General features: G+C 39.1%; 2 protein-coding genes across 13 annotated transcripts; one reads left to right on the plus strand and one right to left on the minus strand.

The window, feature by feature from the left end:
- Positions 1–7753: 7753 nt before the first annotated feature.
- On the minus strand, positions 7754–102828 carry AKAP7 (A-kinase anchoring protein 7). Of its 12 annotated transcripts, none has more exons than XM_054196294.1 (9): positions 102571–102828; positions 99396–99539; positions 97495–97640; positions 92523–92659; positions 87383–87543; positions 74408–74520; positions 62752–62896; positions 14886–15084; positions 13961–14119 (listed from the first exon to the last, which is right to left on the minus strand). In XM_054196294.1, exons 1-9 carry the CDS (start codon positions 102740–102742, stop codon positions 14107–14109), a joined length of 1230 nt encoding a protein of 409 aa, XP_054052269.1. In that variant the 5' UTR covers positions 102743–102828; the 3' UTR covers positions 13961–14106. The 12 variants fall into 12 exon arrangements, 10 of the variants coding, with proteins under 10 accessions (XP_054052275.1, XP_054052271.1, XP_054052269.1 ...); XM_054196304.1 differs by lacking the exon at positions 102571–102828 and adding an exon at positions 102327–102416; XM_054196303.1 differs by lacking the exon at positions 102571–102828 and adding an exon at positions 101848–102246.
- On the plus strand, positions 67546–69982 carry MSH5 (mutS homolog 5). Its single transcript, XM_054196291.1, has one exon. The coding sequence runs from the start codon at positions 67547–67549 to the stop codon at positions 69980–69982; it is 2436 nt and encodes an 811-aa protein (XP_054052266.1). The 5' UTR covers position 67546.
- Positions 102829–121896: the final 19068 nt, after the last annotated feature.

Raw genomic sequence — 121896 nt, forward strand, 5'->3', positions numbered from 1 at the left:
GCTCCTCATACAGCAAAATAAAATAATTTGGGCCAATTTTGTTAAATTTGTTATTTTAAAGGTTCTAACCCAGTTTTCACAGCTTATTTTGACACAAATACCACTAAGACCTTTCTGTTGGAAGAGCACTGTACTCTCAAGGCCACTGGCAACAGGTGCCTGTTCTTACTGCTTTCTGTTGAGTCTTTAGAAGTATTCTAACAAATCCAAAATAGTCCTGGCATTGAAAACAACTGTGCTCTTCTGCAAGTGGATGAGGTGCTAAGCTTGCAGTGTGGCATTGCTTTTCCTCTGAAATGTCCCACAGCAATGCAGCAACACAGAGAGAGTGAAGTCTGGCTACCAGACCCTGAGTAATTTCTGCTTGAGGATGGTTTGAAAGGACCAAACTCTAACCCGTTGCTTAGAATTACCTCAGATCCCAAGGACTGGAAAATGGTAAATGTGGCATGAATATTTAATAAGACCCCCTGGGGAAATTTGGAAAATTACAGGGAGATAAATCTGCCTTAGGTACTGAGCAGATTAATGGAAAAAAATATTTAAAGATAGATAAATATGTTATATAGAAAATGAATCAACAGGGCTTTTAGAGTAAAATCTGTTGGAGTTATTTGAAGATACCAGCAAACACACAATTAAGGATGAGCTAATCACCAAATCATTTTAACAATGTCTCTCCTGAAAGCGCATTAAAAAAACTAAGTAATTATGAGTATAAAATGAGTAGAGTAATAGGAAATGGAATAGCTGTAGAACTCCATAAATGTTTGCAAATGTTCATGAAAAGAATGTGAAGAATCAGGAGACACTTTTTGCAGATGATATTGAATTATTCACAGTAGTCAAAGCTAAATCCATCAAGAGCTGTAAAAAGATTTTTTGAGAATATCAGTAAATAATGCAATTACTGAAGAAATTCAATACTGATAAATACAAAGTAATGCAAAAGCTACCCTAATTACACAGTCACAAAAATGGTCTCTATATTAGCTATTACTACCCAGGAAAAAGATCTTACAATTACTGAATATTTCTTTGAAAAATTCAGCTTAGTCCAGGGCAGTGATCAAAAAGATAAACTGAATGTTAAGAATTATTAGGAAAGAAGTAGGGAATATAAAAGAAAATACCATCATGCCAGACTATATATGCCTTTGAAATGACAATGGTGTCGTCAGTTCTAGTCACATCAGCCCAGAGGGCCTGGCCTAGAGCTAGAGAGGTATAGCAATGGCCAACAAGGGTAAAAATACAGAAATACAGAATGGTTACAGCATGAAAAGAACACACACTCCCCAATAAAAGAGAAATAACAAGTAGGTTATTTGTATTAGTAAGGAATTGAACTAGGGGGCAAGGGGCGGAGAGACACACTGCTGAAGCATGAAAATCCCCTCAGGCTATAAGAGAGTGACCTGCACATCTCATCACCTCCAATAGGCTGTCCTGAATTCACCAGGTCCATGATTATATTTTTATTTGTTATCTGATCACAGCTTGGTAACAATATTTTTCCTGCATATAATCAAATGCATAGTACAGCAACTTTCCAAAGCCCAAGGAGTAAGGGTGAAAAAGCTCACAGATTTTACTGAGTGGCTGAATTAAAAACTTAAATAATTTCATATTTTGAAAGACAGAAATAGCTTTACAGTTGGGGCTTTCCTGAAGTGGATTTGGTTTCCATATCAATCCACAATGGATTTCCTCTCAAAGTACTCATCCATTCGTCCCCTGGAGCCATGTAAAGATTTTCCACTAACAAGATCCTTCTGCAATAGGTTCCACAGATCGATTAGCTGCTGCACGACGAATCCCTTCTTCTGTTTGTTTTGTGTCCTGCCAGCTTCCCCTGATGCCCCTTACTGCAACACAGTATATTGAAAGGATCCAGGCTGTCGAAGCACAAAATAATAATATGCACCCAGCCTGTTGCCATGAATTTGAGAAGAACCATAATTTAGAGGAACATAAATAGGAAAGGAGCATAACAGAAAAGGAATATGCATAATGCTGTCTCTCCAGTTAGCACATTTGGTGCATTAAAAAGAACCAGACTCTTCCGCTAGTGTGGCAATGTTATTTCACCCCCAAACCAAATGGAAAAACAAAAGTGTCTTTTCAATTGTAATTATTATTCAGGCAACATTTCTCCTGACCTAATAGCACAGTAAGAACATTTTCTTTCAAAATGTGTCTTTACGTTCTGCAGTTACAAATCTATCATACATTAGCTATTTTGCCTAATGAATTGCATTTGACCCTCTGGTCTAGTTGAAACCCATTTGCCCTGGGAGGGTGTAAGTTAGCCGAATTGCTTACCTGTGAGAAGGAGATCTTGCTAATGACACCACATCCACGCCAGGCAGAACTGCATGACTGCTCCTTGGCTGGTGGCCGTGGCCTCTGGGCCTCCCAGGTAATGAGGATTTGCAGTGTCCTGTTTAGAATCATAGAATCATAGAACCGCCTAGGTTGGAAGGGACCTTACAGATCATCTAGTCCAGCCATCAACCTAACTCTGACAAAAACCGTCACTAAACCATATCTCTAAGCACTATGTCTACCTGTCTTTTAAATACCTCTAGGGATGGTGCCTCAACCACTTCCCTGGGCAGCTTGTTCCAATGCTTAACAACCCTTTCAGTCTAAAATTTTTTCCTAATATCCAGTCTAAACCTCCCCTGGTGCAACTTGAGGCCATTTCCTCTTGTCCTATCACCTGTTACTTGGGAGGAGAGACCGACCCCCACCTTGCTACAACCTCCTGTTTGAAAAACAGAGCTGCCCACCGACTTGTTGCTGGGAGCAGCCTCCTTACCACAGCAGCCAAATATTTCTGATCCAGCATGGCAATAAAAGGACAGCTGTCGATCTCAGTATTTAAGTGCTCTGGGCAAGGCTTGCTGCAGGATGCTAAGAAATGTGGTGTAGTACGTGCTTTGCCATTCCAGGTGCACACGATGGGTACAGATTCATAGCCGATAGTAGTCGTGCATGTGAGCAACCCAAGCCACTCAGCATTTTGCAGCCCACCCCTGCTTCTGTGAGAGCAGGGAATATACCAAATAATGCTCAATTCATTATTATTAAACAAAACTGAGTTTCTCTCTAGCTTATTAATTCACTTATGACTTCAACTGTCTTTTATTATCGTCTTCTTATGTGTCTTCTCTGCTCTTTGGAAATCACTTTCGTTTTTGGTAATCAGGCTGGTAATCAAAGCCTCCAGCTCCATACGCAAGCTCCCACTCACAAAATCCCTGATGGGTTGATTGCTGGCAACTGGGAGAACCTGCCAGGGAGAGAAACACTTGACTGCCCCTGTTTAAGCAGCCGCCGCTGGCTGCTCTTACAAGGCAGCAACACGGACCTTGGCTCTAACTCAGTTCTTAAGTTCACATGAGTGAAGTAGATGGGGAAAATTTCCAGTTTCAAATAATATGTTTATTCATGTAAACTACGGTTTGATACGTGTAATACCTGTTAAGACAGGGGATAGAATTCCTATTCTCATTCGGCTCTGAAGTGCTATAAGAAGGGAAACAGTCAAAAACAGAAAAAAAGTGTTGAGTTTCCCTAATGTTTTGTTTGTCATAAAAACTGGGCTGATTATTCTTGCATAATCTTATGCATAATGATTTTTGAGCCCATAAAAAGCAATAATGTGACTTGTGGAATGAATGTGTGAATACATCCACAGGTTTACTTTGCCATTGTTCAACTGCATTTATCCCAGAGGCTCAGAACAGGTTTTAAAAGTATTCACTATTGGTCTAAGTCTACTTCCATTTCTGTTAATGTAAATGTCCCATCCTGGGTATGTTTTTCCTGTAGCCTGTTAGGTGAATTTACCTCAGTTGGGTAGCAATGGCATTTTCAGTTTTTAAACATAGTCTAAAGTAGTCTGATTAAAAATAGGCCTACTTTATACATCACGCCAGCAGCCCAGTCTATAAACAACTGCCTAAGAAATATTTACTGGTTCAGGTCTGGAATTCTACTCCTACATCTGTCCTCTCACCACAGAAATCTGAGTGATGAAAGACCCTCCGGAAAGTTATTTTGATTTGATATCGGTTTCTCTAACTTTGGTGTCTCCTAGCCCAGGTTTGCTTAGCTTCTGGGTGTGCTGCCGCTCTGAGCTTCTTTTTCTCCCCACCTTATGGTGGTCACATATATGGGCAGAACCCTTCTTGTCACACAGGTAACTTATGTGACATGGACTTCTGCAGCTGCAGTAGAAAGTGGAGGGAATACAAGTGATTACTTGAGCCCAGGCCCACGCGTGACCATGCAGGACGCTCACCCGTAGCCACCAGGCAAGACTCTTTGGCCTGTGCTTTGTGCGTAACCTAGCGTGCCCACTCGTACAATTAAGAGAAAGTCTGGATAGCAGCTAACCCATTGGTAAGTTTTTCTCTCTATGGTTTAAGAAATGGTTTCTTTTGAAAGCTTCTTAAATTATTTGTATGATTTCCAGGGTAAGTGTTGGTAGGAAATGAGGTTTCTTTAATATCAGGGGAGTGTAACTCAGTTGCTGCAACATGTTCACACCAGACTGTGCTCTGTTGGGCTCGTGTTTCTTTTTAAATTGCTCTTGCACAAACCTACAAATCTAAATAACATGGATAGTGAGGGATGAATTACACAAAACGGCCGAACATGAGCATTTCCACGTGGCATAGCCCCCACCAGAGGAGCACTGCAAGATGACTCTCAGGCAAGCCAGAGAAAGGAAAAGACTATGTGCAACGTGGAGATTTTATCTGTGTGTTCAGTGTCCATCTCCCCAGGTTTCCATTTGATTTTGGCCACATGCCTCTGTGCCTACCCCTCTGGGGCCAGCCATGGCAAAAGCAATCTTCTCTTTGGATTTCTCTAGAGCGAGAAAAGGAAACAGAGTAAGAAAACGCCAAACATTTTGGCGGAGCTAAGTGCCATGGGATTTCTTTCAAGAATAATGATTAACAAATGTCAGCTAACACTTTTCTGAAACCTCCTTTTTCTAATTCTTGCAAGAACCAGTTTGAGTCTGGAATATTAATAGTAACATTAACCCACTCGTGCGTAAGCTAATGTAGTATTTGGATGGAAATGTCTGCTGGTATGGTGAACAACTCACATGCCAGCTGTGGACGTGGCTAGGTTTCTAGTTGCATTGGGGCTGTGGGGGTGATATGGTGCAGGACCAGCCAGCGAAGGCCGTGGGGAGCATGCTGTGACCCACACGCCACCACTGTCCCCACCTCTCCGTGGTCCCAGCCGAACACGCACTGAGGCCACAGCCCGGGATGGGCACCTGAGCACACGCCACAGGCATGGCCAGCCTTCCTCAGCGCTAGTGCTTGCTCCTGCTCCTCCGGGGAGGAACAGCATGGATGTCCAGCCAGCACTTGGCTCTCCTGCCTGGTACAGGCCACCTACAACCAGGTCTTAGCTCCTCTTCCCTGCCTGTGACTTTGCCTTTGGCTCACAGCTCCCCCCAGCTGGGGGTCAGCCGCTCACCTGCCCCGGAGCTGAGGTCCTGCTCTGACATGGGCCCCTGCACAACTCTGACTCAGGCTGATGAGGATGATGTGAGACACCGTGGCAGGAGGTTGGCAATGCAAAATGGCCCTGCTGGGAATCGCTGGGTCACACGGTCGGCGCACCAGCGTTGGTGGAGCGGGTGACCAGCGGCAGCTCAGCACCGGGGATGCTCCGGTCCAAGGCACTGTGGAGACCAACCCCCTCTCCTCCTGTCTGATGCCCACCTGGCCAGTAGAGAGACTATGGGGTGGGGAACAGGCTAATGCTTAGCTTGGTAGTTATCAAATCCCAATTTTTAATGTGTTACGCAATAAATGATCACTTTATGCTTTTGAGTTGTGCATGTTCTGTTTGCAGACTCTCTTTGTGCCTGGTTAAAGGCACCCAAACAGACTGACCCGAAAGACAGGCCATAACACATTTGGCGCTAGGACCTACTTGTGTTCACCTTTCCAACCCGGGTTTTCCTGTGCTGGTGGGGTATGTTGTTCACCCAGATTGGTAGAGCACTTTGCTCTAGAGAGACTCCCCATCCATGGTCTTTTAGTCTCTCTTCATGACCCTGGTGACTTCATTGACTACAGAGAAGATCCTTCTTCCCTTTGATCCCACACCCTCCAGCCTCTTTTACTCCATCAGACTCCCCAGTGTGAATTATTAATGTATATAAATTATTAATTTGCATTGACAATCCAGAAATGCTACACTAGTAAAAAACCCAGAAGCTTAATAAGTAATTATGAAGGAGTATCTTCACAGCTACCACAGACGAAAGTGGTCTTCCAATAGCCTGAAGTTACAGGATAGCAACAAGACAAAATTATGGGAATTGATCTGTGGCTTCTCTGTATGTATCTTTTGTGTGACCTACTAAATCCGGTGATGTCCAGTAACATGTGTTTAGTCTGTGTTATTCTGAAAGTAAGAAACTCTCATATACTGAAAATGCCAAAAGTGTCTAGTATATAACTAAAGTTAATTTCCAGTCTCTCAAAAAAGCGCATAACTTCATTTCCTTTTTTATAATCTTCTTTTAAGGTACAAATTAGGTGGGTGTCCTCTGTATTTCAGTGCCTTTCCTGTATTTCTAGAAAAATTATTATTGTGTCTACACAGAAAATTATAGAATACATGTGTAACGAAAATGCCAGGTAATTTACAATGAATGTTAGCTTGATGAGCAATGAGTCTATTTCTATATGTCCGCTGCATCTGCCACTAAGAGCAGTTTCAGTTATGTGTTGCCTCCATTAACACGTTTTTTAAGGTTTAAGTGTAACGGAGCTATACATATTAGAGCCCTGTCCTGCACTTGAAGCTTTGCCAGGAAGGCTGAAGTTAAGAATATCCGGATTTACCAAAAAATTAATCCCTTTTTCCTTTTTTACACCTTCTCTTTTTAAACGTCTTCCTTGTCTTTGCAGTACTATTAATTTACTATGTTCGTTTAGCCATTCTCCACATATTCCTTTGTTAGCAATTGTTCGAAAAACCAAGAGTTTCCACCCTGGTGCAGTGATACGTCTCATTTTAGAGCATAATGGTAAAGCGGCTTTTAATTTATCTAGTTATTGTATTTGCTTGACGATTCTGCCTGGTTTTGCAGTGGAACCTTTTTGGTAATTAAGCTAAATAAGTTTGGTGACGTTACCTACACAAAGAACAGACATCTCATTTCCTCTTACCCATGATTTGTATTCCAATATCCTGTACTTTACAAGCACGAAATAACGCAGCCAGCAGCTTGATGCTGCAGCCATGGCATGTGGCTGTTTGCAAGCATTCAGCCATCCCCTCGCTTCCCGCTCCGCTCCGCTGGCTGGCAGCTTGCACGCCACAGAATTTAAGATTATTTGCACTGAATTTCTGTAGTTCTCTGTCCACATTTAAGGATTTAACTACCCAGTCCACTTTGATTTCTAGATGCAGAAGTTCAGTGGACCTACACAATGATAAAATGTATCAGTAAAAGGAGCTTGAAATGTACGTTTTGATTCCTTGCTTCTTCCTGCTCCTCTAGAGATCATCTCCCTGAGCGTTGCCTTGACTCTGCCTTGACTCAGCCTCTATCCTGCAATATTTCTTGTAGCCCTTCACTTCAGCGCTCTGCCAGAGCGGCATTTCACAGCCACGTGCCCGTTCAGCCTTCCCTCTCACATGTATTCGACTGGAAAATGTGACAGGGAAATGGGACATTTGCCTGTACAGTACAGCTGAGTGACACACACAGGTGTGCACCATTTGACTGACCAGATGCAGAGAACGCTATCGTTTCGCTTCATTTCATCCTTTATTCTCCTAAACATTTGGACTTATTACATCTTTTTTACTCTGGCAGCTAAAGTTTGAATTTTATCAGTAGCTGCTGGCGTTTCCTCTTGGCTTTGTTTTTCTGTTACATTTTTGTTGTCTGAGTTATGACTGATGTTAAGTCGTATCAGCATGCTTTCTTCTTCTCTTCTGACTGTTTCAGTGCCTCAAGTTCTCTGTATGGCTGGGGGGGGAAAGAAAAAAGAAGAATTAACAATAAAAAGGATTCTGCAAGTGCAGTGCTTTCCCTTACTTTTAACTCAAATTGTAATTTTGCTAAAGAAACCCCACCAGAATCTCTAGAGTCAATCCTGACCTGAAAATATCTCTGCCTTTCTTATCTGAAAGAAAAACTCCTTTTATTTCAAATAAGCTTCTGCTGAAATCCTCATGTGTCGTTTCTTAATCAACTCCTTTTAACTACCCTAATTCTGCATTTTTGAATGGTTTAATCCTTAATCACCAGGGGCAAAAGGGGGGGTTTATTTTCCAGCAATGAGGGGAATCCCTTGCAAGGAACAGTTCCACGTCCCAGGCTCTGCTGATGCATTTTTGCACCCAAGAGTCACTGAACAAAGGCCGCAAACAGCAGCGGGAGCAGAGAGCAGAACGCAGCAGTCAAACCCCAGCCTCTTGCTGCAGAAGGATTTGCTTATCAATGCCGGAGTGCCCTTTTTGCTATGCCAGGAATGGCAGGCATATCACTTTTTGTTTTCCCATGTACCGTTCTAATTATTGCTCCGCTACGAGTGCGCTTTATTTCTCAGCCCAGATACCTCTCAGGACTGATTTTCATTCAGTACAAATGTTCTCATTATAAAGACTTAACATGAGGAGAATATAAATGAGAAGCTGAGTGTATGCTAAGAACTTGCTTATACAGAAACTGTATTGACCAAAGGAACAGCGGAGTAAAACACATGTCAGCATTAACGGGCTCCTACTTCCAGGGTTCAAACAGTTTCCTTTCCCATAAGAATGGTGTGACTCCTTGCCTCTGAAACCAGGCCAACGCAATGATTTTGTTTAACTGAAATGTTCAGTTTTGGTCCCCGCTATACAAAAAAGATGTGGACAGGCTGGAGAGGGTCCAGAGAAGGGCCACCAAGACGATCAAAGGACTGGGAAGCCTGCCATATGAGGAAAGGCTGAGTGAACTGGCTTTGTTCAGCCTTGAGAAAAGAGGGCTTAGGGGAGACCTTATCACCGTGTTCCAGTATTTAAAGGGGGCTACACCCTTTAACGGATGGAGACTCCCTTTTTACAAGGAATCACATGGAAAAGCTGAGGGGTAATGGGTACAAGTTACTCCAGGGGAGATTCCAATTGGACACAACAGGATCATTTTTCACACCGAGAACAATCAGCCATTGGAATAATCTCTCCAGGGAAGTGGTGGATTCCCCATCATTGGACACTTTTAAGATTCAGCTGGACAGGGTGCTGGGCCATCTCATCTAGACCGTGCTTTTGCCAAGAAAGGTTGGATCAGATGATCCTTGAGGTCCCTTCCAACCCGGTATTCTATGATTCTATGAAGTAAAAAGTGCAAAGCATTTCTATAGAACATTATGGTACAGCACTCATGACCTCTTTGAAAGCAAATGCAGCTTCATCAGTTGCAGAGATTACTCCTTATCACTATGTGAAAACTTACGGAGGAATCAAAATTCCAAAAGTTTTTCACAAATTAAATTACTACATGACCATGACTTAGAACAATTTTCAAAAAGCTAAAACAATGCTCACTTTATCCACCTGCCCACTAACTATGCAGCTGACCCACTCACCCTCTCGGTTCCGGGAGGGTGCGTCCCTCAGGAACTGCTTTTGCCTGGTGGTTTTGGGCCATCTCCACCACCTCAGGACCAGACAGTAGTCATCTGTAGATGAAGACTCAGCGAACAGCCGCGCAGGCCCTCCCCTGACCTCTGGCAGGACGAGTGTGACCAGAGGTATCTCTGCAAAGACGTCAATCAGCCTCTGGGACTTCAATGACAACTCCCATCCTCCTCCAAAGGGATGGAAACATCTGAAAGCTACAGTACCGATTCAGCCCCTCATTTTCTCAGGCCAAGACAAGATGCCAACAGCAGCTGAAGAGAGGCAGAGGGCATTCACAGATAAAAGACCACTTTGAAATAGATTGTGTAAAAAAAAGTCCTAGGCTAGAAGCAGAGAGAAGCAACCCTCAGGTGTCCAGCTACCAGGCTCCACGTGAGGCAACCAGATTCCCTCCCGGCTTCTGCGGGGCTGCAGCTGGCTCTGCAGGCAGTATTTCATCTGCAGTGAAAAAGTTTCAGTTTACACTTCATTTCACGAGCATATTCTCAGACATAACTGAATTCAAAAAAGTAAATGTGTGTTTTTACTAAACTTTAACGTCCAAGCTGTACTGAGCAAGGTGGTTTTGCTCTTCTGTTTTTCCTGCTTGCTGATGACATAAATGTGTAGGATATTTCTCAAGACTTTTACAGAATCAGAATTCTAACAAGAATACATGAGTCACGTCTAGACTGACATAAAAATGAAACGGTATCATTCTTGTCACCAGAACGAAGCATGGCTGACACTCTGATCCATGATACGCTCACATGGCCATTAGGCTAAAATAGCACGCACAAACGTGTGCACAGTTATAATCTGCAACTTCTATAAATATATAACATGAAGCCTTGTGAGTCCTAACTTCCAGATTGTGTAACCTTGCCATGAAGCAGTATTTTACCACTCAAAGCATCATACTTACTTCAGCAGGAGCAGTAGTGGATACAGGGCATTATCCAGTGCGGGTCCCAAAATCTCTATATTTGGATACAGCGTCTGAAGTTCCAACCCCTGCTAAAATTTGTATCACCTTCAGTCAACACAGAAATAGTATTTACTTTCCTTTTCACGAAAAGCTTGATGCACATTCATCTCTTGCGTTACTATCTATACACCAAACTGAGCATCCCTGTGCCATGTTTACCCGCGCTTGGAGACATCGGTTTCTACAGCTCTCTTCCTACATCAGAGAATTGGTGTCTGTTGGTCAGGACTCACACGCGTTTACTGATCTCTCTGGTTACTCTGTCAACTCCTAAACACCTCTGCTGCACAGCTCAATGGTGCAGAAAATTCATGGCAAGGGCTGCTCAAATGTACATACATATCAAATATATGGCTTCTGCAACTTTTGTGCTCTACACCTAGACCAAGCGTAGATATGAGGACCGGTTTCTCAGTGGGTCCCGGGCAGCCCAAAGCCTTCCAGCTAGCCTAGCCCTGGAAGCTGAGCTACTACATTTAAACCTGTCACAGACATCTCTACAATCAGCAGTGTAGAAATACTCTTGAGTATAAGCAAGCTAGAAAGTAGAACTGAAAACAAAACATGGGCAAACTTGCACCATCTGTTTTGAAATGCCAACACTTTCCCAGAATAACCTGTGCATCACTACCTCAAGACATTCCCCAAAAGGAGAGCCTAATTGAAAAACAGAATTGTTGTCTGAAAATGATTTATGAGTGTAAGGAAGGCAACATATTTGTTCTGGTGAAGCCCAGAGCTTCACACCTGCCTGTATTAGGTTCAGTCTCCATGTATCTGCACTCTTCAGTGCTCATCCCACAGCTCCACACAAAAGATTTATTCCTTAATCTGGCGGCCAGGCTTCATTACCACTGGAAAAGAAAAATTAGAAAAAATAGAGAACGCAAGAAGAAGGGTTGTCATATGAGAATGACTCCAGATGCAGAATTTTTTTCACCCTATTTTGTTTTCAGTTTTGAGTAAATTAATATTGGTCACTTGTCAAAACCGGAAATAAAGGCTATGGTTGGCATTTTAAAAAGAAAGTGAATGCTTTAGAAACAAAAGCCCTGTTGACTTTCATGGGTCAAAGCATCTGAAAATCAAAGGTAGGTTTTAGCTGCCTAAACATAGATATCTAGTGTCTTTTTAGAGGCTCTGGGGGATCCTCTAGCCCACAGATCCTGATCCCGAAGAACACGTCTCCCGTAGGGTTTGGGTCATATTTGCCAGACCGATGCCAGGCCCACTCTAGGCCACCTCAAACGACAATAGCTGCCTATGTTCAGGCCATTAAGTCCCCTATACTTTTTATTTTCAGAGCTGCTATTCTTGATGCCATCCATAAGAACTGGCCCTGAGCAGAGTCTCTAAAAAGCAGGTCACCTATCAAAGTGTCTGGACATAAATTCAGTGATTAATTTCTACAGTTTTACTTGAAACTTGAAAACAATGACTGTTACAAGCTGAACTACATAAAAAGGCCCTTAATCATGGTAATGACTTGTATGGAGGAGAGGGAGATGACGACCTGAGATTCAGATAGAATACAATAAATTGTTTTCCTGTTTTCATAGCTGAATGGCTGGTTTTGTGTTGTCATCTGGATTTAAATTTCTTGATACCATATGAATAGCCGTCTCTGAATGATCTAGTACTCCGTAATGTTTGATATGACAAAAACTTCTCTCCTCAGCCTATGGAATAAGGGAACAAGCTGGGCTCAGAGACTCCCCGTGCAGGTATGTATGGATCCACTTGTGAATGTTTGGGGTTTTTTCTATCTGGGGGTGATTGTCGATTCAGATTTACTTATTTTTTAAAAATTATTATTCTACAGAAAATTTGAGACTACTCATTAAACTCAAACTCAATTTTTGATTGTCAATAGTGGATATGGACCTCTAGGAAGTTGTATCAGTACTTCCTTCTAAACCTACGCTGCCCAGAACATAAATTAATCCCTAGAGTTTCGAAGTTTTGCCATTTAAAACAGTAATGACTTGGGACTAGCTTATCTGCATGAATTTCTTCACATGATTTCAGCTCCCAGCTCTAGATCAGTACCTTGGCACAACACCCATATTCCACTTAATGGTGTGATTCACAGAAGCACCGTTTCTGTCAATCCTGTTATTTGCCAATACTTTATTTTATTAAAGTCCATTTGGAGACGGGTGAAAAAGGTACACAGAGTGCAAAGGAAAAAAAACTTTATTGTGGACATGGCATGTATGAGACATTTCAGAATATACTGTTATATATCAAATGAGAAAAAAAATAAGCTGTGATGCATGAGATAAATGACCAGTACTTGAGACCAATGAAGAATATGCACACAGCTGTTCTAACAGCACAGTTCTGATACCAATCACAACATATATTATATACCTTTTATGATCAGAGGAAATTTTAAACAACGTTTATAAAAAATGCAAATATTGGACCTATTCCTGCATTGCTGTACATCCAAAGCTTCAGTGAATCTTGCAGGCGTGCAGAGGGAACCATGAGAGCAAACTGACACCCCACCTCAGGCAGCAGAAGGTAGAGATGGAGGAAACATCAAAAACAAAAGACAAAAACACTGTTCTACAAAAGTAAAAAGGCAAATATTATCCCAAGGAATATTACTATTTTCACAAGAAATCTTAATTGCAGCATCCCGACTCCATTAAATCCAATGAGAGTCTGCCATTGGGATCAGTGGAGCCTGAATTTCATTCTGAAATTTAAAACATTCTTGCATTAGTGTAAACATCAGCAGAAACAACATATCGGCATCTATACAAGTATTCAAGTGCTGTTTAAAAAAAATAAAAAACAGACAGTGCTAAGCCAAAATGCCAGTACATATCCAAAAGGCAGATAATTAAAAGAGGGTTGTTTTTTTTTTTCCAAATATACATTGTTAAGTATTTAAAAGCATTCATTTTTTAAAATTTGTATATCATCGCTAAGGAAGAGAAAAATCTGAATTGTTTGCAATGATAAAGGAAGGGCACAGTGTTTGCTCAGATTTATTTGAAACTAGTATTTTTCCGCTTTGGAGTCATGACATATATACCTGCATATTCAAGTGTGTTTCAAAGCAGTGCTGAGGAGCGGCTGTACTTCATCATTATGAAATATAATCCCGCTGTGCAAGTATTTCACCATGATTCCTCATGAGCCATTTACACCCATTCATATTTTCAGTAAAAAGAAAGGAAAATTTCTTGAAGAAATTTTTTTTGCCTTCAAACAACCCAATGAGATTTTACATCATGGCAATTTACAATCATGCGTTTGGAGATCCAGAGTCAATACAACTTTTCCATTTACTGTTAGATCTGTGCCTGTCTTCAAGCAGTTCTTTGCTTATTTTCATGCGGATCTCAGGACTGGATAACAGCTCCTTTATCTGATTCAGTCTGGATAACAGGGCTTGTGTTTCTCTGTGCAAAGCTTCCTTTACTAAGTCTGCTTCATGGCTCTTTCCTAAAGGAAAAGAACAATATAATACATTTTATAACAACTAATGTCATTTAGCGTCATTAATGTATGGAGATAAAGAGATCGTATCTGCTTTGGACAGTATTAATTGCTCAGCCTTTTGCCCATATCAATTTTTTAAAAAAAGTTACTTTGTCAAAAAAATATAGTTTACATCAACAAATGCTACCAAAAAGTAAAGAACAGTACAGAGTCACATTTAAGAGAAACTCCTGCCATATTACATACTGTGTAATAGTATCTGCGATGAATATCTGTAGTGGTAATTTTTAGCTTGGGGTTGACTGCTGTTGACTAGGAAACAGCATGTGCTCTCACATGGAGTAAGCAGCCCTGCGGCAGTGCCAAACCCTCAGGCGCAGGGCATCGCTTCCACTTATGGCAAGGCCTCTTCCACGGCCATTCATGACAATCCGAAAGGCAAACACAAAGGGTTCAGTTTCTCCTCAAAAGCAAGGAAGGGGCTCTTGTTATCAAGAACCAGTGAAGACTGGAGCCGCCTGCTTCACCATTCTTGTCCTTTTTCCACCGTCCATCCCTCCCAGCATTCAACAAATTTTCAGCAGTGCAAGCACTTAGTAAACTGGTAGACAGTGTCCTTCGATTCAGAACAAACTTTTGATAAGAGACTCACAAAGCAGAGTGCCTGTCACCCAGCACCACTTAGCAAATTTCAGCGGGGAGCTGGGACATGTTTTTGTGGTTATTCTTGGTGGGATATTTGCTCCTGGGCTTTTTGCACAGTGCTCACTTGCTGTTATCATTGTCGCTCTCATTCTTACTGACGCTTGCTGCTGCTTCAGTTTTCACGGGGCTCCCATCAGTCTGTCTGGTTTTGTTTTGCGTTTCTTCTAAATACTGCTGTACAGCCTTCAGCACTGCATTCTCCACCAGCCTTTTGCTGAGGCTCACCAGCTCTGCATCGTCGGGCTCTGCTGCATGTTTTTCACCTATGTGTCACAACAGACAAGAGAAGGAATTCATTGCCACACCACGGAAAGATAGTAGCTGTAACACCAGGAGCCTCTGGCTGAGCTGGATTTTAAGTTATTAGCTGCTTCTTCCTGATTGTAAAAAGTAATTTCTTCCTTCTCAAGCTCTGAATCAAAAATGTTTCATGAAGATGTATACAGTATATCAGATTCAAAATATATCCCTGCTCGTCTTTATTGTAACACTCCAGTAAAAGCCACTGGCTAACACTATAAGCACCCACTCAGCTTAGAAGAGTAAGAGCACAAATTTAATTTCTTCTGGCCAACAATCATCTATGCCATCTGGCAAAGATGAAGAACACGGCACACGATGAATTTACATTTTAGCAGCATTCTTAAATTTAGCTGCCCCTGATTTTTGATTTTGCTTAATAAATTTAAAATCTTCTGCCTATTTATTCACTGCTTGTAATTCAAGAGTTTCTCATGGGAAAAATGACTAAAATACTCTAAGCTCAGGTCAGAATTTTTTTTCTGAACAAAGCATAAAACTTGGAAAAACCTCATACTCCCTCCCCCTCTCTCTTCTGTCTTCTAACTTAAAGCTCCTGCCATTGAAGGAATGCAAAGTCCAGCAGTCTATTCTTAGGTATCTGTTGATAAAAGCAAGAAGTTGGCATCTCCCTGCTTTGTTAAGAGTTCACATGAATAAACGTCTATGATGAAATAACTGTATACCTAGTGAGGATTCTTATACATACATGTATGTTGAAATTGTACTTTTCCACTAGTCATTTTCCTAATAAACTATATAGCCTACTACAGCATCCTTCTTTTATGAAGAACACAATCCAGGAAAAGCAGATTTTATTGTCCAATCTCCTCTGGCCATGTAATTTGTCACTTTGCAATTTCTTGCACTGGGTAAATAACTGTTTCTCTCCATCTGTATTTAAAGGCCATACTTTTAATGGCCTTTTCTGGAGTTAGCATTCTGCAACCAGTAATAAGAGGCTGCTTAGTCACACACATCTGGTGAAAGAGATACTATTGTATGCTCTCAGCACAAAGCTTTGTACTGTTCAATTATCTAAATTTGCTCTTTTTCACGTATGTAAATTTATTCAAGTTTGCCAGCACATATAGATTATAGTTATAAAAGACTTTTATTAGTCTTCCTAGTGGATTGCACAACCCAGGAGTGATTTCACTGATAAAACATAATTCATATGGGGACTCAAGAGGGCGAGGTAAACAAAACCCTTAATTTTGAGAGTCAGCATCTTAATTAGCTGTTAGTACGAGCATCCTGCTCTGAAACAGCAAGACAAACCAAACTCTTCCAGTTCTGGGCCTCCATGGTGCCATCACCGTGTGGAAGGAAGAACTGCGCTCTCCAGCTGAAGAGTTATCAGACTACACCTGGGTAAAGCATTTCATTATATTTTGGAAAAAGTTTGGGAAAATACTCTGAAAAATATTCAAAAAGGCAGCTATGGCAATAGTTTCGGTTAAAAGAAAATGAAAAACAAAACAAAACAAACTAAGAGAAAACATTAAGAATCGGTTTAGCATTTCCAAGAAGAAAAATTTTAGGTTAACATGTGAGTCCAAGGGAGGTACAGGCACTATTTCCAAAAGCACTCAAATGGCTACATACTCCACATTCTCTAGCCCACTGCTTACCGTGTTCCTTCACTATCTCCAAAACCTGGGCTTAAGCCTATCCTTTAACTTATTTAGAGGAGGGACTTAATTCAGGCTCTTATCTCTCCGGAGCCATAAGATATATATGAGCAGCATCTCCTCCTAGCTTTTATTAATTGGTCCCACATGCTCCTTTGAATGCAGTCCTTTGATTCCAAATTTCCTTTGCTTTTATTAAAGATGTTCGACAAAATGTTTTGGTTGTCCCAGTCTATTTATTCACTAGAAAAAAATAACACTGTGGTTTCCAGTTGGAGAGTTTCTTATTTTTCAGAATTGCTAGTGAATCACAGAAATGATCTGTCACTAATGATCTGTCCATGCAACTCTGAACAAAATCAATAGGAAATATGGTGCTCAGCCACTCTGACACTTGACCCTATAGTACTTACTATGCAGAATATGACTAATCAGTCACAGAGGCCTCCAGATAACACAAAATAGAAGTGATTGTATTTACTCAGAATGTAATTTTACTTGGAGTACATTATATATTATTCTTACAGTCTAAAAAAGGAGCTCTTCTCTCATAATTTCTGCAAAGCATTTCTCATTTACATATACATGTATAAAATCCATATATCTACTATCACATTTAGAACTTCAAATTAAGTAGATAGCTCACTGTGTAAGTAATTTTTCAAGCATGAAAAACATCAGACTTCTTAAGGTGAGCATTTTAAAAGTACGGTTTATATAGCTACAGAAGAATATTTGGGGTTTTTTTGTTGTTCTTTGTTTGTTTTTAATATTTTGAGACATTCATGGCTCACCAACAGTCTGGAGTAAAATCTATAGCACCTCCTAAGTGAGCTCTGCACTCCCACTGGGAAGACATACACGGGATCTAACGGACATGTGAATGCAAATGCGTGCACATCCCTGTATGAAGGGCACCCTTGGATTTATCTGTCCAGCCACTTTGGTGGACTAGCACATGGGGCTATATGATTCATTCATACTCTGTTTATATTCTCAGACTCCCTAAATAGCAGTTGTGTGAGTGTCTGTGCAATGCTGAGGTTCATTGGCAAGGTACTAGTATAGTATTCTATCATTCCTATTTATGACTGTTGACAAAAAGAAATAGGTCATGTAACAATAACAGGTATTGATCATCTGTGTTTATTTGAATATTTAACACACCTATATGTCCTGTTTATCTCTCTCTCTCCACGCTGCATCTGCTGCTTGCCTGCTTCTTAGATGTATACAATTCCTTTGCAGCAGGAAAACACGTCTTTGTGTAGACTGTCTTATGTTCTAGGAATTATCAGAATATCAGTAAAAAGTCACTGCAGATATGAATGTTTTAGATTTAAAAGGGAGGTTTGACAATTTGCTTTGTTTGTAAACTCTGTTCCAGAAAGGGAGCAGATATACCATGTGCGCTGTATTTGGATCTATGCTGTGCCTCTCAGAATGGACTGTGACACTACTTTATTTCTGTGCCTGGGAATAAAAAACTTCCACTGCCTTCTCCTGCATGTGGCTTAGAATAAAAATGAAAAAAACCTTTCATTTTGTTTATCACAGAATTCTCTTCTATAATTCTCAAAAGATGAAAACAAATTCATACTTTGTGAATGTATCTCAGTGCTAAGCAGTGCTTTTTATTACTGAAACTGAAGCGTACCTATTGTCCCAAAATGACCACCGTTTTTTACAAAAGGGAACTGTCAACTGCACAGAATTATTCATAAGGGGCTTTATGATCCTACAGAGTGCTGCTAGCAGTTATGGACATGAACCAGATCCCTGCAACCAAATACAAGTTTAGATTCAAATTCACTGCTGTATCTCTCTACTGGACTAAGTTTAGTCTCCAAGTCTACACCCCCTTACACTTTACAAGACTGTGATCTGGATTTTGAAATATTGCATTGGAACAAATCAGATTTTGTGGTCCTGTACAGCATTTTCAAGGTCCTGACACAGCCCGTTTTAGAGTCCATGTGGATATCTCAGATTTGGAGAGAGGCAGGACAGTTACTTGGATCCCTCCCCTGTTTATACTACTAGTCCTTTTTTTATGAGAGATTTAGTTGAAGGAACCAACAGTGGATCCCTTCTACAGGAAAAACCAGTTTTACAACCTTTTACCAGCTACATTCCAGGATAACATTCTGCAATCCTTGTCTGATGGCCTCAACACACTGGGTTTTGTTTTTCCCCTCCAACAACCTTTCATCACAACAAAATTATGCCAACATGGGGCAAATTATAAAGGAGACTCTTGGTATTTTGTATAGGTGACCGAAACCCGCTGGGAAGTCTGTACTCAGGCAGCAGAGGTTACAGCCTGCACCCTGGGGAGGGCTGTGGTAATAGACATGCCTCTGTCCACACTTTGGTTCATCGGTTTTCTATATACTGTTTTTACAAAATCTAGAAACAAAAAAAAGCCCACTAGGGACTCAGGCAATCTTTCAAAAACTAAACATTAAGAAATTCCTTCTGAATGCTGGAAAACTTAAATTTTCTACTTACACTGTGCCTCCTACTGACACCAAGAGGGCGAGCCAAGTTGCTGTTGCATACATGCAAAGCTTTCACCACAAGATTCCCTTTCTATGGGTGACTCCTCAGTGGCTCCAACTCATAATAATCCCTCACTGTAAGATTGAATAGTAAACCCTCCATACAGGGGCAAAAGCTTTGCTGGTGTGCAGTATAGTGGGGCTAGAAGGAAGGAGACAACTACCCTAACCATCAATGGACTATCAATTATTTCTGCATATGGTGGGGTTGGAAAAAACAAAGGAAAGCCAATAAAACAAATGCAAGACAGATGTCAGCGTGTGAATTTATACAGTTTGCAATGTCAATGGCTGTGCCGTTATCATGGTTCACTATCTCTATGATAGCAGGAAAAGGCCTAAGAGTGAAGACACCATTTATACTCACAATGCCCAGGCAGATGTAGACTATTGCAAGACTGCAAGGCCCAGTTGCAGCCTGTGGAAACATCTAGCTTTTGCTACATTAGACCTTTGTGTCTACAGAATCTGATTCAAAATTAAATTAAATCTCTTTGACTTCCATGGGAATTGGATGAGGTTTCCACACCTGCATACAGAAGTGCAATGTCCTATGCATCAGACCAATGTGATGAACAGTTTCTTAACTGAGGAATTTCAGATAAATTTGGTAGGCCCTATATGTTAACAGAACTATAGCATTAGAGAAACACCATTCCCCCTCGCCCTGCAAAGACAGCGAGCCCAGAGTCCATAATAAATTAAATATCAAGCTATAACCAGGCACCAGACCATATGCTTCCCACCCTTGCAACAGACTGTGAACGAGCCAGCACATTCAAGATCATAGTTTTGAAGTAATGAACACAAACATGAGCATGTGCCCACATCTAATCAACACAATAAGCATGGACAGGAAAATCACAACTCTGAACATTTCCTCGTTAATTAGGAAGGACTTCCATGAAATGTCTCTTGAGTGGTCACTTAAGGAATTGGCACAAATAAGGGACTGAGAGGAAGGGTGAAATTATAATCTCATCATGACATGATGGTGATGAAATTTGTGTTGTTGGATGTTCCCACCTGATGTAAAGCAGCCTGCGTAGTTTAGCTGTCCTTTTGGCAATCTAACAAACTTCTTCAATTTTACAGATGTTGCTCTGTAAATACAGGACTGTCTAACAAGGCAATATCAATCTGCTCTTTGTGCTGACTACATGGGTTTCTAGTTCGCTGGCCCACCATGGAATAAACTCAACAAAAATAGGGATTTCTAGTAAAGAGAAAATTAAGTGTGTTGCAGCTATTCCGGGAAAATGGTGCTATTGCCAGTTTCAGTGATGACAGCCAAAATACCTGCAGCTCTCTTTGAGCTGGAGGCTTGGTGAACATGGCAAAAGTTTGTTTTGTTTCACACAAAACCCTTTGAAGCTCAGTGATCTAAAATTTCTGACCACCTCTAACCATACACGGAGAAAAAGGATGTGCTCTGCTAAACCTACTCTTCCTTCTATGAGCAATGAAGGATATGATGCCACAGGCATGAGCCTTCAAAAAAAAAAAAAGCAACTAAGATTCTGCTCCTGGTGTATCAGGAATTCTGTTAAATATCTTGGTCTTATTTTTCTATTAAAAGAGGCCTGCTGACAGAGAAATTTCCCGACTCCCTTAATGTAGTTTAATGCTTAAACTTAATGAATTTATAAGAAGTCTAGCGTAACAGGAAAAAAAGAAACAAAGATATCATAATGGCTGAAGGAAAGAAGATGGCTTAAAAAGCTGTGCGCTTAACTCTATTTTCTCGCCAATACTCAGGCAGAGAAAACAGCCCAAGTCACAAAAGTGTTTTACATAACCACAGGAACATCCACCACGCACGCTGACAATGGGAGAACCAAAACTTCTAGGCAGATTGAGATAGGAAACATCTACGCAATATTATTCATGCCCCTTCACCATCCAAAGCGCTGCCTGGATGTATCTGAAGTTGATGAACAAGCACCTAGTAATCAAAATTAATATTATTCTTGAGTCTGCTTCACCATTAGAAATCAAGAATAATTGAGTCCTGATTATTTGTTTAAACCAGTAGGCCTCACTTTCACATCCTTCCTGTGCTAAATATCAAATAGTTGTAAAAGCATTTTCTTTGTGAAAGAACATAACCAACATTTCCCTACCTAACAGCAACAGTTCTTTCACGAGCGTAGTCCCCTAGAGCTCTTACACTGCACTCTAGCAAAAGAATAATTCCCTCTTTCTCTTCCCCCATATTTCTCCTTCCTCAAACTCAGTGAGTCAAAACCTATGCTAGCAGCACTTCAGTGAAATCAATCCAGAAAAATACATCTGCTATGCCAGAAACTGAACTAATCCTCACAACTTTTAGCAACTTAAGTTCTGTAGCATAACGGATTGCTCATTACCATGCCTTAAAATTGATGATTCTCTTCTCTTTTCACTCCTTTTTCCATTCGCAAATTTTGTTATCTCTACCTACACATTATTCACAATTGCATCCCTTCCTCTGCAGCATCCTAATAGTCCTAACTCTGTCCCATGAACATCAACGGAAAACTGCTTATTTATGCCAGCTGGTCTTCTGGTCCATTATTTCTATGAGGCTAAACAATTCTAATTCAGAATTTCATCTTTGTTTCTTCATTCCCTCTTATCTTATAGTAATATTTTTCTCAGTCTTTCTCCACTCAGAGTAAAGGAATAAACATTGGATATTTGTGCCAAAAACAATTTTTGCCATTTCTCTTCACTACATTCAGAAACAACTGTGAAATCAAAAGCAGGTACTTTTTCTTCATTCCAGCTAAACAGCAATGCATTTGATTCCACATTGCCTTTATGTTTGCCACATAGAAAAGTTCCCCCACTTCCATGTTTGGCTGCAGGGGCCAAGAAAATTTCATTGAGGATGAGAAGAAGGAAGGAGATGGGCAATGTTTCCCCTCAAGAGCAAATTGTATCATTCGTGATTTTAAGATTTCCTGAGATGGGTAAACACATGCAATAGTTGCATGGCACAATGCAACGTGGTTTTAACTCCAAGAATGCAGATATAGCTATATATCAGAGGGTTATGTACTGTTACCACGTGGGGCACCAGAAGCAGTAACCTAGAGCATTTGAGAATTAGCCTGTCCTCACAGCCTGGGTGCCAGCACCACGTCGATCCAGCTATTCTGCTGCTCCTGTAGGAGCTTTGACATGGACATATCTTACCACATGAAATGTTTTTATCCAACATCTAATCCTGTAATCTCTTCTAATTTTATGCCTTCTATAGAGAATATGCCTAAAAAAGGACCAAGGGAATGAAATTAATCTTTCAAAGCAAAATTATGTGCTTCATTTGAAATGGAGATAGTATTATTATTCACTTGTGCTGAAGCAGGCATTACAGGCAATGCCTCCATGATCTGGCTTGCATTAAACTAAGCCCTCTGTCATTATTACACTTCGTCCTCCTTCCAAATTTTTCAGTCTAATTATAACAGAGAACACACACAATGTGTGAATAGGGCACACAGGTGGGATCAATGGAAAGCAACATTTATTTCATTAAATCAGAGGATCAACAGTGTTTCAAAACATGCAAACACTACACTGAATTTCATTTTAACAAGAGAAAGGTAACCCCAGACTTTAGGAGGGCATTCAACCACTAGAATTCACCTTAGTCACAGGTTATATTTTGTAGAACTACAAAAATAAACTTCTCATGTTGTGCTGGGAAAATCTCTCACATTTTATTGATGATGTGTATGTGAAAAGTAAAAGGGGAGCTGAGAGAAGAGAGGAAGAAAGGAAAACCTTTTTGCTTGCATTAGGCTATACTGGACGGTAATGGATTTTTAAGACAGTAAACAAAGTTACTCATTTGCTGATTGTCCTCAGCCACAGTAAGTGCTGCTGAAAACATGCCTGATACTTAATACGTTTTTCTTCAATCCTTGTGCTTTGTACTAAAGTGGAAAATTGAATAAAATGCCATTTAAAAAATTATTGCTATGATATGAAACAGAATGAGTAACACAATAATAGACCATGGCATAAGACACTTCTCCTCTTAGCAAAAAGATACAAGTTCTCTAGCAACAGCAAATGAATTATCCATGCCTGAGGATTTTAACTCGCAGGAAACTCAGCAAATGCCCAGATGAAGTTCACCTGAGACTGGCAGATACTCAAAGGGATTAAGTCATCAGCTAAAGATAAAGTTAAAAGTGAGTAAAAACTCATTTCTAATAAGAAGTGAGTTCTCTCTATACCAATTTAGGACAGCAATTCCTAAGGTTCATGAGAGTTACAGGCAGGGTCAGGAGCCTGACAAAAGTTCAGCTGTCTATGCTAACAGAATTACAAATCTAAAAGCATCAACTATTATAAATGTTTGGCAGTGCCAAATCTATCACTGGTATAGTGTACTTTTAGCTATTTAAGGCCCAAGGACTTAGTCTATACTCAAATGTATATCAATGGAACCTATCTAAATTTTAAACAATGTTTGTGGTTTCCATTCCATTTTCTTTTTGTTAAGGCAGGATAACTTCCTAGCCCTATCTCCATCCTAGGTACACATGCTAATATACAACCCTCTCCTACACCCCTCTACACTCCTCTAAATCACAGTCTCTTTTGTCAATTCTACAGTTCAAGCCTATGGAAACAGAACCACTCAAATTTTAGGAACAGCAAAACTGATTAGGTATGAAATATTACTAAACCAGCAATAATCAGCTGCTGAACAAGGTGCCAGTATGCCTTATTATGATACTTTTCAAGATATGTTATTTTCCACTTTGCCTCTAATAATTCCACAAACAATAACAGACCACTGTCATCTAAAGGACAACCCCTCACTGGACCAAAGACCTTTGTTTGCTTATTTTCTTTGTTTGTCTGCATTAATCTGAAAATCTTGGTCACAACACTGTAAAACGTAGAGACTCTCTGCAGTCCAGCATCTGTCACTGACAGGAAGCTTTCCCTGAAATATATACAAAATGTTCTCTCTTGTTCTTATTGCGCATGATGCAACAGAAGCAATCCCGTGCTATCTTAACAGTTGCTTAATCGTGTTAACCAGTTCCTCCTTCTGCCTTCTGGCTTTGTAGCTTCTTTTCCCAAAACTAGCTAGTTCCTGCTTTCAGAGCACATGGGCTGTCCCCAAGATGGAGCTTTGCAGTTCCCCAAGCATTTTCTTGAAGTTCAGCCTGGGCCCCTACTTTGTACTTTGAGCATTATCTTCTTTTGAAAACATCTTCCTCCTCTGCTCCATGGTTGTGCCTCTTGAACTTCTAGGACAAAAGTTATACTGCATGTGTGCCACTTCTGCTAAAAGGTTGTAGGTCTGGTGGCACACGATCTTGCTGGAGGGGAAAAAGAGATAGGGTTTTAGTTTCTTTGGGTTTTTTTTCCCTCCCAGAGGTGTACCTTTTCCGTAGGTGAAACCTGTTTTCCCTCCTTTTTCAGAGGACTGAGTACAGCCTCCTGGTCATTCCAAGTCAGTACAGAAATGTCAAATTTGAGAGTCTGATTATTTGTTCAGATTTTGGTTTCTAGAGACCTTTAATGAAATAAAATAAAATAACTTATTTTCTCTTTCTTAATTATATGGTATCTTTAGGAGAGGCTGTGCAGACCAATTTTATAATGTTTTTTAATTTTAATGGTTTCTGGAATCAAGGTTAAAACATGCCTGCCTGCTTCCAGGAATACCACTCTCCATTAGGAAAACAAAGCACTCAATCAGCTAGCATTAAGCATCACAAATAAGACAGTATAAGAGAAAAAAAAAGCACATTTAAAACATCAGGTTGGGAAGAAGTAGACAACTACCACATTTTGGTTGTATAACACTTTCCCACTCCCAAGTGTGGCTATTCTATTTCTGTAATAGATTTTTTTTCCATATGTTACAATTTCTACATTGTGAGCGGCTCCACTCTAAACTCACAAGGATTAGGTTACTGTAGGACCTATCATACAGCAATACAATAGGTTGAAGCAAATGAGTATCTAAATTAAGGTAGCTGTTCATACATAGCAACAGGGAATGGTATTTCATGTTTAGCACGTCACGCTTCTTATTTGGCTGCAAATGCTCGCACATCACTTGAGCAGGGAAGGAAAATCCAGCTTACATTCTATGTTGACGTTAGATAAAACTCCTGTCCTCAGTAACATGAAAAGTAACATGAAAAGCACCTCTGAAACCCAGTGTCTCATTCAGAGGTACCTGGTTATGTTTACACTGGTGAGCTCCACAGTGCCAGTACTTGTTCTTTGGCCATGGGGGCAATTAGCACAGAGCAGCTCAGCTCCAGCTCTACTAGCCCCTGAAACAGCATGGCTGCATCCAGACTGCCTACTGCAACTGGACTTGGGTTGGTGCTAACTCCTAATCAGCGCCCAGGAGTTGCTGCAAAAAGTGCTCTTTTGCCAGGGCCAGAACCATGCCAGGGTCCACAGTAACAACTTAGGAGCACAGGCAAGGCAGTCCCAGCACCCAGGTGCACCTCTAGGCCCCCCTTCATGCAGTGCACAGGAGTCCAAGAAACGCAGAGTGGGCTGTGAAGCCATGGTGTGTCTGTAGGTAGCAAAGCTGAGAAGTACACTGAGCTGAATTCTGCATTCATCAAACAGTTAACTTCTGTAGATTTCTACTGGCAGAGATTTTGACTCTTAACTCCAAAGCAGCCCAGCACAAATGAAAACAGAAATACGAACTAAGAACGGTTTCAGAGAGTAATGCAGTAGTGCCTAGAATAACGGGTGTGCCAGAGGATAAGATTTGTCTTGTGACTCCAGTAAAGCTGTGGGAACAATACAATTTCTATTTCCCCTTCCACTACAGTCAAATCCTACTGCTGTTGTGCAGACTTAATCTCCAGAACTAAGGAAATGGAAAGGTAAAATTCATAACTAAGTATTTAGACTTTACGATGCTTTCTACTTTTCAGGGCAGATCTTACAGCACTTCAAAAACCATGCTGCTCCTTCTGCTGTTTGGTGAGTAACAAGTGGCATGATTTATATAGTGAGTTGAGAGGCACTGTGCCAGCATATGCATAAAACTCAGTAAAGTGAGAAAAGAGTATATAATAATGAATATGAGAAACAGTACTAAGGGGATTTCCATTAGACAGAATAAGGTATTTGCATGTTGTTCACTGGGAACATAGGGCAGCTTTTAACATTATCTGATAGCAACAAACCTGTAATTTACCCTTTGGAAATCCACAAAAACATGATGTTGTAGCCTTTGCCTTATTCAATAGTATGCTATTGAAGCAGAGTTCCTCTGAGAACCCAGTCTGCCTTTTACTGTGGCAATGGTGTTACTAAGATAATCTTTAAATCATCTTAACAGCTTAAAAGACAGAATATCTCATATCTAGGTATATATGGGGTGAATACAAAACATATTTTCCACTAATGAGCAAAAATTTTTAACCTGCACGCTTATAAAAGTATGAGAAATATAATACAACACTTCCTCTTCTTAAGTGGAACATCTGTATACAGGACAGTCAGTGAAGTTACTCTCTTCAGTTCGCCCAAGACATGTTTATGTATATTTACTTTGCCTTTTGCCCCTTATTCTCCCTTTCAAACCCAAAAGGATATGGGATAGCAGCAGACACACTGCTTTGAGCAAAGACGTGTAAATGCAGAAAATTTAAAAGTGATCCTATTTTGATTCCAGGCTCACTCTTGCTTTAAGAAATCATGTTGGAAGTCTCCTGCAGGAGCCATGGGAGCAGACTACCAGCCTGATTTTTAACATCCAGGGCTGCAAGAACAGTATTTTACCCGTGCTCCTGCCCTTGCTATGTACATACTTACAAAGAGGATTCCAGATAGAGTTGGCAATTTTTTGGCTTGCCATCTGAACCAATCTCTCCGATATTATTTATAGAAGGTCTGCTTTTAAATGGGCTAGCTGATGTTCTCATCCATCTCGCTACAGCCCTTGACTCCGGGGACTGCCAGCGGACTGTCACAGCCCTGACCCTTGCCAGGCCTGGTCCTCGGTTGGTATAAATCAGCACTATTCTTGCTTACTGCTGCTAAGGGTTTCACTTGACATTTTCACTAACGCTTGAATCATGCCCCAGATAATCTGTCTCACTTTCGTGGTTTTACTTGCGTGTTTAGCAAAAATCATTAAACACTGTTAGCTTGCTTCTAATTGAATATTCCAACTGAAGTGTCCTTTTAGACAGTTTCCAAGCACTGGAGGATTAAGTAGTATATTATTATTTTTAATTAATATAACCCTTATTAAAATTCCCAGTTCAGTTACGGTATACTGAAAATTTTCTGAGATTTTATCACTACCAGAAAAGTGTAATTTTTATCATACAGAAACAAATTCATAGGCAAAAGCAACATGTATTCTTATTTATGTTATGTTGCAAACTAATAGACAATAGTTAACTGTCAATTATTTCCTCTTTACAAAAGATGAAAAGCTATTACCCATCGAAGTATATTTTAAGATTTATTCATTTCTATTCAAGTTGTTCAAACTTCATGCTGGAGATTAACAAAACAAAGTAATTGCATTTGAAAGATCTGGCCCCATGAGAAATGGTATTCACTATGCTTTGGTCTGTACTACTGTTTGGTTTTTTGAACCAAGAAGCAACACAATTTGGAATATTAATTGCAATTTTCATCTGTAATCTGCCACTGCAGCTGGTGGCCCACAGAAATGCTGAGGGCTATTTGAATGCTATTACAGCAGAACTAACTCATATTCCAAATCCTTGTAAAGCTTTTTTCCCAGACTGCCATATGGAGTGGTTTTGGATATATTCTTGGGCCTTTTTTATTCCCCCCTAACAGGGCAAGGAAACGACCTATGGTGGATGGAATTTAAACTGATAAAACCTGAGAAATACAGGGCTCAATTCTGTATCTACTGAAGCTTCCTGTCTCCCCAAATGTTTGCCAATCAATTTAATTGAAGGAGCATCCGTGTGCTCAGTAAGGGGATCAAGGAAATACTACTTTTCCTTTGGAATCTGCTCTTTTATTCATACTGTTCTTTGAATGAAATACCTTCCGGAAACAATGAATAGAACGTCTGGCTAATGTCATGGTCAGAAACTTCTCCACATGAGCAAGTTTCCAGCACATTACTTCTTCACATGGACTGCCTGACCTTGTAGCAAGGCGTCCTAAAAAATTACTTGGCCATAAATTTTAAAATAGAGAGCAAAAGCAAGAAAACAAATGACAGAAATAATTAATTGCATCAACGTGCAGTAAAATAAATATTTTAAGGGAAGTCCGTCTCCTTGACAGAGAATTAATTTTTTCTTTCCTTTACAGTGCTATACATATAAGAGCAGCAATACTGCGTGGTACTGATCATCATCTCTTACTGTGTTTTATTTCCACCCAGAAAGAATTGCATAACCATAGTATAACTAATAGTGCATTTTTCACAACCCCCTCAACCGGCAGCCTCTGTTAGTCTGACAAGCATGCTGACTATTTCCAGCAGTGGTGACCTTTGTATGGACTCACTGAGATCACCGGCTCAGTTCCCATAATCTGCAAAGAAGCCTTCAGCTGTAAACAAAACAATTTTAATGTTGTCTCTCATCTTTGCTCAATGAAAAATCCCATAACAGAGTTATCCACGGCAGTACTAACATGACTAAACAGTGAAGATCTGCTCTGATATAACTAAAGGATTGTTTTACCTAAAAATCCACAAATGGTTCATACAATGCTGTTCACAACAGAAATGAGGTATAAACTTGCATCGATTGTTTCATTTTCTTCCATGGCTCTTAACACTCCCAGACTGGCATTAAATAACTATTACTTCTTTGCCAATAAACTAATTTCTGGAATTCTCTGGAATTATGGTTTTGCAAGTCAGAAGAGGGTGGGGAAGCATACAAATACGAAGATAACCTTCTTTTGAAATATAAGCATGATAAACGCTACAGCACCTTGGAAATTAGCCAACCAATGAGAAGTACTGCACTTTATCCTGTGGGGCAGCACCCATATGAGGCAATACAACTGGGAGGGATGGCAAAAGGGACATATATAGTCCATACATTTCTCAGGGATATGCGCTTCTAATTAGTCTTGCTGCAGTTCCTGAAGAGGAACTGCAGGTTCCAACTGTGGTTGGACTACAACCAGGCAGGTCCTCCTTGTTCTCTCCGTCTGAGTGCAGGGTTGGTACAGAGACACCTTTTCACTGCCCCGAGAGCCCTGAATTTAGCGGGAAGGCTGACCCATCTGATGTCTACATGATTTAATGTTTGAGCCACAAGTATCAGTGGATCAATCTGCAAACAAACAGAGTTTATTACTTTAGACACAGTAAAATCCCTTTCATTGCACCAAGGCAGTAATACAGTTTTACTTTATCTCAATTTAAATGTTACTAATAGAGCCTTTTGAGAAGGACACCGTAATCAACCTATTCTGGTCAATGCCCCCTCTCCCCACACCGCTAATCCTTCCCACATGCAAGCAAAGCTTCAGCTCCTTGCCACCCCAGCATCCTCTGCTGGCAGCAGCAAGCCAGCATCACCACGACTGCATACGTCCACAAGATACCAAGGCTGCTCAGCACTTTCCAAGACTGAGCCTGTGTCTTTCTGAAGCAACAGATATTCTTTACTAGATCCAGTCATACAGTGGAAGAAGTTATTGCAGCTAGGTGATGCCTACCGTCATCTGCCCCAGGGTTTTTGGGGATTCCTTAATCCACTTCAAGCAAAATTAGCCAGGTTAGTGAGCCAATGATGGAGAAGACCTCACTGGGGTGACTTGGCCTTAAAGGAGTGCTCACATAACCTGCTCTGCTATGGATCAGCGTACACCAGCACACATCACCAGTGCACGGTGTACATGACTGGGGATGGTGGCAGCAATGACTACATGGGATCAGCAACCTCTTCTGTCAGCACTTTTGAATCTAGAAGAGGATGGGTTTTTACGACCGTAGAGCCATTATTGTTTTGCTTATCTAACAACTGCCAGCATAGTAACTTTGTTTCTATCAACATTTATCTGTAAAAAGTAAGGTTAATTAGGACTGTGTATGATCACGTATTTCTCGCTAGAACTCACTATGAAAGAAGGCAGCTTGTAGCAACCAACCACAAAGTACAGGGAGGGTTACCAAAAGTGTGGCCAGTTTTCACCGTGATAGTCTTACCAGGGAGGCAGGCATGACAACGATCACACAACTGCCACAAAGAGAGTAAAGAGCACTGTGATCATAGCAAAGGTGAAAGCAAAAGACAAGAGTTAACTTATGCCCTTCTGCCAGTCATTTAAACGGATATAAAAGATATATATAATTCTCTCTCTCACAATGTGTTTGGGACCTAATACGGTTGCAGAGGTACTGACAGTAAAGTAATAGTAGCATGCCAAATATAGAATGGTGCGCTTGGCCTCAATATGGAAAATAAACACAATTGCAACACTATGGGAAGAATCTATGCAAATACTTCTGCAAAATATTATGTGTCATCTGATAGCCACAAAGTTCCTTTATCTCACCTACCCTTTATCCCACCTATGCAAAGTGATGGTTTGCCAATTATGCTGACCATAAGATGGACATTAAGCTATTTACCCTTGAATACTTAAGCTAATGGACAGTCTAGATACAACAGACAGGAACAAACAGCCCACAAAAATATCCAGGAGGGAAGTTTTAAGAGGGTCTTAAACATCAGCGCAGACATTTTCTGCAACCACCTCCTGGTGGCATCAGTGGAAGACAGGAAACAACCAATATACTGCAGTACCAGCAGGCTGTGCTCAGGGACCTGGGCAGTTCTCATCTTGCTACACAGTCACAAATCACTGGAAGCTGGTTCTCTGCCAACACGCTTTTTGAAAAGTGATGCTTAAGTTTATTAAACTTCCAACTCCATCAATGTGGAGTGAATTTTAGCAACCTCATCTCCATTTCAAAGTTTCTCATCAGGTTCTTTCTTATTACTCTTTTTCTTTCCCATCTTCTCTTAGCGAGATCAAGAAGTGTTGGTACCTGTCCCATCATGAAACTAGTCACCTATACCAATTAGCTAGTACCGGTCTTCTGCTTGCTACAACTGAAATGAAATGAAATCTCTTCCTAATTTCCCATGGGTAATTCTTCAAGTCCTTTACTACAAACAGGTTTGGTTAAGGGCTTTGCTCAAGTTTGTGAGTGTACAGTAGTTACAGATCACTGTGGTCCAAAGTACTCTCAAATAAAGCTGTCAGCCCAACATACATCTTCATTTCATACATAAGCACATGTTACATAAAGGTTAGACTTTTAACTGAATTTACAATTTTCACTATTGTAGAACAGTTACAAACTAACCTGGACATTTTTTGATTACGAACCAAAGAACTCCCTGTCTTTGCTCATGTTTCCTTTCAGGAAAAAACCAGTTCTGCCATATCGCTAAATAAATTATATAATAAACACTGCTGCTTTTTCGCCCCATCAGTAACATAACTTAATAGCAAGACAATCACATTCAACTTGATTAATCTCCAGAATTTCTAGCTGCAATTCGTTTTACAAAAAACATCCTGCCAGGACGGTGGAAGGGAGCCTAACATCTCCAATCTAATAGATTATAGAGCACGACAGCCTGCTGCATACTCGTGGTTAAGGTAAATAAAATAGTTGCCTTTCATTCACTGAACTTTCCTTTACCCTCAAAACCCAATCCCTAGTTTGATACAGTTGGGCAATTTTTGGTCAAGCCTAAAAGAGCAAGATCTGGACTGAATTTTCCTGACCTTGCTGTGTGTTGCAGCTTGCCTGGTTCCTGTGCACAGGGTACACAGCCCCAGGCCCTGTGTTCATTTACTTATTTCCACAACTATTTGTAAGTGTTATATTCAATATGCACCACAAGTAATAGTGTATAATAGCTATCAAACAACAAATTACGTGCTTAATCTCATTAAATCAAAACATGTAAGAGTGCTCACATTGCTATGATCTGCCCTCTCAAAGTTGTGAATCACACCTTTTAGAATGCAAATAAGTTCCATGTTCTATTTTGATGTGACCAGCCTTATTTCACATCCCATCCCACTGACATGGGAATTTTGTATGCGTTCAATATTTAACAGCCTTTTTAAACAATTTCTGGCCAGTACAACAAAGAGTAATTTTTGGTTTCCTGTCTGGAATCAAGGAGCAAATGGGCTAACACATATACAGCTAAAAGGAAGCGTTACAATGCTTATTTTGTAAAATGCTTTCTTTTATGCCACATTAAAAAGTGTCACGCTATGAAGTTAACAAAAACAAACAACTTCAGACCAAAAATAAGCTTCCAATGAGATCATCTCAAAAAGCAGTTAAAGATCCTTTATTTCTAAAACGAAAAAGCGCTTATTTAGCATTGACATAAGCAAATAAATATGAGGTCTAACTCCAGAGTTACCATACAGGGAATTCCTTCATGATCTCAGAAACATGAAAAATTATTTGTTAGACTACATGCTATCCTTTTTTTGGAATACACACTCTTTCAAAAGCCCCTCCTTAAACATAGCATGCCAAATTTTGAACCCTCCACCAACTTCACTGTAATTTAACATTGTTGAATGATAGAAGAAATAAAGTTGGGATTTTTTACTTTTTCTTGTTTTTAAATAAATGGGTTTCCACCCTAAGACTTTAATTTAGAAAAAAAAAAGTCTTCGTAAGTTTTATCAAAATTTTCATAAATTTTATCAAAATTTATGTAACTTCTAAAACTATTATTTCCATCCATAAGCATAACTTCCTTAAAATTTATAGGAACCTAAGGGATCTCTTGTGCAAGATCAGGATAATAATATCAATATGGCTTCATTTTATGTACCTAAAACCAAAGAAAAAACTAGTTAAGCCACTGGTTATTTAAAAAGGGTTGTCTGGTAAAGGACTCAACATAGGATGAATAGATTAATACACATAAAGACAGAATTTACAGATGCTGAATCAGGTATCTGCATCCCTGTAGAAAGTTCCCCAGCCTCAGAGTGGTTACATGATCATTCACGTAGACAACTGAAAGAATAGTTTGTGAAGGTCCTAAATGCCTAAGTTATAACAGCTTCTACCCATGCTTTATTTGTACCTCTGTCCCACAACCAGTAGTGAGGACAGACACTTCTTTCCTTCATTTCTCTGCAGAATACTCTAGCTCTTTGCTCCCCAGAGTACATTCTGGGAACTGATTTCTATCAAGTGTGGAAGAAAAACTGTTTATTTAGATAGTAATCAGTAAATCAAAGTGTATTTGTTGGCACGGCTAATAAGGTTCATCATAAAATATGTATTTAAGCTGTAAAGCTCCTTGACAGAAGATGGCGCAGATATTAAAAGTTTGCATGGATTCAAGAGGTGACTGGAAAAATTCCTGGAAGAAAAATTTATTAAAGACTTTTAATTATCAAGAATGCCACCCCACTTCATGAAGTCCACAAGCCTTGAACTGCTGCAGTACTAGAGTATTTTGAGGATCACCTTCTTATGCCTGCTCTTTTCTATGGTTTTATCCCGCCTACAATGCTGGGGAGAGGATCTTAAATCTGGGCCAGAACAACCACTCTTATGATCTTACCATAACCATTAAACTTGGCTAAATGTTTTCCAAGTTATACCTGTATTTGAAGAGAACAGAGGCGGATGTGAAATCCATACCGTATGTGGATACAAGATGTAAGCAAGTGTCTGTTCATACTTAATAACACGACTCAGCTTCCACTTGTCACTACTTTGTTCCATTTCAGTCATAGGCATCTCTTAATTTTTAAGGTTAAATTTATATATTTTTATATATAAAAAATATATATATTTTTAAAGTGCAGATTAGGCAATGGGTTGAAGCTAAATTCAATTCCGACTTGATGTGAAATAGATCTAAACTCAAATTTTAAAAGCACACCATGAAAGAAGTGAGCTTTCACTTCACTCAACACAAATATGTACTATGTAACAGTACCAGATAATATAATCTACACCACCATTTGAAACTACCCTATATATGAAATGGAAACATTTCCTTACTGAGTAATAAACTCTCAGCAATTCAATAACTGGCATTTGTCAGCTGTGTTTAACTCGGGGCACCTCAGCTGAAACAAAACTTATAGGAAGACCATAATAACATTTTCATCTTCACTGTGACTGAAGTGAGTCAAGTAGCGTGGGGAGCTGCTGTTTACTGCAAATGCTTGCCTTTATTTAATGTACTTTTCGTTTCTTGTATATAACAATCACATGATTGTCATTTCCACCTGCATGTTTGCTAACTGGGATAATTTAGTGGCAATAAAAAGCCCAGGTTAATTTCCCAGCACAATTAGTTTAAAGGCCATCGTGACAGTATGATAAGAGGATGAAAAATGGATGTGAAAATCATTCCCTTCTGCCTGTTTCGTGTGCCCAGCTTCAAATTGTCAGTTTAGCTGGGGCACAGCCACAAGCAGCAGTGCTTCCTCCCACTGTCCAGAGGGAGACCCAGGCATGGCAGAAGAAAGGGAGGGAGGCCAAGGGACCAGTTGAAAGGCAAGCCCCTTCTCTTCTCCCTCTTGTCTCCAGACTGTGCTGGACTGCGGGAAAAGCCAATCATATCCACCATGCTCATCACATACTTCCTCTATCTTGAAGATGTCTCAGTCTATCTTATTTCCCCACAAACTCTGGTAAAACAGTGCCACATCTGTTTTTTTCTCTCCTTGTTTCAGGCACCGCCCTCTTAGCTTGTCCATGGCCACACCTCTTTGTTTCAGATTCCCATCGTCCTATAACTATCCTTTTTGTCCCGTCCTCATTCTCAGGGGTTTGTGCTGCACTTTGCAGTTGCGACATGCCAAAAGCCCACCTTTTTCAAAAGCCTGTGTGACTTTGCAGGCAATGACATCTCCCAAATGATTTTTTTGACTACAAGCAGTTTGAGGTCGTGCTATGCTAAATGTTAAGTTCCATTCGCTCACAGGAGCACGTATAAGGAAAGTTGGTGTGTGACAGGTAATGCCAGAAGAAAAGTCAAAAAGCAGTGAAGTGAGGGGACCGAGAAAAGCAGGACACAGAAGAATCTATCGCTCTTTTGTATCTTTTGTTCTGTGTCAACAGAACAATTTTAAAAAAAATTTTTATTTGCAGTCTGTCTGACTGCAAACAGAATTCACCTATTCTGTATATTAGAAGTGAGATGCATTAGCTACTTGCTTTTCACATAAAAACATTCTCTACTGACTATATGATAAAAAAAGTTTTGAAACATAAAATCTTCCTAGCCATTTTCCCCACGAAAAATTTACATTTACCCTCATACCATGACCTGTGAAGGAAAAGCATTTTAAAACAGCCAACTCATTTTCTTGAGGCTGTCTTCTAGATTTCTTGCACTATTGGTGTACGCATCTATTTTTTAATTGATGTTATAAACTATCATTTTATTTATGCCTACACAGCTTCCTGAGTAACAAGAACGAAATATAAACCAGATCAGAAAACTGGATTTCCTAGCCCACAGCTAATGAATTATGTGAATTTAGTTAAAACTGATTTCGGACACAACGTGACAGAAATTTGGCTGTCTCTTCTAGAAGAAAGGTTGAAAATATTTCACTAAGTAAAAAGTCAAAAGTAAATATTTTATTGTGTAAGCAAACTTAGGACAAACATCATTTTCAGCACATAATTTAACAGAAACAACATTCCAGTCAAATTAGCTAGTTCGACTCAGTGCACCAAAGGATGAGGCAATCAGAACTGCGTCCTCTAATTCAACTTATAATTACTCAACTAAAAGCAAGACCAGAGATATATACTTGACAGTCACTCCAGACACTACCAGATGAATATGCGGAGATAAAGTGCAACTATTCCCTCACTCGGTCAGCTTAAAACTACACATCCAACCAACACCCAAATGGAAAATGAACTGATGATTTCCTTCATTAGCTGTCAACATTGCCATCAACAAAATCTCCATTCTTTCTATCTGTTGCTAATGAGCATCAGCATGCCTATGCTATCAACATCAAAACCTTCTAATTTCTTACTCTAAATTGCACTGGTTAAAATCACACTCGCATCTGTCATTTTAGTGGCCAGCCCAGCCCAAACCACGACAGGTCCTTTTAATCTCTTACTCTAAATCTCACTTGCTAAAAAGGAAAATTAAAATACTCACTTTGGCTACATTTGCTCAGAGAAATGGACTGACAGAGTGCTCATAAACAAAATCAGACATAATTACTTATCTCTATTACAAAGAAATCTTAATCTACTTAGTGGAAATATTGCTCAATTTGTCTCCACCTCTCCCCATCCTTGCTCTAATAGGCAATCAGTTAATTTTCCAAAAGGAAAAAAAAAACAAAACCAACCCAAGGAATGCCCGCCAGCTCCCCGCAGCTTTCCTCTCCCCGCGGCGGCAGCCGCCACGCCACAGCCCGCCGCGCCTCACACCGCTGCCCACTTACTGATTTTTTCCTCCCCTCTGGAGAAAGGAAAGCAGCAGAGCTGGCCCATGGCATCTACCGCTTTAGCTTCTTCCTCGTCCTCTCTGCCCGCACCTCGAGCCAAAGCTGTAGATCAGGCTGCAGTCCGTGAAGAAATTGATTATTCTGCTCTGGGAGCCAGCGGGAGACCGGGAGTGAGCGGCAGGCTCCGCTCCGCCCCGCCCCGCCTGCGCCCCGCCTCCGCCCCGCCGCCCCTCGGCTCCGGCGCCGGCTCCGGCTCCGGCACGGGCACGGGCACGGGCACCCCCAGCCCCAGCCCCAGCCCCCCTCCAGCCCGCCTCCAGCCCCAGCCCGTGCTTTCCTCCCTGCCATGGAATTTGTCTTAAAGACAGCTGCCCCATCTCCCCTTTCTCGTCTTTCTGTTAGAGGAGGGATGGGCACTTAAAAAAAAATAAATAGGCACCATTCGGCCACCTTAAATAAAGCAGCGGTCGTTTAAAAAGTCTAAGTGTGGCTGTGTGCCCTCTGCCACCACAGCTGCCCTCCACTTCACAAAAGTGTGCTGAGAAAGGGGAGAAAATATGGCTAAGTATATTTTAAGTATATATTTTAAGTATTTATACTTAATAAATGGGCTCTCCTTCTTTCCTCCGGAAGCAAAAATGAGGTTACAAGACTAAGCAAGGAAAAAACTGCTTAAGCCACTGGAGGAGCAGCAGCCCCAGCAAGAGATGCTGAGAAACAAACTGGGATTATTGCTCTCGGTTCGGTGGGAATTTGCTACCAACTTCAGTAGGAATAGAGCTGGTCACCTGGCTTTACTCCATAAAAAACTTATGAGATGCGACACCAGTAAAGAGTAAATTAGTGATTTAAGATGAAAAATAATCAAAGACGGTCCTACAGGGATTAGTACTAGCCCCAACATTACTCAACACAGTCATTAATTACTTGAAAGTAAATAAGTAATAAAACACCTAAGAGTGGAAGTTTGGCATACACAGTGGGACAGGACAGCAAATGAGCACAGCCTGTATGGCTTTGGCAAACTGAGTCTATTCATCCAAAGTATGTAAATAAAACGAATTGTGAAGACATATATTTTGTTTAAGTCTTCTTGTGTTCACCAGAACCAAAACTGCTTGGCTTCCTACCTATGTTGTCTTGTGGTTCATTGAATTTTTAAAAGGCATTAAACAAACACTATTTGCACGTACATAGGCTGTTAGCTATCAAAGCATCCTTGCAGGGTAAGTATATTGTGAATATCCCAGCTTTCACTGCAAATAGCTGTTCTGTTAGACAACAAAGAATGTGCATGAGCTACACGGCTGAGAAGCAGCTCTTTGGTGTCCAGTGAACTCATACTGAAGACTGACCCATGGAAAGCCATTCATAATGACAACAGTCCCTGCAGGTGCCTTGTGCCTCTTATAAGTTGAGCTCATACTGCAATCTTTCCTTCATCGTCAGAGTTAATAAAATCTCTCTCTTCTATCCGGATGTGTATTTCTGTTATCATGTAGATATTTAACATTTTGAGACTTCTACATCTGTTTAATTTACCAGAAATTTGTCAACAACTTTCAAAGTTATTGTTGTAATGGACAGATAACACCCACACATACACAAAACATGATCCCACAAGCCTTCTATCATTAGGCTAACAATGAAGGAGCGCAGATATACATAGAAATCGTGGGATCACTGTCCAGAAAGTCTGCACACCATTTCCTGTCCAGGAGATCCAGGCAAACCACAGTGTACCACTGAAAGATCATCTGTGTGCACTGGAAAAGCAGCCTTTCATGGCTGCAGTCAATTTGCATTTGAAAATAATTTTTTTACCTTCAGAATGTAAAAAAAAAAAAAATTCAGAAGAAACCAAATCCACAAATACTCTCCATTAAGTCCTAATGTTGCACACCTTCTCTGGTAATACCTGCAGTCACTGATAGATTTTGAGTACCCATTGAACATAACAGAAAGCCTGTGGTAGCAATGGTTCTTAACATACGATATTAATATGAAGGATGGACAAAGCTTGCACTTTTCTTTATCACGCCAATAAAATAAATGATAAGGCTTAGATGAAATTTTTTTATATTCTTGTTTATATTCTAAAGACTAATATTTACAGTTGAAAAAAGAATCCATTTAACACAAAATGAGAGTAAGAATTCTGCTACTATTAACCTGCACTTTGTAAGTGTTCTAGTTAGTATATGACACACTTTCCAGAAAAGAAATAATTTAATCAGTGGCAGAAATTCTCCAGAAAAATGTCTAGTGCTTCATACTCAAACTACTATTTGATTCACCAAATTACATGTTGGTTTTCCTAGATGTAAGAATCTCAGACTGGAGAATCCTATGAATATTTCATACTTCTTATAGAGATAAATCAGCTTATCTGAGAAGAATGGGTATAATATATTTAACATATTTGTAAAGCACTGTTCCTTATGAAAACAGAATTGTCTTTAAGCTAAGTACTATTCCAAAACTAAAATGCATTAAAATAAGGTTGGCAGGTTGTGATTTTTTTACTTTTTTCTATCACTACTCTGTTATTAACAATAATTAAATCATCTAATATTTTAAGAATTATTACCTTCCAGTAGAAGAAACAAAAAATCAGGACGGTATACAAGTTTTTAAAATAACTGTAACAGTTATTAAGTTCTATATTCATAGAAATTCATTTCAGCTGTGCAGTTGCCTCACTTGAGGAGATGCTGTCAGCCTAACCAAGAGCAAAAAGAAAAGAACATGACCCATATTCTACAACATAAGTGAATTAAACATGAATACTACAGGGCATAAGTAAAGCCAGTCATCAAAGCACAGAGACTATTTCTAAGAGTGAGCAGTATCTTCCATTCTGCTCAGGATCAAAACAAGAACACAGGCCATATCTTAGGCAAGAAAACAAATATTCTTCACCATGAAAAGTTAAAAAAAAAATCAGGAATGTTCAAGTAATACACCAAACAATAATATACACTTTTCAGTTTCATATAGGCATTATCTCCCTCTATATAGACAGATCACATCTACGTAATGAATACAAAATTCCTGGTGCTGCCGTCTTTTGATAAGCATGTTTTACAAAGCAGCACAAGAAGCACAAAGTCCTCTTGTACTTAAAACCAAGCATCCTTCTGTTAAAACATGCAATAACCATAGTTCTTACTGATTGCTTTCTAAGCACTCCTGGCAATTCATGGATGTCAGGTTGACAATATTCTATTAAGCTATTCTGGAATAGTCACAACCAGTGACAGACCTCTTTCATCCATCTACAAGCTGTATTTTAGCCCAAACTAACAAAGTACATAAGCACAAATGTGGATACAGAGAAGAAACAAAGGATTCAAGGAAGTTCCTGGCCATTTAACACAGGCCAGCTCAGCGTATGTCCTTTAACGTGCAAGATGAGGGTAAGGATCATGAAGTCAGTTGAAACCTCCTCAGCTGGACAAGGTCCATCTTAAGTATCTGGGCATACATTCTCTGAGAAAGGTGGGCCTGATCACATTTGCAGTGCTTCACTAGCTCAAGGCCTGTAGTTTGCTCTGTTCTGACATCTCTTGAAATTCTGGTGAAATACGCAAAGTACATTTTGACAGATGTTACAGCACAGTGGCAAAGCTTTCAGCTGTTTCAGGCACGTTAGAGTGACTGGATATAGAATTATAATAAGTCTAGCCATATGAGGCCTAAACAGCCGAAGTATTATTAAAAATGAACAAGCTCCAAGAGGCACTGGTGTGTATTTTGTTGGGAGGCAGGGAAACTGGAGGGCATCTTGGGATTGAAGCTCAGGGGTGGAATTTTTCCAGGTAAGGAATGTCAAGGTGCCATCCTTTATCAAGGATAGTTGTCTAGACTAGCCAAGACAAACTGGTGCAAAACCAGCAAACAGGACTACTGGCCTCCACCAAGCAGAAATTACAATTTTGAATCTTGGAAGTGTCTCTCTTCAGAGCAGATAAAGACTAAGAGAAACTAAAACGTATTCCATATAAGCAGAGGCAATTTCAGTCTTAATGCTCCTGAATACTGTTCAGCTGATCCAGAAGAAACCTAGCAAAGCTTTTTTTAGATGATGCTTGTGGTGCAAATTATGTAAAAAGTGGATGAGGAAGAAAAGCTGATCTGCATTTCAACTTAAAAGTATTTCTGCACTCAGAACCTAAGCTGTTCCCAAGCCTATGTATATGAACACACATACATACAGAGTGCAGAAGACAGTGCACCACTGTGTTTTTTTGGGAGCACCTACCAATTCAGAATTACAATCTCCATTTAGAAGAAAAAACTGGGATAAACAAATCATCTGTTGGACTTGCCAAAATGCAAACATTTTCCTACTGTGTTTGACAGTGTGGACTATGCTCCCATTTCTTTCTGATATGTGGTTTGTAATGCAATGTGTAATTCTATCAAATTTTCCATCGTGTCCTGAAAACACTTCCAATTCAATTTTTTTGAGAAAAAGCTTAAATGACCAGATTAAATTAATTTTAATGTATTTGATTTTCTTATTCTTCAATGGCTTAAGAATATTCCTAGAAACATGTACTATAAAGAAAAAAATGATACTGAGTTGTCATTTGCATTCTAAAATAGAAGTGCCTATTTTAGCTACGCTTTTTTAAACCGCATTAAAATACTTCCAGGGAAATCTCACCACTAATATGTGTTTTACAACACTGCCTTCTAGAGAGAAAATCCTGCTCCTATTCATTGTAAATCACTATTTCTGTGAGTTCCATCTGCTGAATGCACTGTATGTTTTTCGCAATGGCTGGGACGCCGGCCATGGATATGCCTGCCTTCTATTTTAAGTGCAACCTCAGGGCGAGGCTCAAGACCAAATTTGCCAACTGTCCAGCTTGTTTACCCTCAGGAATGCATTCAGTGCTGTGTTTAGAATAAGCCATACAGCACCTCTGGGTGAAAACCCCAAATATATTCAAGCTCTGCAGAGTACTCACAGGGTCCTTCTTTGCAGAGTGGATGTGGCTACCTGTGGTGCGTATGTCCCAATGTCTCGTATCCCATCCCATCCCATCCCATTAGAGCCAATGGCAAGGCTCTAATGACTAGGTTCTAATATCTAAATTGGTAAACCTTTATTTCCAACAAATTATCACTACACTCTTTGCCTTTTTTTAAGAGGACTTCCATTTTTTGGCTGAATGTTGTTTGACATATTTACTGTCGTGATTAGATTCAGCCTTTTTAAATGCTTATTTTGATGAACAGGAAAACCTGGCTACCAAGACAAAGTAGTTAAAGGTCTGCTTTTTTACTTCCTTCCCTCGCTCTCCATTCAAACATGACAAATTTTTTACATGTAAATAAAATGCAATATGAACATAGCACATTGAGGTTTTTTTGCAATGTTTATATATTATTGATCACATTATGTTAAAACTTGCTTTCTAGAAGACTGAGAGTTGTGCACAACCTAGAAGAACAATTCTTCCTTAAAAAAAAAAAATCAAAATTAATTTTCCCCTAGAACAAACAAATTGAATAAACTTTTTTAAAAAGAAAAAAAACCCTTAAAATAAATGATGACTACTAATATTCTTTCCCTTCGAATTCGTCAAGGAAGTCAGTGAAATGCACTGACACTGTACTGCAGTTTTGCGTGTCAGATCTGATAATGCCACTGACCCCAGTCAGTATTTTATTGCTGATGTATTGCTCTTCATTACCTTTCTACACTAGAATTCTTCTGGGATTTGGAACATGTATATAAATAAGCTCACTGAATGTGCCCAAAATTTAGCTGGCCTAAGGCTGCACAGGGAGGCCCTGATTACAGTCTGCTTTCCATTCCTGTTGCAAAACTCCTCAGTATTGCAACTTATCCCCAGTCTCCTCCATTTGGAGCTTCAGAGCCCAGATTTGTTAACTTTCTGAGAATATTACAAAGCTCCTTTTCTCCTTCTTGTTAAAGCTGCTGGTGAGAATGCAAGTCAGGACAGGGCTGAGATTTAAGGTAGTCCTTTCTGTAAAATTTTCATTTATTGAAGAGGTACTTGACACTACAACAGCAGAAGGCTCCTTAAATACGTATTTTTACAGTCTGAAGAAAAAGTAATTGTTGAATAGGCAGATGCCCTATGCTCTTTGAAGTTCTGAAAATCAGTAGTAATAGGTTATTTCTGCTAACTTTCTGGTGAGAACAAAACCCCAGCATTTTACATAATTTTTTCAGTCTTTTGCCATATTATTCTGGTATGCCAGTGAAAATGTGGTATTTGGTGCTGTGCAAATAAATACTTAGCATTAAAGAACAGAAAGTGAAGGACCCAATGCTATTTACCATGCATTACAGCTATGTTTTTAAGACTGTATCAAAGGCTTTTCATGATTCATGGGAGGAAAAAAGGAAAGTAGCATGAAGTCAGCAAAAGAATTCATGTAAAACTTAAATTTAAAAAACTACAATTAATAAGGTTTTGACATTGTCAGCTGATAGCACTTGCGAGATTGCTGCACCTTAATATGGTTCACTGAAATCTGCCTGTGTGCTGTCATTTGCTTTAGTAAACTGTATAGCTAGCCAAGGAACACACCTTAACCGATCTGTTTGTTCAGATTATAAAGAAAAAAATATTCTGAAAGAAAAGGATTAACTCTTGACTCCCTTTCCTTTGAAATGGAACGGATTGAGAGCAGCCCTGAGGAGATGGACTTGGGGGTGTTGGTTGATCAGAAGCTGGCAATGTGCGCCCACAGCCCAGAAAGCCAACCACATCCTGGGCTGCAACAAAAGCAGCATGGCCAGCAGGTCAAGGGAGGTGATACTGCCCCTCTACGCTGCTCTCCTGAGACCTCACCTGGAGTGCTGCATCCAGCTCTGGGGCCTTCAGCACAGGAAAGACATGGACCTGTTGGAGAGCACCTCTCCTATGAAGACAGGCTGAGAGAGTTAGGGTTGTTCAGCCTGGAGAAGAGAAGACTCCATGGAGACCTTATAGCAGCCTTCCAGTACCTAAAGGGGGACTACAGGAAAGATGGGGAGGGACTCTTTATCAGGGAGTGTAGTGATAGGATGAGGGGTAAAGGTTTTAAACTGAAAGAGGGTGATTTAGATTAGTTATTAGAAATAAATTCTTTACTGTGAGGGTGGTGAAACGCTACCACAGGCTGCTCAGAGAAGTTGTGGATGCCCCGTCCCTGGAGGTGTTCAAGGCCAGGTTGGTCTAGTGGTCTAGTGGAAGGTGTCCCTGCAGGGGGGTTGTAACTAGATGATCTTTAAGTTCCCTTCCAACCCAAACGATTCTATGATTTTATGATTCTATGACTCTATGAGTCTATGAAATAACACATTTCACCTCAAAACTTTCCAGAAAAGGAATGTTTAGATTTGAATATATCCTTAAATATGTCCTTTTCTTTCACAGACAAATGTCCTTCGAAAAGATCAGCCATAGTGGGAAGAAGGTCTGTGAAGGGCGAAGGAAGAGAAAAGGATGCTCTGACCAGTGACCAGATTCAGTATAGAGAATCCTCAATTTTAAATGCTTGACTGGCACACACGTGAAACGTGCAGGAAGTCAGAATGATTACCAAGATTGATGCCCAGAGGAATTCTAGCCTCCTCCGTGCCAATGAGATGAGAAAGCAGCTTAGTCTTCCAAGAAGTTCATTCTCCACCATTGCTAGGGCTTTGACCACTGTCAGCAGTCAAAACATCTGTGTTCCATGCCTGCACCATGCACCTGTGAGACTCCATAGAACATCATCTTTTCAACATACCTAAACCAATTCAGCTCGGCAAAGGGCCAGGTAGGCTAACAGCCCACGCTACAGCAGAGATCAGGCTGGACTATGGAACCACATCTGGCTTTTATACTTCACGCAGCTTCAACAGCTATTTTTCAGAAATTCATCAGTCTCCACCCTGAGTTTCAAACAGAAATCAAGTATGGACCCTTTAGGCTGCCCTCTTGTTTGAATTGTTTTATCTGATTTATGTGCAGCACCATGGCTTTCATCAGAGATGCACAATGTAATTTAAAGCAGTATGTATAAGGTTAAGCCCGTATCTACCCTAGCTAAAACTGATACACGGAGTACAGTCTTTTGCAGATAGCAAACGTGCTAAACTGTTAAGCTCTGCTCTGAGTATACTGGTTAAACCAAACTTATTTCAGGAACAGCTTTGTTCTCAGTCCTTTCTAAATAGACAGAAATGGGGCAATGGAAAATATAGCCCACATATTCTAGAATATTGTAAACAGTCTAGCAATCATTTATTGACTGTAATTTTAAAAATCTTTTCTTCCCTTTTACAATTTTTTTCTTGCTATTCTATTTTACACCATGAAAAGGAAGGGGAAAACAGCATGGAATTCAAAATGTTCATTCTCACAAACAGGCACGAAAAATGCATTCATTTTTCATGTATCTTTGCAGCAAGTGTACTGAATAACCTGCATTTATCATTTGCAGGTGACTCCTTAGCATATCTATGTATCTACCAACACATCATAAATCCATTACCAAAGGATTTAAATTTGGATAACTGTTGGTGTAATTTTAACTAACAGGTATTACACTGCCACAGCTGCGTGTGTGAATCTATCCGATTCATCATTGTGAAGAGAAATGCCAGATAGTCTCTACTAAAAGATCAGGACGGGCAGTAACACTGACTCATTTCTTATGGTATTCTGTTCCAAGGTTTTCTTGAGACCAAAGCAGAAAACTCATTCTAAATGGAAAGGAGAACTGGGAATGCCAGCCAGCTTTGGCTTTCTTGGATGACTGTGAAGTAAACTCCTTTTGGTTAGTCATACACAAATTCTTGTTATTCCTTTCATATATTCTCAGAAAAACCTAAGTAACACAAAAATGATGTTCTTCCTCAAAGTTAACAGAAACTTCTGCTGGAACCCAGCCATTCTTTTGCTACAGACCAACAACCTCCTAATTTTAATATTGATTTAAACAAATAGTTCTGTGAGTTTTTCACTGGCCTGCAATTACAGATGAGATAAAATACTAGAGTTCATGATAATAATGTAAGCCTAACTATACTACTTACCCAAGAGACTCAAACATTAACGTATGTTTAACATAAGAATATACTTATAGATTTAAAATTAAAATACATGCTGAAAATGCAAAATGAAAACTTAACTCAAACCAATAGGTTATTTTGTAAGTTACTATGTATAAGAGTATCAGCAATTAATCTGAATGTTATGTATACCTCAAAGAAGTAAAAAGTAAAGTAAGAACAAGTTAAGCAAAGCTTGTGCATTATGATTTTCTATCACATCTCTACAAAAAGATGTAAAAGTGATATCTACTTAATATGAAGTTGGTAACACTGAAAGTCCTCCTAGAAATCTAGGGAGTCAAAAGTGAGCTAACAGCTAGGAGTGATTTACTGGAAGGTTCTCAAAAAACCCAGCTAGCACTACACCTAGAAGACTTCCTCGTATCTTCATCTAGAAACATGTTTATTGTCTTTCAGTCTCAGTTTTTAAGATTTATAACTATGAGGGAAGTGCATTCTGGAATTTTAGTTTCATATATGAACACCTATTCTATTTGTACAAAAATTATATAATTTTGAGAAAAATATTTTCCTTCTTAAAAAGAAATTCAAGAATTGGGAGCTTTGTCTGAGATGCCTGTATTAACTGAGTACAACATAAGTAACTGAGTGGGCATTCCTACATATTTCTTTACTCCAAGGACACGGTGATATTTCTAAAGGTCAAAAAAAGGGAAAGCGATTCTGCATGTGCTGTCAGAGTAAGCAGAGGATACAATATCTACTAAGTGAAACGACAAATTCTTTCTCCCCTCAATGTATTGAGAAATACTTCTTTACCAAATGTACTCATGTATAAACACGCTTTAAAAGAAGTAAAATGGTTTCCTTTGTTCGCTATGGATTCTATTTATTTCCATAAAACTTCTGTGTACTGTACAAAGTCCCTCCTAGAGAAGGGAAAGAGACATTTGTTTTCATCCTTAGCAATGATTAATACGTTTTGGACATAGGAGAAATCACTGGTTACAACTTCAGTATCTGCTCTGATTTTTAAATTGCTGTTTTATACTAACTGATAAAATAGGATTTACCTATTTATTTTAATTACAATGTTAAACATGAACTTTTTATTTAAGTGCTAATGAAGCTTTTATGTAAGAATGCAAAAGATAGCATAGCTTGAAAAATAAGCTAGCAACACGCAACAATCAAAAAAGAGGGTCCTTTAAATGGACGTTCATAAACACGTCAGTATATCAGACCCTCCAAACTGTTTTCAAAGAAAATGAACATTTCAAAAGAAAAGGAACATTTTGAACAGGCTGCCCAGGGAAATGTTTGAGTCACCATCCCTGGAGGTATTTAAAAGATGTATAGATGTGGTGCTTAGGGACACGGTTTAGTGGTGGACTTGGCAATGCTAGGTTAACGGTTGAACTTGATGATCTTAAAGGTCTTTTCCAACCTAAACAATTCTATGATTCTATGATTCAGTGAAACATGTACTAACAATACATGGGAAAATTAACATCTTGGCTGTTAAGTCCAAAGCCTATGATGGGGAATCTGCTGTGCAGCTTTGATATATGTCAGGGTACCATACGAGTCCCATAGTCAAAGGCTGTCCAAAACCACATTTGTTCAATGCTTTTCTGGTGTGCTTTTTCTTAAGCTCCTCCATGTGAACACCACCCACTTCTGTGGCTAAATTGATTAAAAGGTTTCCAGCAAGAAGAGCTGCTTAAAAGGAATGTTTTGCATTACCTCACAGTAAAGTAAATACTGTGAGTTATGCTATGTAGACATGCATGCATGTGCATAAACAGAAACATGGAAGCACACACACACACAGACATACATACCTACATATATATATGTACTGGTAATTTGTCTCTGATGAATACCAAAAAAACACAAGCACCAAACAGAGCATTTAGACAGGAGTGTTGTGTCAGCCTCCAAAGACTGAATAAAACCCACATATTCTACTATTGTCCAGCAGTAGAAGTAGTCATGTTCAGAACTGGCTCAATTTGAACTGCCTGGGATCCATCTACTTAGCATCCAGAAACTAGACACTCCCTTTCCTTTATCAGCCACAAGATTAAAAGTCCAGTGGGCATTTTAACATTGTGCTTGTGACCTCCTTAAGACTAGACACTCCAAGAAATAATCACAGCATTACAGAGTCTGACTCGGGGCAGGGGGCGCTCATTCTTTGGCCCTATGAGATGTCAATTCTTTGCTACTCAGAAGCTCCTTGAAGGAGATTCCATGCCAAGCTGCTGGTTGTGGCTTTTCCAGCCTTTGGGGGCTTGAATTCCCCCAAGCTGGGGGAAGAAAAAAGCCCTGATGTCCAATTTGAGTGGGAATTGTAATCAAACAATACATGTAATAAGTATTTCCTCTTCAAAATAAAAAAAGTGAAACATGATTTAAGTACCCATGTATCATCCGCAGAGGATACAGGGCTTTGGATCCCAGTAGGGTGAGATGCCTAACTCAAAAATCAAAGAAAGACAGAGGTGTTGATACAGTGTTTTGGTGGGTGCTTCCCACTGGCTTGTTCAATGCAGCATTTAGTTCAGCCTGCAGTTTCTTGACTCTGCTCTGAGATACTGGACTCTGCACACAATTGGAAATGGAAACTTCTCATTCTAGGGCCAAATTCCTACAAAAGATATTCACCTAAAACCTTTCTTTGACGTGTAAATTTTGTTTATACACAAAGATATATAACAAACCCCTCCTTTAATACAAAACAGCAGGACTTGTCAATATAATACACCTATCAAATGCTATATAATACACCTATCAAATGCACTTTTCAGTCAGGCAGATAACACACATTCAGTCCATGTGTTGTATTTCATGGCACAAAAGACTGGACCAGGACTGTGGACCAAAGTCTGTTTGGAAAACATCCCTTAAGAGAGAATCTGTAGAGAGAATTCTTACTCTAATGGCACTAACAGCAGAAAGTTATTAATATAATTGCACTGATGGACCATTACATTTGAATTTGCACAAATGTAAATTTGCATTGAAAAAGTTTATACTTGTGACAGAATGCAATCCCTTACAGATTCTTCCATTAAAGAAACCAATAAAGACAAAAGTGTTCAAATAAAAAGGCAATAGTCAGAATAGCTACCACCACAAAAGATAAACTTATTAAATATATGCATCTGACTAATTCCATGCGTTTGAGCATTGCAATTCATCTAGAGTCTAGACAAGAGGACTGCTAAGTAGAAGCTCAAAAACATTCAAATATTCAAAAATATTTTGTACTCAACCACTGCACTCTACTGTATAATTCTTACCTTCAAATCTACTCTACTATAGAGCAGTATTCTCCCCAAATAATATTTTTTTCCTTAGAATTTCATTAGGTAACCCTCCCCAACACTGGCTCTGTACCACTGAAGTCCCAAACTAAGAAAGAAGTGAAGAAAGGGACTGAAAGTGATTGGAGAGTTTAAAATTGAAAGGGCAGATAAACAATCAGAAAGAACTCAATTTTTAAAATCTCTTAGCCCTTGTTCCTCATAAGCAACCTGGATAATTACAGCATCATGGTGAAAATTGGTGATATAAGCCAACAAAGGCCCCATGAAATAGAGAAGTGGTAAAAATACAGATGATTCTTTATCAGGAAATAATTCACAATAGTTTAAAAATAACTAAGGCATTACGATTTACACATCTGTATTTCAAATTATGGATTTGGGCTTACTTTGAAATACATGTTTGTTATCCCTACAATAGAAAGAATTGTATTATAATATTTTAAACTCCATTTGGAGAAACAGTATGTCTTCAAGTGTTTTGTGTTCTTCAAAATTAAGAAAAGCTATCCCCAAGAACATAACTAACCACTAAGTACATTCAAACCAATCCAGGTACTGAATTATGAAGAAAGATAAACCAGATGTTCTGTATATTTGTGAAAATAAAAAATATATATGAAAAGCTCTGACTACATAACTAGAGAACTACAAGCCAATTGGAAGATGTAAATGACTGAGGTAACAGATAATCCAGATTACGGATGGTAATTGAGTAATTTGGAGATTAGCATCTTTACATTTTAGGTACTACATCAGGAAAGGAAATTATAATGTATAGAAAATGGAATTCACTGATAATGAAGATCACAAAGAATTCAACATATGCTTCTAAAAGAGTACATCCAAAGTAGGTATATTTGCCATGCAAAATGATTGCTTTTACTTGCTTTCATGTGAAAATAGCATTTCTAATATTAAAGATACGCTAACGAGCCTCCTCTTCTGTGAAAGGTTATATAACATCCTAATCAAATGATGTAAATTTTTAACAGCCAATGCGTTTTGTGTTTGAAATACGACAGATAGGAATGGGGAAGAAAAACTATAGGGCTTGCCTGCATTTGAAAGCTGAAACAGATTAACACTGGCTGGGAATTTTAAAATACTAAGAGTTGTTTCTGAGCAATTCCATATGTGAATGCTCTTATTTTGGAGTAAGAGTGCTTTTTTCCTGTTCAGCTTGACCCACTTTCCAAGTGTATATAATTAGGAACAGTTCTATGTGTAAGAAGGCCTTTTGTTTGTTCTCTTGATTAAAGCAATAAAATTCGGTATCTAGGGTTTCTGATTCAAAACATCTTAAACATTTTAAAAAAATAAACAAGCTATAGAAACAGTGTCTAGGTATTAAAATGCAATTGTTGCATTTTCACTGCTTCCCTAAATGATTTCAAAGTTAAAAGTGTTTTTAAACAGTCTTCAGTCAACAATTACTTTCTGCTGTAATCCATAGGCTGTGGATGGTTACCCAGAATCCTTCAAGACAAATCTGCTCTTTGCAAAACACGAAGTTACAGCAGAGGTTTTTAAAAGCGTATGCCAAATTGTAATGTCTCAGCACTTCAGAAATCAAGCTATTGACCTAAAGTAAAACTATGCAGTCTAGAGAGGACAAGAGGAGCTCACTCTTCCCATACTCAGAGCTGACCTAAATCCAGGTGAACAGAATCTGTGGTGCCAAGTCAAGTTATCAAGCTCAGCACTGTGCCAAGCACATACATCCAAGTATCTGCTTAGAATGAAAGTGGTGTAAATCCACTTTGACTCAGAAAATACAGTGTAGACATGTTTAGAAACTTCAAAAATTGGAAGTCTAAATTCAGGTGCCTGTAAGTATGTCTAATGAGTACGTATGCATGTTTGACCTAGGCCTGGCACCACAGCTTTGGCCACGTAAGTCTCCTCACCTACTGATGCTTATGTAGAAATTAGTACATAGCTAAACACTATAGCATCAGCCCGGAGACGGCAGCCAACGCTTCAGAAGCAGGAAGAACAGCTTCGTTAAGCATTGTCATCTCCACCTGATCCCATGTGCTCCTTGTCTGTTCCACAGCACAAATAAGCAGCGTACCTTAAACCACAAAAGTAATACCACATAGTTTATGTCATGAGCGGTTAACACATTTAATCTTGCAATGGAACAGCGGAGGAATGTTCACATAGCATGAAAGGCAGCGTAGAAAATTTATTTCTTATGCATTGCTCAGCCATTTATTTTCAGCTGTAAATGGCAAGTTTTGGCACTGTTCTGCTTACAGTGGTAAATTTTCATGCTGTGAGGCAGAGGGATTAAGCCCAATGCTGGACTGTCCACAGCTGGATGGCTGATAAATAAGGCCCCACAGGCAGACTCAGATGTAATTCACTAAGAAGAAATAGAAACTCTTCTTCACCTATGAAATAAAACAATACGTTTATGAATTGTATGTTGCATCCTCCCAGAAAGTTCTCTATACTGCATGAGTATAAAGAACCAGCTATTCATACCCAACAGATCCACGCAACAGAGACGTGTTTCAGATTTCTCTCTTGTCATTTCAGATCTTAAATGTTCGATCTTCATTTGGAAAATCAGAAGATTTCATACAATGTATTCAGCAGGTACTGTGATGGCCCTTTCTGATGTGTTTAGGAACAGATTAAAACTTCAAGTAATTTAGCAGACTACTATTAAGACAATAATGGTATGTTTTAGCTTGTGGTTGATGTAATCTTGCTCTTACATTCTGCTTCCATAAGAAAAAATGCATTGCTGCTTTCTAGGAAAAAAGAAATGACACTATATGCCACGTTAATGATGCTTCTTTAAAATCTGTCACATTTTATCTTGAAATTATTTCCACTGAAAAGAAACTACTTTTACAAATACTAGGGGCTTCAAAAATATTTAATGTACATAATAAGAAAATTACTGGAAATGAAATTATCACCTGTTTCTAGTCATTGCTGATTACTGTTCTGAAAGAGAAATTTAAGTTGTGGTATTAAGCAAAACAAAGTCCTTTTCCTCAACAACTAAATTTTTATGTCAGTGTTTGTATTATTCCTGAAGTACTGTTCTCTATTGATTTGCAACCATGTCTTATTTTAGAATACCTCACAGGATTAGGTAGGAAGCTTAGCTCTGGGTAACCATGCAGCACACTGGATAAGCTCTTCAGATCTGCACTAACCATCAACAACCGAAAAATGGTGACATTCAAACAATGGAAAACTGGTTTTCCTTTCACTCCACGTCCTTCAAACTACTGAAAAAGACTCCTCACAGGAACTCCAGAAAAGCTTAATTCAATTACAGGAAATCAAACGTGCCTTCCCTTTGATGTTAAGACTATACAATAAATATGTATTAACAAAAGCAACATCCTAGCTAGGAAAATGTTAAGAATAAAAAGTAATTATCTTTTACTGATCTATTCAATGAAAGAATATTACATATTTAATTTACTCCACATCTCCTAGGCAGTCTGTTTACTTTTTGCTATTAACATATCTTGAAATTAATGTTTTACATATTTTCAATGTATTATTAATATATTAAATTCAGGAATAAATTAGTTGTTTGGACACCAAAGTCTGCTTGAGGAAAAATGTCTTTAAAGCAGAAATACTTAAAATACAAAAAAAGCTGCTAGATGTTATTAAATTGTATTTTATAGCATATTATGTTATATCGTAAAAAATCAATTCTCCCGTTTTTACATCCTCAACTAGATTTTTAGTCATGAATCACATTCTTAATTATGCCAAATATGCTTTTGTGTTTTCCTGTCAGATTTACTTCATCAGTTTTATCCCACTGTTTGCACATATTTTTGAAAGTAATTTGTGGAAAATCTCATTTTCACTTATTTTCAGCTATTGATAACAGCTCTGGCATTAAAGCACATCACTACTTCAGACACCTTTTTGATGAAAAATAAAAGTACAATAGTCTTTAGAATAGAATTATATTATGGTATTTTTAAAAGAAAATTGCCAAAATTACCCTGTACAATAAAGCAAATACTATATACCTCATAATCACAGAATCACGAATCACAGAAGGTGATGAGAAGGTTTTACTTAAATTTCGGTATTAGAAGACACATGATTGAATACTAAACATCACGTTCCTGTCTTTAAAGCTCCTTGTCACTTTCTAATGAGAAGTTTGTTACACATTTGCCAACATCAAAACTCAAAGGAGAAAGGATGAGGAGAAGGCGGAGGTACTTAATGCCTTCTTTGCCTCAGTCTTTAGTAGTAGAACTAGTTGTTCCCCGAGTACCCAGACCCCTGAGCTAGTAGATAGGGGCAGGGAGCAGAATGAAGCCCCCGTAATCCAAAGGGAGATGGTGAGGGACCTGCTACAGCACCTAGACATACACAAGTGTGGGATCCACCCGAGGGTACTGAGGGAGCTGGTGAAGTGCTCGCCAAGCCACTTTCCATCATTTACCAGTAGTCCTGGCAAACCGGGGAGGTACCAGTTGACTGGCGTCTAGCAAATGTGATGCCCATCCACAAGAAAGGCTGGAAGTAAGATCTGGGGAACTACAGGCCTGTCAGTCTGACCTCGGTGCCTGGGAAGGTCATGGAATAGATCATCCTCAGTGGGTCCAGAGCAGCCAAGAAGGCCAACAGCATCCTGGCCTGTATCAGAACTAATGTGGTAAGTAGGACTAGGGAAGTGATCGTCCCCCTGTACTCGGCACTGGTGAGGCCCCACCTCAAGTGCTGTGTTCAGTTTTGGGCCACTCACTACAAGAAAGACACTGAGGTGCTGGAGCATGTCCAGAGAAGGGCAACGAAGCTGCTGAGAGGTCTGGAGCACAAGTCTTAACGAGGAGTGGCTGAGGGAGCTGGGGTCATTTAGCCTGGAGAAAAGGAGGCTGAGAGGAGACCTTATTGCTCTCTACAACTAGACAGGTGGGGGTCAGTTTCTCCTCCCAAGTAACAGGCGATGGGACAAGAGGAAATGGCCTCAAGTTGCACCAAGGGTGGTTTAGACTGGATATTAGGAAAAATTTTTACACTGAAAGGGTTATTAAGCATTGGAACAGGCTGAGTCATCATCCCTGGAGATATTTAAAAGACAGGTAGACATAGTGCTTAGAGATATGGTTTAGTGACGGGTTTTGTCAGAGTTAGGTTGATGGCTGGACTAGATGATCTGTAAGGTCCCTTCCAAACTAGACAATTCTATTCTATAAAGTCAGGGACATTAGAATTTGCCCTCAAAACAATGAAACATCATTCTGAAATGAAAATTTCCACTTTCTAACCATATCTACATTGGCTATTTCACTCTCAATCAACTTGTTCTCCTCCTTATCCACACACAGAATTTATCAATATAGCTTTTAAGTTATAACTGGTAGTACAAAATTAATATAAAAATGCTGTCTCATTCTGAAAAATGCTATACTAATGGCCAATGTTTCAATAGCAGAAAATCACAAAATACAGAAGAAACCGCCCAATGTAAGGATACAAGATGAGATATATCACTAGAGCTAAAGAGAACATCCAGCAAGTTATAATGTAAGATAAGCAAAAAGTAATCAATAGGGGACCACCACTCTGTTCTCAGTAGTGAATGGAAAATATTTGATATGTGTAAGAAACCACCGGATCGCTAGTCACCAGATTGGCTTCTAGATTATTAACAAAAATGTGAGCCTTTCTCTGCCATGTTTAAAAGAATCATTTTTATAAGTCAATATTCTACCACATGACACTGCTAAGAAATAGTGCTTTAGGGAAAGACTTTACTGATTAGCACACAATACCTGTTGCTTTTTATGTAGGCAAAGAATTATTCAGCATACTGCATGCACAAAATTGCAGCAGCTGTGGATAAACTCATCACAGTGAATTAATTAATAATTTCAAATGTTAAGAAATGGCCTCTGGGAAGCTGCCCAAGACATTTTTATCCAAAAGCAGTATGACTGCTGTATTATTAATTAAAATTTAGGAAGAGTGCCATAGATATGCAAGAATCTCCAAAGCAGTAACTCACAACCTAATAGAGTGGAGAAGGCAGAAGCTAGTGTACATCAAAGAAAGGAAAATTAAGGAGTGAAAGAAACAGACCTACGCATATTTTGAAATTACAGAAAAAGAAGAAAGAAGGACAAATAACAGATAAAATCAAAGAATGATTCATTATTTTAGAAGTGATTCACTGTCATGCAAGTAAGAAGGAGAGTAAAAGAAACCAACACACAATACGCATCATTTTGGAGGATGTAGAATCTGGACAATCAAAAGAGCATTTACTTGCTCCAATGTGAGAAATGTTTAATTGCTGTATGAATAAAATCAATCACATTTAGGTCAAACCATCTGTTGACAGAGGAGTAGGAAAGTATCTAAAGGAGACAAATGGCAGTCTTTCTCTTCATTTAAGCCAGTGCCACTTTAAAAAGATTTCAGACAAATTGTGCAAACTTTGTATTACAGACTGTATTTGAACCCTCTTCTTCCTTGATGGTGAAGGCAAAATATTACTATATTTTTTGCTTGACACTGTAAGTGCATTTTTTAAAAAGAGCCAACTGAGGGATGATAACAATCTATTAAGAAAGATTATAATTATTAAGAAAATCTATACAAGATAATAAAAAAATCTTTTATTTTCAGTCTTCTATTTCTTCTCAGTATTATTTTGAGTTCATAAAGTGATGTTATCATATCTATTTTCTGTTTCAGGTACAGATGAGTCTTTTCTTCCATTCTTCTTTCTTTTGATTCTTTCTTCTTGGTGGGTATCCCCAAAACCTATTGCTGACAAACTCGTCTTGAGTCTGGAGAGCTCTTATACAAGGTACCACCAGGAGCATCTTGTTTTTTGTTTGAGACATGGGTGTTGAGCAGCTGCCTGGCTAACATTGTAAAATGTAATGTGGAAGCATAAACTGCACCACTAAATCCTAACTCAAGGCTATTAAAGCTTAAGTAACTAAAAATTTACTTAAACAATTCAACTAGCCTAACAACCACAATCTGCAAGAATAAATTTTTTGTAACATGTTTCCATTCATAATGTTATCGATCTCCCTCAGAAACATAACGCTTACAAATATAATGAACTTTTTTTGTCATTTAGTTAAAAATTTGTATCTTTATACATACAAATATAAAATTAACGAGCAACCTAATTAACAAATATTAACAACTGTTCAAGTAGTGTATCTTACTCACACCTTGTCTATCTTAGACACCTCTTAGATCTTGCCTGTCTTACACACACATTGTAGGATGGGATGAATGACTTTCTGTAGGTGTCTCCCATTTCAGAGAGACTGCAGAAGGTACCTTGATGACAAGGTCAGACTGGACGCTGAACTTATACATAGTTCCATTGAAATGTAAATCAACCCACTAATGTTCTGCTACTTAACAAGGCATCTGTTTAAGGTATTATTTGAGCAGCAAGGAGAATTACCTTTTACCATATTATTATGCTTTTATCCAGATAAACCAGATGTTTGTAGTCTGATATTTCAATTTCCATATTGCTACTGCTAGATTGCAACTGTTAAGGGGAACTGTAACAGCACTTTAACCTCCAACTTGGCACACATGCCAGATACGTGAGTTCTGGCTGTGCAGAAAGTAAGAGTAACCTGCTGGGTGGTTTCCACCCAGGAACAGACTTCTTGAAGTTTTTCTAGCTCAGAGATAGCACAGGGGAAGTCTGATATATAAAATTCTCCTTACTAGCCACTCAGGAGAACCTTATCCCAGTTTACAAGCTGAATACAGCATGGCATGTGATAACTTTCTTTAATGTGTATATAACCTCATTTTACACTATGTTACTATAAACAAATATTCCTTGAAACAAGTCTACAAAAATCTTCATCAATGGATCCTGAAAATATTTAAGTGAGATACTTAATGCTAAAGGCATATTTAACATAAGAAGATTTACATAATGCTTCCTTTGATGGTCACAGGGTCTATTGAACATCTTCACTGTGATATAGAAGAACTGACCAATCATTAAGGTGAAGGTGTACATACTGAGAAGCTCAACTCATTTCAGCATTCATTGGTCATCTTTGTGATTTGAGATGACATAAAACAGTTGCCATGAGGTGAGTGGTCTGAAGAAGGACACTTCGTTGTCTTGCTGTTTTGTTTACTTTAAAGAATAAACTGAACTCTACTTTGAGGATCAATCTTCAACATTATTGTCACCGTCACGTCAAATTTTAACTCCTGAATACATATCCTGTGGGGCTGGCATGCAGATACAGAGAAATCTTGTGGTGCAGATGTCTGTAGGTTCTGCTGAAGATGCTGCTCTGTACCTGCTGCATACTGCTGCAACTCAGCAGGTATTTCACCTCTGCCTTTATTCATATCAAGCTTTTCTGCTTCCCATATTTTTAAACATGCTTTTAAAATGCGCAGCTACCAAGGTGATATGTGTTGTGGCACTTATTAGCCATGGTAGCATGCAATTCTTTGTTGTGGATGGATTTCTGTTTCTAACATTAGTTCTGATTCCTTTGTAGATCTTTTCATCTTATTATACGCATAAATCTCAAATCTGGCCCAAACTCTGGGTGACAAAAAGTAAAAACTGTTTTTGTATTTTCTGTGCACTTCAAGGAAAGAAGATAACTGCTTGAGTACACGTACATGTAGAAAGAACTAGAGCTGGATACAGTGTTTTGTCTATATTAAGTAATTTTCAATTTTCACTATTTCTAATTGTGGTGGTGCAACCTCCTCCACCTCTCCCTTTTAGGCCACTCAGTGCTTGGCGTGATTTCTAGCCCCATCTGGGCCACATAACAATACAATGCACCAGAATGTTACCTGAGACACATAATGGTCCAACATAAAAACAAAGAAAGAAAATGAAGGGTAACGGACCAGAACGCTATGGTAATCCCTTAGCATACCTGGCTCCCGTGACTCCTATCGCTTGGGAACAATAATGGTAATAAATCACTTCTGACAATAAATGGATCATGGCCCAGAGAGGGGGGTGATACCAGAACTTCAAGATCTAGCAAGTTCTGGGCTTGCACAAGCGGTGGAAAGCATCAGAACATCCCACTGTCCGAGCTGGGCTAGAGTGGAAAAGGACCTGATGAAAACCAATTACCTTGGACCCTATAAGTAGTGATCCTAGAGAGACCCTTTGAGCTCTTCTAGATCGCAGCATGCTGTGACCAGCATCTCCCTTGAGTTTGGACGCTGCTCAGGCAGACACCTCGAGGATTTAAAGGCCAGGGTGAGTTAACCCTCTCAAGTCTCAGTTATCACCCGCTGAGGAATGCTGATGCATTGTGAATATTTACTCCAAACTTGAGAGAAATTTTAACTATAGGCTAGCCTCTCTTTCATCCACCTCTCTGTCCATGTGTCTCTAATATACACGTTATCTCTTAAGACTGTGGGTGTTATACTTTACTGGATCCAAATACTTTCTGTCCAGTTGTTTGTGCCTGTGTTAAAAAAGGGGCACCCGTTGGCTCGTTGGAGTTGCCTGTTATGAAGGGACCTTTGGTCCTAGCAGTTAAAAACTCAGGTGTGGGTCTGTGTGCGGCCCCTCGAGTGGTGTGTGTTTGTATGTTTGTGCTCATATGTGTATGTATTGATTTGGGATACCTTATAGTAAGTTAGTGTGAATCTTGCCATTTTTGAATCTGTAATTAAGTCATTGTTCAATTATTTTGTTAAATCATCTTGTAAATCCTTAAATCAGTTCATGATTAAGTGCTGCTAAAATTTAGCCTACTGATCTATCTCAAATCATTAATAAATTTTGAATTGCTGTTAAATCATAACCATCTCAAATATTTCCATATGTGACACTGAAATATTAACAGAACGGCATTAACTCCCTCCTGTGTTTATTTTAATATCCTAGCTGCCTTTAGTTACTAAAACCATATTCAAATCACATTTTAAAATGAGTTTTTCAATATTCATTAAAATGTGGTTTCTCCTTCTCTGAAATTAAAAAATAAGTAATTTAAACTCTGTTCCAATACAACTGTTTTCCTTCTCCTTTGGCTTTAGATAAATATATATTAACATGTACAAAACCAGAAAAATGAAATGCATGTATTTGGGCAAGATGCATCTATGTCCATATAGGAATGAGAAAAGTGGGGATAATAATACTACACTTTCTTAAAGTGGTATCAGTGGAGAACATCCATTCAAATACTATGGTTAGATGAAGCCAGATGTAGTACTCATGTAAAAATAATTCAGAGGAATTGCACTGAATTCTCTTTGGACTGTGAAAATGACACTTCCCATAAATTCTTTATGCTTTGTCACCCCAGGAGTGAGTTAAAGCCAAACAAGCATCTGATTCTTGCCTTGATTGACTGCTGTTATAAAACACTTAATGGGACTTACATTCAAAGGACATCTGAAAGACTGACTGTCTCATTTTAGCATCTGAGATGTCAGTAACAAGACAAGTTCAAGAAGAGATATTTAAATGTTTCAAACAAGATGTTTTGAAAAAACATTGTCAATATCTACCAAATATACTACTAATCAGCTTTTATTTGTAATGAGTTATTTACCAAATTCCTTAATCAGATACATATTTCGAAATATTCTGAAGTATATTTGGGAATAGTGAAGCCTCAATTTCACCCAAAAGAAAAATCTTATACCATGTTAAATAAACTTGTAATTTCTCTTCCTCTAAGTATTTGGATGCATATAAATAATATCTTCTGTACAAACATGTACAGAAGTAGTATAGTTATATACACAAATATAAACACAACTATGAGATGCGCATAACACAAGGCAATAAATATGATAAAATATTTAGATAGAAAGATAGGTAGATAGAGAGATAGACAGATATGTATAAATATATCTCACTTTAATTTTGACTGATCTTTATTTTGCAATAGTGTTGTCACTAATTTAAACACACATCCTACACTTTTTTCCTTACTGCTTTTAATTTGTTTTGTTAACAGTCTACCTAAGCTAAATAAAGGTGGCCCTAAGCGCAAACAAAAACATTAACAGCAATTAGCATTTGTAAAGTGCCTGACATGTTTAAAGTATTGAATAAGTATTTAATCAAAAGTCCTCAAAGCAGTTCTCAGGACCACTGAGCACTTCCACCAGCAATGCTGCAGCATAGGGAAACGTTACCACAAGGCAGAAACTAAGTTGCCACCAAAGCCATACAAAGAGCCCTGGAACCAGCACTAACTTTTAATAGCAGTATTTATGTAAACCTAGTCCAAACAACATGAATTTAGCAATAGTACTAACTATTCAGGAACACTCTTTGTCTCCAACATAGTGTTATTATAGCATTAAGAATGAAACAATCCAGATCTTGAAAAGCAGATGAAAAACAGCGGATGAGGCACCAGGTATAAACCGGTATAACCTGACTATTAACCAGGTATACTTTTAGGATGATGAAAAGAACAGTATGTGCTTAGGAAAAATTGAATATAATGCATTATTCACATGTATTTCTGTCTATTATAAGCCCTTGAAAGTTGGATCTTTCCATCAAAATTAACTCCACTAGAAGAGGTTCCTGGATCAGAAGTTTTCCTTTTATTTATGCTCATCATATCTTCAAAGGTTTCACAGAATTTGGGGTTGGAATGGTGCCTTCATAAAATCTTCATCTTCTTGAGATTTCTTAGTCCTTAACAATGTATCTTCATTACAAACAGAACTTTTCATCTTTTTGAGATTTCTTAGTCTTGAAGGATGTATCTTTGTAACAAATAGAAGTTTTCATCTTTTTAAGATTCTTTATTACTTAAGGATGAAGACAGGGCTTTCCTTTAAAACTGTCCACACAAGAAAAGATTCCAGTGAGGATGTTTCTATTCAGCTAGTTGGGACGGCAACAGTCCTGGAAGATTTCCCTAATGTTGCATGTTTTGTTCGTTTTTTCTGAGGTATCATCATTCCTTGGTCATGAATATTTTCATTAATAAGGCTAGTGTGTTTTGGATTGGAAAACGTTAGACCCACTGAATAATTTGCTTATTGGAATGATTTCTGGTCACTTTTTTCTTTTAGTATTTCTGCTTATTACCAGAAATCTGGAAAATGTTGCAAGGCATATGAGAACAAATTTATCATAGTCTTTAAGTAAGCATTTTGTTGTTGTAAAAGATTTTTCATATTTCTTTTCTATTATTAGAGGATCCATACAAGAACAGACGTTCTCTTTTCCTTAAGTAGGTCAAAGTTAAGATTTTGCCTTATTAAGATTTATTAAGACCATCCACATTCTTGTTGAGATGAACATGTTGCTCACTGACATCATTGCTCATTGACAAATAGAAGTTTGCTCTATTTCTAAATGTCTATTTCTAAAGCAAAAAGACAAAGTTAAGTCTTCACGTGAACTTTTAGTATGAATTTCAGTATCTCATGTCTTCTAACACCACTGCATTCAGCCTTTGACATGACTGCAGCAAAAAAAAATATTAATCCCAAAAACATAAAACCCAAGCTGTACCAGTACAAAGAGGAAAAAAAATAAACAGACCTCCAAAGACCATGACCTGTTCCCTGATGTAAACCTGTCTTTTGAGACTCACCTCTAATGTGACATATGTAAAGAATCAGCCTAATTAGAACAGGTGAAAAAAACACTTAATATAAAAAACTTTATATTTTGCTGTATTACTACTTGACCATCTTCCCATGTCATCTGATTTCTTAAAGATCTGCAGGTGCAGGAATGGTATTTTTAAAGATATTCCCAACACATCACGTGATACATTCCTAGATTTAAAGAGGTGACTGCATTTAAGAAAAAAATCTTCAACATTCTCTAGTTATTCCACTTAGAGTGTTTTAACTCATGTTCTCAATATGACTAATAGCAGCCCCAAGATCGACTATAAGCTACTGGGAACTAACCATCACTGAGAGGTTTATTGTACAAGCCATTATCCCATAGTCTCTCAGTCCATAGACCTTCCACATGTATCATCTGAAGTTCCAGCTATACAAGACTTGTGGCAGAAACGAGAAGACAAGCCTAGAATCACAGGGATGTGAAGCTTCTCTTCAGACAAAGCAGGAGGATGCAACTGTGATTTCTAGCACTGTAATGATCTAGGCAAGGTGTCTGTACAATGTTTAAAGTCTTGATGGCATTCTGAATGGTTATTATGAAATCTGTTGTACCACTGAAATTCTCTCTGTATATGAATATAGTCCAAGTAAGGTTACATCTCTGTCAAACCAGAGACATTTCACTGAGCTTTAGTCATATATAATTACCGTGTCTAATCTAACTCAGTCACACAGTCTGTCTTTATAGCCAACAGAGAGATGAGTGGTTCTGGAGAGTGATACATCTCACTCTTAAACACTCATTTTAGGATGAGAAATGGAACTGGATTCTGGGGACGGAACTGGATTCTGGGGATGGATAGTTGAACATAAACTTCAGCTGCCAGCAAGAAGCACTGCACAATGTTCTTGGAGGGAGAGGATTGAAGGACAGGCCTCTGTCAGAGTCCGTGGATATTATTACAAGAATCGCCTAACATATACTCCAGAAAAAAATGGCTTTACAGGCATATAACTTATAGACAAAACTGATATAAAAGGAAGATAAAAATGTACTTACCAAAAACAATAGAGGACTCACAGTAGTAGTAACCATTCGGTTGCTTTTTTTTCAACATGGAGCAAAGATCTAAGCGGTGCAGAATTTCATCTCCAAAATAGTGGCTTTTAAAATCTTCGTACAGGCTTGAATCAATTTTTTTCACCTTTAAATAGCAACATAAAGTTCAATTAGGCATTCTACTAGAAGGATGAATTTTCATATTTAATTTCTATGGTTTTCTTTTTAACCAGAGGTATAGTTAGGATGTAAAACTACTTCAAGATGCAAAAAGAAGAATGAAACAATAATGTGCTAAATCTTCTGTTTTATTTAAGCACTGTCTGCTGCAGAACTTAAATAAGGAAATAAAAGTGTCATTACACCTCCTTTCTACTCCTCCCTCTTCAGTCCTGTAGGAAACAATGCTACATACACAATGCTACAAATGCTTTAATTTCCAATGGTTTGCCACAGTCTTCATGGAACATGTAACTGGAAATTATTCTTGCTGTCATCACTGGGCATGCTACTACAATGAAATATCTCAAATGTTTCTCAAGGGCAGTTTTCTGGGTCTTTAAAATCACCAAACAGGAAAATGTGGTTTTATTTAACAAGCACTGGGCTTTTTATCTCAGCAAATCTAAAAACCTACAGTGATTTACAATATCACTATTGTGATGTAGTTTTGCGTATATGAAGTGGAAACTAATAAATATTCTATTTATCTGTTTTCAGAAAACCTAATTTCAGTAGTTAAGAGTTTAGAGTTTCTCATTCCATTGCATTTTCAATAAATATAGATGATCTCTGTAGAAATTCAATATTTTCTCCTTCAACCCACTTTAAAATAATGCTGTTTGCTTTTCAAAAATAATTACTATATGCTAAGGGATGTTAGGAGTGACCACTGTCTCCAGCAGCTCCAGCCCAGCTGCTGGAGCCCAGCCTGGTGCCCCAGGGACCCAGGGTCTCGGATGGATATACCTACTGCTTTCATGTCCCAGAGACACATACACATGCTCAGTGCACATGGACATGTCCAGCTACACAGGCTGTCATTGCCACAGCCTTCAACAACACGCAAGTACAGGGCTCACATAAGACACAAGTGCAGATAGCCCCTGGCAGAGACAGAAGGTCACTAGTGCAGGCATGCACATGACTCTCTCCAGGTTCACAAGGACACACACGTTTGTGCATCCCCCAAGCACAGTCATGGCCCCTCTGTCTGCCTGGCACCCCTGCCCAGATCCTAGGCACCCACGGGTCCCCCGCTCACCAGCTAGTCCAGCCTGAGGTTTGGTAACGAACACCCACACCCCTCACACACGGGTGGTTTGGGGAAGATACAGACATTTGCCCCCAGCAGCCAGCACACCAGCTCAGTCAGACAAGCGTGCCTGTCAGCCCCACACAGAAACGGCCCCTTTTATACCCCTTTCTGTCCACTCCTCCTTTGTTCCTCCCCATCCCCTCCCCTGCACATCCATCATCCTTTTGCACAGGCCCACTGACCCCCCCAACACCCTGGACCCTCAGATTTACATCCCCAACAGCTGCAAAGTCCCAGTTTGCCTGCAGTTTCTCGATAGCCCATCAATTAGAGTGACTGACGAGGATTTTTCCTGGTTTTGTGTGTTATGTTTGACAGGTTTTTGTCTCTGTATATTTTGTTTATAAATTCCCCCTTTCCCTGACCATCCCATTTGACAAAGTCCTCAACCAGACTGTGGCTGACCAGCTTTGGCTCTTGCTACTGTCTCCCCTATCATATGTTAGTCAGGTTTGTGTCTCTGTACATATTGTTTAGGCCCTCCTCCTTTTCTTATTAAACCCCTCTGCACTGAAAAGGTCCCTCAGCAGACACCCTAAATGGGACACACACTGTCTCCTTCCTCACACCCTTACACTATATCCGTTCATCTGAGCATCACACTGACACATTTCTTCTGGTGCTTCATTCACTATTACTCAGTGTTGGTATGCCTGCCGAGCTTTTACTTAGGTACAAAATTACTGACTGCAGAAGCACTTTGCTTGAGTACTTGCACGTTTGGTTCTCTAACGTCTAATTCAGAGACTTGTTGTCCCCTTTAGTAAATTAGACTTTTGGTCTCCTAAAGTCTAATTTAGTGAAGGTCAAATGTCTTTCCACTTCCTTAATCTCTGAAACGATGACATCTAGTGGTGGATTCTTTTCATTTCGGGTACACAACCTCCTTGGAACTCTACATTTATTCCATCCTCACTGACATTATTTAAAATTTGATATTCTATCGCTAGATTAGTTCTTATGTACTAAGGTTATTTTGAAATTAAATCATCATTCTTTGCTTTTTGGCTGACAGTTCTTTGAAATACACTGGGACATTAAGCAGTAATAAAAAAAACCCTCTTCAGCCAGGAGAACACCTGTCAAAATGTGAAGCCTTGAGTACTTGTGGAATGAAATGAGGTAAAAATAAAAATCACTACTTCATGCTCCAATAAAAAAAAAGCACTTACAAGAGGTTGGGATGTTGCTTGTCAAAAACAGATTGGTAAGGCATGAATCAAATGTTGAATGCTCAGGACTTGAGTTATGCTGGTGATGCACTACTGAAAGATATTTGGAAAAGCAGCCATGGGAAAACTGTATGATATTTTTAATAACTTGGAGCAATTTCTGGAGCACTGTTTTAGATGTGAAAGGGTGAAACAACACAGGTGCATGGGAAGGTCATGGTTCCTTTCTTAATTGAAAGGGTCTGGACAATGGAGATGAAAGAGAGTTGTTCCCACACGGGAAAGGTATAGATGCTGATTATAGAGATATGCTATAATTGGGGGTGGGTGAGAAACAGAGTACTCGATAGGCCATTTTGAAGCATTTGGTGCTGGAAGGGGAGGACATGTGCCTCTTGCGGAAGCACTGTAATGAATGGATGCCTGTAAAGGGACATGGCTATGTAACATGGGCCTGGAGACGCTTTGCATGTGGAACTCTTGTAGGCCCAGCAGGGCACAAAGGCAACAGCATTTGGTAGCCCTGTTATGTCTGTTAACTTGCTGTATGTGCCTCCTCTATATGCAGGCGCGGAAGGTGCAGCCTGCCACCCCCAGCCTGCAGTTAAACCACAGAGTCTGGGTGGCTGCTGTTAGCGGGTGGCTGGGCAGCACTTGCCCCTTTGTGGGACCAGGGGAAGGAAGCCTTAAGGATAGGCCTTAACATGGCTGCAAAGCGAGGTGCCCAACGCCCTCCCACAAGCAGCTTCAGTTTCCATGTAACATACCCCACAACCATGCAAAGGCAGGTCATGGAGATGCCAGGTGGCAGCCGATGCCTGGCATCCCTTGCCGGCCAGTAGGCTGGGCTGCTCAGGAGGCTTCTTCCAACCTCCCCCTCAGCGCGGGGGCCGAGGAAGCTGGGGAGGGAGGCGGTGAGCCGCTCCTGGGGACGGGTCAGGGGCTGGTGGGAGGAGCTCGACCCCCGAGGAGAGGGGTGCCCCATTCAACCGGGAGGCCGCAAGGGAGGTTAAGGGTCCCTTCCCTGCTGGGAGGGGGCTGGGGTGGGCCCCCGGCAGCGGGGGGCGAGCGGCGGTTAACGGCCGGGGGCGTAGACGGGGCTCAGCGCCACAGCACGGCGCCGCCCTGACAGGACCCAGCGGCGGGGAGGCCTGAGCGCAGGGAGCGCCAAGCACCGGCCCGGAGAGGGAGGGGAAGGGGGTCAAGATAAAACTTTCGGGTTGCAAGGAGAGACAGCAGCCGAGACGAGCTGCCCGTCCGTGGTGAGGAGGGTGAGTAGAGCGGGGAAGAAGTGGGAGAGGGTTGGAACTGGGCTGCTGACAGCGCCTGTGGATTCTGTGGGGGAAACTGGTACGGTTGATCCCTGCTGCAGGACCTTATGTACTTGCATAGAAACCAGTACTATGTGATGGTGCTGCATAAATACCAGGGTAGGACCCTGAAATGAGTGGTTTATGTGGCTGTGTTGTTGTGAGGAGCCTTCCCTGCTCCTGCGTGGGGAGCAGGGGACCACTGCGTGGTCAGTGCACATGGGTGTCCCGTACCTCTGAGGGGAGGATGATTTTGTACGTGTATATAGGTACATTACTGTATTTATGGGTATTTGGGCATGATGATTAGGGGATTGGAACACCTCTCTTACGAAGAAAGGGTGAGGGACTCGCGTCTCTTCAGTCTGGAAAAAAGAAGACTGAGGGGGGATCTTATCAATGCTTATAAATACTTAAAGGGTGGGTGTCAGGAGGATGGGGCCAGGCTCTTTTCAGTGGTGCCCTATGACAGGACAAGGGGTAATGGGCACAAACGTGAGCATAGGAAGTTCCACCTAAACACGAGGAGGAAATTCTTTACTTTGAGGGTGTCAGAGCACTGGAACAGGCTGCCCAGAGAGGTGGTGGAGTCTCCAACTCTGGAGACATTCAAAACCCGCCTGGACGCGTTCCTGTGCAACCTGCTCTAGGTGACCCTGCTCTGGCAGGGGGGTTGGACTAGATGATCTCCAGAGGTCCCTTCCAACCCCTACCATTCTGTGATACATATGTGCTTACTAAAATAAAGGATACAGACAAAAAATGTAAAACTATTCCAACATTGCTGGTCATTATCTCAGTTACACCTTGCTTGGAAGCATGATGGTGACTGTAGTTATTGGCTGCATCTTTTCACTTGAACAGGTATCTTTAATTCCTGGTAGCATCGTAATTTCTCAAGGGTTGGAAGAGTGAGTGTGAGCCTGCTGTTGTCAATTACTTATCAGAACTTTTTGGATGAGTTTATGAGAATAAAAATATTTTTCTCCAGCAGAATGAGTACCACATCAGCCACGAGTTGTGCCTTGCCACCACCACTTGGGCCTGAACAAGAGGACCAAGAGTGCTCCGGGACACACATGTCTGTTTTGTGGTACGCAGGGCAGCTGGCAATTACTTATTATGATACAGAAGACTGCTCAGTCTACTTCATGCCTGACATACCTGATAATGAAGACCTCAAGCTACTGCAAAAAGTGATTGGGGAAGTTAATCCTCAATGCATAGTGACCAGTGCAAAACAGGACCAGAATATTGCCAAATTCCTGACCAACCTAACAGCCGCTGCTGGTGATAAAGATATAGGAAAACCAGAAATTGTCCTGTTTCCTAACGTAGATTTTGGCCTAGAAGTCAGCAAGCAACGAATCCTATCCAGGCAATTTCCATTTATCCCATCTCATATGACTGCAACAGAGAAAATTCTCTACTTGTCCTCCATCATCCCTTTTGAGAGCCCACTCATGATACGAGCCCTAGGTGGACTCCTTAAGTTTCTAGACAGAAGAAGGGTTGGAGTTGAGCTTGAAGAAAACAGTGTTGCAGTTCCTATTTTGGCCTTTAAAAAGTTTGTGCTGTCAGATATTGTGCATATGGACCAGGACACTTACTGTGTCCTGCAGATATTTAAAAGTGATATCCATCCTTCTGTGTACAAGCTGTCAAGTGGATTAAAAGAAGGATTCAGTTTATATGGAATTTTAAACCGTTGCAGGTGCAAATGGGGAGAAAAACTGCTGAGGCTGTGGCTCACACGACCTACTCGGAACTTGACAGAGCTGAACAAACGGCTAGACGTTATCCACTTCTTCCTGCTGGCTCAGAACCATGAAACAGTCCTCACTCTTCAAGGTTGCCTCAAGAATATTAAAAATGTGCCTCTTATTCTAAAAAGAATGACTCTTTCCCACACAAAAGTTAGTGACTGGCAAGCACTCTATAAAACAGTGTACAGTGCTGTGTGCCTTAGAGACACATGTCGCTCTCTGCCCAACACTATTGAACTCTTTCAGACTATTTCGCGTGTCTTCACCGATGATCTCCACTACATTGCTAGTCTTATCAGCAAAGTGGTGGACTTTGAAGGCAGCATCTCAGAGAACCGCTTCACTGTAAGACCCAATGTGGACCCCACCATTGATGAGAAGAAACGAAAGCTGATGGGACTGTCAGACTTCCTTACAGAAGTGGCACGAAAAGAACTGGAGACCTTGGAGAATCATATTCCCTCCTGTTGTGTAATCTACATTCCTTTGATTGGGTTCCTTCTCTCCATTCCACGGCTACCAACTATGGTGGATAAGAGTGACTTTGAAATCGAAGGCTTGGATTTCATGTTCTTGTCAGAGGATAAACTGCACTACAGAAGTGCTAGGACTAAGGAGCTAGACAGCCTGCTGGGTGACTTGCACTGTGAGATCAGAGACCAGGAAACACTTATTATGCACCAGCTGCAGACAAAGATCTTGGAGAAGTCTGAAGTGCTTAACAGTGTGATTGAGTATACTGCACACCTAGATGTGCTACTAGCTTTGGCGGTGATGGCCCGGGAGAATGCTTACTGCCGGCCACGCTTTACTCACCGCCATGGCTTCCACATTAAGGATGGAAGACACCCGCTTATGGAACTATGCGCAAAGACTTTTGTGGCGAATCCTGTGAACAGTGGCGAGGCTACCAGACGAATAAAGATCATCACAGGGCCCAACTCATCTGGAAAGAGCGTCTACTTAAAGCAAGTAGGTCTTATAGTATTCATGGCTCTAATTGGCAGTTATGTCCCTGCAGCAGAGGCAGAGATTGGAGTAGTTGATGGGATTTACACAAGAATCCACAGTAGGGAATCAGTTTCTGTAGGGCTCTCTACTTTCATGATTGATCTTAACCAGGTTGCCAAGGCAGTAAACAATGCCACAGAGAGGTCCTTGGTACTTATTGATGAGTTTGGTAAAGGGACCAACACACTGGATGGCCTGTCCCTTCTGGCTGCTGTCCTGAGGTACTGGATCAGTCAAGGCACCCAGTGTCCGCAGGTCTTTGTCTCCACTAATTTTCACAGTTTAATGCAGCTAGAGCTCCTGCCTGACACACCTCTTCTGGAGTACCTGACCATGGAAACCCACCAAGATAGAGATGAGTTGATATTTTTCTATCAGATCAAAGAGGGCATGTCCACTGTTAGTCATGCTGCCAACATAGCTGCATTAGCAGGAATGCCAGCCAAAATTATTGAAAGAGGAGTGGAAGTCTCAGAACTGATTCGCAATGGAAAAGCTATCAAACGCATTGATCATCCTTCAAAAGGAGACTGGATGGAAAAATGCAAGTCTGTTGTGGAAAAGTTTCTTCACCTAGACCTTGATGATCCCCAGGTGGACTTAGAAGAGTTCATGCGTAAAGAGGTGCTGCCTTCTGCAGCCTCAGTCCTGTAATAGGGGTATGTGTAAAAGCATGGATTACATTGTATCTACCATGTTCAATAGGAGAGTTTGGTAATTTAAAGAATGATCACTATGACTAATACCTCACACTATATTTAGCTTGTAACAAACTGTGTATAGTGTATGTCCTTTCTTTGTCTTCTTTAAAACAAGTACCGTAGTTACTTATCTCTGCAACATGGTGTATGATATGAAAGCAGGAAAATCGAAACAAGAGAATTCAAGAACCTCTTCCAACTGTTGGGTCACCCAGTTTGTGCATTTTCTGCCCCTGTTGTTAGATGTTCCTATTAAAAAAATACTGTAGAAAAATCACAAAACGTGTCTGCTGGTCTCCTAAGACTGGGAAAGCAAAGTGTTATTTTGTATTGTGCCGAAGTGATCATTTCAGCTGTTTAAGGATCAGCATCAAAACTCCAAATAAGTATGTGCCTGAGACTCCCATGCCAGCAAGTAGCAATTGTCACAATACAAACTACTGGCGTAGAGGCTAAGTGGAAATACAGAGGGATTTAATGACCTCTGTGCCTTTTCTTACACCAGCATTTCTGTCCAAAATGCCAGAGATCCCAGGAGTTATTATACAAAGAATGCTGGATGTCAGAATCAGCAGGGACTGATAAAAAGTGGAAGTGCTTTGGTTTTACTGAGAATCACTCTCTTCTCATAAGGTCCTATATGAAACAACTATACATCTATGCCATATGGTTATAAATAAAAGCAAAATTACAAATCTAGGAAACTGAAAGCCATACTAGGAATGTAAGACAGAAATTCACATTTCATATTCTATTTTTGAGTATTGAGTAAAACTTAATATTAAAGGAATAATACCAGAAGGCAAGAATTCCCTTTCATTTCTCTTGTCATGCAGAGGATCTTTACTGAACACGGTATTTGATGTATGCATATGTAACAAAAATTGATTAAAAAAATTAATGAAGCAGGAGACATGATATGTAAGTGCTATAGAAGTAATAACCTTTCCTGCAATAAGTGCCTGAGATTCCTTATCTAAATAAGACAGAAGAGCCATTAGATAGCTTATTGTCTGACTCCCAAAATTTGCTGTAACTGCTTACAGCATAGCTAATAAAAGACATCAGCAGATATACCACATCTCTCTCCAGCTATATTTGATTTCAAGAAGCCAAAAATACTAACATCACATAAATTGAGAAAAAAATTAAAAGAGAAGAAGAAAAAAGTAATTACCTTCATAAATATCAATATTTAACATCTTAACTGGTATGTCTAGCTGAAGATAGCAAAAAGATGAACTTGAGTGCACATCAAAAAGATTTTAATTTGGAGACACTGCCTTGGGTTTGATTTAGTGTAGAATAGCCTCCTTTATGATGGAGGAATTATTATTACAACAAAATAAATACCTTATGTTATCTCTATATGAAACTAGAGTAGTGGCAAAAGTTTAACATAATTTACATTAAAATATACAAGAATAAGTTATTGAATCATGCAGTTACTGCTATTTCCAGTGCAATCATACTGTCCACAAAATAATCTTGACCATGTTACCATTGAAGTTGAATGGTCACAGTGAATCAGGCCTTGTACATCACTTGCAAGTGTTGTAAATACAAATGGATTTTTCTCACTAATATATTCTCTTTTACTAATTATATGTATAGCATTCTAAAGATATACTGTACAGGATAATATATTAAATATTCATAAATTATATTTTTGGCATTTTTTTCTTGTCAGCTACTGTCTAGGCTAAGGATAGCAGATGCCATCAGAGCAATTTAGCTGCCAGTCATGTATGTATGTATGAAATCCATTTCACAGTATTTGCAGTTCAGGAATCACTAGGTATCAAAGGATCTCCACATGTCACACAGCATTTATCAAGTGTGCCTCACAACACGCCCTGAAATAAACAGCAGTCTGAATGAATGAAAAACAAAGGGCTTGTGACTGACCTCTGGCAACATAGCAGGCTAGAGAGGGAAGCACAAATAGAAACGTTATCTTCAAGTGCACAACTCCAGTTGCTTCTTTCATTGTGTTTCATTAGGTTCTTTGTATAGAAGATAACGATACTAGCACAAGATTCTTATCATCCAAACAATCAATTGTGGAAATAGCTAAACATGTGCAAGTAAATTATCTCCTTTATTTCCTTCCAGAAGGACACCTAGAGGCACTGTACCTCCTGACTTTGGGGAAGTGTTCAGTGGCACATTTGATCTCAGAATTGCCCAATTAAGCATGAAGAATAAGTTGCTCCCACTTATGAGTAGGCAAATAAGTTCTTTAACCTGACAAGCTGAAGGAGGTGGAGTAACCCAGATAATGTGGATTAGAAAAAAAGCTATCTCACATTTTAATCCTTTATTAATGTCTGTTTCCAAGTTCTTTGCATTTACCATTTTTATCTTAATGCTGTGCCTTCAAAGTGGAAAGTTGATTTCTTGAGATCTTCATTAATTTTGAATTCTCAAACTCTTTGCTTTGTAAATATCAGCAACAATTTGGGAAAGTTAAAATATTTTCAGGAGATATGCATTTCAAAAATGCCTGTAGCTATATTAAGGTTTGAAAAACAGATTTTTTTTTTCCCCAAAAGGTAACTTGTGTGGAATTTAGAAGTCATTATGAGGAGACTGGTTTAGCAGAGTATTGCTTCAAATAAGGAAACTTACATTAAAAAAAATTAATATAATTATAAAGCTACAGCTGTGAACTACACTCAACTACTTTAGTTCTGTTTGCTCTTTTATATGCTTTCTCATGTAATCTTCATCCACTCCCCCTTTTTTGTTTTTCATACTGTTGTATGATCTGAAAATCCAATTAGACATTATATTAAAACCTACTATAAAATAGTTACTTCTTTTATGTTTCATGTTTTTATTTATTGTTTTCAGTAAATACATTAAACTATCTCACTAAATGCACAGACACAATGAGACAAAAAAAACTATAGTAAAGACTGATGCTTATGCCTGACAGTGGATTGACAGAGCAAAATTTACAGATTTTTAATACATAGTATCTTTTGATACAGTGTATCTTTAGAATACCATATGCATTATCCAGCATTATGGAGGACTAAGGAAGATGATTTGTAATGACAATGACCTGGTTCTGTCAGCAGCAATGAATATCACAACAGAGAAAGTATGCATCCTGGCTAATAGTTCATGCAAGGTAGATAAATGTAAACAAAACAAACAGCCAGCCAAAAACAACCAAAAACCAGAATAGCAAAAACCCCACCCTGACTATCTCAGATGTTTTAACCAAAGAGTTAAATTATTGAACAGCTGGTATGCTAGAAGAGCTGTGGATTTTTAAAATGAGTGTTTTAAAAAACAAGTGTTAATACAAGCAAAAGCTTATGTGAGCCTACAAATTTAATAGCTATAATATACCCCCTACAACCTGTGGACAAGTCCTTATTTCTGTTTCAGAGCAAGTATATATGCCCTTGAAGTATCTCAAATCTCGCTGCCTTCTTCCAAATTATTTCACAATACTACTCGAGTAAAGTGTGCACCTTCAGCATTTTTTAGAGTTATTTCTAAAGAAATTTTAAAGTATTTTTCTTTAATCCTTACTATTAAGGAAAAAAAACACTTAAAATATTTATATTATGCACTTTAATTCTTACTTTAAAATATTAATATTTTTTCTAAAAATTATTTCCTGGTCAATGTTAAAGAATCACGTAAAACATTCTATACAATGTCAGCAATAAAAATTTATGGAGATATACCTTATGTTAAATAATACAATTTACTGTTAAATTAGTATGAAATAAAAAAACTAGATATACTAGTAGTGCTTCTAATATATTTATCATCACATTTATAACCTACTTTCATGTATTTGTGTATTTTGTCGAAAAAGCTAATAAATAGGCAAGAAATAACTGCCTGCCACAGAGAATATAGAAGATGTGTTTCATCACTACTCTGAAATTCACCAAAGCATATTTGATAGAGGGAACTGACAGTCTGCATATTATGCATAATCCAAATATAAATGTCACTGTTTATTTGCTTATTTTCTCCTATAGAATAATAAAACAAAACTGTCCAAATAAAGTGCATGCATATAATCTACACCCTAATAATTCTTCTGTAATTTTGAATAAGTACTTTCATCCTTTGATTGTGCATAGTTTCATAAAAGAAAACAGAGCGTGATATTACTGTACTGAGAATATCAAGAGTGGTAGCTTAAAGTACAGTAGAGGACTACAGTTTATATTGTAGATGTACTAATTATTTTTTCTAAAAAAAAAATAAATCAGTATTTTCAAGTCTTACCTTTTCAGCTGGTTACAAAGTAGAAAGTATCTTGCTACAGCATAAGCAAGTCCTTTGTTCATCTCCAAATTAAACTTTCTAGATTGCTGCTGAGCTATGTGAAATGTGAGCTCACCTGCTTACGTAGCTGTGTTGATTTTGACAACTTCATGAAGGTCAGATGTGGTTTGAAAGCTCTTTCTTCTCCTGCAAAGATGCCCTTTTCTTGAAATATCTTCTTTATAGTCTCTGAGGGGGGGAAAAATGTAGAGGTACAAAGATATTACATGATAGAATGCTTAAAAATGTGCTTTCAACTGTAATATGAGTCACAGTCGCTCCACATGGAAAAAACAAGATGATGAGTACTGAAAGGCAGAGGGATTTCTAGTTAACTTCAAAGGTACATATTATTTCATGTGAAAATAGTCTTATATTTGCAGTTAATATGGGTCACAAATATGGCTTTACTAAAATAATGACAACTAGAAAGCTGTCCGTGCTCTCTGCTTTTGCTATCAAAATAGGAAATTAACGTTAAAACTGTTCAGGATTTACTCTCACTGAAGTTTTGGAAACTTCAGGGAAACTGAGTACGTCACAGAACTGTCTGTCTTCAAAAATTCTATTCTGTAGTGAATTCTATTATCTGTATTTGGGTAATCTCCCACGCAGACCAAAGGAAATTGAAAGCTATAAATTCTGGCACTGGATTTACATGGCGGAACTAGAGAACGTACCAGGTATGCTGATGACTTTTGGGTTTTTTTAAGCTTCACTCTTGCCTTCTAAGCTAATTTCTTATTTTTAATATACATTTCTCTCTGTCTACAGCCCAGGCCAAAGCAACTCTACTACACTGACCTAGTTTACTATTTCCCAACTCTTCTGCCCAATGTAATATTTAATTTCTTGGAAATAAATTTTTGGTATAATTTTTGAATTATGTTCCATATTTCCTTCAGCTGAAATACTTCACATGAAAAACTTATGGTTTAATTTTGAAAAAAGTTTAGATAAAACTGATAAAACCTGTGCCAAAAATAATACCAATAAGTAGAATATTTCTATTACTGAAAAACAGAAAAACGGCAAAATATTTTTTTTTTTCTTTGCAAATACAACTTCCTGTTTTTCAGTAGCTGTAGGTCCAGCTGACTCATACTATCCTTGAACTAAAAATCAAAATAGCGGAAAAAAATAAAATTAATCCTGTCACATGAATTTAATCAAACCCTACCATAACAATGTATTTGCATTTCAGTGTATTATTTTCTGGCTCAATAGTTCAGCTGTAACAGAAAGATCCAGTGCTTTATTCTCCTACCTGGAAGAAAATGCATTACACTGGGAAGCGAACAGCATAGACAGCTGAAAAAAAATAGGGAAGGCCCAAGGAAGAGTAATACAGGCATATAAAGCTGGCTCACACAAGTCTGCCAGTTCACGCTCCTGTAACACGTCATTCTGGAGTCCTTACTCTTACCATTTTTGTTTTCTACGCTGTTTAAGTGAGCTACTTTGAAATCACACTTATGAAGAGATTTTACAAGTTTATGCATTACTTTCCAACAGAAAAGCTCTAGAAGAAGCTCAGAGTATGCACTTGGGACCTGTAGATCAAAATTCACTTCTCTTTCTCTGCTGCTTATGATTTATAACCTTAGGCTCCACAGTCTACACAACTAAAGTTGGGATTTTGAAAGAAGCCAAGGAAATCAAAGACCCAAATACCACCTCTTACACAGGCCCACTTGAAAGTTCTCTTTCAACCTTTACTCCTCACTTACAAGATGCTGATTCATTTAAAAAAAAGAATTAGCCCAACCTTTTAGTCAACACACAGCATGCTGAAAGGACAGCCAGATTAAAACTTGCGATGCATTTACACAATGGTAACAGAGGTCACATTACTATGACAGATGCTGAAAATACCCTACCAGAATGGTTGAGGTGAAAAGGGACCTCCAAAGGCCGTCTGGTCAAACCCTCTTGCTCAAGCTGGGCCACCTAAAGTTGGTTATCCAGGACTATGTCTGGAAGGGTTTGGCATATTTCCAAGAATGGAGACCTCACAACCTCCCTGGGCAGCCTGTGCCAACACTCGGACACTCTCACAGTAAAAAAGTGTTTCTAGATCTTCAGAGGGACTCTCCTGTGTTTCAGCTTGTGCTCATTCTCTCTCTCCCCCTCGCTCCATGCATGTATATATATACAAGTGCAACTGCTATACAGATCTATAGATCTATGTATCTAAATACATACATCTGTGTATCTAGAGCTATAGACCTACTATGTAGCTATATATCTATACACAAGTACAGCTTACCTACTTTTACTATTTTAAATTGTGTCTGTGGGAAACATTTCTAAATTTACAGTGAATCCCCACTAAGCTATTGTGCAGCTGTGCACACCAATACTGCTGAACAGATTAACATACCAAAACAGAAGACTACAAATAAGTGTTTGCGGCTTCTTCAAACTGAGATACGGAAGTCAAATTAAGTCTTTTAGTTATGGTGTGCGTGTATTTCCATGCATCCAATGGCCAGCTTATTTTCTGATGTTAGTAAGCTAATTTATTTAAAACTGAAATTATCTGTAACAAAGCCATTTTCTGGTTGCTTTGTTTGGTTCTCTGAACTGCATCGTTTGGGCACTTATTGACTTTGATGTTCCAGAAAAGGATTAGTATTATCAAAACTAGGTTTATGCTACTCTGATATTCTGACTCAGTCTTGGGGATTGTAGTCTTTTTTCTCCCCTAAAAGCTCAAATTCTTTCTGCCATCACGTCTTATGCCAATCACCGTCTTACCTCCCACTCTGCAATTACGATCTGTGCTGGTGAAGATCTGCACCTCTAAGGGTGTCCCCCCACCTCCAGTAAGAGCTTAGCGTCGGACCAGTGGTTTGCCAACATGCATCTGATCACAGAATTTTAAGCCCAATGTTTTCAACGGGGTAGACTGATCACTATAAACTATGTTAGAGTGGGACAGTAGGGCTGAACAGCAACCACGTGGCTTACACGTGTTCATTTTGTGCTAAATAGCTTTGTTTGATTTCTGCTTCTATTTATCTTTCTAAAGTCATCTTACTTCATACCTGGCAATTCTAATCAAGAAAAAACATAATGAAAAACTGGGTCAGAGGAAAGAAAGCATAACCTCAGAGAGAGATTGCTGTTTTAAAGTTAATAGATTCTGGGGGGCGGGGGAGAGTGTCCACACATATTCTCATGGTAATCTGACTTCTCACACAGCTTTGTCATGGCATAGATGTATTAAACATCAAAGGCTCAAGAGATTGGCCACACTTGCTGGTACTAAGATAGCCCCAGTTTTGCAGTTTTAACACTTGGGGAAAGTGTGACATTTTACTGGTTAAGGTAACTTACAAACATAATTAGCACGATGTTTCCTGCTTCAGAGATAACAAAAATAGAAATAAAACTGAGTAGATGGGAGTGGGGGGAAAGAAACAAAGGAAAATGTTTTCCTGAGAGCACAGGAAGGTTAGAAGATAATGTAATGCTATTAATATCCATGCAGCTCTTTGAAGAAGTGGCCACAAGAAGGGTTTTAAAACAAATGGGGAAGGAAGCATGGATGCTGTGGGCAAGAGAAATTTCCAGGCTTATGAGACAGCATGAAAGTGGATTTGAAGACTGGGCAAATACACGAAGACTAAACTTTACGATGGGGATTCCCTGAACTGAAAGAAATTAGACACTGGTTACAAGAATCATAGACAGACAATGCCCACGGGTCTTAACAAATGAGGATCTGCCATCTTTTCCCCCTGACATCGACATTATTAGCTAGACTGAAAAAATCAAACAAGATCTGTGTTTTCCCTTATGATTCTCAGGCTGACCAATGTTAGCAGCTTCAAAGTATACCCTAGAAAAGTTAAGGCTATTTTTACAAGCTCAGTGACTTCCTGGAACAAATTTTTGGACAGCTTTCAGGCCGTCTTTCATGCAATTTGAAGTACTCTGCAATACCATTTTGTACCTTATTTTTATAATGTCAAAATTACTGAATGTCATCTGCCTCTCTTACATTGGATGCAGCTGAATCCATTAGACAACTGTTTCTCCATAATTAGACTTGAAATGTGATATATGAAACTTACCCAGAACAGCTATATACTGGAAAGGCTCAAAAATTCAACAGCTAGATCAATACCGAATGATTCATAGAAAAATTGCATTGAGCCATATTCAGCAATACAAATAGCCATCATCTTTTCCAAAATTTCATTAGATGTGGAAAACTGCTACACATGTACATTTTCAGCCAGTCTATTTATTTCTGCTTGTCTCTAAACCATGTTCCCTCAATTAAAAGGTTTGGAATTTAGAAACAGTATTCTGTCTCTTTACTGAAGCTAAAGACCAAGCTAAGTATAGATAACTTACAATTATAACTAGCATGTTGAGTCATGTTAAAATTTTTTAAGTCCTTAATTGTTTAAGAGTATTCTATTGGCTGTTGGTTAGCAGAAGTTTGGGTTTTACAAAGAAGATCTGGTCGTCCTTCCTTTCCTAATAGCACAGAGCATAATGCACTTGCAAAGTCTTACAAGACCTAATTTCCAGGGACTCGAATGCCATCTATTAAAGAAGCTAATATTTATCACTCAACTATATGTCACCAGAGGTGAGCACCATGAATTAAAAAAAAAATAAATATTTTAGATATCATGTTATGCTTGGAATATATAATCAAAGGATGCATCAAGCACCAAACTCTCTACCATCAAGACCATTATGAAGGCTAGTATCAGCCTGAGGAGTGTCCCTGGCTGCTGCCTGACAAAAACTACTGACTCCTGAACACCTCAGCAATCCGCAATCTCTGATGAAAAAAAAAAAAAAAAAAAAAAAAAAATGTTGGCTAAACCAGGGTTAGTCACTACCTCAATTTCCCAATGGTTCTTCCACTGCTACTTGTTTATATATTACTTTGGCTTTCCTACAGTGAATTGTCGCTGTACCATGCCACTATCATATATCACTGAGCTATTTGGTTATTTCAAACACCTATCAGCAGTATGGGCGGGTTGTTCTTTTTTCTCCATCACCATGCACATATATAGAAGCAAGATGTGCTCATTTATAAAGTAGGATCCAAGGAGCAGCTGGACCAAGTGATCCCCATTTTGTGCAGAGATGCCAATATGTAAGGTAAGCCTTAGAAGACAAACAACGATAACGTGAAGGCTCAAAGTGCTGGACTGAAACAGAAACTCAGGAAGGACTTCATGATGAAACTCGGTTCTTTTACTGGCTTTAATCCATTCCAATACTTCCTAAAAGTTTGCCAGTCACAAAAGAAGTGGGTGAGAATGCCTGCTTTTAAACCACATCAGAGTTATTGTTATTCGGTGTTTCTCAGCACAATATGAAGAAGAATGTAAATGAAAATCTAGAAGCATCTTCTGTCCTTGCTTTCAGGCAACCGTACTTTTCATTTTTAGCATTAAGGAACAAACGTGGAGACCACTAATGGGTGTTTTAGAGGAACGAAGGCAATGAAACTGTACATCCAGTTTCATTAAATAATACAGCAGTGATCAGCAGCCCTTGACCAGTTCATCATATGTATTCTGTACAGCAGGATGTTAACAATCAAAAAATATCTCATAATAAACAATCAAGGAGAAATTAAATGGCAGATTCAGAGCCAGGCACGCACATGGTTAGTTTGTTTTATACATTTCACATACACAACTACAGCGAGAACAAAAACCATAATAAACACCAAGGTGCAAAGATAAAATACTACGACAAACTGAAGATGGTTCAATCTCCCCAGTAATTGAGTAAAATCCTCGCAACAATTTAAAACTTTGTTTTCCATCCCACCTGACTACACAACAGCAAATTAGAGATCACCTGGTCTGTAAATGCCAAAATCCTCCCCTAAGATTTACTTTCTCCTTGCCTTACAAACATTCTCTACTTATTCCTGCTACCCCAACTTCCCTTCTATTAAACCCTCATTCTTCTCCTTGTATCTGCCCTCTCTGTACCTCGCTGAAAGTGCCATTATACAGCCAAATCCATTTTTCTTAGCAAATTGAAGAGATTTTTTCCGTTCTGACTCCTTTCACACACTCCTTTCATCAAAATTTTAAGACCCTGCACAAAGAGTTGTAGAGCCCAAGGGCAGGAGAGGCACTGCAATATAGCGCCCCAAAGCTAGGCCCCATCCCAGCCTATTGTTCTTGCATATCTACTGCAGCCTCTTCTACTTGTCACATGTCACACAGAAAAGGCGAGCTAAGAAAGAGATTTGGCAATAGCACAGCATTTCACATTCACATGCAATAAATGCTGAGCTCCAGAGTAAACTGTATTTAATAACTACTACCTGTTGGAAGCACAAACTCATAAAACTAACTGGCGTTATACTAGGTCTTAATAGTAACTCTTCATTTTCACTAAAATGTTTGCCCCTGTTGTCAGCATTTGTCTAGGGGTCTAAAGGGTCTAAACCAAAGAAAACTGTTATGTAGCGCAAAACTAAATTAGAAAAGGTTGCATGCAGAAAACAACGTAACATCAAAAGGCGTGAATAGTGCTCAGGTCTATTGGAATCAGTCCTTGATGTAAGTAAGTACAGCAGGTCTGGGCTCTTGTAATGGAATGAACAAAAAAATTGTTGGATTTTTTTTTCTGCTGGTTATATTCATCACACAATACAGCGTGTATATATATTTACTGACAGAAGATAATTATACTTGTGAAACAGAGCACTGCCACTTTCAACTTTAGAACGTGCTTCTCTTGTTACTGTGGATGAGCCAAATTCCTACACATCCCAGTTAAGTTCCTCTACACACATCAGTAGGAACTATAACTAATGGCACATGAACTAGAAGAAAACCTAACGTGTCACAGCAGTACATTTTCAATGCAACTGTTATGTAATGGGACTAGAAGCTTTTTGCACTTCATACAAATCAGTTGTTTTAATGGAAAATTACAACAGTTTTGTGTTCTCAATTTTTCCATCATGTGAAGAGACAAGAATAACTGACAAGAGGCAAAATTCATTTATCTTAGCTTCGGCCATCTGGAAGTAAAGTGAACTAAATTAACTGAATTAAACTATTTCTCTAGGCTCTCTGAAGTCAGGGCAATGTAACTCACCCTAAAATAGATGCTAAATGTGTGGCTTCATAATTTTTGAAGAAGCCTTTTGACCACAGCTGAATTCATCATGCGGCTGCACAAATCCCCACACAACAAAAGGGGCTGGACTGCTTTGGTATGGTGGCAATGCCAGGTTATGCTTGAGTAAAGCTGTGATGTACCTGGAGAAGAAGATGGGCAGCATAACTCACTTTCCATTTCTCTCTCTCTCTAGTATGGACTGTTAGGAAAGTCAATTTAGTAAGATTAGACTAGATGTCATTTTTAGAAAACTGAAGTTGGGGGAAATGACTAGTTAGGTGTGCTACATGACTGTCTGGTGCAGTCCTAACAGTATGAAAATATTTAACCCAACAAATCAACATTTCTTAAAAACAAAGGACCAAGAGCATATTAAATAGTTATCTGCATAAACAAAAGAATAACTTTTTTGTTCATGAAATACAAGCTCCCTCTGATGGTCAGATCATAAGATGCATCATTCATCCATAAAACCAAAATCTGCAAATCCTACAGGTAAAAAACAGGATTCACTTATTCATTTTATCAGCTTCAAATAGCATTTACGTTGTATTATCAAAATGAAAATTGAAGCCAAACAATGCATTACCTTTTCCAAATTCACTTAGCACTTCAATATTCTGTAGGGTAGCAAAGCACAAGAAATGAAGAGGTTTGGTTTTTTTTTTTTTTTAAAATCACTGTAAGTGTATATGTTGATTTTAGTTCAGAATTTCTAAAAAGACTTGGACAAATTGTGATTAAAATAGTCCTCAAATTTCTGTCATAACAGTTTTCCTGTTAGTATTCCTGGTAGATAATTATACGATGCTTATGTCTTCTAATGTTTTGTTGGGAAATAACTAGCAAATCACAACAAACAGAAGATCCATATTAGCTCTGCTTTTCCTGTACTTTTGTGTCAAACTTACATTTACATTGGCATTAGCAGACATGCACTTAACATTATAATGCTGTACCACATTCGGATGTTATTGGTATCAAACAAATTTCCATATAATTTATGGAACTAAATTGTCTCTTACAAGAAGCTGATCTAACTTCACAATTTTCTATTGTTTGTGTTATCAACATCCTTTAATATCCACGTAGAACACAAAATAACACATTAAGTCAAAATTCACCTTAGACCATAACAGAAACTAAACACAGTCTTAAAGTAGCAAAACATCAATTCTGTAACAAACTAAACTTAGGTCTTGCCAAAAATCAAACCAGCTAAAAATCAAACAAGCTAAAGAAGTGATCTCTCTTTACTGTTCGATGGACAACAACAGGATTATTAACATCCTGCAGGCAACACTGTATGTTTATTTTCTTTCTGACAGCTTCAGTTTTAAAATTGCAGTTTTCTAGGGATGCAAGTGATATCACAGGCAAGCCGTACTAGGAGCCAGAATAAACTTGTGACAATTAATTTCTGTCAAATATATATAACCTCACAGCAGTATGTATGAAGAACTGATAACAATCTTCACACAGATCCTGACAGTAGCAGCCCAGTAGAAGAGTTTCCAATATTTTCTCTTGCATGCGTCTCTCTAAAATTGTGTATCCTATCCACAGAGCAGGAATAACAGGCATAATTTTTACATACAGCCTGTTTTGAATTAATATGTGAAATGTGTTACAGAAAATAAACTCAATGGCACATTTCTGCTAATATGATTCTTTACGTCAGAAGGTGTATCTATTGTGTCAAGTACAGCCTGGAAAGTACTACATGCTCTTTTCCCCAAAATGCAACACCTTCAGCAGGAGGTTTGGCACTTAGAGGACTATCTGCTAATGGTTTGTAAAAACTGCATAAAAACTAAACTGTGTTGTAATTAACTCTGTAAGTGTATTCTTACGTTAAAGGAATTATACATGTGACATAATCAGGGGAGGAGGGAGAATCCTAATGACTCTCCTGTTTACATCATCAGTTCTGAGGAGTTCGCATGGATTCTTTTGTTTAATATTTTTTCACATTCCAAAACGCACTGCCCTGAAGGACATCTGTGTAATGAGAAATAACCTATTTTTATCAGGTTAGTTATATTAAATTATTTGCAATTTAATCTAATGAAGACATACGTAGAAACTATTTAGTGTATTCATTTTCTTCCTACTCATACCTGGCCTTTCCACTAATTTAATATTTAAGTAAGCTAACTTTTGAAACACACTTGTATAATCTTCAGTGTTACATAATTACAGATCTAAAAGCTTTTTTTCTGGGACAAACATCAATACAAAAACTGAATTTGCTTCCATGAATTATAGGTTACCCGTTATGAAATTATATTAGCACTTCCAAGAAGGCACAAAGAGATACTCTGAAATCAGGAGCAATTCAGAAGCTACAGTTATGACAGTCACTAAGAAATGTTAAGATAGCATATCCTGAAGTCATATCCATTAAAAATTTTGAGTCATTTTACCATTTTCTTCTGGTAATGTTCAGCTCCCTACCTTGTTTCAGAACTAAATCCAGACAAACAAATATCACTGTATAAGTTTTCAGACTGAATGACAGGCATAAGGCCAAGAAATGATCTATTCGGTTGGCAAAAGTAAGCACAGAAATAAGAAACATTTTTACTAAACAGTAGTGTTAAGTGAAAATAATAATATACAGCTGTAGTTCTAAAAAAAGCAAAGAATGCTCACCAGTGAGCATCAGCAGTTATGCTTTACAAAGAAAATATAGGCTTGCTTGTTTGCTAAATTTGACCGTACTGAGTTTGTCTACTAGGAAGGACTGTCAAACTGAAAAACAAAGGTTGAAATCTGACCTCATATTTTACTTGTCTAATTCTTATCAAAATCTGGTTCACTAGTCTAAGATGTGGTAGGTTGGACATGGCTGGACACCAGGTGCCCACCAAAGCCGCTCTATCACTCTTTCTCAGCTGGACAGGAGAGACAGAATATAGCGAAAGGCTCGTGGGTTAAAATAAGGACAGGGAGAGATCACTCATCAATTATCGTCACGGGCAAAACAGACTCAACTAGGGAAATTTTATTAAATTTAGTACCAATCAAATCAGAGTAGGGTAATGAGAAATAAAAACCAAGTCTTAGAACATTTTCCCCCTACGCTTCCTTTCTTCCAGGGCTCAACTTCACTCCCAAATTCTCTACCCCCTGCAGTGGCACAGGGGGATGGGGAATGAGGGTTGCAGTCAGTTCATCACATGTCTCTGCTGCTTCTTCCTCCTCAGGAGGAGGACTCCCCACAATCTTCTCCTGCTCCAGCGTGGGGTCCGTCCCATGGGAGACAGTCCTCCATGAACTTCTCCAACATGAGTCCTTCCCATGGGCTGCAGTTCTTCACAAACTGCTCCAGCGTGGGTCCCTTCCGCAGGATGCAGTCCTTCAGGAACAGATCACTCCAGCGTGGAGGGTCACAAGTCCTGCCAGCAAACCTGCTCCAATGTGGGCTCCTCTCTCCACAGGGTCACATGTCCTGCCAGGAGCCTGCTCTAGCATGGCCTTTCCAGAGGGCCACAGCCTCCTTTGGGCACCCACCTGCTCCAGCATGGGGTCCTTTATAGGCTGCAGGTGGATATCTGCTCCACTGTTAACCTCCATGGGCTGCAGGGGGACAGCCTGCCTCAACATGGTCTTCAGCACAGGCTTCAGGGAAATCTGCTCTGGCGCCTGGAGCACCTCCTCCCCCTCCTTCTTCACTGACCTTGGTGTCTGCAGAGTTGTTTCTTTCCCACATTCTCACTCCTCTCTCCAGCTGCAGTTGCACAGGTTTTCTTTTTTCCACGTTCTTAACTATGTTATCCCAGAGGTGCTACCACCATTGCTGATGGGCTCGGCCTTGGCCAGCAGTGGGTCCATGTTGGAGCCAGCTGACATTGGCTCTATCAGACATGGAGGAAGCTTCCGGCAGCTTCTCACAGAAGCCACCCCTATAGCCCTCCCACTATCGAAACCTTGCCATGCAAACCCAATACAGATGTGCAGAAAGTCACTCACAACAAACTCCTTTATTTCCTGCAATTAAAAGATATTTGGCTCTCCATGTCTAGAAACTTCAATTACTTTGGAGTTCTTAATTATTAATTATAAACTTCTCAAAATCAAAAGTTACTGTCACTAACAGAAACCATTCGTCTCCTTTCACAAAAGGTATTGAAAGGGAACACAGTTTATGAATTATCTCACTGTTTATAAAACAGCATACATAGAATATTCTGTCACCTTTAAAAGAAATCTAAAGACAAACTCAGGGACAAGGATGAGGAAGCATATAGTCCAAAGGACTTAAGAAATACTTGTTAGATTCAATCTTGGAATAATTACGGGATTATTTGACAACTGAAACCTCCCTGGAACTGTAAATACTGTTCAATTTCTACCTTATTGAATATTAGAAATACTTCTCTGTTGAGCGCTGCTTAAAATAATAAAGTATCGCCCAGTAACAGCATAAGCAATTTGGTAAGCTGAAAAGCTCACAGCCTTCTATTCAACCTTTCTTTCAAATGAAAGTTAAAAAGTACTAAACATTTTCTAAAGGCACTTCAGAAATTAAACTAATAAATAGCTACAGAAGGCACTGTATTAATAAAGACTTCTTCCATTTTTTCTCTGTACTGGACTGCAAAGAGGTAGCGTGACAGCAGCAGTCTTTGCTACTCTGCAAAATGTCCTCCATGGGTTATTGCACTATTAAAAAATTGTGTGACCTCACATTCCTCAGAGCACAATAGATAATTCATCAATACTGAAAAACTCTTTTAAAGAGTCTTTTCAAGGAATAGTTGGAATTGCCGGGATAGTTTTAAAGGACACCAATGAATTACAGACAGTACTGTTCTCTGAGAATTTTTATTTAATATCTGTAAACAACATAGTTCAAGTATAGACTTACAGACAGATTAAAAACTCCACTCTACGTTGTTTTGCTATAGGTACCGACTGCTTTTTCTCAGCTGATATTTACACTCCTTTTAATTTATATATTCCTAGTGACTTAAACTGTATCTCTGGATGCATTTTATCTGACTGGCAAAGGCAGTGGCCTGAGCTCCACTGTTGAGACAGAACAGAGAGTTTCGCTCTTGAAGTGAATATGTGGTTGAACATGCATACTAGCATGTACCTGCCACGTATTTCAGTAACTTTCTAATTGCTAAAGGAAGGCAATTAACACTGAGCAAGCCACAGACTGTTAAAAAAAAAAAAAGTTTTCAGGCTAAAGCAGCTTGGAATCCAACTCCATTCCTCTGGCAGATGAGTCATGTCCTCCTGAATTACGTTTATCCTCCAGGAGTGCAGAGAAAGTCCAGATTTTACTTTATACGTAAATGGAACTACATGCATCAAGTACATATATATATACACATATGTATGTGTGTGTGCATATGCACTTATTCATGTGCGAGTGGTAAGTTACAATTAATTCACTGAGATTTAAGAGTGATATGTATAACATACAGGAAACACAAAATGTCCCAGAGCACGGAACAAGAAAAAATGTCACTGTCTCAGTGCTCTATTCAGCATGAACACAAAGGAGAGAACTATGTGACTTTGCAAGTCAGGTAAGATTGCATCAAAGATACAGTTCTTAAAGTCAGTAAGTATGAATATAAAAATTGAAAGGGGTATAAAAATCAGCTGAGAAACAGCACACAGTACTTGGGCCAAAACAAGGTAGAATTGAGTCTTTATATCCATCTACAAATGTGCACTACATTTTTTATATATACTAAATAAAAAGGTATCAGAGAACAGTACTGTCTGTAATTCATTAATATCCTTTTGAACTATGCTGGGAAATTCATCATATAGCCTTTGCAGCTGTTAAAGGTAAATTAACGTTGACTAAATTAGCACCAGCTTATCTTAGTCCTCCATTCTCATGTAGGTAGTCAAAATGTCTTTAAAGCACTTAAACTATATTCATAAGTTGTACCTGCTATTTCCATAAGTATAGTTCTGTGATCATTTTCCGCCAACTTCACAAATCCAACTTCATTTTTGAAGTGATCAATTCCTTGAAAAGACAGTTCCACGGTTTTTCCTTTCAGGAGTTCTTCTACAAAATCCTTGCTGTCTGAAAGAGCACTAGCTGCTCTGTCAAGAGGAAAGAAAAATATCTATGTCAAAGTCAAATATATTAATACTGTTTACATCGCTATTAATCATTCTATGCAAAAATCTCATGAAGATTTATTAGTATCAATTTATTATCTACTCAGGTACTTCTGCACTACTTCCTATCAATGCAGTCAGCATTATTATTAGCATTCTATAAAGGTAAATTGGTTCATATAGTCTGCTGTAAAACCACAGAAATAATAAGGCAGACCTAGCAGCAATTCCTCAAAGAGTTTATCTCTGTCCTCAAGGTGACTAGATATTAAGATGATAATTCTCTGTTACTCTGTGCATCCCATTTAAATAAGATGCTTACTCAGAAGCATTTGGTTTTCCATTCTTAAATTAATTCACTTTTTTCATCTCTTGATAGCTCAACTGAACACTCTTAAGATTCTGCTTCATTCAAAGTTACTACAGAGTGTAGTGACTATATATATAATGACAAAATTATATGGAAATTACTATTAAGCTCATTGAGAACTGTTATTAAAAGAAGTACTGTCTAAATTGATACTTTCTTTAAGAGATAAGTAACATGCACAGATAATCTACATATAACTTAAGAAACAGGAGCAAACCTGGTAACCTTTCAATAATCATTTTAATTAGCCATATTAAGTGCACGTACTATTACATGAAATATTTGTTTTGACCTGCACTTGAAGTGATTCACATGCTAAGCAAAAACTATATAAACATTCTTAATGTCTTCTAAAAGATCTCTCACATGCTTACAGTTTTTAATTCTATTCAACGAAACTGAATTTAAACTGTTCACTAAACTGATGCTGACTTTATAAACGCTAGATGGCAGTGACAGGTTAAAAACTCTCAAGAGAGTTTATTTTACTTTTCCTGTCTTAGCTGGATGAAAGCCATCACCATGATTTCTAAAGTTGGCTAAATTATATTCTTTAAGCCTGCACAATTACAAACAACCCTATGCACGTTTCCGTTGTGTTTAACAAGATAGACTCTTGATGACAACTATGCATTTAATTGAAACATAGGCCAGGTTAAGAGAGACGTTAAGGTTGATTACATGACGAAATATCCTTGACTGATACAGTCCTCCTGTGTTTTATTTACAGGGCTTAAATCTACAATCTAGAAGTACTTTAGCTCCTATATAACCACTTTAAACAACAATATAACCACTTTAAACAACTTATTCCTTGGCAAAGATATTTTTCTTTAAGCATAGTCTCTGCCACTTACCTACCCTTTTACCATGATTAGACAAGTCTGTTCCTATGTCTTCCACATGTTGCTATACTTCAAGACCTTTCAAAAACCACCTTCTAATACTGATTATACCTGTCAGATTACTTCACAGGGAATCATGTATAGATTTATTTCCCGTTGTGAACACGAAAATTGTTCCAAAACAAGTACAGGTATTTCAAATACAGAGTCAAAGACTGCAGCGGGCTTTTAAGTTGTGAATCATGCATATACCTGAAACCCATCTCTGGATTTTTTGCATCTGAGAACCGGTACACAGAGAGTTGTGGAAAGCTCTGTTCCCCAGATGAATAAAGATTTATACTTCCATACTGTAGGGTGTGCTGCACAACTCACTGACCAGCTCAACTACACCTGATGAGGTCTATGAAAGGTCAATTCAAACAGTGCAGTGTGTTTTCAGTTTAGCTTGTGTCTCTGAAGATTTAGTTCTACTTTTTCTTTTATATATAATCTTCTAAACACTAAAATATTAGAAAAATAGTTGTCATCTGACTCTATAATATTTTGTATTTTCATATTCTATCAATCACTTTATAATATCTAACAATTGCTTTGTAAGAGTAATGCACAAGGATAAACATTTCCAGTGAAGTCAATAGCAACAAACACAACAGTGGTATTTTCTTGTTATTCCATACCAAATAGTATTTACGGTGCTGAACAGTAGTTACACTCACTGCAACTAACCCACAGCGATAACAAAAAAGTTCACAAGCATTTTGCTCCGAAGTGGAGAAAGGAAATTAAAAAAAAAAAAAAAGGAATTAAGCAGCATATTCTAAGTGAATACAAACTAAGATTACAGAAGCAGTGACTGTTTTTTTCTATATTGTTGTAATGTAATTATAGCGCTTAAAATTGATGTAGTTTCTTTTTAGAAATTTCTGAATTGCCAATTTTGATTACTTCTTAGAAAAAGCAAAAAAAGCCAAACCGAATCCTTTCAGCTCTCATATTTATAATGAAAAGGTTAGATTCACAGAGTCTTTCACAAATAACAAGCAAGAAGAGCCTGACAATATAGTCTGGTAATGAAGGCATTTAATGTGAAGGCAGGCATCCTGATTTCTAGTATCTGATCCCATGACTATGCATACAATTAGCATGGGCTAGAACTCCTTTGCTTGAAAGGAGTGCTCTCATGACTCTTTCTTGCTTTCTTTCTTTCTGGTTTTTAAAATCTTACATTCATGATTTCATGTAATCCTACAAAAAGAGACGTAAAGTGTGTTCATGAAGGGTAGACAACAGCCAATGAGTTAGGCAACTCACACAGGAACTGCAGGTCTCGATTCTTTTAGAAAGAGTGACTACATTACACGCAGGTTCTTTTGCCAGCCTGGATCTTCATTTTTTTCTATTAACTTGGTATCAAAAATTGGTGAAGCAAAGAAAGGTAGGAAAATTCAACTTTTTACTCTCCAAGTTCTCCCAAAAGATTAAACAGAAAACATCAGTTATAAAAAATAAAATAAAATAAAAAGAATACCATATAGTAGAAAATGCAATCATGCAATCTAGAATACCTGAGGATAGCTGAGCTAGATACCTGTACAAGGCATCTGGCCAGGGAAGGAGTGAATCCCTGGGGAAGCTCTGCTGACTAGAGTACAGCTCCTGGGTGCCTGGACTGTGGAGTTCTGCTGGGAGAGGCAGAGAAGAACTCCGTAAGTAAGTGTTTGGGTGACAGTCAGACAATGAGAGCTGAAAACGAGCCCAAGGAGTAGCAGAAGATACTGAACTTGGGAATATTTGTTTTGATATACAGTGTAGGACTCTAAAATATTAATGAGGAGGCATACTTGCCTTTGAGATACCCTCTCACATTCCCTTTTTTAAGAAGTTCATACTTCAAACCCTTTTAAAAAAAAATATTGCACACACAGTCAGTGGTTGTTCTCACTGACTTTCAGGTGCTACCACAGTTTGCTCATCAACCAGAGCAGCGGGAAGCTGGTGTGCCGACTCCAGGAGACAAAAGGCACATAGAGCAGATCTAGTATCCTTTGCTTTCCTTTCTATTCTCTGTTCCTGGCTATCTGTTTCTTGCCCTTTAGATCAGGCCATTGGAGATGAGGATGCTGGCAGACTCACATCCTCACAGGAGAGGTAAGAGTGTCGAGGCCTCAAGGATATAGCATTCAAGGACACAAATACGAAAAACAAGCAGGGCAATTGATTTAGATATACTGATATCACATAATTTTTAAGTGTGTTAAATTTTTTTAGCCAAAATACTTCTACTTATTAGACTTGATTACCAAATGGTTCCTACATTCTATCTTGGATTCTCACTTCCTTATGAGCAATCTGCACTTTAACAGCCAAACCTTCTGGGGAAAAGAATTATTCAACACGCACTTATTAGACATATTGTTTTGTAACTGTACTACCATAACCAAAGCAATGTCTCACTGCACTTATTCATTATTTGATCTAGATAATTCACGGACCGCATACCCGCTAACACTACAGAGAAAACCAGTAAGTTATATATATGACGCAGGGCTGCTGAAAGAACTCGTTTGGGGGAGGTGAGGCTGTAAGGCTTCTCTTTCACAAATTTATAAGGATCTGATGATTTTTGATTCATTAGCAATTCACTACAAAATTCACACATAAGCAATGGAGGGTTCCCAGATGTTCATATAATGCCAGTAGGTCATTTATCAGCATTTTACATAATACTCTGTTACAGTTACCAAAGTGTTTGCAATCTCAATTCTGCAATTATAATGCGCAAATATAGAAACATCACATATGCAGGCCATTGGGCACCACATCTAAATAGAAACTGTTGAGAAAATCTGTGTAAAGCAGGACTATAAAACACAATGTATGTTTTCATTTCAAGTCAAAATTACAGCTAGACACACAAATTATTATTTTGAGCATTCATAAATTGCAGTTGTATCGACAGACTTAAAAGTCTGAACATCTTCGTATTAACCACTGAACTTGTATATTAAAGTAGGCTTGTCAGATAGCAGTACAGCATGTGATAAACAGTAAAAAACATGAACGATCTGCATTTTTATAAAGCAAGTAGTTGCATCTAACACATGACGTCATTGTATAATACATACACCTTTCCACAACTTTTCTACCTTTTATATGATAAAAAAAAAAAATAAATCAGCTACATCACTGAAGCAACATAAAAATTACACTTTTGATAATGCCTAATAGCCACCTCTCTTTTAGTGTACTTACATTTTGTGTATAATCAATTCATTTAGGGACATAAAAACCCCCAAACTACAAGCGCATGAGGCATTAGCTTGGAGCTAAGGTTTATTTCACTAAAGCCTTTCAGTGACAATTACTAATTCAGCTTATAACATTTGCTAAACTACGAAATTCTGAAAATTCCCCTGTTAATCTGTTTAGTGTCCCCTATATCAAAACATTGTTTTAAAACAATTACTTTATCAAACATGAGATTTGTGCATGCAAGTTCAGCACGCAGTACGAAAAATGCAAGGGAAAAAAAGCATACTTTATTCAGAGCTCATGACATACCATAAGTTATGAAAATGTCTAACATCAAGATTAGCATTTTAAGAACAACATGAATTAAAGGTTCAGTGAGTCTAGTAATTTAGGGCTGACAAAAAATAAGCATCAGTTACCCCTTCCAGTCTTTGTATTAACTCCTTCAGCAAAAATACTTGCATATACTTAATTTAATACCAAATACCTACAAGCTAATTTCTTCTTCATTGGATAAATGCATCACTAACATGGTGACATGGAATGAGCCAGAGCGAACCATTGCTTTGGAAAGCCTTTGATCCTTTTGTATTATTGCATTTTGGACAGCCTGAATACTGCCGGTAATCTGTGAAGAAAGACAGACACAGAAACAACAGTTAGCCATTACAATTACTGTATCCCATCATGCAAGCGAACAAGAAAGCACACAAACTGAAATCAAGCGTTTATGTAAAAACCATTCTAGCAGAAGAAAGTTTTATCCTCTGACAAAGCTGTGCTAATTGACCCGAGTAAACTCAAAGTGGGTACAAACGGAGTGATTAATAAATCACGGGACACTCCCTATCACATCTTAATAGGAGTTTGCTTCCATAACTATGAAATATTCCTGGACCGTGTTAAGATCATCCAGTTTTACACTTCTTCAAGGACTTTCTCTGCCCACTTTGCTAAACTTGTATGTTGCTATGCGCAGAGAGCATCTGTAAAAACAAAGAGATCTTTGCAGGATCAGGCACATACAAAACAGGAATATTCAGTAAATCATTTGCAGGGATACCTGATTTACAATTCCGATTATACTGTCCAATAGACAGTATATACTCTCTTCAAACATATTTTAATGACTTCCCATATATGTATACATTTCTAACTTCATCAGTCTTTTTCTTTAAAATTATTTGAATTACATTTTCTTCACTGAAAATTATTTGTATGGTTATACATAATTTATAAATTGTATTCAAAATTTTAACTGTGCTTGCCATTATGATAGTAGTATTGTAGTGATTTATAAAAAAAACAACCAAACAAAAAAAAAAACAAACCTGCAACAATGCTTGAATATGTTAGTCGAAATTAAATCAAATCCAATAACCTCGACCATCTGACAAAATGAGTTATTTCCTAAAGCATGGTAAGCAAAGACATTACAGACTAATCAGCTTTGGTGTATTAAGTCTAAAAGAAGCATGTAGAAGGCTTCAATCTGATTTTTTTAATTATTTTTTTTTTTAATTTGAAACTCAGTGCTGAATGCTTCACAGATATTCTGTACATATTCACTTTTATAGCATAACCACAAGTAGCTCTTAGGTTAAAAAAAAAAAAAAAAGCCTTGGTATATTTTGGTAGCTCTGTTAATTGTAAGGAACACACACATTTCCTGAAAAAACATAATCTAATGGGAGTGGTCAGTATTTTCCTGACCAAATTTCTCAAGATGCCTTTCGCCATGCAGGAGTTTTACCTAATGTGCCATAGATATCTAATAGTGCCATATACATAAAACCAAATTATAACTGAAAGGAACCAACTCTAGGGAGAGTGGGGAGGAGGAAGGAAGGTAAAAGCCACTTGCCAGAAAAAGGTGATATGGCATCTACAAAACCACAAGTGTCTTAAGTAGTGTAAGACATATGAAGAAAACTTCACCAAGATTTTCATCATAAATATGTTGTAATAAGATCATCTTCCTTCATATGTCAGAACTGATCTTATCCTGGATAAATAACACTTTTATTGTCTCAGATGTAGGAGAAATTTAACCAACATTTAAGCAAAAAACTGGTAAGCATAATCATCCCCGATAATTACAATGTATTGACTGCATAATTATTTAAATCTATAAACTAAAGCAAATGCAGTTATCCCTGTAAAGAAAAAGAAAAAAAAAACAAACAAAAAGCAAACAAAACAAAAACCCCCAAACTTCAAAAATGAAATCACCTATCATATGAATTACAATTTTATTCCATTTTCAACTATTGCTTCTAAATTTAATTTTCATCTGAGAGCTGGCAAAAAAAAAGTATAAAAATTTAAAAAAGTAAGTGTACAAGCCCTTCAGAATATAGAAGAAAGGTGTGGAACTGTGTTATCCGTCTTAGCTCTGAAAAAGATCAATGTTATTGAGCATTCAGATTACCAGTCAATATCCCCACATCCCCTTACCCATATGATTTCCTTCAGTAGTACTTCTGAGTCCCTTCCTGCTCATTGCCTAAACTACCTCCAGCTCCCTGATATAGTTCAGTTCTGGCTTGGGCGAGAAGCCACACATGCTGTGTCTGATTTTCAGGGGCCAACTGGCTAACAAACAGGCAGATATTCATTCGCCAGCTGCCAGGTCTAGAAGAATAGGTAATTGCCGCACTCACACTACAGTCTTCAACAAAAGCATGTTCTTTCAAGGCTCTCTCTTTTACACAAGCACCAATTCCACAAAAAATTGTAAGAAATTAGTATCTCCAAGATGTCTATTTTTTTATCCAAATTTGAACAACAGGTTGAAAACGCATAGCAGGTTCAAAACCCACAAAACCCCAATGGGGTTATAACAAGACAAACAGATAGGCAGGCTCACACCTGTATAAACTCCATTAGGAAACCAAGCAAAAAACTAATGAATAACATACCTTTGGAACCGGACTAATTCCAAAGATAGCCAGTTAGCAGTTCCAGAAACAAACTATTGCTGAACCCACCTGGAAAGTATGAAACAAGCTGCCTTTTTGATAAAGGCAAATAAAAGAAGACTGAGCACATTCTCTATCTCTGGCTAAAGTGACAACATTCTACCCAATCTACACTATTTGGAAAGAAGAAAAGAAGTCTTCAACTACATTTCTGTGAATTTCAAGAATCTATTTTTAATATGTTTTCCCAGAAGTTATGCGATCAAAACATAACACAAAAGCTCTAGCATAGCTGTGCCATCACAATCCATAATATAACTTCCGATTTGTTCTGTTTTGTTCAATAAATCTAAGGTGCAATTACCAGTTGAGTGTGCTGAATTTTATTTAAGCAAACCAGGACTCTTCCTACATCTCTGTATAACTAGTTATGACCCACTGTATAAATAAAAACTTTAAATAGATATTTAAACTGCTATTTACATTACTTTAAAAGTTTTATGCTGTATTTCAACTGCTATCATGCTATTTCTTTTAACTTGAGATTCCCTAACTTAACTAAAAGTAACGTCTGAAGGCAGATCATACTCAACAATTCCCCACTCAGATTATTTTAAAAAGCGCTCCAAAATAAGGCCTCAAAAACTAATTTCAAGGTCCACTCTCCCATTACTTAGAATATGTTATTCTGAAGAGTAATAAAATAACTTAGTTTTGCATATTACAAGGATACTACTAGTAAGTGAATATGAAGACTATAAGCTTTAAAGATTTAACAGACTAATTATAAGACTGGAGGACCTTGAAAGGCTAACCTACCAAGTGATAACACGTCAGATGAAACAAACAAACAAAATTACCAGAAAAGAATACAGTGATAATCATCCATTTAACTATTTTTGCACAAGTAATAATGCAAAGTTCAATATAAATTCAAAATTAATGGAACACCACACTTACTTCTGAACATTCAAAACATAACTGAAATGAAAACAAAGAAACTGTTTAATTTCCAACAGGAACAGTTCATTAAACACTCCAGAAATATCCCTTGTTATAAAATGGTTCTCTGTGTAAAATATGAATAAAGCATACTAATGTCTAAAACACTTCACTGGAATAAACTCAGATCCTCAAAAAAAAAAAAGAAAAGAAAGGTCTCTCATTACTAACTGAAATACTTCCAGTAATTACCAGATTCCCTCTGGCTATCAAGAAACCAGGTGTCTTAACTCTAAATTTTGGCTAAAGTTGCCTATACAAATTCCAACGTGTATTTTCTACTTTCAGAACAACTCTACATCTAAGGCAAGTATAAACAAAACTTTCTAGCAAAGTCCTGGAATTCCCAAATGCTCTGAGATTTAATATAGCTGTTCCTTTAGCTCTGTATGTAAGACTAAATACATGACATATAAAAAAGCACACATAGTTAAGACATTTCCACTCAACTAGCCATGGAACACAGTAACAATTGTAAGCAGGAATTCCCAATTATCAGATTATATAACCCTTACATTATTCTTCCACTTGTTAAATCATGGAACAGACAGGAAGAAAAGATATTTCAGAGTAAGATGGCACAAAAAATCTCACACAATATTCGTGTCAGGCTATCCTGGCTCTTATAAAGCCAGCCTCTACAATCTCTTCTTCACATAGTATGTTTTGAGAATCAAAGACTTCACTGTAATTTTCAAACCTACTATGATTTATTTTCATTTCAGATTCTCTTAATCCTTGACTTCCTCAGAGAACAGATAGTACAGATGTAGGATGAGTTAAAATTCACATGAGAGAGCTCCTGATATTAAAAAATAAACCAAAATTTAGAAATGGTGGTAAACTGGTTTAACTTTTTAAACATAATGCACCTACTTTCCTTGTTTGCAGACACGAAAGGTGTACCAGAGACATGCCACAGCATGTAAGAAATCATTCCCATTCACTAAATGAGACAACACATGCTAACTACAAGAAAATACATTTGCTTAAAGAGCTCTCTGCACTTCTTGAATCCATTTGAACAACATCTCACTAAAAAAGTAGGTTTCTTGAATTTTAAATAAGATGATCGATTTTACTTGCAAAATTTAAACTACAAATTGCTTAGTGAAAACAGCAACAGACCCAAATTTAAATTCCTATCTATAAGGAGAGCTAAAAATATTGCTAGGGATTTTGTTATTACATTAAATATGAATGTCTCTCTTAGTTATTTTCAGTGAATGACAAAAAAAGCAATACTGGACCAGTACAAAGGGGAAATTTAAGCCAGTTTATGTCAAAATAATGTGAAATCCATAAGATTGACAAATGGAATAAAAAGATAAATATTTTTCCTCTAGTCTTTTCCAAATCAGAAATTTTATTCACAAAAATGTCTCATAAATTGAAGTTACTCTCTGAATAAGCTGCTAATGTTCCTTTAAAAATACCTGAAAAAAATTATTTTGCTCAAGATCCAACACCGTTCTTATGAACACATACAACTGTTGAAGTGATTGTGGTAATACTAAATTAGTATAATAAAGAATATCACCTTTGGATTAGTAATTGGAAGAGAAATGAAATAATTCGGCTGATACTGTTTTTTCTTTGTCTTCTTTCTCTCACCGCCTTCTTCAATTTCTCTTCCAGTAGTCCTTTTTCTTTTCTTTTTTATATTCATTTCAGAGGTTGCACACACTGAAAAGAAAAAAAAAAAAATTACATTCAGCATACAGACAAATCAAAACAAAGATACTGGTGGAAAAGGACCTGGGGGTGTTGGTCAACAGTTGGCTAAATACACGCCAGCACTGTGCCCAGGTGACCAAGAAGGCCAACAGCATCCTGGCCTGTATTAGAACTAGTGTGGTGAGTAGGACTAGGGAAGTGATCGTCCCCCTGTACTCGGCACTGGTGAGGCCCCACCTCGAGTACTGTGTCCAGTTTTGGGCCCCTCACTAGAAAAAAGACATTGAGGTGCTGGAGCAGGTCCAGAGAAGGGCAACGAAGCTGGTGAAGGGTCTAGAGCACAAGTCTTATGAGGAGCGGCTGAGGGAGCTGGGGTTGTTTAGCCTGGAGAAAAGGAGGCTGAGGGGAGACCTTATCGCTCTCTACAACTACCTGAAAGGAGGCTGTAGCAAGGTGGGGGGCGGTCTCTTCTCCCAAGCAACAAGTGATAGGACAAGAGGAAATGGCCTCAGGTTGTGCTGAGGGAGGTTTAGACTGGATATTAGGAAAAATTTCTTCACTGCAAGGGTTGTCAAGCATTGGAACAGGCTGCCCAGGGAAGTGGTTGAGTGACCATTCCTGGAGGTATTTAAAAGACGTGTAGATGTGGCACTTAGAGACACAGTTTAGTGGTGGACTTGGCAGTGCTAGGTTAATGATTGGACTTGATGATCTTAAAGGTCTTTTCCAACCTAAATGATTCTATACACTTAATATCATGCCAACAAGAGTTGGACTTCAGACAACTGACTGGAGCATGTCTCTCCAGTCATCTGATCTGCCCATGCTCTGAACTGTCTCATTGGGATCCTACTCCAACCTGAATGAATGTACTCACACAAGTGGAGAGCCATACTTGAACTAACAGCCTACACCTCTAAACAGGGCTTATAAACTGCTAACGTAGACATGCAGATTCCAAACTACTGTGTTTCATTTAGCCAACTCACACTGCAGTGTAATAGGCCTCCAAATTGTCTACATGTGAACATGGACATGACTTTAGAGCAAAAGCACCAATATTAAGTTTCAAAAATCCCATGCATGCTGCATTTTTAAATATAAAGCAAGATAATACACAGGATTATTAAAGGTTGTATTAGACTAGGACTGGCCAACCCACAGTTCAAGGATCAAACCCAGCCAAGAAGAAAATTAAATCCAAGCCAGATCTACTCTTTACCTCCTCCTTTCCCAAAGACCCCTTCCAACATAGGTAGCGAAAGAGAAGTGCATGTCCTCAATTCTTCCTTTGCACCATAAATTATTTTTTCACAGATTATTTCCCCAAGACTTTGCAGATCCTCTTCCACCATGTGGCCTGATACATACCCATAAGCTGACCAGGCTGCAGACACCCGCTGTTCAATTAGAAGTGCACTTCTAGCCCCATGCTGGGAACACACATACTGGAAAATAGCTCATAAAAGCCACCACGTGAGAAGCTCATATACAGTAATGTGAATTGACATACAAGATGTCTTCATTCTGTGACTCATGGCTGCAATGGATCTAGAAATGGTACACTTTTAATACGCTCAAGTATTTGCAGAACTGAGCATCTATAAAAGAGCTTCTGGACTGGATCCTGTTCGCTGTGAGACTCTGTCCCATGTGCACAGCCTATGTGTACAGGCCAACAGGCAGAACCAAGACCTGAGTGCGTGATGTGTCTATGCTTCTACACCACTTCTACTAACAAATTCATTTTCAATATATACTTACTAACAAATTCATCTTCAATATCTGTGTCAACAAACGGCATTTCTGCCATCAGAGATTCTACCAAATCAGCAGGACATGGATCTTTTCTCTGTTGCATCTTCTTCTCTTTAAAGATATTCTTTTGCTGTACATTTTCAAGTCCATCTGTAATACATTTAAAATAATACAATGGGTGTTAGTTTTTTATATAAACAGCTAAGAGACATTATACACAAGGAGTATACCAAGTATACATTTGTCTAATTATCAGCAAATGAATATTGACATATTACTCCCTTAAGAATGCTGCTCTTCTTCCTTGTCAACGTATTGGCAAAAATACTTTAACACTTTATGTGGAACAGCCAAAAAAGGGAGTTCAGCCCTCTGTATTTAATAACTTAAGGTGTTGTTTAGTTCTAAGTAAATGCAATCATGTGCAAAAAACAGGGATACTTAAAACCAACAACAAAAAAAATAAAGTCTTCTCCCATCATGTAAAGTTCACTTTAGATAACAGTAATAGCATATAAAATACAATGCAGACAAACATTGGCAAATGAATTCCGATGTAAACACACTGGAAATGAGGCACGAAGGAGCAGGAAGGGAATCCCACCATTCCAGATATAATAGTGTTCTCAGCTGACTACATCATTCAGGAATGAGATGATCATTCTACTCCTGCATCTCCCACACAGTATAGCATGTAATAGACAGCAATTATCTGTACTTCTGGTTCTAAAAGCTGATTTTTAGTGTTTAAGCTAAAGAAGGAATCAATATATATCAAAACTTATCTTGCATGTATAAAGAGATACATGAAGTTCTATCTCAAGAGTAATACCACAATGACAGAATAATCTCCAGTAACAACAACTTTTTAAAAATGTCTTTTTCCCCAAGAGTACTAAGCATGAGTCATTTCCTTATGTCTGCTTCATGTTTCTGCATCAGTAAACTCTAATATTTGTGTATTAAGTTATACCTTAAAAATGAAAAGGTAAAATCTTCTCAAGCAGCAAAAAACGTGCCCATAACCAGGCACATCCAGCAATATTCTTTTGGGACATCTCCACAATGGAATTACTGTAGTCGAAGAAGCCTTATGTCAGAATTGCAGTTTATCCCAGGACAGCTCATTACTACAGACAACGCGCTTTCAAAGCTCCTCTTGTGACCAGTGCAGATAGTCCAAATCTGGCCCAAGGGGAAAATCTGGCAGCAAAAGCGTGTATTATGTTCTTGTGGCATGCAAAGCTACACTACATGTATGAAGTCAATATTACAGACCCAATCTGGGTTATTAACAGCCTGTGGACTGTTCCTTGCATATATCAGTTTATGGTAGAGAAGAGAAGTAAAAGAATGACCTGATTAAACGCTAATTCACTGCCGTCTAAATTAGGCATAAATCACTCTGTGGTTGTGCAGTGACACCTGACTTTTTACCAGAAGCTATTAAAAAGAAACAAAGTATTTAGATTTGTTGCTTGTTTCCCCTGTAGACACTAAAGAACGAGGCACAACAAACAGATGTTTAAGCAATAATAAAATTATTACTTAATGTTAAAGTCAAGCTCACAGAAAACAGATTGTTGCTGGTGATCCAGAAGCATACAGAAAACAATAATCCTTCCTTAGAGAGATTTCAGAGCGAAGGACAAGACAGAAATAAGTCTATGAAAATTACAAACAAGTAGGTCGGTCTAGGGCAGCGAAGATACCAACAGAATTCAGAAATGCAGAATCATAACCAGCTGGGAGCAAAAGGGATTTGTGTAGCTGCAGAACAAGGACTCACATAAATCTGAGGGGTGGGTATTGCAGATTACACATTGAATTTGCTCTGTCTGCTCAAAAAGCAACATACTTGTGCCACTTTGAAAAATTCTATCTTCTCACAATAGCAGACGGGTATAGCAAAGGCACAGCTAGCGATTAACAACATCCCTTCTCAAATCAATTAGCTGAACTGAACAGGCACTGCTTCTAAATTCTACAGGCCATGCCTCAAGCAAAACACCTCCATCCCTCACCTTTTCTGAAATACTTATTAAAGAAATCAGCAACAAAATTCAAGAATTGTGTGCTAGTCACTAAAACAACTTGAAAACAAGATTTTTCAAAATTCTTGACATAATATCGGTAATCTGAGACCTAAGTAACAAAACCAACTTCCATAGGAACTCCTTGACCATCAAGCTGTTATAGGATAAACGATTTTTTCTTAATCGCATGCTGAATTATATTAGCCTGAATTTCATGTGTGAGCAGGTGCATACATTATTCCTGTATTTGTATAAGTGGCTGCTGATCTTCACCAGTATTCAAGTCATCTGTTCCAGCAGAAGAAAAATAATCATGATACACCTAGCTCATGAAAAATACATATTTAATTGCATTCTCTTCACAGCCCTCTTCTCCCCATACTTATAGTTTCAGCTAGAATAATGTACTATTTGACACCTACACGTGAGAGATCGCAGTGAGATTAGGTCTCCAGGCGCTGTTCCCTGTTTAATAAGTTTATCTTCACATGTTTGTTTATATGTCTAATAACAAATTAATCCTTTGGAGACAACATAACTGAAAGCTGATGTAGAAAGAGATGGTCTTACTCTCTAGGAATTTTGAACTGGCAGTAGTGTTTACATCATCACAGAACTGAAAAAGCTTAAAAAAAAAAAAAGAAAGAAAAAAACCCACACACCTACAAAAAAAAAACCCGAAAATCAAACAAAAAACCAACCAAACTTTGGACATAAAATGATAGGTTTGGTATTCAGCCAGGTCAGCTGCTTACACCAACTGCCAGCCTGTGGGGGACAGAGGCTGGGGGAAAATAAAAGCAGAATCCCTTTTAGCAGCAGCCCACGGTTCCTTTGACTCGTTCTCCCGCCCCACACCCCCTAGGACCGCCACAAACCCCCCCTAGGCTGCGAAATCCACCTCTTTCCACTCGCCGGCCGAAAAAAACCTGCGCACAAGCCGCGGTTTCCACAGCTCGCCCTGCCCCAGCGCGGCCGTTTAACGCCTAACGGACACCGGCAGCGGAGGGCGCCCGGGCTTCGCCGGCGAGGCCCCGCGGCCGGTTCCCCCGTCGGCTGCGGGCGCCTGCGGCCGACGGGGGAACCGGCCGCGGGGCCTCGCCGGCCTTTGCCCTCTCCCCGCCACCGTCCCTCCGTCTCCTCACCGTCCTCCGGGGTCGCGCTGGCTCCGCGGCGGGGACTCCCTCCCGCCGCCGCCGGCCGCAGCGCCATGAAGCGCGGGAGGGCGGGCGCCGTTCTCCGGGCCAAGGGGGTGCGGGCCGCCGCCGTCCGCGCCGAGCAGAGGGCGGGGAGAAGGCACCGCAGCAGCCGCTGCATGCCCGGTTAGGGCGAACGGTGAAAGGACGGCGGGAGCCCGGGGGAAAACGGGGGCCGTGGGCCCGCCGGACTACAGCTCCCAGCGTGCTCCGCGCCGGGAATGGCGGGAAGCGGCCCCGAGTCGGGCACGTCCCCAGCCCTCAGCTTCTTACACCTGGCGCTCTGTCAGGGCGGTCTGTCCCCGTACATGGTGAAGGCACCGAGATAGTGTGTGCCGAAACGTGGGATCTGCGTTTGCACGCGTTGCTTTCGGTCAGGATTTTAATCAGAACTAGTGTGGTGAGTAGGACTAGGGAAGTGATCGTCCCCCTGTACTCGGCACTGGTGAGGCCCCACCTCGAGTACTGTGTCCAGTTTTGGGCCCCTCACTAGAAAAAAGACATTGAGGTGCTGGAGCAGGTCCAGAGAAGGGCAACGAAGCTGGTGAAGGGTCTAGAGCACAAGTCTTATGAGGAGCGGCTGAGGGAGCTGGGGTTGTTCAGCCTGGAGAAAAGGAGGCTGAGGGGAGACCTTATCGCTCTCTACAACTACCTGAAAGGAGGCTGTAGCAAGGTGGGGGTCGGTCTCTTCTCCCAAGTAACAAGTGATAGGACAAGAGGAAATGGCCTCAGGTTGTGCCGAGGAAGGTTTAGACTGGATATTAGGAAAAATTTCTTCACTGCAAGGGTTGTCAAGCATTGGAACAGGCTGCCCAGGGAAGTGGTTGAGTGACCATTCCTGGAGGTATTTAAAAGACGTGTAGATGTGGCACTTAGAGACACAGTTTAGTGGTGGACTTGGCAGGGCCAGGTTTGTGGTTTGACTCAATGATCTTAAAGGTCCCCTCCAACCTAGCGATTCAATTCTGTGATCCTAAGAACTGTACACAATCCAGAGCAATAAATTCCCTCTGTTTACCTGCAGTCCAGGGGAGACTAGATGGTCTTACTCTGAACTTGCTCTAAACTCCTTTGCGCAGCTGTCCCACGCAGCCGTGGCTGTCTCTGATTGCTGGCACTAAGGCCTCTGCTGTGGCTGTACAGTCTCCTGTCGGGCATCAGTCCCTGGGGGTACGGGAGAGGCTGCTTCCCTGAGGCAAGGAATGGGGGATGCTCTTTTGCTGTTTAAATAAAGGCTTGGTGCCTCTTGGAAGCCAAATCCTGATGCTGGGTTCCGAGGGAGAAGCCAAGCCAACTGTTGCCTGGTGCATTTGCAGATTGATCCGTGCACATAGAGCAGATCTGAAGGAGCCAATTGTTTCTATGTTTGTATAGATTCCTCCTTTTGCTTTTAAAGACAGTAGGGATGTCCAAAAAGCAAATAAATAAAATAGGATGGCCATGGTAGGGAGGAAGCTGCATGTCTGCAGCTGGATGTTGGGAGCTGAGACATGAGCGAAAATTAAGGCTAGTTTCTGTATTTGGCTCCTCTGTGCCTTCTCTTTCTGGGGGATAAAATCTGTTTGGAAATATTTTGCCACTGTTTTGACCCATTTTGTGCTGTGTTTGCCTTCACTGTCTTTCAGACAGTATTTTCATTTGGTCTGCATAGTTCTATGGAGACCAAAGACTGAACATGACACAGGAGTACAAATTCTGTGGGACCTGAGAGAAGCTTTAGGATGAGGCTGCTGACAGTTTTTCTTACTATACACATTTCATCTGAATGTCAGCTATTGTTAGGAGACTAAATACATAAGTGGTCACCTCTTCCTAGCCTGTTAGCATTGGCGAGTAAGATAATTCCATAAAAATTTGGTTCCATGGAGCTATAGATGGGAGAAAATCTTTTGTGTTTAAGTGTCTTTTTTAAAAATACGAATTGAAACACAATTTTGGATCTGAAGCTGCTCCCAATCAATTCATTAGGCGTTTCACAGAAATATTCAGCAAGCAAACTCTAGAAAGAACGTTTCTGTTTGTACAGTTGACAGGGGAGTCCAATGCAATTTTTAGATAAGTTAGCATTTAATAGTCCTCTTAACAGTTGAAAACACAATGCCTGTTTGAGGAGCTAAAAGTGTATCTAACAAATACCCACTAGCTTAGCACTAATATGTATGTGTATTTTGGGGGTTCATAAGGTGCCTGAATATAGCATCTCCAGGATGAGGGGAAGTGAGAAATTAAAACCACCTTAGCTGGAGATAGTAGCAGTTACCATGTGTTGTCTCTACAAGTCGGTTGCGGGAAAATGTTGAATTGTGGACAGAAAGCTAAGTAACAAGTTGTGATTTTTCTGCCTACCCAAATACTGCACAAGTTTCATAGGGGTCACTGACCTGGTGCCTGGCAGAAACTGGTTTTCACTATTGCTTAGGTTTGAGCTAAAGCCAGCACTTTATCAATTTTCTGTGGCCTTGCCTTTATTAAAGAGAGTTTCTCATTAACCTCTCAGTGGTACGGTTGTCCTTTTGAAGAAACCAAAAAAAAAAATCATATAATGACAGCTGAGTGACGCTGAGCTGAGTGAACAGAAAGAGGAAGCGCAGGCAGCTCTGCAAATCTGTTTGCTTACACAACTGCACTGCCCATGCCTGTTAGCCTCTCACCCACCTTACCTTCTCTTAATCCACCCTCTAACTTCAATCAAATTTAGTATAGCGTAAGAGGATTCAGAGGTAAAATATTCCCACACCTTTCCTGAAAATAAGTGGTGTGTGAGAGAAGAGAGACTCATTTAACTCCCACATGAGGGAAAGAAAAGACAATGCCATGCATATGTTTTTCCGTGAAACAGTGGCTGGCCATAAGTACTGGTCAGCTCATTACACGATAGGTCACAGTACAAATTATGTCTTATCTTAGTCAAGCAAGAGATATGGGGGAGCTACGAGTACTTGGGACATGACTCACTGTGGGAGGTTAGGAAATAAAGGGTCAGGAACGGGACATGTTACAGGGAAGACTAAATATCAGAAGGGGACATTGGGATATTGTGTAGGATGTGGGAGGGAGTTGAAGGTATAGTAATGGGGTCGTATGGAGACTATAGGGGAAGTTTGGATTATTGTGATAAGAAGGGAGGACATAACTGACATGAAACAAGGCTTCATTACTGACGCTGCTGGTACAGCAACTTGTCTTCTGGCAAGTAAAGAAGGATAGAATCTGGTAGTAAAAAGAGTTTTGCTAGAGAAACAAAGACAAGTTTGAGCTGCAGAACTACAGATAATGGGTAGCAAAACTACAGGAAAATGAGAGATAGAAGAGTACCTGGGATAAAGTAATTTAATGCAAAGATCAAAAAGCAGATAGGCTAGGGTTTCTACAGCAACTGGTATAAAAGGAAGAAGCTCATGAAGATGCTATCAGTTGTACTTAATTAATAGAAACTACATTTGATTGACATTTAACATGAATATGAAGATTAATGTGAAAAGTATTAACGTAAAAGGATATTTTCATGTTCTGTTGATCACAGGCAGTTCATTTACATTGCAGGTGGAGGGAATAGAACAGTGGGAATCAGCTGAAAAATTAACTAATTACCCAGAGCAGTAATTCTTCACTTGCTGCCCTCTGAATAGTTATGAGGGACACTGTCTGAAGATCAGCATAGACACTCAAGTGCTATTAATGTCAAGGTATTGTTTCAGACACTTCCAGATTCCTCCAGGCTTTCTGAGGAATGGTGACTGTTGGGTGGAGAGAGAATTCATGTAACAAAACGGGGCATGAATGTCTTTGCCAAAAGGCTTGCCAGCCTCCTAAGAAGGGCTTTAAACTACATTATTGAAGGATGGAGAAGCAGTCCCATCAGACCTAAGCTGGAAGAGAACTGGAAGAGATAGAAGAGATGTTCTGGCAGAGAGGTAGTGGTAGATAATGGAAAAGCGGATGCAGGATAGTATGATGGCAGAGGCTGTCCCGCTCTGCCTCAGCAAGGAGCATGCTTGGGGACCCATCCTGTGTTCCGGCACACAGCCTAGCATTTAGGGGGACCTTAACAGGCTGGAGAAGTGGAAGAACAGATGCTTGCTACGTGAAGTTCAACAAAGACAAATGTAAAATCTTACATCTAGGACAGATGGGTTTTGGCAAAAGTCACTGGATGCACATCTGCACTAATTTACAGTCTGTGACATTTTTTACTAACTTGGACTCTGCTCTGGCTGTTATTATTAGGGTGTAATCTTTAGCTTGAACTCCTACAGTGCTTGCTCCCTGAAAAAACACAATTATTAGAGCTAGTTCCTTTACCCATTTGCCCCGCAAATTGGCTAGTTTTAATATTTCCTCTTAAATACTTGAAGCAGCAGATTAGCTTTCCTAATGTAATTTTTTTTTTTTTCACTTGTTAGCACAGAAAATCCACCAAAAGTCATCTAGGCAAATCCCCATTCTGCAGCAGAGTTACATCATCCTTCAGTCAACAATAGTCAACAAAACCAGTCTTCCCTATGTTGCTCCACCATCAGGTTAAAATTTTCATTTCTTTACCTTTGTCTCAGAAGGACAAATTCCATCAAACAATAATGGATATACATAACTTCAGTTTCTGAAATATAAACTAGAATGCAAATAATATTATAGAATACTTCTACTACTTCATATTTTGTGATGTGGGTAGCTAGCTTTCTTATTACTAAGTATTTATACACACACAAACAAAACTATAAAATAGAAAATAACTTTAAGTTATTTTGATCTTGTTTCTCTTATTATTGGTACCTGTAGTTCGGATTTAAGCAAAAATTTGCATTTTCTGGAGACCATTGAGAATGTCAGTCTGCAAAATAAGACACCATTTAGTTTGATAGGAAACCGTCACAGATTTGCAACATGAGAGACTGTACACTGAAATAGAAGCACATTTCTCTTTTAGGAACTTTACTAAACCTGCTGGACTTCTTAGCTCCAGAGGTCAAGTTACGTTTGATCAAAAATCTCCAGTTTATTGGAGACCTGTTATTTTCTGACTGAAATAGAGATTTTTTAAAAGTATGTGCAGGGGAAAAGTGGAGCAAAAGTGTTTTATTTAAAAAGACGACACCGCCTGCAATTAAAAATGTTTAATTTTGAATGCAGTGAATATTGCCAGCTACATGCGGAAGTCATACAGCTGAGACACTAGATCCTGCATTCCTTGAGCGAAAGACACTTTACTGGGAGTCTTAGGCAAGTAAAGAATGCAGTTCTGAATCCAAAATTCGTATTGTTCCAGATGTGGGTGGGGGAAATACGTATTTACTGACTAAACTGAAAAATCTTGATTCTCAGCTGCCTATCTGTTGTGTTTCGTGCTCTCCTCTCCCCTCTTGCTCCTCTGTCTCTCCCTTCAGCCACAAACTTCTTTTTAGCACTGTCTTTCTTACTTTCCCAAGCTCCAGGTATTGCACAAACACGCTATGCATTTGTCACCACGGTGCAGGCTTCATGTGTGGCCTTGCATCTTTTTTCCTCTTTTATCTATGGACTTTTTGTAGTTAGGATGTCTGAGGAATAGGGGCAGTATCTTTCGGGCACATTTGCAGAGCACAAAGTCCAATTAAAAAACCCCAAATCTTAGCTTCTTATTGCCAGAACATAGTACAGTCCTTCCTGAAGCTCAGATCATCACTCTTAACCTCCACGTGCATTTCTGGAGTGCTCCTCCCTTTCTTCCCAAGATCAGCTGAGACAGTAGTTCACAAGCGCTACCAGAACTTCAGCCAGTTGCTCATTTAGTCTAAGATGTGAATGTAGAATGTACCTGCCCTGGGACTCTTCACCAGTCAATAAAGAGAGAAGCTTCTCCAGAGGGAAACTGTAATTCACATAATAAGTAGAGGAGTTGTTCTAGAGACACTCTTCTCTCTCCATGGACAGCAGAGATGGCCAGGACAACCAGGCTTGTGTCCTGCTTAGGCATGTCGGTTAGAAGGCTCAAGTTGGGTGAAATGGATCAAGGCCTCAATTTTGTGATCGCCTGGTTCAGAAACAGGAAAAAAGCTTTGTGCTCTGGCCCAATGTTTCAGGCTCTGGCAAAGCCTCTTGGAGCTCAGACAATTAAATTCAACATCTACTCTCTAACTGGAAACACTTGTGTCAAACAGCATTTCTCAATTGTTATACTAACCCTCATCCAGTTGGAAGAATCTGATGATGGCTATGGCTAATGCTGCAAAGCTCAAGTGCTCAGAAAACTTCATGCAGTGTAGGTTTTGGGACTGCCAAGTTAGAGCCTACCTAGGAAGAAATAATTAAGCGTTGTTGTTTTATGTTTCATATGAATTTTGAAATTGATTTACCTCTGGTATTGCTGGGCCTAAGTGTGCAAAAAAATCCCACCCACCGCTTTCAGATCAGCAGTCTCTTAGGATGTCTGTTTATATTTAACCATAAGTGTAAAACAAAAAATACCTTCAAAATACCTTTCCTACAAACTATTCAGGGAAACAGTGACTTATTGTTTGAAGTAGAAAAGGGTCCCTGACCTAAACAGAAATGAGAGATCTCGGTTCTAACAGCGTTTTATCTGCCACTAACACCTGGAGGGATATGATCTGGCATCCAGTTTCTGTCACTGAAATTTCTTTCAGTTATTGGTTCAGTCTGTATGGATTGCTCAGAGGGTATTCGCTATCTCTGTGCTGATGGTGGAGTTTCCTGATCCTCTTCTCGAGGCTCAAGGTTTTAATGTATCAAGTCACAAGGGTGAACCAATTTAAAGCTCCCTTATTTGCAATCATTATTTTAATTTACATTAAGTAAAAGACTTAACTTGTACCCACATTCTAGAATTATGACAAAGCATGAAAAAGGAAACAAATACAGTTAAACAATAACACCTAAACACATTCTGGCTGATGGGGGAAGATACAGGTTTTAATTTTCCAGCTTAGCACATTGCTATGTCTTTATTAGTCGATCTCTTACAGTTATTCGATCCTGCAGGCTTTTGCTGAGCCACTTTCAATTCACATTCACTCATACAGGAGCACTAAATATGCTGCAGAAACTGAAAGGGAGGAAACCATTTACATTTCCACTGGTAAATCTGACTTCGAGTCCAGGCTAGAGCAGTGTGTTCAGCACCCCTATTGAAAGGACCAGATTTGGGTCATTTTGTCAGGCATTTTATCTGTCTCTGTAAGCCAGCATGTCCCCATTACCATGCATCTGTGAAAGTGGGCTAACAGCTGTTTAATACAGTTAGTATAAAGTAAGGAGAGGGTGGGGAAAAGCATCTCCCAGGGGTCCAGAAGAACTGTAGTTCACTTTGGCTGATCACAACAGCTATTTGGTCTCACCATAAGAACTTGTACCCATGTAGGAGAGAAAAAAGGTGGTGATTTTTCTGGGTGATTTTCATTTTAAGAGTAGAATTTGCCAGACTCCCTTGTATGTAAGAACACCGATCTACAGCTTAAAAGTCACGAAAGGTGGCTTACACGTTTTGAAACACTGAAAGGAAGGAGCTCAGGCATACATTAAAATGCATTCTGTCAAGAACTCTATTTTTGGTGGGCAGCCAGAGAATCAATACATTTTTTTGACACATAATTCATACTCAATTCAAAATATTTCAGTATCAGATACATTGCATTCAGTTTTGACCAAATGGTATGATAACTTCCCATGTAACACAGCATTGTGACATGACTACTCTCTTTCTTTATGATTTGCACAGGTTCCTGAAAACTTCATCGTCATTATTTTGAGCAAAACAGATAAGCATCAAAATTGCAAATAATGAGCACATTGAAAATAGCACACAAATAATACCATGGGACGTGTAGTTGTCTTTCTGCTGTGTCTTGGCACAATGGTATTTACAATCCTAAGAATAGCGTTCCTCACAGCATAGCTGGCTGAGACAGGTAAGCTGCATGGAGACTTTCGAAAAGTGAAATCATACCCAGAAAAAGGTTGCTTTATGTTTTGGGACAGTTAGGAAGGCAGTAGTAGGATCCCTCACTTAAGGGGCATTCAGTGAAAGAAGTCATGTTTTCCTCCAGTGGTATAATGTGGCCAGGACCCGTTCCCTTAATTGAAGAGGAGCAAGACCAGCAGAAGAACAAGTGGGGAAAAAAAAGAAAACTGAATTGCCAAAGGAAATTTTGAGTTGCACTTTTATCAAATCTATATGTGGATCTATGGCAGGTGTTAGCAATTATGTACTGTGTTTGGAGGACGCCAGAGACCCATGGGAAGTACCACTTATGGCAGTTGACTTGTCATATCCATGTCATTAGAATGACTAGGGAGATTTCAGAGCAAGAGAGAGTGATTAGATAGAGCTCACTTCCCATGACAATTGGCAACCTAAGGGGCCTTTGTCCCGTTGATAATAAGTCTGTGTGTACTTGCTTTTCTGGATGTTAGATGTTTTACCCATTCAGCTACAGGTTCAGTCAATATGTCTACATTTGCCATCCAAATTTTTCTCAAATTGCGTGTTCTACAGTCCAGTTTCTGCCTTACAGCTGAAACGGTTTTCACCTAGGTCTCAAATAACAAAGTCCCAGAAACAAGACTCCATCTTTATTCTTAGTGGCTAGTCGACATCTTTCAAATCATATGGTCGGATTTCTCTCACTGAAATCTTGTCTCACTTGCTTTTTATTACAACATTGACTCATGATTCTCCCATTTTTCAGCATTGCCTTTGGAGGATTTGTCTTACTCCACCCCTTTCTGTGTACCCTTCACTTGTTACCCTCTTTCATCTAAAGCCCAAATTACCATCTTTATCAAAATCACTCCCAGGTCTTTCTCTCCTTCATATGTGTTTCCTTATTTTCAAATTAAGATCTCAGCCTGTCTTTGATTGCCAATCTGCTTGTGGATGTCTGGCTTTCAGCCCACATGCAACATCATTGAACACAGTTCGTCCTCCCTCTCTATGTTCCTTCGGTCACCAGGGGCCACAGCTTCCTGCCCTGCAATCACATAGGCATTATGTTGGTCTCAACCTCTCAAAGCTTTTCTGTCAATCTGTTATTGATGTGTTACACAGAAGTTAACTTTTTATCTAAGATAGAATCTTGCCAATGTATCCTGTAATGCTTACTATTGAAATTCTTGTCCAGATCTTCACTTTATGCCTCAAGAACTGAAACATAATTTCTTGTGGCCTTGAAAAATACAATTAAATTCCCCTATGCAGTAATTTAGAAAGTCTTTAGAAAGGTAACTTTTTTTAGAATTTCAACTTTGAATCGTCACCTATCTTTAAATTCCTCCAGAGCTTCTGTGTTTTATCAGACAACTTAGGTGTCATGACTTTCATTCTTTATGGTTGATGCTTGCCTTAATTATCTTTTGTTTGATACTGAGAAGGTTGATTTCGTTTTCTGAAAGGACTGTAACTTAATTTCTAAACAGGAGCTATCAGTTGTGCCTGCATAGCTCAAGAGAAACAACACAGTCCAGATCTTAACAACCGGTCGTGAGTACTGGAAACTGGACTTCTGCATAACTGTGGCAGTACATCTGGATGAATATATTGTGCCTCTCAGCCGGGTAAGCAGCCCAAAGAAAATACTGCCCTAATGAATTTGTTCTGCTTCCAGTGCCATGTTAACTCATTCAGAAGCAGCTCAAATATCTGTCCACATCATTACATTAGTACTGTGCAGACACAGAATCCACGTTTCTTCCTGTTCTTCCTCTTCTGTTTGGAAAAACTTTGCTGTTAGCACCAGCAAAACTACTTTGTTGTTCTCCTTTAAACTGTTATCTGCTATGATATCGCCAGAAAAAAATCCCAAACAACAACAACAACAACAACAACAACAGTAATCCTTACAACTGCTGAGCTAGTAATGCACTAAGACCATCTTCTAAGCCGTTTAACGCTTGTCTTACAGCTCCCTTGTATACATCCCTTGCTTTAAAGCTTGCCTGCTTTAAAACTGAAAAAAAACCCCAACAACAAAAATCTGTCTAATGAAAACTGCACAAGAAAACTTCTTGTTTGTGTGATAAGTACCATCAATTCAAGCCTTGACACAAGAGCTGATATCTCTTCGTACACCTTTACTTTAAATTCTCATTTTAAATTACTAGTACATCACTTCAAAAAGAACCCATAAGAATTACAGTAAATCATATGTCATAATAGACACATCTTCCTGCACATACCTATTCCTGAATCTTTTAAAGTATTATTATTGGAAAAGTTTACTTTCCTCCAAGTATGTTTCCTAATGTTGATTTCTCAGTGACTCATTGCATGCTATACTGTTGAAAATGATCCAGTTTCATTACATGAGATGACATCTATGTTGGTGGAAATCCAGGATGTAAAGCAGTAATAAAATCTGTACCACAAGGAATTATCTAAAGAATGACAAAGTCCTTTATATTTTATTTAAATCTGCTTTTTTTGAAAGTGACATTCTTATAATCTTGCTCTGATTTCCCCCACAAAGAAGGAAATGTGTATATTGCCTCTACAATGACAACACTAGAATACTTAATTAGTCCTTTGCAGGCAAAAGGTGTGTATGCTTTCTGTGATTAAGCTAGACGCAGATTTTTTGTGTATGATCCTCCACTTGCTGGCAAAGGATGGGTAAATCCCCCTTTCTCTTGCTGAACAGTTACTATGAGACTACTAACACACTGAAAGGAAATAGTAGCTTTTGGAATACCAGGGCAATTTCTGCCAAAAATACTGTCCCCTTAGGATCAGAAAAAACCGCTGTTGTGTTCCTGCTTTCAGCCGTAGCCTGTACGTGCCCAACAATGAGTAAAAGTTGAGCACAAATGCATTTAATTGAGTTACATTATTACAGTTTCTTGACTATATTGAAATATCTGGGTATAAACCAGAAGATTAAATATCTAAATAAGATGTTTGGAAAATGTATTCAATGTGTTTTTCCTTACCAAAAACTATCTCGTGCTAGCTTTTATATGCCTTGTTACTGAGTGTTCACTGTGAGGGTTGCTCTACTCTCCTTATTCAGGGAAAAGGAATTTTTGCCAGAATTAGGACTTCATAAGCAGGTCCTGTACATTATGAACTAGCACATGGAAGGTCATTAGGAACCGTCTGAACACTGTGCACAAAGGCTGACAATTATTTTTCTCTTTCCTTGTATATCCTGCCAGTACCTGATTTTTTTTTCTTACATATCGGAAAATAATATTTTTAATACTGCCAAACTGTTTACATTTCTGGTGTTCATATCGCTGTCTGCACTGTTAATCCCAGTTTTACAGAAAACGGGTCACAATCTGCATTAATTGACGCTGGTTTAAAAAAAAAAATTGCACCAGTTTAAATACTTGCATAAAATATTTGCCTAAACTATGAATGTAAAAGTAGGCACAGTAGAATTAAAAGTTTTTTGTATCCTAACTAATTTCTGAAAAGATCAAGACAGTTAAGTCTGGATCAATATTAATTTTATCTTTTGGTCCTTTAATAATTCTTTTTCCATAGTTATGATTGGAATTTGTAATGGCAGGGGAGATTCTACCCACAGATAATGTTTCACAGGTTTTCCTGCTACCCTAGCAAAGAGTCACAACTATTGGAGTTTACTCTGTGCCAAGCTGTTGAATTCATGGGATATTTTACTCCTGATGTCGGTAGGGCCTGGATTCTTGCCCTTGCGCTGTGGCTGCAAAAGATGAAATTCTATCCACTCTGCAGTAAAAGACAAACTTTCTAGTATCTTCAGTCAGGAAAAAATTTCACACTTCAGGGGTAACTCAAACTTAATTCCCCTTTGGTAGCAGAACCAGTTTAAGACTCTTCTCCTAGCTCCTTTCCCCACTGCAGCTGTGCACATTTGCCTCTGCACCACTAAAATGTAAGAGGTGAGAATGAGAACGTTGGAAAAATTTGGATTAATAATACCTTAAAAAAATTAATTTGTTTTTTTTTTCAGTGCCGGTCATCTTAGCAAGCCACCTTAGCCTGGTGTCCACAGACAGCTCTGTTCACACAACTGATGTGGATGCAAAGCACAATGCAGATTTGATCAGATGGGGAGCAGTAGAACAGAGGCCATTGATTTGACTTGACTTGACTTGAGCTGGTTTTGCTGCCAAAAGCAGTGCTACATGGATGCGCAGTCTTCCTGTGTAAAGTAACTTGTGCACAATGGGAAAAGATGCCGTGTTCTTGTTAGTGATACACGGAGAAGAAAGAGAAGTTGAAATTTGGGGTAAGAAGATGGTGCTTGTTGGGTTTTTACTTATTACACTCTTGGCTATCATGGACAACATACATAACCAATGGTCAGAAAACTGTGGTCAAAAGTACTGAGAATATAAAATATAAAAAAACCACATTGGAAGTGATTCGATAGCCTAGTTTCCTACGGTGCATGTGACTGTGCTGTCAGCCATTGCCTTTTAGCTTTTGAAGTCAGTGACCAATTTCAGCCATATGTGCAAGAGGATAGTGATCTTAAAGACAATTAACGTCTTACAAGCTTTGTAAAAAACCCCACAGTTGGCTAGAGGAGAAAGGAAAATAATTCTTTAGCAGAGGGGGAGGTAGGCTCAGCCACCATCCATGGTCTCTTTAGTGTCGGGCAAGTGCCACAGAAGACAGAGGAGGACCTGAGATTACTGCAGTGGGGAAGGAGATTTCAGGACCAAAAGACACAGATCTTTACCAAACCAGACTCTTTTAGTTGTGATGATCGGCGAAACATTTGTTGTTTCCTCATTAATGGCTACTGTATTTTTCTGACATGAGCGCAGTTGAAGACCCACTAGCTCAGGATTCTCTGGCAATGCAAAGAAAGTGCTTTTCATTGTGAGGTAAAAATAAAACCATTAAAAAAGAAGTAAAGAAATAACTTCCTAAACAGCTTGAAGGAAAGAGGAGAAAAGACCTCCCTTTTTTTCTGCTTCTCTCTTTACCGGATACAGGGCTCCCAATACCCCGGAGCATAGCACCTATGAATGTGCAGAATCTGATAGCCCATTTTTAATTACTGCCTTTATCTGCACTTCTGCAAAACAAGCAAGCAAATTAAAATGCCTAAAGCTGGGCTTGTGCAGGGAAAACCTAGGTGTTCGCAGGACTGAATTCACCACGCTTCTTCTCTCTGCACCATCTCTCTTTTCTTCATTCTGACTTTTGAATCTGCCCTGATGCCCTCATCTGACACAGCAACTACATCAGGGAAAGAGAAAACAGGATAGGCTTTCACTTTTGTTTGGCAGCACAAGCTTGCATTCTGTGCTTTGGAGGTTTTCAGAGGCTCTTTATTCCATGTAATGTTCCTGGAGTGGAGAAGCGTATCTTTTGTTCTTCCTTATAAAGGGATATTTTTATACACAAAGATATACAGTACACTGACTTACAAGAGTTTTTATGTATTGGATTGTGAGGCTTTAACGCAGAAATTTCTGATGATTCTTTAATTCCGCCTTATCCAAAGCATTTAACTTCAAAACCTTTAAAGCATACATGAATCAAAGCCTCAGAATCCATCCAACACATCAACTAATTGTAATGACATGAAAACCAGAATGAGACTCTTAATTTAAACAGATTTCACTCCTAGCATGCTAAACATGCAGCCCGCGTGTATGTGCTAAGCTGTATTATCTCGGTATACATATGTATGCCTCTATATACTTGCAAGTAATTAAAATGAGGGAGGACAGACGTCTATCTTCTCTGCAAACAGAAGTAATTCCTTTATGTTTAAGCATATCCCTTGTTTTAAACATAACTTCCACGTTTTTGCTGCAAAATGCCGTATATCCGAAGTGTCGAAGCCTGTATAGGTCTTCTGATTCCTTTAATATCGTTTCCATATTAGATAGCCAGATGGTGGAGAGCGATAATACTCTGTACTAATCACTTAGGAAGTCTACAGAGTGGTGCTTTGAGATTTAGACCCACAGCTACTGCCATCACTCTTTTGATGGGAAGCCGCAGATACTATTCCAACCAATTGAATGTTTTTAAATATATCAACACCGAAAAAAAATTATCTAAACAGGAAAAAGACTGATAAATACCATTCAGTGGTAATGAACAGAGGGGTTTGTCCAAAGGAAATAATTGCTTTTACAATGATCAGAGATCAACATGACATTATGCAACAGTATTTGTACACATGTGAAAAAATAGGTTTGATTCTTTATAGCCATCACAAATAGGAGAGAGATATGCATTGCTAAGTTACTTTAAAAAGAAAAAAAAAAGCCTAAGAAGCAGAATAACTACCTCAATGAGTTTCTTAGTGCTTGATTTTTAATTCCATGCTGATCTGTTCTGCCAATTTTAAGACTTTCTCATTCTGACAGATTAATCAACAAAAACCTTTTTCCTATAGCAATATCCATTTATATCCAGGAATACTTTCTTGTTTTGTGTTTATACCTTAAAAGTGCTTGGTTTCCTTTCTGAACAATGCATTGTTAATCTATGGGATGCATTCTATAGGAAAGAAATGTCAGATATGCCCATTCCTAACGCCATAGATTTTTTCATATGTTTTATTGCTGCAATTTCTACATTAAAAAAAAAAAGGAAAATATTTCTCTGTGAATTTTATTTTTATTGTTTAACCTTTTATAAAAACCCACACTGCAGGCTTCACTCCAGGCTGGCAACCAGAGGCACTGGAAAAAGAGACTGAGGCAGCACTAATCAGCGCTCAAATACCATAAGCAAGCAGACTAAACATGTAAACAAGTCCTGTGCTGAGTGCTTTGTTTTGGTAGCACCGATTGTCATTTCAGTAGAGGAACAAACAATCCACTTCAACCTATCTGCCTTATTACTGTAGAACACTTTAAATAGTAAAAAGAAAACAGAAAACAACATTAAGCAAAAAGGTTTGTAATCCACTTGCCAGAACTGGTCTGCTCTAGCAACAATTTTCAAACAGCAGCCGTGTTTTACTCCGTCCTTAGGGTAAAATGAGCATCTTCATTGTCCTGACATTTGTACCACATTGTACAAATGTTGCAAAGATGGTGGACTTCATAGAATCTACCTATCCAGCATTATTTTTTTTCAGCACTACTGAACAAATATTTGCTCAGCATTTCTGAAAATAAGGTTATTTAACACCTGAGAACAGAAAACTAAAGATGAAGTAATTATTTTAAAAATGATAATATATCTTCTTAATTCAATGTGTATTTTCCCTCTTACTGTGCTTCGTAAAAGGAAATTAATTTTTGAATGCCAGTATTAAATTGCTAATTAATTAGAGTTTTTCTCGTATCCTAAATCCCATACTCTGTATTATATATAGTATGTATCATTGTAGATTGATTAGTTACATTACCATGCAGTGTGGTATTTCGTGATGGTGCCGAGGCAGCCTGAAGCCAGAAAGCCTGATTTTAACCTTGAATGACTTCATGGAGTTATTCTTAATACACACTAATATATTAAAAAACAAATACAGGGTCATAAATTGTATAAAACCAGCATTCAGCACATGCTACTGTTACAGCATGCAGTTGTGAAATGTACGTGAGAAATAAACAAAGGATTAAGGAATGTCTTTAAAATGAGGATGGTGCAGACACATGGAGAGGAAGAACATGTAAACAAGTGGTGGAAAAGAACAGATGTGTGCTGTTTAGACACACAGGCAACTCGCCCGAGGGAAGTTTGGATTATTGAGCTAACATGGCAAAGATACATAGTCTGTTCACATTTAAATCATAAGAGGTTCTGTGCCTGTTCTGGCTACTTCTCCAAAGAAGTATGTGATTTCTTAGAGTACGCCACAGTCATGTGTATAGCCAATTTACAGTTCAGTTTGCCTAGAAGTTTCCTCAGAAAAGCTGGTAAATGCTGTCTCTGGTACAAAATTCAAGAGAGATGCAAGTTACAGAAGCCTCTCCAAGATTGCTTCAAGTGAATAGGAAAAAATGCTTCAGTAATGATTTTCAATAGGTTTCGCTTCCACAGATACTGCATCCCTGTACTAAACCTTGACATTTTTCAGAGTAGAGAATACAGTTCAATGCTGTTATTACCGTATGCAGGTGGTCCTGGATATACTTTTTGTTTGTGAGGCCAGCTTCCCATGACAGTTGTTCACCATAAAAAACCCAATTGAGGGAGCAGGAAGGGGAGAAGAGAGACAGGTAACATCTCCAAATACTCCGATGGTAGTCTAGAGATTCACAGACCACAAAACTCATCTGACATAACTTTCCTGCCTTCACAGTAGTTATGATCCTAGTAAAAAAAATAAAATGGACCGAAGAGGAAACTTAGTTTCATCCACATTAGCAGAGAAGAAAGACATATTTTTTTTTTGTTCTATTTTAGGTCTGTTCATAACAAATGGTACCTAAAGTATGGCAAGGCACCAGAGTACCTAGGGAAGGAGAGAAGCGATTATATAGGAATAGCAGCAATTTGTCCGTAGTGAAATTAGTGTTAGAAGTGAAGACTGCACAGCAATAGTCAGTAGTTCCTTGTCACAAAAATTACTCTTCCATGGACTCAGGCTTGCACCTTCTCGCCAGCATCAGAATCGTTCCTGCCCCTTGTCCCTGCCACATTTTATGACTCTGCTGAAGCTTTAACAGAGAGTAGGGATCAAACACAGGGCCCTGCAGCGAGTCAGACAGGGAAAGGGAGAGAGGGAAGAGGCTGCAGATGAGAGAGGTGATGCCGAGTGAGGTGCAAATGTTAAAAGGAAAAGTGCTTTGTGCAGGGTGCCCTGGCAGGGCCCTGAAGGAGCGGACGGACGTGACTTTCCCCAGCAACTCCAGCTATAGCATTTTCTCCTCTTAAAGACAGAGAACTTAAGAGGATTTGTAATGTGTTTGCGAGGTATGCAGAACTGTTTGTGTGCATCTCCACGTGCTGTCTGCAGACTCTTAGGAAAGCATTTTGTTACCCTTTCTCCTTGCACAGCCCCCCACCCCCCCATCCTTCTGCAGCACCCCATTACTCCTCTCTGTGCCCATTACTCCTCTCTGCGTCTTGCACTTCACACCCCACTGCTTGGCTCCAGCCCTTCTGACTGAACAAGGGAAAACAGTTCAGTGCTCCATCCTTCCATACTGTGAGTGTATTTTGGATTTGCGATGGTGGCTTCCCATGGCAGCTATGCACAGTGGGACTGCGGGTTGATGGAGTGGAAGGAGGAGCAGAGGGGCTGCCACCACCGTGGGTGCCATGCGCCTTGTGCAGTAAGACCAGAAGAAGCTCAAGGAGCCTGGCGAAGGACTCCCCCGGTTCTCCTGATATTGCCTACAGCAGCTTGCCCTCTGGCTCACCACAGAAAAGTGGAGGAAAAGAGGCAACGTGATGGTGATGGGTAGGGAAGAAAGACAACAAACAGTGAGATTAAAGGAAGTCAGTGAGTCCTGTAAATTGCTCCTCCTTTGGAATTAGTCAGGACTGCTTTCCAACAGAGCCATGCTTCCCAGAAGACTACTAGCAGACCTTACAAAAACAGGGCGATTGAAGCCTGCAGGAGCGGGGCCGCTAAGACTGTCAGGCTTCCCGTAGGATAGAGGCTTACTGATTTTATTTGAGAAAGGGAGAATAAGTAACGCTGCTAGGCTGGAAGCCAAGCCACTAGAAAAGGGTTGTGGAGCAAAGGGGAATCCAGGCGAAGTCCCCGAACACCACCGCCTCCTGACAGATTTGTGAGAGGCTGCCAGAGTGCGAAGGAACGGCTGAATGGGCTGAGAGATATTTAACCTCCCGTAGCAAGGCTGTGAAAAACTGGCTATAAGGTAAGCATGCAATATGCTGTATAAAACTCTGCCATAAAGTAAGCATAACATTATTTATACATCTTGTTTAACACCTATTTTTTTACACCTGTACTAAACAAGGTTGATAGTACATGGGATTGCAGACCAACGCTTGCCAAGAGTTAAATTGCATACGGTCTGCAAGCGGTGCGTAAGTACGCTATATGATACAGCAGAACGTCACTAATCCACAATAATGCAGGGAAGCCCCAGTGCAGATTAGTGGGGTTTGTGGATTACGGACTGGGAGGGCATTCGAGGGGAAGTCAGCCATGGCTCACTCCAGACTCCAGACCTTCCCTCTCAGTAGGGCGGTGAGTCCGTGGAAGGAGCTGTGAGGGGCATGGCTGCTCCGCGCCGCTCCAAAGGACGTTGCAAGCCACAGCGACGCCGCTATCGCTTCTCCTTCCAAAGCTGTAGCACGCCTACTCCGAACAGAGAATTGCACTCCTGGTCCCCCTTGAACCAATTTAAACATTTAGCGCACACCCACTGTGCAGACACATTAAATCAATTTAAAGTGAGGTTACTTTGTGCATCAGGAATTGGCAGGAAACTCCAACCTGTCCTGAGCACAGCTTGCGTGGATATATGCTGGGGTGTGGGCAAGTCAGACCGCAAATGCAAAAGCTAGTTTCTGAGCCTTTCTAGGCAAAACAGTAGTGATGTAAACAAATACATTGTGTTACTATTAGGCTTTGATTTTATACATACAATGGCTGTTTCCACTCACTCGAAGGACAACAACGCTGTCTAATTCACATTAATCTGAAATTGCATAAGGGATAACCGTGTTTCTCACTAATGATAAAAACAGTCACAGAAATTTGTAACAGTGAAGGGTGCTTTTACTGGTATAAAACTGAAATACTGCTGAATGTCATGTGGATAATAACCAAAGTTAGTTTCATGATAAAATATCAATACAGTAACCATTTTGATTAAACATTTTATAAATGCATGCAATGTTAAAGACTTTGAAATTGGGTAACTGGGCCCAATATTGATATTCGCTGTCATGTCTTCCTTTCAAGAAACAAAATGAATAATTCATATTGAAAAAAGAGAGCGTGAAGCTTTTGACTTTGGGTCAGGCAAATTTTAAATTATCTGAAAATTAGATATTCATTATTTTTGATACAAGAAATCACAGATGTCTTGGCAAAGTCATGGCTATACATGGCACACTTTTTTATGCTAAAAAATTACCTGAGGCAAACACTTGAGACAGATGATTTTAAAGAGATTAGCTCTTCGTGGTGCACGTTTTCCCTTCAGCACTCTGTAGGCTCAAACAATGAGTCCGTGCATTTTGAGTTTATTGACCTTTGTGAATACAGTACTTGAAAACTGGTAACAGATTTCTTTGAAAATCAATGCCAGTTGTGAAGCTGTTTGTTATCCACTGTTTTTTCTTGAGTGTGATTAATAATAAAAAAAAAAACCCACATAACTGAAATTGTAAATTCTAATTGATTACAAATGAAATATTCATTCCATTCTGCCTGGGAAAACCAAAAT

This window comes from Rissa tridactyla, chromosome 3 (genome assembly GCF_028500815.1).
Source record: "Rissa tridactyla isolate bRisTri1 chromosome 3, bRisTri1.patW.cur.20221130, whole genome shotgun sequence".
Taxonomy (NCBI): Eukaryota; Metazoa; Chordata; class Aves; order Charadriiformes; family Laridae; genus Rissa; species Rissa tridactyla.

Excerpts from the sequence above, each read along its gene's own strand:
- AKAP7 (XM_054196294.1), bottom strand. The coding sequence starts at position 102,742 with ATGCAGCGGCTGCTGCGGTGCCTTCTCCCCGCCCTCTGCTCGGCGCGG. Across the intron at positions 87,544-92,522 it reads AATGAAGAAGAAATTAGCTT|AGCAGCTAGTGCTCTTTCAG; the intron begins GTAGGTATTTGG and ends TCCTCTTGACAG. Across the intron at positions 15,085-62,751 it reads TGAGTCCTCTATTGTTTTTG|GTGAAAAACATGCAGCAGAG; the intron begins GTAAGTACATTT and ends TGTGACACATAG.
- MSH5 (XM_054196291.1), top strand. The coding sequence starts at position 67,547 with ATGAGTACCACATCAGCCACGAGTTGTGCCTTGCCACCACCACTTGGG.